Raw genomic sequence first — 144179 nt, forward strand, 5'->3', positions numbered from 1 at the left:
GCAAGAATTCTTTGAAGGTAGGGAAGGTTTGGAATTTAAGGAATCAAAGGGAATTTTACTCTAAAGTTTATTCATCTAGTTTAGTTCAGGTTGCTGCTAGAATCCTACTATTTGGGCCATATTGCCCAAGCTGGTCTTGTTTATTCAAGGAATCCTTCTGCTTCAGCATCCTGAATTCGTGAAACTACAGTTAGTGGAAAATTACATTTTTTTACTGTACCACCTTGCATCCTCTCCAGGGACCACTTGACTGGGGGGAAACCCCAGCAACTTTTCCACACCGAAGAGAGAGGGTGCTGCTCACCCTCACTACCTCTCTTCACCATTTGAGAGGCTCAACAATTTTTAGACAAGATATGGTCACAAATGTCAGATTTGTGAGACATGGGGGATTTTAAATTCAGTTTTTCTAAAAGGTGACTTTTGTCATCCCTTGTATTTCCTTAAAACTTTCTATGATAAAAGTAATCAAACCAGTTTAGCCTGTATTGTCTCTCTGAGAACCATAATCTCAGGACAAGAATTGGGCTTTAGGGCCAGGGATTTAGCTCAGCAGCCTAAAGTGCCTGCTTGGCAAATGCGAGGTCATGAGTTCAATCCCTGGTACCAAAAAAAAAAAAAAAAAAAAAAAAAAAAAATGGGCCTTGGGCCTGGAAATATAGCTCAGTAGTAGAGTACATGCTCAGCAGGCATAAGGCCCTGGATTGGATCTTCAGCACAAAAAGAAAAAAAATCCAGTACAAGGAGTAGGTCTTCTCTGAATCTAGCCTTAGATAATGGAACAACTGCTGTAAACAAGAAAATATGCTCACTGAAGTATCTGAAATATTTGCTATTTTTAAAGAAGGGTATCTATTCAAGCCCAGACTGAGCACTTAGCAAATTAGTGAGACTCTGTCTTAAAATAAAAATTAAACAAAAGGTTGAGGAAATAGTTCTGTGCAAAGGTATTAGGTTCAAACCTCAGTACCAGACATACGATAAAATAACAACAGTACATAATTGCCTCTATGTAAGCAACAACCAAATTAAAAAATAATATAGAGAAAAGATGTAATTTAAAATGTCAATGAAAGTAATAAAGCACCTTGGAAAAACAACCAACAATACAAGACTTTTAAGGAAAAAATGATAAAATAGTATTAAAGGGGTCTGAGGCATAGCTCAGTGGTACAGCACATGCTTAGTACAAACAAGGTACAAAGTTCTTCCCCAGTACTGGAAAACAAAACAAGCAAGCATTACTAAAGGATGTTAAAGTAGACCTAAAGAAATGGATTAATATGTCATGTTTCTGTGTGAAGACCCTCACATAAGATGCTGATTGCATTTATCAGTCCAATGTGATAAGATTTTTTCTATGAATTAGACAAACCAATTATAAAAATAACCTCCAAGGGCCAAAACAATATGGAAAAAGACAGAAGTTACCCTGTCATATATGGAACCTTACTGGAAGGCAAATACTCTGTGATCTAGCAACCCTTTTTGTATGTAGCCTACTACTCACCCTATTGTTTGTAAATTCCTAAGTTTATAGTCAGTATATAAAAGACTCAGTAGGCATGACCACCAAATTGATCATAATGATCTCATCAAAGAGGGGAGTAGAATGGGATTAGGAACAGGGAAATTTCACCTAAAAAAGCATTTTATTTTTGACACGGCATCTTGCTAAGTTGCTAAGTTGCCCAAGCTGGGCTTGAACTTGCCATCCTTCTGCCTCAGCCTTCCAGAGTGTTTAGAATTATAGTAATGCACCACCAAGCCCAGTCTGAATTTTAACTTTTTTGAACTCTTTCATTTAAAAAATATATTTGAAGCAAAAATGATAGGTGAATCCTGGGCAGTGGTTACATTTGAATATTAATTGTTCTGTGGATGTTACATTTTATGCTCATCAACATAAACAAAAAGCTAGTTGGTTTTCAAAATGGAAATAAAAAATCTGTGCCTATAGTCATCATTTGCTGGACTTTTGCTTCTTAATTAACAGTGTTTACTTCTAGATGTTTGGAAAGACATGAAATTTGAACTACTTCTGTAATTTTAGCTAGTTTCAAAAATATTGTGAAACTCTCAGCATTGCAGATAAGCCTTGCTTGTTTATCATCATGATTTAAAGATTAGTCAACTTGTCATTAATAAACACAAATATAAAACCCAGGATAAGTCCATTATGGATATGTTGTTTGTGGAATTCATAACTCAGAGACTATAAGGACACTTGAGGTATCTTTACTTCTTAGGAGGAAGCTGGACATCAACAACAGTGTTACTAGAAGTAACCACAGATATGCCCCCAGAAAAGCACAACAAAGGGAATGTGATGAAGGAGAACCATGGAATATAGGCAAACAATAGTATGTGGTCTCCCTTTTCCCCTCCTCCTCTTCTTTCTCTTCCTCTTCATCTTCTTTGGTGCTGATTGCACTACAGACTGAACCTAGTACCACCACTCTCTTGGACCTGCTCGCTGAACTACATTCTAATACTGTTTATTTATTTATTTATTTATTTTGAGACTCTGTTTCTAAGTCACAAAATTGCCCCAATTGGGCTCACACTTAAGACCTTCCTGACTCAGCCTCCCAGTATGTTCTATGATATCTGGCTTGCAATTGTTTTCTTCATAGTAAAGTTACAAAGTATAGAAATTGCTTTTAGAGGGAAGAGGTCCATTTGTTCCTCATTTTCTTTAACTTCTGCAGTAGTTAGTATCAATACTTGATTCTGTTTTTTTTTTTTTATCTTTTTTTTTAAATTGGTACCGGGGATTGAACTCACAACTGTGTGCTTGCAAGGCAGGCACTTACGCTGCTGAGCTAAATCCCCAGGCCCTTGATTCTGTTTTTTGAGGCACTCCTGTATGACCTGGCTTGGTTGGCTTTCTCGTGCTTCCTCTTATTCCTCTGTTATTTCAAGTTCTGCCTCCAGCCTGAGCTTCAGTTCCACATTTCCTGCCCTTGAACTCTCCACACCCCTTCTCCACTGCGCATAACCTGAAACTCAGTGACAGCCCAACTTTTTTCTCGCAACAGATTTATTTTTGTCTGTATCAACATTCTTTTTACTTAGAAATGGAGTGGCTGTGCTGTTCCATGACAGCAAGTGACCTGAGCCTGTGGTAACGCTTGGTACTGCAGGGCTGTTGAAAGTTCCCCTCTACTCTCTGAAACCAACAGTAGGCAGATGACCGGGAAAAAGGCAGATGCATTTACTATATGCTCAGATATGAAAACCTCACAAAATATAAGACTCCAAGAAGAACTGAAGGATCGAAGCTTGTGTAATATCCTGAGCCGCAGAGAGGAACAGAGGCTTGAGTTTCTGGGAGCAACAAGTCATGGGAGAGTGAGAATGAAAGGTCACCTTTCTACGTAGATAATAACTCTGGTGATCTCAGGCTGCCTTCTGAGGAGGAGGGGACTGTGGCCGCCTCATTCTTGGCAGTGTTTTGGGGCTTCAGTCTTAACTGGAGCTTTCCTGAATCATCTCGGGCTGATGAGGAAGCCAGGTCCTCGAGAATGCCACTGCTGGTGTCTGATGTGTATTTTATTCCTGTAGATAGACATGAATTGTTTTTATAAAGGCATAACTTTGCAGAACTAGTCTTTGTGTGCCCTTTCTCTAAATAACCAACTGGAAATGTGCCCCTGATGTATGTTTGGGTGGCACATTCCGGTTTCCCAGAGAAGACTGTAAATTTTGCGTACCAGATCCTTGAAGACTGAATTCTTGCTTCATCCTTCTCTTTCTAACACCTTAAATCCTGTCCCTTCTTCCTGCACTTCTGCCCCTTTGATGGTTCTATTAGAAAATAATGGATTCTATGTGTTCTGCTGTTTGTTTCTGATCTAATAAATCTGCCAAAAGACAATTTTGAACACAAGGACAATGAGAAGAAGGAAAGTCAGTCTTAGGGGCTGGCCTGGGCCTTTTAAGCATAAACCTCTTACTGACTGTGTTGAAAGAACCTGAAGTAAAGTCTGCATTCGCTTCCTTGGCATTTAAGGAAACACAGTGTTTTCCCACTGTGTAGCTCAAGCCAGCTCAGCTCCTCGAGATCTCCCTACATCAGCTTCCCAGGAGCTGTATTTAAAGGCATATGCTATTTCTCCTAGGCTTTTTTGTTTGTTTGGTTTTGCATTTATTTTTTAAGATGAGGTCTTACTATATCACTCCAGACTAGACTCAACATTATTAAGTATTTTTCTTGATTTTCATGTAAGTGGTGTAAACATCTGCCTGGCAAGTGCAAGGTCATGAGTTTGATTCCCAGTTGTTTCTTTTTCTTTCTTTCTTTTTTTTTTTTTAGTACTGGGATCAAACTCACAACCTCGGGCTTGTGAGGCAGGCGCTTATGCCGCTAAGCTAAATCCCCGACCCTTCTTTTTTTTTTTTTTTTTTTTATCAGTACCAGGGATCCAACTCATGACTGCTTGTTTGCAAGGCAGGTGCTAAATCCCGGACTCCCCCAGTTGTTTCTTAAAGAGTTTTTGGTTTTCTTCTGCATTGGAATATTATCCTCTGCTTTTTAAGAGTCAGTATTGTTCAGGACATAGAATACATGTGGATCCTTTTTAAGGCCTTTGTAAACTGGCTTTGTAGTCACTGGGTAATTCTTTGAACTTATAAGGCCCTTCATATTAGTTTGTTCTCTTGGCATTTAATGCGATCACTTATCTTTTAGAATTCTGTTTTATTTTTTGCAGATTTTAAAAATCTGTTTTATTTTTTGCTGTGGCAAGCACTTTACCACTGAGCCATATACCTTTTTCTGTTTAAATTTTTCTCCACTGCTGGAGGTTTTCTTTCATTTTGTATCAAGCATGGGGTTTCAGAACCAGAAATCTCACTATATTTAATCTGTTTTTTTTTGTACTAGGGATCAAATTCATGACCTTGAATTTGCCAGGCAGGTGCTTAACCACTGAGCTAAATCCCTGGCCCAACAGACATGGTATATTTCAAAGTTCCATTAAATCCCTAAAGTTTTTTTTTTTTTTTCTTTTTGAGACAGGGTCTCGCTATGTAGTTCAGGCTGGCCTTGAGCTCACTTTGTGGCCCAGGCTGGTCTCGAACTCGCAATGATCCTCCTGTCTCAACCTCCCGAGGGGGGATTAACAGGCTGGGATTACAGGCATGAGCCACTGCACCCGGCTAAATCCCTAAAGTTAATAATGTGGGTGATTAAATTAAATCTATTGAGTGTCCATCCGGTTAACAAAGAAAAAGTTTTTGACATGTCTTATGTTTAATTACAAGGAACTGGGATGCAGAAGGGAGAAGAGATGTGGAGGAGATTAATCAGTAACTAATAACAGATCCAAAAGAACAAGACTTTCACTCTTTTTTTGAGACATGATATCAGTATGTTGCCCAGACTTGCCCTAAATTCCACAAGGCTCAAGTGATCGTACTGCTTTTGGATTATCTACTGACTAGAAGCACACACCACTGCACTTAAAGTGTTTTTTGTTGTTTGTTTTTGGTACTGGGGATTCGACCTAGCATCTTCATACTGAAGTGTTTGCCTAGCCTTTTTTTTTACCTCCCAAAGTGCTAGGACTATAACTGTGCTTCACCATATCCACGTAATTTTTTTTAATGCTGAATATTGAACCCAGGATCTCCTAAATGCGAGGCATGTACCTAGCACTGAATTTCAACCTCAGCCCTGTATTCTTTACACTTGGAGCATAACAGAGGCTGCCACATACACATTCTTAATTTTCTACTGTAAATTTTTACTTTAGCATAATAGTACCCAGCTGTGCATCTCAGTACCTTTCCCTGAGAGATTATGGAAGGAATCTTTGTGTTTACTCACTTGGTATGATGAAAGGCAAGTTGTGTGCACATGTGCAAAACTATAAAACCAGAATTTACACCCGTGTTATGCTCTGTGGGACAGTTTTTGTGTATGTTTACCTGAGCATCACACAGGATATAATACACCCACCCCACTGTAGGAGTTTTTTTTTTTTTTTTTTTTTTTAATCGGTACCAGGGATCAAACTCACGACCATGCGCTTGCAAGGCAGGCACTTATGCCGCTGAGCTAAACTCCCAGCCCTAGGATTTTTTTTTTTAAGTTTTCTTTTGAATTTTCTGGTAGAAGTAGCCCAATTCAAGCCAGGAGTAGTGGTGCACACCTATAATCCCAGCACTTGGGAGGCTGGGACTAGAGGAGTTCCAGGCCAGCTTGGGCTACAAAGTGAGTTCAAGGCCAGCCTGAACAGATAGTGAAACCTTGTTTCAAAGTAAATATATTATAAATAAATAAATAAATAAATAAATAAATAAATAAATAAATAGAAAGAAGTAGCCCAATTCAGTATAATGGCACATGAAAAACCAGATTTGTAAGTTTTGGAAATCAAAAGTGGGTGATAAAGATGATATAGTAAAATACATGTTTTTATAATAGAAGAGTGGTGTGGGTACATGATGATGATGATGAAGATGACTTTGATGTTGACTTCTGAGCCAAAGTTTCTGTGACAGTGAAATGGAGCAAGAATCCACTGATACAGACATAGGGAATGCAGGTCTCCTTGATTCAGATAATGAAGAAAACAGCCATGTGAGTACATCTCTGATGAGTTGAAATGTTGCTGAATAGATATGAAATCAAATAGAACCAGGTCCAAAACTACAGTGAGAGGGCTGGGGGTTTAGCTCAGTAGCATAAGTGCCTGCCTATCAAGCGTGAGGTCCTGAGTTCAATCCCTGGTACAAAAAATGAATAAATAAAATGAAAGTAAAACCACCACCACAACAAAAACAGTGAGGGTCTTGGCAGGGATGACACATACTGAACAGAATGCCAGCAATGCCGTCAGTGTTAGAAATTGTAAGACAAAATGCTACAAGATGCTGTGAAATAAACAAGAGCAGAGATACAAGTAAAACATTCTGTATGCACAAATACCCATATTGAAAATGTATTTATTATGATACCTCACTAGCTGAACTGAAAACATTAATAGGTCTATTTTACTTAGCAGGGATTTCTCATGATAATTATAGGAATATAAAAGACTTATGGAAGAGTGATGGGTCAAAATATGGCATAAAAATTTATGGCCTTGTAGATTTAAAGACTTACGCTTTCAGTTTAGAAATTTATCCTGAAGTCAGCTATCAGATTCTTATTCATCTAGTGGTAAACCAAATGATGTTGTAAACAGACTTGCTACTCTCATCTCCTAAACTAATTGGAATATGACATTTGACAATTGGTTTACTGAGTCCCAACTGGTATTACATTTGCTAACACCACAAATTGTGCAGCACTAGAACTGTATGCAGGGACAAAGGAGAAATTCCAAATAAAATATTGCATTTCAAAATCGGGAATTGTATAGCACAATCTCTGGATCTCAGAAAGATTTATGTTGGCCTCACACTTGGCAAAGAAAACAAACTGGTACTGCTGATGTCAACACTGCACCATGTGGGAAACATTGATAGGAAAACCTCAACACAATGGAGGTCTCAGGTGGAAACTTTCTACAACAAAACCAAAGGCAGAGTAGATGTTGAGTTATGTAGCAAGTATGATGTCACACAAAGTATTGACCAGTGGTTGCGTTTTACTTGATCCTAAACATGTGTACCATAAATAGTTTGATAGTTTACAAAGAAAATTATAAGTGAAAAACACCAGGGAGAAATTTTCTTAGAGGATTGAGACTGGAACTCAGAAGGATCATTTATAGCAGAGGAAAAATTATGCAAAACAAATTGTGGATCACACTGGCGACCTGACAGATGAATAGGCAGATGCAGCATCCCAAAGACCTACTCTGACAATAGAAAAACCAAAAAAGATGTTAACTGTGGCCTACAAGAAAGGACAGAAAAACAAAACACACATGCTATCAGTGTGAATGATGTTTGTATATGGAACATACAATTTTTATGTGTGAAGACTGCCTTGGGTGTGACAATTGGATGTGAAGATTATTTTTGTTGTAGATTTCTATTGGGTATTTTCACTGTAGTTCATGTAGGTTTTTATTTCTCATGTTATCTCATAGGTTTTGTAGGCAAATAAACAGCTAATGTGAAAATGTTGATGTCTATTCTAAGCAGTCATTTCACATTTGATATTGTATTTTATTGCTATCTTATTCCCCTGCTAAGTGCATGTTGTACAGCATAGTAGGAAGCTCCTGACAAAACAGGAAGAGGAAAGAAACGACAAGAATGACTTGCCACATAGAAAAGGAAACCTAAGCACATGCACTATGTCAGTGAGATGTGTGCATGGAACATGCAGTTATCATATACGAAGACTTTCTTGGGTGTGACAGTTGAAGCAGAGTCTTCCTGTGGTAACTTTTGTTTGTGTTTACCTCGTAGCTCATACATATTTTTATTTCTGATATCACTTAGGTTTTGTAAGCAAGCACACAGCTGATGTGATGTTGATGACTATTCTAAGCACACATTACATATTTGATATTTTATTTTATTGACATCTTATGTTCCCATTATTTAGGTGTGCTAATTGAAGTAAAGATTTTTTGTAGAGTGCTAGTGGTATTTTCATTGTAGTTCACATAGGAATTGTTTCTGATATTATCTTTTAGGTTTTGTAGGCAAGTTCACAGGTGATGTGAAAATGTTGATGTTAGCCGGGTGTGGTGGCTCCCGCCTGTAATCCCAGCACTTGGGAGGTTGAAGTGGGAGGATCACTGCAAGTTCAAGACCAGCCTGGGCTACAAAGTGAGCCCAAGACCAGCCTGAACTGCACAGGGAGACCCTGTCTCAAAAAAAGACAACAAACAAACAAACAAACAAAGAAGATGTTGATGTTTATTCTAAATGCACAATACATATTAAGAATTTAATACTTTATAAGGCAACCCACTTGGATCCCCTTCTATCTCTTTCAGACAGAAGCATTCTTTCTCTCAATAAATACATTCTACTCTTAAAAAAACAATTTAATACTTTATTGATATTTTATGTTCTTGTTAACTACATGCTGCATAATATACTTAGAACTTCCTGACAAAATAACAGGATAAGCTACATGTCAAGTATCTTTTACAAAAAGGCCAGGAATGCAAAATACAGGCGCAGTCAGTGTTAAGCAATATGTGTGTATGGAATGTGTCACTGTCATGTGTGAAGACTACCTTAGGTACGATAACTGAAGTAAAACTTATTTTTTATTTTTTGTAAAGTGCTGTGGTGAATTAACTAATAGGCAGTTTGTAACACCCAGCTGAATTGAATCAGCATGGTTCTGGTTGTGGAAGGCCCATCTGAAGATTGCTGCCAATGGAATAAGAGGAGAACTAGATGGGAAGATGGTGTGCTGTTAATTCTCCTGGAGATGCTTGTCACACTGACTGCCCTAATATGAACTCAGCTGTTTTCATTATTGGAAGAGCCTGGGCTCTCACTGTTGGTGAGGATGGTTAGGGTTCTCTTTGGGGGAGCTCCGGTCCATCGCTTCCTGGCTCCAGGGCAGCTTCTTCACCCTGCTGATGCAAACTTTCTAGCTTATTCTGCTCACTATTGGGCCTTCCCCGTGCATATCCTTGACAGAGCCTTGCACTAGACATTGTTGTGGGCTCTAGGGATCCAGTTGGACACATGGGCTCTAGGTTTTCGGCTGGACTCACGCAGCACATTGCCATGGGATCTAGGCCCTCAGCTGGATTTTTTGGATTTCTGGTGTGTGACCAGATCTCCCACACTCTTGCATTTCACTCTTTGGGTGAATATTATAAAATAATCCTATAAATTGTGTCCACTATTAGATCTTTTGCCTTGAAAATTCAGACTACAAGTGCTATTGATAGTTCATATAGGAACTTATTTCTGTAGTTCTTAGACTTTTTCATTAAAACAAGTTGTTATTGAAAAATTTGCTGTTTTATAAACAATAAATATCACAAAGGCAATGCCTTACTTTTGTGACTTTTTTGTGGTAAGCATGCACTGTTTAATATAATAAAACTCATAAAATTAAAAATTCATCAAGAGAAACATCCTAACGAATAAACGTGGGTGTAACTCACACATGGTTATACTTCTGAATTACAGTGTGTTAAGCTCCAAATTAAACTATGCTAAAACTTTGACTTGGCCAGTGATGTTGGCCAGTGGCTATAGCCCTAACCACTCAGGATGCCGAGGCAGGAATGCTAGAGTCTAAAAGTTTGTGACCAGCCTGAGCAGCATACAGAGACCCTGTCTGCCAACCCCTAACCCTATCAAGCACTCCCCCATCCTACTGCAACTTTTGCAAACCTCAACAAATAAATCCAAAAACAAGTTGCTTCTCCTAACAGACTGTCCTCCTATCCCTAAGACTTCTTGTGCTTTTTATGTAAGCCCTCCCTTCTTTTTTTTTTTTCCTAAGCCCTCCCTTCTTACCCATAGCCAATGTAGATTCAATATAAGTAACTTATGCCTGCTTTCCTGAGATGGTCATTTATAAAGTGCTTTTTTTTTAAAGATCTGTCAGACATTTTTCTAGCTGCTACCTAGCCTCCTGGAGGCTGAGGGAACTTGCCCTAGGACTTGTCCTTTCTTTCTGGCTAGCATCTATGATGGCTCAGTAATATTCTTCTATTTCAGAGATCTTTTCCATCTCTAGAGTCTGGGTTTAACAGTGTTCAGGAGGATTCTTTTTTAGTACTCTTGGGAGTTATAAAAAAAAGATCTTTGATAAAGATTGCTTTTTGGCTTGAACCAGCTTAATTTCTGAGACTGTATTAGCAACACTTGCCCCACCTACATGGGCAAGCAGATGAATCAGAATTACATGAATAATATACTTCTGTTTGAGTGTGTGGTACTGAGAATTGAGTTACCCCTCCCATTGTTGAGACAGTGTCTTGTCAAGTTCCTAAATTGTCCAGGCTGTGCTTGTTTTGAGCCTTCCAGTGCTGGGATTACAGGCTTGGGCCATTACGTCTTTTGCAACATGCTTTTGCAAAAGAAATTCACATCAATAAAATAAATCCATATAACATATGTGCAAAGTCTGTTACGAGGTGGAGGGTTAATCCGAAATGACGTTTACAGGGCTTCCTAAGAAGTTATCTGCATAAGAAAATTTTCCATCATGAGCTTCCTCTTCTCATTCTCCTTTAACTTGGGTCGCCACTCTGAGAGAAGCCCCAGACCCCCATTTTTTCTGCAGCTCAGGATGCTGCAGTAGTTTACCCCTTCCCCCCAACAGTTGTATACACCGGAATATGCTTTTGTAGTCTTGCGATCTCATTTGTACCCAACTCCAGTGTGGGCTTAAAATATCACACAGCTGTTAATCTTGGTTTCTTCTGGTACAGCGCCACTTGGATACACATTTGCTTACAGTTTCTACCGCGTTAGGGAAACATAAGCACAAAACACAAAAATAACCCCACAGTCGTAGTAGTTTTCCAAGCGTCTCAAACTCAACGAGGGGCGGGGTGATGGCGAGGCCACGCCTACCTGCAGCGCAGCCCCACTCTCCCCCACCCGGAGTGGGCTTCCAATTGGCCGAGGCGTGGGTCGGACGTGCGCGCAAACGCCCGGATGTGCCTCTGCTTCCGGCGCGCTCCCCGAGAACTATAGGGGACGCGTACCGCGGCTCGCGGTAGCTTAAGGGTCGGTATGGCCCTGTGTGACTGGAAAATGGAGCAAGAAGCCTAGTCTATGGGGCTAGCTCTGACCCTTACCCTCTCCCCGGCGGAGGTCCAGCCGCTCCTGCGACCAGGAGCCTCCTCCCTCGCCACCCTGAGTGCGTCCGAGCTCCCGAGTGGCCTGGGCCCGCGAGAATAGTCGCCGAGGCCCAGGGCATCGGGCTTCCGCGCGCTGGGTTACGGGATCTGGGGCGTCCTGTGGGGACCCCTTGGTTTCATTCCAGGCGCGAAAATCTCCGCGCGGTGAGGAGCAGGTATGGCTCTGAAGCGTGGGTCAGATTTGTGTCTGAGCTGGGAACGGGCCCCTTAGGTCGCCATCGTGTCCATCCTCTTCCCGACTCCAGTCTTTGTGTCCTCCGTGGTTAGCGGCGTGTGGCTTTGTGAGGGTTTTGTGGGAAGAGCGCCGCCGTCGCAGCCCAGGAGGGAGGCGGGGCTTGGGGCCCGCGCTTTCCTCGGCGGGGGCGGGGGCGGGGGCGCGGATGGGCGTGGGGACTGGGGTCTTGCCGGGAATCCCGGATTAAGGGCTAGACCCACAGGGGTCGAGATGGTGACAGGTGCCGGTTGGAGCGCGGCGCCAAGCTGGGCTAGACTGGGCTGGTTCCGTGGCGGGTTGAGTCAGCTTTTCCTCTTGGGCTGGTCAAGTTTAGACACGTTCCAAGTCTGCAGTTGGAGGAGCTAAGTCCCGACTTGTCTCCAGCTGAGGCTATTTAAACCATGTCTTTTCCCAGTTGTGTTCACTGGCTATTGGAGGTAGACATCTGGGATCACCGGCATACAGCAAGTTTTCTGTATTGATCAAGGTAAGAATTGATTAGGTAATAGTTTTAGTTTATAAAGGTATTATTTAGAGGCATGATCTTTATATGTAGTTTTGTTTTTTTCTAGTAATGTTTTATTATTTCAAGTTTATTTGTGTTTTCTTCCTACTTGTAGGCCAATGTGCAATACCAACATGTCTGTGTCTACTGATGGTGCTGTAAGCACCTCACAGATTCCTGCTTCGGAACAAGAGACCCTGGTTGGTATTTTTGTCTCAAGTGTAATGTTAGAAAATAATATATGCAGTGATCATTCCATAAACCTGGAATATAGAATAGAAGGCTTTTACGTGAAAGTGTATGTATTTAACTTCAATACTACTTTCTCAGGTTTAATTGCATGAAGTAAAAGTGAACTGTTAAGGATTAGTATTTTCTTAGCCCTTCATCACATGCGCTGTAAAAGTTCCATTACATTGTTAAGCGTTATGATGGTATGTTGATGTTACATTTATCATAATTTTTCTAGTTTAACCTTTCCGTTCTTAACTTTTTAAATGGTTTCTAAAAGTCACAAAAGTAGCTCATGGTGTTTGTAAAGGTTTTAGAAATATGCAAAGTAAAATCTAGGAATTCCTGCCTCTTTTCTTCATGCCTCCTTTTAAGGTGTATGTGTAAATACCTATATAAGCAGTATGTTAACGTGAAAATTTAAATATGGTTTACCAAAACAGGATTAAGTAAGCTAGAAGTGTTCTACAACTTTGCAAATCTACAGAATTCTTTTTAATGACTGCGTAGTATTTTAATAGCACAACTATGCCATTTTTATTTTTTGATGTTTTCATGGATTTTTCCATGAAAATTTTTGATATTTCATGATGTTTCATTTTATGTGTTGTGGATCCAACTCCATGCTAGCAGATGCCTAAAGCCCTGAGTTACTTCCCTACCCTTATTGATAGGCTTTTACAATTGACTTGTTTTTCCTTTTCAAAAAAGATAAATTAGTGGTTAAACCCAGGGCCTTGCACTGATCTACATCCCCAGCCCTTTTCTTGGAATTTTTTGTGGTACTGGAGATTGAACTTATGGGTGCTGTACCAATGAACTATATCCTCATCACTAGCCTTTTTTAAAATTTTGAGATATAATCTAGCTAAGTTGCCCAGGAGTGACTAGGACTTATGATCCTCCTGCCCCAGCCTCCACTGCTAGGATGTAGATGTGCATCACTGCACCTGGCTCTCAGGGTTTTTTTTTTAAAACTTTGAGATAGGGTCTTGCTACATTGTCAAGGCTAGCCTTGAGTTTGTAATTCTCTTGCCACTCACCCAGCTTTTATGTAGAACTTTTGTTGAATTACACGTTTGATTGCTACCACTGCCCATTAAATGTGACAAGTGGGATGTGATGGTAGACACATGTAATTCCAGTAGGAAACTGAAGGGGTAGGTTGCTGTAAGTTTGAGGCCAGTCCGGATTACAGGATGAGACCTTGTCTTAAAAAAAAAAAAGAGTTGTAATGGTTTTCACTTCTGCCAACACCGAATATTGTGTTTTTAAAAATTGACGTGTATATTTAAGGGATACAGTATGATAATTTGACACATGTATACATATAATGATAAAATCAAAGAAATTAGCATTTCCATGTCCTTAAATACTTAAAATTCCTTTGTTGGGAACTTTTGAACTCTTCTGATACCTTATAAAATATATAATAAATTGATAGGAATCAGTCTTTTATTATAATTATTGCCTTTTTGGAGTAGAAAAGTGTATGGTATTTAAATTTGTATGTCCCAGGTCTCTAGTGAGTCTGGCAGGCTTTTCATTTTTGAAATCACTTGTTTATTCTGGGATTTGTCGGGTCTTGTGTGTCTATTCTTTGTATTTTTCTTTGTAACTTGAGTAATTTCCTGCATTTCAGGTTTATTGAACTTTGATTGTTCACAAATACTGCATTTAAATGGTTTTTTCCCATGGTGAACATTTTTATGAAGTCATATTTGTTGACTTTTGAATTTTTTTCTTTATCTTTCCCATCCCAGCATTATGCAGATATAGCATGTATTTTCTTGTATTTTAAACTTTTGTATCTAAATCTTCATCTGGAATTTATCTTTGTCTTCTGAACTATGTACAGTTTTAGGACTGGGGCTGGAGGTATGCCTAGTACTCTACCAAAATCTTGGGTTTATTCCACAGCACTGGAAAGAGAGTATTTTATAGTTTTTTTTTTTTTTTTTTTTTACTCATGCTTTATAAGGCTTGACCAAAAACTGAGTTTCCATTGCAGATTGAATTAATGTAATTTTGTGTGGTGTATGTAAAGATTTGGGGGATGTTGCACATACCCTTAAATTGAAATGATAACAGATTTACATGGCCCTTATATAAGTGATATGCAGATTGATGAAAAATAGGAAAAAAATTAATTTTCAAATTTTTTTCTGACAGTTCATTATTTAATCTGAAAGTAAAGTTAATGTTTAAGTATTTTTCAAAAGAACAAACAGTGAATTCAGTTCCATGTTTACAGTAGATTCTAAGTTCTTCACTAATTAGCTAGAAATAGGCAATTTTCTTAAATCTGGTTATGAACATTAGATCCCAAATGAGGGTGCTGTCAGATTCAAATAGTTGTAGACACAAACTAAAAGAATGAGTTTTGCAGATGTTGAACAGCAGCAGGCAGGGAGAAAGAGCATAAGCACATTACAACCCTTACCTTGCCACTTATATATTTGATAGCACTTGGCAAAACTTGTAGATCAGCATCAAGTACACTAAATGGCATCTGGACCAGACTCCTTAAATACAAGTTTTATGTCTGTTTTTTTCTGGTGCCTATCAGTGGAGTATAGTAGACAATACATATTTGTTAAGTAGCTGTTTGAACTGTAGACCAAATTGGAAAAAAATGCTGATTTGTGGTTGAGGATCATGAGTTGTAGTGGTAGATCTGCTTTTAAATTACCCATGTCAGCTTTGGGTTAAATATTTTAGTAGCCAGGAACTAGTTCCTAGAAGTAACAGGATTTACCTTATTCTTTTTCCTTGTATTCTATAATTTCACTTACAATAAGCTTATTTGAACTGTACTATAGGGTAAGCTTCTTGGATCTCAGCCATTTATAATGGTAAGGCAATAAACAAATGATAGAAATCCTAGAAGAAAAATAATATTAACTGTCTTGGATTGGTACTGTTTTTAAATAATTAGACCTCCAGCATTTTTTCCATATCTGAAGATATCTATGTCATTCAGTTTGCATAATGTGTTCCCTTTAGTAAAACCTTATAATTCATTTTTATAGATCTAACTTGGTGAGATGGCGAAACAGTGTTTGCTACCTTTATTGAACTTCTTTCTCCACGTATTTGTTGCAGGCCTTACAGTTTTAGAATAATTTTGCAAATTCAATAACAGCATTTTTTTCTTTATAGGTTAGACCAAAGCCATTGCTTTTGAAGTTGTTAAAATCTGTTGGTGCACAAAAAGACACTTATACTATGAAAGAGGTAAGGTGAGCTAGAGGTAATCAATGTCTTACTAGTTGCATGTTACTATAATTTTCAAGATTATGGGAGAAATTAGACATAGAGGAATTTTGCAGTAAACAGCAACACTTTTGTGATCATTTGGTCTTTACTTTGTTGCTGAAAATTCTAATTGTGCTTGCATGAGTTTCATTTCTCAACCAGGAATGCAGAGTTAGAAGTAGGTCCAGTAGGGGTTTTTGGTCTTTTTGTGCTATGAACCCATTTGGCAAACTGATAAAAAAAAAATCTTCAGATTGGGAATTTCTCAGAATCATGTTTTTCAATCCACGAAATAAAATAAATATGATTACAAAAAATACAGTTATTAAAATAGTAAACAAATTTGTGATATACTTCTTAAATTAACATTACTGAAATTCAGCAGCAGATATTTCTGTATTGTCAGGCATAGAAATATTTTGATGTGCTTCCACAAAGCATAGTGTAATGTGAAAACTTAAGATTTTTATTGGTGACAAAATCACAGGTACTGCTAATAGTGTTGTAATTTGTTGCCTATATTAATAATTGAAGGAAAAACTAAATTTCAGTTTGAATTGAGTGAAAATAAAGATAGAATTTTTAAAAAATCCATATTATTGGATTCCTGAGTTCTATTCAAGGACTTTTTAGGCATCCCTGAGTCCCAGGTTAAGAACTTTTGCAGTAGAGATACATGAGTAAAGTTTACTGAATTCTGGGATAGAGGTGAGCTGATTCACGAATGTGTTCTATTTAATAGATGGAGCATTTCAGTGTATTGTTCTCTGCTCTGAAATTTGGTCATAAAAGAATGGTTTCCTGTGAGGGATGGGGCTATTGTGGGAAGAGTTTCAGTGTGATCGAGATAGGCCTATTGTCCATCTCTCCTAGTTTATAGGGGCTTAGATTACTTAAATAGTAAACTTCCTTTCTTACAATAGTTTAATGAGGTTGGAAAAGATTGCAGATCCTTTTCAGTTGCATGTTTATAAAATATCTGAAGGGGTGCTTGGTAGAAGGAATGTAGCTTTGTTTCCTGTTTTTCCCACTGCCTGTCAGCCCTCCAATCGATAGTCTTTCAAGATTATTAAGATTTACTCCTGCTTAGCTCGTTAAGTTCCTAGGTAGAATTTGCGGGAAAGTACTAAGATAATTGATGTTTTTAGGGCTGTGAATCTGATACTGACTTCATAACATAATCTGCTAAAGAAACAAAAATGTTCAGATTTAATAGTAGATAGAAATTAAAAAACTGATCAAGAGCAGCAAAGACTTGAATAAGCTATAGAGTAGTAACATATTAATGTGGTCCTCTCCTGCTGTCGGCAGCAGATTGGTTCCAGGACCCCCACCCACAGTGTTCAAGTCCCTCATATAAAATAGACTGGTTTTTGTATACAATTTAGGCACATCCTTTCATATACTTAAGTCATCTCTAGATTATAAAACAAATATAAACATATTGTTTAGGGAATAATGACAAGAAAAAAATTCCTGTATGTTTAGGATAGATACAGTTTTTTTTTTTTTTTTTGGTACCGGGGATTGAACTCACAACCTTGCGCTTGCCAGGCAGGCACTTAGGCCGCTGAGCTAAATCTCCTGCCCTCTAGGGTTTTATCTACAGGTTTTATTTTGAAGTATTTTCAGTCTGCCTCTCATTTGTTTCTTTTTTTGTTTCCCTTTTCCTTTTTCGGTACCAGGGATCGAATGCACAATCTTGTGCTTGCCGGGCAGGTGCTTACACCACTGAGCTAAATCCCTTGTCCTCTCATCCATTTCTAATACATAACAACTGTATGAAATTTTATGAAATATCAGAAGAATGAGACTAGTGATTATGTTGTAAACTAAAATGCTATACATGTTTTGGTGGTTAATAGGTTTGTGTTGGGATAACTTAAAAGTGGATTGTTGGGGATTTCACTCAGCGGCATAAGCACCTGACTTGCAAAGCACGCGGTCGTGAGTTCAATCCCTGGTACCGATAAAAAAAAAAAAAAAAAAAATTATAAAAGTGGATTGTTTACCTCCTCTTTTAGGAGTACATAGTATATATAATTTAAGTGGTTCAGGTCTTTATTTTGATTATTTACTGTAGTATACATTAATTTTTTTTTTTTTTTTTTTTGGTGCTGGGGATTGAAGTCACAACCTAGCACTTGCCTGGCAGGCGCTTATGCCACTGAGCTAAATCCTCAGCTGAATTAATATTTTTAAGGATTTATTTCACTGATTAATTTCTCCTAGAGATGTTATTTTCCTGTCAGTCCTCTCTGATAACCTCAGAGGCTATTGAGGTAGATGGTGTTTGTGACTATTAAATGACTGGGTCACTGCCATATGTTATGAGCTTTTTGTTTTGATTTTGCAACTTTTACATTTTACTTCATTTTTCCTTAGCAAGTACATAGCAGACATTTAGTTTGTAAGGAAAAAAATTTCACATTTAAGCAAATTAGAAAAGCGGTTATTTTGCTTCTATCAAATTAAAAGAAAAAGGTTTAAAAGTAGCTTCTTTTAGAATACAGAAGATGTTTGTCTATCTGCTTGGGGTTCTGATTGTTTAATCCTGTTCAGGTAAATGGGATATTATTGAAAGTAACAGTTTTTTGTTTGTTTGTTTTTGTTTTTTAATGCTCAGAAATCATTTTTATTTCAGGTCATATTTTATCTTGGCCAGTATATTATGACTAAAAGATTATATGATGAAAAACAACAACATATTGTATATTGTTCAAATGATCTTCTAGGAGATTTGTTTGGAGTACCAAGCTTCTCTGTGAAGGAACACAGGTAAAAAGCTAGCTGTGCAAACATTTCAGCTTACTTCACCCACACTCCCCTTTTGTCAGTGATGAATCGATGTATATAAAAGATGCTAATGTTCTTTTTTGGGTCGTATTGGGTTTCAAATAATGGTTTTCATACTGATCAAGTGCTGTATTGCTGAGCTACATACCCAGCCCTGAAGTTTGCTTTCTGGCAACATATGGAGAACCGGAGGTCTAAAATTATATAAACCTGTATTTGAGATCTAGTCCCATCATTTACTATGAGTGTGAATAGGTAAATTGATGTCAATTTTCTAAACCTTAGTTTCTGCATTTATTAAATTGGAATAATGTTAGTACCTCATAAAGGTTATAAATACCTCATAAAAAGCATTTTGTAAGAAGCTAGTGTTTAGTACATGGAAAGCATTTATATATTAGTTATTTTATGTTATAAATTATTCTGTGCATTTCTGAAGTTTATACCACCACCATATAGTAAAGGCTTAAATTTGAAATATAGTTGCTTTGAATATCATTTTTTATTTTTACTTATTTTGTTGCCTTAGATCATTATGGCAATTAGTTGCATTTAACTTAGATAACCTTTCTAGAATGATTCTACTTTGAAACTAAAGATTTTTTTTTTTGTCATTCTTACTTTACATTTGGAATTTGTGCTAGTTTAGCACAGCCAGTCTGTTGATTGTTAATACTAATATCTTAGTAAGTGGGATAGATACTTTGTGCTTGAAACAATCCATTAGATTATTATTTATTATGTTCCCACTAATTTGAACAACCAGTGAGTGGTACATAGATGATTGTTCCATTGAGTGACTTGTACCAGAGCTCGTTATTTTTTTTTCAGAGCTAGTTATTTTTATTGGTCTTTTTGCTAATAATAAAAAGCTGGCGATGGGATAGTCATACTTATATCACCTGTGATTCAGGCTTCCTGGACTTGAGACATATAAATTATGATCCCTTCATGTATGTGTTAGTGGTCAGTAATCATAGGCTGGGAATATAGCTCATTAAAGCATTAGGCTCTTATTCTGTTTCTAATATCACAAAAAGAAAATGTTGGAATGTTAGAGCTAAAAGGAGTATTATTCAGTGTAATATTTCTTTATAAGCATAATATATGTTCATTATTGAATGCCAGGAAAAGCCAAAGTTTAAGAAAAGTAGGACAAAAATTGAAGTTTGTCTTCAAAAAAATCTTAATGTTTGTGCTGCATGCTTAATACACACTATCACTGGGTTATATCCCTAGTCTTCATTTGGTCTTTAACATTATAGAAATATCTTTATTCTGTTTTTTTTTTTTTTTTTTTTTTTTTTTTGGTTAGTATCCAGAATTGAACTCAGGACCCTGCACTTGCCAGGCAGGCATTGTGTCGCTGAGCTATATCTTTGGTCCTACTGTTTTTTTTTTTTTTTTTTTTGTGGTACCGGGGATCAAACTCATAACCTCCCGCTTGCCAGGCAGGCACTTACACCGCTGAGCTGAATCCCCAGCCCTGTTTCTGTATAATATCCATTCATGTTGTTTTATACTTGATCTAGCAATAAAAGATACAGCTATAGGGGCTGGGGGTTTAGCTCAGTGGCATAAGTGCCTGCCTTGCAAGCAGGCAGTCGTGAGTTCGATCCCTGGTACCGATAAAAACGAAAAAGACCAAAAAAAAAAAAAAAAGATACAGCTATAAATTTAAGAAAAAATACTGGCAATTGTTGTATCATTTGAGTATTCAGTCTTCTGATAGTTTTTGGATATAGTTTTGATATTCAAAACAGTGCTAAGATTATCCTTGATTCGAATTCTGATAGGGTGAGAGATTAGAAACTGGGGAAACAACGTGAAAAAAGAGTAGGAAAATTGATTTTTGTGGGTTTAAATTGCTTTAAGGTTGGTAGCTCTTTAATAGAGGATCTACCTACTATGCTGGAAGGCATGAGTTCCATCTCTAGCACTGCAAAAAGTTGTTTTATCAGTTATTCTCAGGAGTGGAAAAAAAGTTGGAATTGGTAATTAATCATGAGAATGAGAAATGCTACCTTTTGACAGGTAAGCATTGGGCATTAGTTTAAAAACAAGGGGAAAGAGAGACCTTAGTAAGCACTAGAATATATTAATTCCTGTTAGGATGTAAGTTCCATGAGAGCAGAGATTTCTCATGTTTCATTTTGCTGAGTGTCTAGAACAGTGACTGGTACATGGTTAAGTTCTCATTCTATATTAATAGATACTGCTTTATCTTTTAATTTATATTCAAGAAAAAATCTGTTAAATTATTGGTCTGAGTTTGATTTGGTTTCTATATAATGGATTTGACATAAGCTATTGTCTCTTTAAGTAGTTTGTTTTTAAGCACAGTGCTAGGAAATTTTTGTTTCAAAAATTTGTAGTCAAATCCAAAAGTCAAGAACATTTTTAGCCAAATAAATATGCTAACCTGCCTTTTGCTTATACATCCCCATTCCTTGAGTTCTTGCTGAAGTCTAAACAGAAAGCATTTGTCAAAAAAATGGAAATGTGACTCTTTGAGATAAGCTGTTAGAATTATTGAAAGTAGCTGCTTTTTATCATTGGGCTGCTAATTATTTTGGTGCTTTTTAGGGATTAGAAGTTTGCCAGGGATGTAATTTGAATGTAATATTTGAAATGTAGTATGTAGTTGAGTATGTGTAGTAGTTTGTGTACTAGATACAGTTAAAAATATGGTTAAATCCAATTTAATGAATTTTTAAAATGCACATCTCTTGATTTTGTTTTTTCTTCCAAAAAGGAAAATATATACAATGATCTACAGAAACTTGATAGTTGTCAATCAGCAGGGTAAGTTAATTTTGAACACTATAAACATACCATGAAAATATTTTAAGGGCTGTGAGTGTATCTCAGTGATAGAATCCTTGTCTAGCATGTATAATGTACATAAGACCCTGATCCCTAGCACCATACCAAAAAAAAAAGTACTTCGAAGATGTTTAAGTGTGTCATGTGTATTTTTACAATTGTGGTTTTCCTTAATCAGTTTTTTATTTTAATTTTTGAATTAGAGGTCTTATTTAACTTCCTCAGGCTAATCTCAGACTCATAATCCTGGTTCAGCCTCTTCAAGTATCTAGGATTCCAGGCATGGCTTGTCTTAATTAATTAATTAATTAATTTTGTAGTGCTGGGGATCAACCCAAGGGCCCTCATAGTTGCTAGGCAAGCACTCTGCCCCTGAGCTATACCCCTATTTCTATGGTTCTCTTTAGAAAAGTTACTTCTAGGGCTGGGGATTTAACTCAGTGGCCTAAGTGTCTGCCTGGCAAGTGCGAGGTTGTGAGTTTGATCCCTGGACCAAAAAAATAGAAAAGTTACTTTTACTGTATGTTAATTATAATAACAGTATGGTAAATTAGTAGAAAGAAATACATGCAAACTAAATATAGTAACAAATTCTAGTATAAGGTTAAAATCCTATATCAATGTAAACCTTGGAATATCAAGGTTAGGATTTATTTTGAAAAGTAGATAATTTTAAAAGCTGCTCAGTAGAGGTCTGATGATACTTTGTAAATCATATTGAAATGCTTTGTGGGAAGTAATGCAGTTACCTGCATAAGACCATTTGAAAGAGTGGATGCCTCTCCCACTGCCACCCCTTTCTCTGCAGTAGATAAAACATTGTTTATCAATTTTTATAGTTAAGTGGCATTTTAGTTCCTACTGGGAGTTCTAGCGGATCATTCTTGGATTGTGTCTCCCTTTGAGAATCTGACGAAGGCACTGAGTTTTCATTTCAGAAGGATGCATGTGTATATATATATATATATATGTATATATATATATATATATATATATATATAAATGTTGTTAGCTTTCCAGGAGAAAAGTCCTCATTTATAGTGGTGGCTGATTTCTCTGGTATAACTACTGTTATTTTCAGGTTACAGATACTGAATTTGGAAGAGTAATATAATGTGATCTGGAGTGCTGATAAGAGCTGGCTGTAGCACATGACACCTCTCCAAAGGCACATCCTTTAAGACCTGCAATTAAGAAACATATTCTTAAAATGAATTGACTACTTTATAATAGCACTATTTCATATTCAGGCTTTATTGTTGTAGTATTGCCTTAGTTACACGGTATTTTTATTTCCTGTGTCCCATTCACATTCAGGTTTGCATTCTGCATCATAATGTACAGAATTTTAATAATGTTGTGTTAAGTGTATGTATGAAATTGAATTAGGGTTTAAAATCCAGAAAAGGTCATCATTTTATCCCTTTTATCCCAGAGTGCAAATAACGTGACATTTTTTTTGTTTTGTTTTGAGACTGTATGAAGTTAATAACACAATTATAGCATCTGTAGTAGTATTTTGAATTTTTTTTTTTACACTTTTTTTTTTGTCTTTTTCATTTTTATCGGTACCAGGGATCGAACTCACGACTGCCTGCTTGCAAGGCAGGTGCTTATGCCGTTGAGCTAAATCTCCAGCCCCAGTATTTTGAATTTTTATAAAGTGTATACCTCTGATGCTTGAATTTCACTCATTAATTTAAACAAATCTTGGCAGATTACTATGCAAATTACATTAATGAAATTGTAACCTATGGATTACTTAGGTTATTTCATCTTGAGTTTGGTTTAAGATTCAGTTCAGTAAAAGTAATTTTGAAACTCCTATATCAGATCAACCTTGTTATACCCGGTACCTTTTTAAAATTACATTCATAACCAGGTGTGGTAGTACATGCCTGTAATCTCAGCATTGGCAAAGCCAGTGCAGGAGGATCATCATGAATTCAAGGCCAGAGAGCTATATAAGAGAGTTTAAGGCCAGCTTGCACTACATAATAAGACCTTGTCCCAAAAAAACCCTGAAAAAATTACATTTGTTTTTGACATTTCCTTTATTGTATGCACTAAAATTTTCTAGGTGATAAAACCTAAGCTTTATGTGCAAGTTAAAAATTATGCTTTATATATAAGAAAGTTAAAATATGTTATCAAAGTATTATTACGTAGGCATGACTCCACTATTGAGGTGAACATATTTTTATGGTGGTAGAAAAGAATATTTGATTATGGTCTTGAGTAATTGTGTACATCTCAAATACAGAATTTGGGTGGTTAAGCCATACATCTATACTATATATCTGAATTTTCCTGTCCAAAGCTGTTCACCTTTCTAAAATTTCTCTCTTGACATATAGAACAACACATATATTACCCCAGGTAGAATCTTTTTAACTCCTTTCTTTCTTGAATTGTGTATCAGAGACCAAGTTTTATTGGTTTTTATCACTATAATTATTCAGTAGTGTTTTTCCATGCTTTAGTTCAGGCTTTAATACTTTTTCCTTCATAGTATTGCGGTTACTGTCAAATCTGGTATCCTTACTTTCGCTCTTTTTCTTTTGTTTTGCCTTCTCATTTATGAGTTTATGATTGTGTGGGTATGCTTAGGAAAAAATAGTTTTGTGAGCTAGAAAATAAGTTTTATTTCTTAGGTTGAAACCTTTTTAGTAATTGGCTGCAACAGTGCTTTAGAGAAAGTTCTGAAATGTCTGTTGGGAAGAATGGGGTAATGCATTTTGACATTTGTGCTATTTGTCTTGACACACAAGACCCTTTGCAATCTACCCTGCTTATATTCCAGTAATAATGAACTACCATTAGATTCTTGCAACAGGAACTGTTGGTTTGCTAGTGAATGCTTTTCACATGGTGTCTGAAATGCATTTCTTAGCTTTATTTCCATGTACTTTCTTAGGACTCTCCTGATTTTTTGCTCTTAACTCCCTTCACCCAATTCCTACCAAATAATTATTATGCTGTCTTCTTTGTTAATGTTATATAATACATTAAACTTCTTTTAATGTATTATATAAACTTTTTTTTCCTTTTTTGAGATAAGGTCTTGGAATGTAGTTCAGACTGGCCTTAAATTTACTATTTAGCCCAGGTTGACTTTGAGCTTGCATTAATCCTCTTGCCTCAGCCTGCCAAGTGTAGGGACTGCACGCATGTGCTACTACACCCAGCTTATATATACTCTTTAGGTATCTTCTGTGCTAAAATTAAATTATTTCTATCTCTAATATTTAGCATGTGAAAGGCACCTAAGAAGTATGTATTTAATGTCTGTCAAAAGGTTATAATGTCTGTGGTGTTTGTGTTGGACTGGTAATTTTTTTGAGTATCCCTTTCCTAGTGCATGACTCTGTTTTATTTTTTTCCAGAACCATTAGACTCTGGCACATCTGTGAGTGAGAACAGGTGTTATCTTGAAGATGGGAGTGAACAAAAGGTGATCTTCAAAAATTTATTTTGGCCTAGTGTTTCTTAAAAGTTGGAAAGGCTACGTATAACAGAATTTTTAGCTCTCTAATGTTTTAAGTTTAATTTGTCATATTTTACTGGTTTCTTGAATGCTTAGGATCCTGGGCAAGAGCTACAAGAAGAGAGCCCTTCATCATCAGATTTGGTTTCTAGGCCATCTACCTCATCTAGAAGGAGAGCAATTAGTGAGACAGGTATATTTATGAGTATTTATTTGTCATAGTAAAAGGCTTCTTTTTCTAATGAAATTACATTTCAGCGTAATGAAATGTGCTTTTTCAGTTTAGTTGAATGAGTTTCTTGTTTTTGTATTATGTTAACTTATACATTGCAGTTTCAGTAGTGTTTTGTTCTGACTATAGGCACAATTTACTCTGCTTCACTGGAGTTTATAGTTACCTAGCTCTCTATTAGTATGATGAGGAGAAGGATATACATTTTAGGCTTTATTCTTAGTTACCATGACACCTGAAATTTTTCAATCATTGTTTTTAATAAGTGAAACATAAGGAGAAGTTTTAAAACAGATATAGCATCTTGGAAATGAAGGGATAAAACAGTTGAGAATGTTTCCCCATAGAACTGACAAGTGGAGGAGAAGGCTGTTGCCTGATCAAAACTCGGAACAGCTAAAACTCTGAATTAGTTGAAAATAGTTCAGATCAGTGAAATACAAGAGTACAATGTTACACATGAGATCAGAGGGACATTAGAAGATGTTAGGTGTGTGAAACTAGACCAGATAAGTAGTTATTGGGGGCAAAAAATCAACTTACGTTTACAACTTTTGGTAGGGTGAATTTTAAAAGAATTTAAAAGGTAAAGTACAATGTGTTTGAAAGACAGGGCACTGCTGGCGGCTCTTTGCATTGGCGGGTGCACGGCCACCCCACAGCCTTTCTCACCAGGCTGTTCAGAGCACTTGGCTGCAGTGCCCCAGGCCCAGGCTGGGGAGGCGTGCCACATTTTCCTACTGGGTACCTTCCCTAGACGGGGTGTGCCACCTGGGGGCAGGAAAAGTAGATCTCCTCACCAGTATGGAGCCTCGGCTATCACATGGACCTGGCGGCTCAGGCGGTTAGAGGTCTCTTCTGCAGTGAACCTTCAACTTGAAATTATTTTCCTGTATGAAATTATTTAGAATGGACACATTCTGTATTCATTCCTGCCTCTCTACATTGCATTTCCTGTGTCCCCAGTGATAAGGATAGATGGATCCACCGCTGAGTCAAGAGCTTAATAACTAAATGGCATGGATTATTACTGTGCTGTAAAAAATAGTCGTTTTCAGTGTTAATACTTTTCATAGTAAATATAAATGACAAAAAGGATTTTTTAAAATACAACTTTATTTTCACGGATTACACAAAGCTACGTGTCTGGGTGTGTCAAGTTACTGTATCACTTGATATAATGGGTTAAATTCATATGGATTATAGACAGACTCTGTTCTTCCTGTTATTCTGGTAACTGTGCTTCTGGGAACCTATCCTAGGACTATGTTAATATAAATCAGAAGTTCCAGGATTTTTATGTAGAAAGAAATTACAATAATTTTTGTAAAGGTATGCCATGCTAGGCATGGTGGCACATGCCTGTAATCCCACCACTTGGGTGGCAGAGAAAGCACAATTGCTTTGAGTTTGAGGCCAATCTGGGCTGCACAGTGGACTCAAGACCAGTTTGCACTACACAGCAAAATCCTGTCTCAAAAAAAAAAAAGACAGGCCATATGTGATGATAAGAGAATATCGCCATCCAAGTCTAGGCCATTGTTTGACCACTTCCCTGGACCCCCTGCTCCCAGCCGCAACTTTCTGATTCTCTTTCTGCATGTACTCTTGTTCTTTCTATTTTTTGGTGGTACTGAAAGAGATCAGAAAGTGTAAATTGAGTTGTCACTTAGCCATTTGACTACTGTATTTTTTGGTGCCACTGGAGATTAAACTTGTTTCCTTGTGCAAGCCGTGCTTGTTCTCTGCTATTGAGCTATATCCCCAGCCTCTATGGTCTAGTTCTGATAGTCTTTCTTGAATATTTTTCAGTGCTATGCCCCACACCCAATATTAAAATAGTATTTTTTTGCTGGACATTATGTTGTGCACATCAGTAGTCCCAGTACTCTGGAGACTAGAGACTTCAGTTCAAGACCAGTCTGGTCTATGTTGCAAGTTCAGAGCCAGCCTGGAACTACTGTGTGTGTGTGTGTGTCTGTCTGTCTGTCTGTCTCTCTCTCTCTCTCTCTGTCTCTCTGTCTCTCTCACACACATGAAGCCCACGAATACAAAGGTTTTTTTTTTTTTCCTTTTTGAGACAAGGTCTCATTGTGCAGTTCAGGCTGTTCTTGAGCTCACTTTGTAGCCCAGGCTGGTCTCAAACTCCCAAAGATCCTCCTGCCTCAGTCTCCCGAGTGCTGGGATTACAGGCATATGCTACCATGCCTAGTTTTTTTTTTTTTTTTTGACAAGATAGAATACTAAATTACAATGAAGGCCCAGGGTTTGGTTCTCAGCACTGCAAATAAAACAACCCAACAACAACAGCAATAGTAGCAAAACCTTTTGCAGATAACTTGAGTGGTTTTGTTCTTTAGGTTTGGCCCTTGGCTCTTTGATCTGTGGTTTTTTTGTTTTTTTGTTTTTTTTTTGGTGATATGTGATTGAACCTAGGAACCTAGGGTCTTCCACATGCTGGCCAAGTGCTGTACCACTGAGTTACATCTCAACTCTTATTTAGAAATTTTTTTTTTGAGGCAAAGTCTTGCTGTGCAGTTCAGACTAGCCTTGAACTCATGGAGATCCTTCCACCTCAGCCTTCCAAGTGTTGAAATTACAGGTATTTGCCACCACACCTGGCTTTAGAATTTATTTTTATGCCCAATATAAGGTACAGTTCTGATTTATACCTGATAGATGTTGACTAACATTCTGACTTCAGTTTTTTTTTGGGGGGGGGAGGGGAAGTATGGAATTTGGAGATTGAACTCAGGTCCTTCATACTGAGTTACATTTCCAGCTCTTTTTAAATTTTTTGTTTTGTCTTTCAAGACGGGATCTCACTGTGTAGTTCAGGCTAATCTTGAACTGATGTGTAGCCCTGGCTGACCTTGAGCTCATGGCAATCCTCCTGCCATGAGGAGGCTGGTATCCTGTATTTTCAAAAGGCAAAACCAGTGAGAACTACCCATTTTAAATGCTGTATTATCTCTGATTTCTCAGCGGCATAAGCACCTGCCTTGCAAGCAGGCGGTCGTGAGTTTGATCCCCGGTACCGATAAAAATGAAAAAGAAAAAAAAAAGTTAGAGATAGCTAGGCATGGCTGCACATATCTGTAATCTCAGAACTTTTCGAGGCAGGGGCAAGAAGATTACAAAATCAAACAAGCTTGGGCAAACTAGATGATCTTGTGAAAACATGTCTCAAAATAAAAAATTTTAGGCTGGTCATGGTGGGACATCTGTCCTCCTGAGCTATATCCTGCTCCCCAAGCCCCCAGCCCTTTCTTTACCTTCTTTTTTAATATGGCGAGGTTGATCTCAAAACATAAATTGTGATTCCTCAGCTTCCTAAATAGCTAGGATTCAAGGTTGTGCTATGATGCTGGAAAGCTTTTTAAAGTAGCGCTCTGCTGTGAATTCTTAATTGGACAGATTTAATAAAATGGTGTTGACTTTTGAAACATTACTAGTTTTTCTGTTTGCATTTATTGAAACTTTTATTACCATTAGTTACTAAAGACAATTTCTAAATCATAGTATAGCACATTAATTGCCCTTTTTTTTCTCTTAATATCTAGAAGAAAATTCAGATGAATTGTCTGGTGAACGACCAAGAAAACGCCACAGATCAGATAGTATTTCTCTGTCTTTTGATGAAAGCCTGGCTCTGTGTGTAATAAGAGAGATACGTTGTGAAAGAAGTAATAGCAGTGAATCGACGGAGACGCCATCAAGTCTGGTAATGTTCTTTTTTTAAATTAAGGCTCTTATTTTTACACTGTAGGCTTGGCGGACCTAGTAAGTGTGTGCAGAAAGAATGTACGTGTATGATAGGAGATTGCTGCTGAACACAGCGGTAGATTTTAGTTGCAGATAGAGCTGTAGATTTGTCTGCCTCTAGTCCCAGGTTTAGGAGAAAAGTAGAAAGTAGTGGCATAGCACTAGATCTGGGGACATAGTACAAATACTCTTTTTTTTTCCAGGCAGTATCTTGCTATATAGCCCAGACTGATCTATATAGCCCAGTCAGAATCTTCCTGCTTCCACCTTCTAAGTGGCTATGATTACAGGCATGCACTGCCATGCTCTAATAAATATTAATATTTATGTAATTTTTTTTTTTTTTGCCTTTTTCTTTTTTATCGGGTCCGGGGATTGAACTCATGACTGCCTGCTTGCAAAGCAGGCACTTATGCCGCTGAGCTAAATCTCCAGCCCCCATACTTATGTAATTTTGAAGTTACACATTTTTTAAAAAAATAAAGGAATAGGCCAGGTATGGTAGTGTACTTGGGAAGCTGAGGCAGAAGAACTGCCATGAGTTCAAGACAGCCTGAACTATATAGTGAAACCTTGTCTCAAAAAGGCCAAAAAGAGAAAACAGAAAGACACTGGAAACTTACTTGGTTTAACTGTGTGTCTTAGGGTTCCAGTGCAAACTTATCTTGAATATTTAGAATAAAAGTATCTTTTAAGAGGTAGTCAGTTTAACTCAGTGGTAGAATACTTGCCTAGCTTGCTCAAGACCATGAGTTCAATACTCAGCACTGCAACAATGACAAAACTTTTATGTAGGTGCCAGCACACAGGTCTGCACAGTCTACCATATGCAGGTGTAGAAATCAGGGAAGGTCTGTTTACTACTGCCCTCCCCTTCCTCTTTCTTTCTTCGCTGCCTCCCTCCCTCCTTCCTCAATCTCTCTCTTTCTCTGTTTCTATCAGTGTCTCTCTCTCTCTCTCTCTCTCTCCCCTCTTTCCCTTTTTTCCTTCCACTAAATATTTTTGTGGTGCAGTAGATAAAATCCAGGGCCTTGCACATGCTGGGCAATCACTGCCACTGAGCTGCATTCCCAGCCCTTATGAGTTATTTTTTCCCCCATACCCTGGATAGCTTAACTGTTGATAAACCTGTATCAGAGCCAGGTATAATCCCAGCTCTTGGGAGGTTGAGGCAGGAGGATCACTTGCAGTTCAAGGCCAGCCTGGGCTAGAGTGAGTTCAAGGGATCACTTGGAGTTCAAGGCCAGCCTGGGCTAGAGTGAGTTCAAGGGATCACTTGGAGTTCAAGGCCAGCCTGGGCTAGAGTGAGTTCAAGGCTAACCTGAACTACATAGTGAGACTGTCTCACTCGCATCCCCCACATAAGAATCAGAATTCTAGCTAAATCATTAATTTAGAATCTCTGTTGTTGCTTTGTACCTGGGACACTGAGTATGTTTCTGTTTCATTTTCATTCACCTCATGTGGGAATGTTAATCTCAATAGTCAGTCACCACCTGCAGGTGGGGAAAGTAAGATTTGGAACTTTTAAATACCTTAAGATTTCTGCAATTAAATAATTATCACAGTTGAAATCGGTCAAAGCAAAGTATTTCTGACTACAAAATCGAAGATCTTTCTATGCCAGGCTTATCTAATCTTTTAAAACTATAGTATTTAAGTTTCTATGTCGTTCTTTTTTAAACATTAGCCAAAACTTTTTTTTTTGTCTTTTTCCTTTTTATCGGTACCGGGGATCTAACTCATGACTGCCTGCTTGCAAGGCAGGCGCTTATGCCGCTGAGCTAAATCCCCAGCCCCAAGCCAAAACTTTTTAGAACAATGTCAATATCACATTCTTCATTGTGTCTTGCAATAGGTGTTGGCAGATTTTCTCTAGAGACCTGATAGTTTATTATGTATTTGAGTTCTGGGCCGTTGGTCTCTGTTGTTGCTTCTTTACTGTGCTGTAACAAAAAAGCAGCCATAGTAAGCAGGTAAAGTCGGCAAGGCTGTGTTCAGTAAAACTTTTGAGTAGACTGCAGATAGATTTGCAGACCTCTGCCTTACGAACATGCTAAGATTTAATTTTTCTTCTGATTTTCCTAATTATTTTAATATCTGTTCACAAAAGAGTAGTTAATTGAAGGCTTTGGTTTGTTGGTTACTTTTATTAAAGATGTTACTAAATTCTGTCCTGATTGTAATAGAGCTCTTGAACTGCATCTTGATGAATGTTGATTTTTACTATTTTCCTAATACTATGCTAAAAGTTTCTGACCTCAGAGGTGATAAAATAATAATGCTTTATTTGCTTTTAGAAATGGTAGAGATTATTTAATCCAAATTCCTTTAATAGAAGAAATAGCTGTGGCCTTTAGAAGTGATGATGTCTGTATCCTGTACATACTTTTCTTTCAGTTGTACCCTTCAACTTGTATTCATCCTGCCCTTAGCTATAGATAGCAAATGTTAGGGGTCTGATGGTCTTATTAGGCTCTATAATTTAGTAAATCCTAAAATGAGAAATAAGATGAGCAGATACAGAATTTTAGAAATAATTAAGTCTAGATATTCTTCAGAAGAAATTCTCAAGCTAAACATGGTGGCATGTGTGCAGTCCCAGCTACTTGCCAGGCCGAGGGACGATGATTGCAGATTTGAGTATGGCCTGGGTAACTTAATGAGACCCCTTGTCTTTAAAAGAAAAATTATTTTCAGAGTTTATTAAAAAAAAAACAATAAATTTGTATATGGGCCTTACTAGCAATCTGAATAAAGTGTAAGAGATTTTTTTCTGTGTGGAGTGTTTTAAATGATTAAAATTAAGACAATTACCATTAGTCTCTCAAAATATTCCCTACTCAGTTTTTGCCACTTTCTAACAGTGAAGGTCCTTATTTGTATCTTTAAGAAGTGTGAGTAATGCGGGTGCTAAGTGCCATTAACAGAAAGGCAGTGTATCCTCATCCACCTTATTTGCCCATCTGTCTTTTGCAATTTCTAGCTTTTCCCCAAAGTCAAAATTACCAAGGGGCTGGGGATTTAGCTCAGCGGCATAAGCGCCTGCCTTTCAAGCAGGCAGCCATGAGTTCAATCCCCGGTACCGATAAAAAGGAAAAAGACAAAAAAAAAAAAAAAAAAAAAAAAAAAAAATTACCACGGAAGGTAAATATTTTGAATTGATTTAGGACTTTGAGTTAGTCACAACAATACAACTAAATACATAAAAGAGAACTGCCAGTCCTGGTTCAGAGAGTGGCAAGAATGATGAGATAAAAGTGTCTGAGGTGACGGGTGTGCATTTTGAAGGAGATTAATACATGTCTTTTACTATATGTGACTCATTTTAAAATTTTTAACATTTTCTGTTTTTTTTTTTTTAATCAAAGCTTGTAAAATGTAGAAATTGTTGGGCTGGGGACTTAGCTCAGTGGCACAAGCACCTGTCATACAGGTTGCAAGGTTATAAGTTTGATCCCTGGTACTCCCCCCCCCAAAAAAAAACCATGTAGAAACTGTAAACTATTTTAGTGAGGGTAAATGTGGAAATTACAGTGTCAAGATTGGTTTAGGAGTCAGGCAGGGTCTAGCTGTACTGTCCGAATTTAGTAAGGTAGGAGAGGCTATCTAGTTGTAGAGAATGAACATGTTAATGTATGTCATTGTGTGTGCATCTCTGTGCCAAGGGGCTTTGTCTTCTTCCTTTATGTAATGAGATTTTTTAGCAGGGAAAATAGTATTAATATAATAACTGTGAACCTTAATGTAGTACCAGTATACACTATGAATCTGGGGAGGAAATAGAGGCACATGGTTATTAGAAATTTGGACAAAGGCCAAGCGGTCATGTATTAAGTTCACTTTTTTTAACCCCTCTAGGATCTGGATGATGGTGTAAGTGAACATTCTGGTGATTGGTTGGATCAGGATTCAGTGTCAGATCAATTCAGTGTAGAATTCGAAGTTGAATCTCTTGATTCAGAAGATTATAGTCTTAGTGAAGAAGGGCAAGAACTCTCAGATGAAGATGATGAGGTAATTTTTAAAATTATATTAGAAAGTTGTTAAATACTTTTTATGTTTATTGATTTTGATGAGATTGAAGATGTATTCAGATTTTTTTGTGAAATCCTAGCCCCTTGATTGTTCAAACTAGAATATTGGTTTGAGGCTTTCATAGTTCCTATTGTCTTGTGTAGTTTTGTACTACTAAGTCAAGGACTTGATAATGAGCCTTATAATCTGGTTTTTAAATTATGTAATTCGGTTCCCCTCTTGCAATTTTAAGTTACATTTTGTAAAAGTAAGCCACACAATTAAAGTCAAGATGTGGAGGTTCTAACTACCACATCTGTTTCCTGAAAGTGACTATTTCAACATTTTTAGCTGTTTCCCTATTATTTACTATCTCTATATTTACAAAATCACTTATCTTGAATATTTTTAGTATCTTATCCATTGACTTTTACCATAATTTGTGAGGATTTCACTGTCCTCCGTTTTTCTTCTTTACAGTCACTCAATTTTACCCTGTCTTATTTGTTTGTTTGTTGTTTTGTGCCCCCCCCCCCCAATCTAACTCAGGACCTTGAGCTAACCAGGTAGGCACTAATGCTGCTGAGCTAAAATCCCTGGTCTTGTTTGTTTATTTTGAAACAATTTTATTATGCAGTTCAGGCTGATTTTGAACTCTATGTAGCCCAGGCTGGCCTCAAACTTGGAGCTATCCTTCTGCCCCAGTGCTGAGACTATAGGCGTGTACCACCACGCCCAGCTTACCTTTGTTTTTGAATTTTTCATAGTAGTGGCACATGTTATCTGTTTGGATTTAGAACTAAGAAACTGTCATGATTGAAGAAAAAAAGGTGGTGAATTGATGTTGATGAATTTGTTTTGGTAGGTATATCGAGTCACTGTGTTTAAGACAGGGGAAAGTGATACCGATTCATTTGAAGAAGATCCTGAAATTTCCCTTGCTGTAAGTGTAAATCTACTTTTTTAAGGAATTAAAGTCAAGACTAGAGAAATATATCTCCTGAAGTGAGTTTTCTTTCCTCTTGTTGCTAGCAATTGAACCCAAGGCCTTCACACTGAGATACATCCCCACCCCTTTGTTTTATTTTGAGGCAATGTTTTGCTAAATTGCCCAGAGTTGCAATTCTCTTGCCTCAGACTCTTAAGACTACTTGTTTTAGAGGCATGTGCTACCTCACCTTTGTGAAATGGTTTTTATAAAGTTAAAACTTATAAAATCTGATTGATTTGAGGTAGTATATTTTATTTGTTGTGGAATCTATTTGTTTTCTATGGGGAATTTGAACTTCATTATATTGTTTCCTTTGAAGTGGACCCACCTCTTGTGTTGCAAGACTGTTGTCTTTGGTTTTAGGAGATAGTGGAAACTATCTCTGACAACTAAGGAGAATCAGTGTGCGGGAATATGTTGCTTGTACGCTTGTTGCTACTGTGTTATGTCAATTGTCAGGCACCCTAAAAACAGTAATATTACTCGTGGCATAATAGGAAGCCCCTCTTCTGCAAGCTTCAAATGTAAAGTCTTAGGTAAGACTTTCAGTGCTTCATTTCAGAAAGAAAATAAGGATGTGTTCAACAAAGAGGTGGGAATTTGAGGGAGTTTGTCATCTCAGTTGCATGGAAGAAAGAGAAACTGGATAAAGAAGAAACCCTGAGCAGTTACAGATGAGAGCATACAGAAATGGATAGGGCATATATTTTGGATTGGGACCAAAGATGGGAGGTTTTTAGGTGGCAATGAGAAGAATTTTGTTTTGCCATTTCCTTTATGAATACAGAGCACTTGGGTTGAATCATGATTTTAAAGTACTAATTTTTAAGGAGTCTTAGTCACTGTTGTGTCAGGAGGCTTTTCAGTAGGAGAAGCAGGTTGTATCTAGCTTGAGGGGGTAGAGTCTAGGCTGCATGTCTAGGATTGAGCTGGACATGGAAGTTGGATGTAGACTTTAGTACAGAGGAAAAGATCTGCTATCACTTGCTTTAAATGAATCAGCTGTGTGTCTGTCCTCAGATAACTTCATAGGTATACCATCACTATGACAACAAATACATTTTTAGTTTTAGGGTTTTTCAGCTTGGTAAAGCTACAAAAGTACTTAGAATCATGTACTTGTTGCATGTTAATTTTTTCTTCCCAATCCAGTGTTGAGTTTAAAAAAAAAAATCTCAAGAATTGTTGTATTTTAGCAGTGTTACAATAAGGTTTTTAAAAATATTTTATTTGAGGCCTGTAGTCAAATAAATGAACATCATTATTTCACAGGTACCTTTTGTATGGGGGAGATAAAAGTACTATTCTTGGTGAACTTACAAAATTCAATATAAAGTGTAGTTTTCCTGTTACACATGTTAACTGTGGGTAAAATGAAATGTTGACAGTTTTGGGTGTGCTACGTTTTACCTCAGCATACTGAAATTGCGCTCACTGTTGGGATTAGTAATTAAAGAGTTATAGAAACTAACTCTCTTACTTCATTGAAGGACTACTGGAAGTGTACTTCATGCAATGAAATGAATCCTCCCCTTCCATCACATTGCAACAGATGTTGGGCCCTCCGTGAGAATTGGCTTCCTGAAGAGAAAGGGAAAGATAAAGGGGAAACCCCTGAAAAAGCAGAGTTAAAAAACTCATCGCAGGCAGATGAGGGCTTGGATGTGCCTGATGGTAAAAAAACTTTGGCAAATGATTCCAAAGAGTCATGTGTTGATGAAAATAATGATGAAGTCATACAAGCCTCCCAGTCACAAGAAAGTGAGGACTATTCTCAGCCATCAACTTCCCGTAGCCTTGTTAGTAGCAGCCAAGAAGATGTTAAAGAATTTGAGAAGGAAGAAACACAAGACAAAGAAGAAAGTGTAGAATTTAGTTTTCCTCTTAATGCTATTGAACCTTGTGTGATTTGCCAAGGTCGACCTAAAAATGGTTGCATTGTTCACGGCAAAACAGGACATCTTATGTCATGTTTCACATGTGCAAAGAAGCTAAAGAAAAGAAATAAGCCCTGCCCAGTATGCAGACAACCCATTCAAATGATCGTGCTAACTTATTTCAACTAGCTGACGTCCATAAAAATTTTAATTTTAACTATATAAGCCTAAAAATTTAGACAACACAGATTTTATAAACATCAAAGCAAGAAATATAAGGACATTTAAATGTAACTTATTTAGAGACTTTTGTGTAAGGAGGAAAAGTATGTGGTAAGATTTAATATTTAAAATGTAGATACTCTGACACACAATCCTTAGTTTCCCTCCACTTTCAGAAGTTGTTATTTATATTTGGTGCTATGTTATGTAGGTAAAAATATACCATTTATAATAATTAAGAATCTTCAGTGAAATAGTGAAAATAACCAGAATTGGTAATAACAATTGAGATTATAAATAATAGCATATATAATAAATGTTACTCAGCATTCAGCTTTGCAAGTTGGGTCTTGTTTTACATGCTTATGGATAACTAATGTCTTGATTGTCTAAATTTTTAGGTTCAGTGTATGTATATTATTGATTTATAAATAAATGATTTATTGAACATTTAAGAATTGTTTCAAAAATGTGATTATTGAATCTTAAAATTTTTTTGTAATCTTTTTGGGTAATCTAAGACATAGCCCTGAATTCTACTTTTGGAGTGACCTGTGCCCCTTTATCTTGGTAATCTTGATAATGCCTGCCTAGTGTGATGCTGTTTGAATTGAATAAAAGCTAGTTGATACTGCAAGGTAACAGGGACAGGAAACAACTTTCCCCTGTAGTGTTCACTTGGCTCTCCAGTTTGTGGACTGGCTTAAGTGGTTTTTCAGTAAGTGACTAGTAAGTGAGTAGTTTAATCCTGCTTTAACCGTTCACTTCTCTGGACAGTGTCAAACAGTCTCACAAAACTAGGAACTCCTTGACTGTGTTGCATAAATGTAGATACTCAGTAAGAATTTATTAAGTGAGTCAAAGCGTTGGGACTCCTAAGAGTCTTGAAGCTGGCTTTAACATGTTCATGATGGGGCCATAAGTCCTGTGTCTTCGTTGCTGGGTGGCTTGAACTACTGATGGTACATGCATGACTGTCCTGTTGGGTGACTTTTTACTTTATTAGTAAAAAGACCAATAAAAATTATTAGATCTGTTTCTACTACCAGTGGTGCAAGCTGTCCATTGGGCAGTCATGTCTGTACCACTCACTGGTGGTTTGAGCCAGGAGAAACATGTTAAAGCAAAAACTTGTAGGTGCCAAAGTCAGAGACTTACCCTTTGGCATTGTTGAGCTTAAATGTTTAAAATTTCTAGTGTTTTAAAGATGTTAGAGTATCACTCTGTGGGCTCATGAGAGTAACTACAAGTAGTTATAGCAACATATTATGGAAAGTTTGTAGTGTACCTTCTTTTGTTATTTTTTATTTTTTTAACTTTTTATTTATTTATTTATTTTTATTGGTACTAGGGATCGAACTCACGACCGCCTGCTTGCAAGGTAGGTGTTTATGCTGCTGAGCTAAATCCCCAGCCCCTGTATGTACCTTCTGACAGAATGCTGAATTGAGTTTGATGTATTTATAAAATTTTTTTGAGCTTGAAAACTAATTGATAAGGGGCTAGGGATTTAGCTCAGTGGCATAAGCGCCTGCCTTGCAAGCAGGCAGTCACAAGTTCGATCCCCGGTACCGATAAAAAAGAAAAAGACAAAAAAACCCCAAAAAACTAATTGATAAGGATAGTGGGTGTAGGTTGGTGGTAAAATGTGTTTAGCGTATATACGTGAAGTTGTGGTCCTAGGTTTGATCCCTAGGAGCATAAAATAGCCCTCCCTACCCAAACCCAAACCTGTTTGTTTTTTTTTGTTTGTACCAGGAATCGAACTCAGGACCTTGTACTTGCCAGGCAGGGGCGATACTGCTGAACTGTATTTCTAGGCCCTTCAAAACCAAATTCTTTTTTTTTTTTTTTTTCCAAAACCAAATTCTTAAAACCTCTTACAAGTTGTTTAAAAGCTTGTGATTATATTTATGATTTGATTAGCTTTCAGTCATACATAATAGCGTTTTGTGTGTGTGTGTGTGTGTGTGTGTGTGTGTTGTTAGGGATTGAACTCGAGGCTTCTGAGCTATAGCACTACCCTTAAAGGATTTTTACTGTTTACAAATAATGCTTTAAAAAAGATACATATCTGCTGAGTGTGATGGCGAATTGTACCCCCAGCACTTGGGAGGCTGAGGTAAGAGGATCTTTGGAAGTTCGAGATCAGCCTGGGCTACAAAGTGAGGCCAAGGTTATTCTGAACCGCATAGTGAGACTTTGTCTCAAAAAGATAAAAACAACCCCCACCCAAAAAACCCAAAACAATAGCTTAAAGCCACATACATGTAGAAGGTGTTCAGAAGTGTTATGTCAACAAATTTTACTGGACTGATAACTGAATTCATGAAAAGCAGCATAAAATAGAGCAAGAGCTGTGACACAAAAAATGGATAAAGGTTACCCATGTGTTTAATGTTTTATCACAGGTAAATATATTTAAATGTTGGAGTAATATTTTGGGTAAAGGATAACCATAATTGATTGTTTTGAGGAAGAATAATACTGAAACATACCTGAGTTTCATGCTTTTTTTTTTTTTTTTTTTAATTGGTACTGGGGATCGAACTCACAACTGTGCGCTTGTAAGGCAGGTGCTTATGCCACTGAGCTAAATCCCCAGCCCCTCATGCATTGTTTTTAAAAATGTTCTTAAAATTTTTTTTAAAAGTTTTCATCTTTGTTTCAGTCCCACATCTTCATTGCCTTCAGAATGTTACTACTAATTAGATGTCTTGCTGGTAGCTTAAAGTCAACTTTTCTTTTTGGGGGGTGTGTATGGGGGTGGGGTTTAGAAAGAGTCTTGCTTTGTACTTCAGGCTGGCTTCACACTCCTGAGAGTGTTCTGCCTCAGCCTTGTAGGTTCTGGGCTTATAGATGTGTGCCATCACATCTGGCCTTAAAGTCAACTTTTCATAGTGTCTTCTACCTTCCTGTTTCCAAAACTTCAACATTAAAATCTTATTTTGTATGAATTTCATTTGTCAGGGTTAAGTTTTAATACTTGTATGGATGTTAATTTGGTTTAGAATTTGCCAGGGCCTTGCTTACTAGGTGTTCCTTCAAGGTTGTAGGCTCCCTAAACATGAAATTATGAATATGTTTTGGTATTGGTCCTGGGGGTTGAACATAGGGCTTCATGCATGCTGCCTCTGAGATATATACCTCCAGCCCTGCTTCAATGCCTTTTATCTCCCCCGGTGTTTTTGGTAAACTATTTATAGATACTGTGGTATTATATTGTTAAGGACTGAGGAAAAAAACTTGTTTGTTGGCTATCATCGAATTTACTGGATCATTTTAGACTTTGAGAGCTCTATAAAGTGAGTGCCTTATTTTCACCATTGTTCCAACTCTTTGCAGCAACAGGTTTATAAAGTTCCTTCAGTGGGAAGGTTAAATTCAAATCAGTCTAGTACTACTAAATTCCTGACCCTAAAACAACTTTCTTTTTTTGACTTTTTTTGAGACGGGGTCTCGCTATGCAGTTCAGGTTGGCCTTGAGCTCACTTTGTGAGCCTGTCTTGAACAGGCCCGTCTTGAACTCCCTACGATCCTCCCACTTCAGCCTCCCCAGTGCTGGGATTATAGGCATGAGCCACCACGTCTGGCTAAACAACAATTCTAAAATCATAAAACCACTGTAATAATTGGCAAAAGGAAACATTTTTAAGAAAACTGATCTTTTTAGTGTTAAGGTATTGGGCTGGAGAATATAGCTCAGTAGCATAAGTACCTGTCTAGCAAGTGCAAAGTCGTGAATTTGATTCTCAGTATTAAAAAAAGCAAAACAAAACCCAACAATAAGTTAAATCTTTCTATGCAAAAAATACTTTCTATAAAAACAAAAAAACCCCACAACTTTCTTTACTATTTTTGACACTTTGAAGCTTTTGCTTAAGCAGATGAGAAGAATGAGTCTCCAGGTATTGTAAGGACTGAATTCAGGCATTCAATGGAGACTTCTAATGGTGATGAGAGAATGGTTAAGAATAATTGCTGGCCTAGAGAGCAAAGAAAACGCAAGAGTTCTGTTCTCAGTTGTTAAAAAAGTACTATGTGTAAAAATACTGTGTAGTTCAATGTTGAATGAAAAATCTTTAACTTGATCAATTAGGATAAGTTTTAAAATTTTGGACTTGTCATTTGTCTTGGCTATTAAAGTCCACTTCTGATGATGTCACCTTTTGGTGAGCATTTACATGGGAAACAAATCTTTTTACATCCTCAGCCTGCATGGAGAGGTCTACCACATACTTTTGCCCCAAATATCTTTATCACCAATTTTACAGTTGCGTTTCCTGGTATAAGCCTTCCCTGCTCTGGAACCAAAACTTCTAAGCCAGCAGAACATAAGGTCATGGGGACAGGAAGCAAACATTTTGTTAGTGCATCAGTAGTGGTAATGGTGAATGGTACATTTGCCACAGGGAGTGGCATACAATATAAGGGAGGGAAAAAGGCTTGCTTTTACATTCCCCCTCACCCCTACCGCCCCTTTTGCTCTGGCTGATGCCTTAAAGTGTTGCCTCAGTGCCATGCTACCCTGCCTTGCAGCCAGCTGCCTATGGACTGAAACTTCCAAAAACTGTAAGCTAAATAAACCTTTCCTTCTTTGAGTGTTGAGTATTTTGTCCCAGCAACGAGCAAAAAGGAATTAAGACAGCATTTTAGGAAATATTCTGGAAATACACGAGGCAGCTTAGCAGTCATAAACTAGTGGTTCTAAAATTGAGATTCTAGTCTATAAATCAGTTGCTTTTTATTATAAAAGGAGCAAAATGTAGGAAACTTTGGGGTTATTTAGCTCGGTAGTAGAGTATATGCCTAACATGCTTGCCTGAAGTCCTAAGTTCAATTCCCAGCACTCCCTCCAAAAAAGGAAACATAAATTCTGTCAAAAATTAGACAAACCCTTTATGCTTTTGTTGCAGCTTATGTCTTTGAAACTCCAAAGTCTCAGGCAGTCATAGGTGGTGGGGCTTTTTTAGAGGTTTTTGGTTGAAGGGTGTGTGAAACTGGGATTGATCCATGGTATGATGCTAGGCCCAAGGGCACTAGGGTTAAGGGTGTGAGTGCTACCCACTTTAAGTAGCCTGGATAATATATAAGAAGTAAAAAGCTGTGGTTGTCCCTTGCTTGTTTGCTACCTTCTGCCCACTATGAACTGTTTCTACTTTCTGCCATACCACCCTGTCTTGGAGCCAGCTGATGATGGACTGAGACCTCTACAAACTGTGAGCTAAACAAACCTTCCTCTTTTACCTTTGGTTGGTGGGTATTTTGTCTTAGCAGTGAGAAAAGTAACTAAGACAGAATTTGGTACCAGGAGTGGTGGTGTTGGCTGTGACTGTATCTGACCATGTGGCTTAAGAGCCTTTGGAACTGGCTTGTGGGAAAGGGAAGACAGGAAAGGAATGGAGCTGCCACCTGGGAAAGAGTTGGAATGCCTTAGACTGTATTTGATGGGAGATTCTGGTCAGAGTTTAAAAGACCAGAATGCTGATAGAAATGTTGCTAGTAAAGACCAGACTCAGAGGGTTTTGCTAAGAAGGACTGTATTGCACAGGTTGCTGGACTTAAGGTGATTTGTGTTATGCCTTGGCAGGAGTTTGCCATTTGCTCATGTCCAGAACTTCTGCCTGAGACTGAGATTAAGGGCAGCGGACTAATTAATTTAGCAAAAGTCATTTTAAGGCAGTCTAATATTGAAGTGGCATGGCTGCTGTTTGTAGGCAGATTTATTTTGAGAGTCAAGAGCAAAGAGCCCAGCAAAATGATTTAAAAAACATTGTGAGTTTGGCCCAGAAAGGAAGCTCTGGTAAAGCTGTGGACTGCAAAGATAGAGCAGAGGAGATCTTGATTGCTGAGAAGGAACAAGAGAGTAGAAAAAAATGGCTTGAGGGCATCAGAAGTAGTAGCAGGAATCCACCTTGTGAAGCCTTAAATTGCAAGTGAAAGACTTTGCTTTGAGAAGAGAGCCCAAAGCACCATGTTCTAGAATGGCAGTAACCTAGGAAAGTTGTCCTTCAGAATTTTGTTCATAAGCATTTGACACAAGAGAGAAGGCAGCTTAGCTTCTGTTCCAGCTCACAGCTGACCTTGGCATCATCAACGTGGTGGATAGAGAATGCAGGAATTGTGAGGTCAGGAAGCCTTCCAGATTTCAGAAGAAGGCCTAAGAGGTTAGGCAATGTGCCCTTGAGAGGGCTGTGTGTGAGGCTGTGACTGTAAAGCAAAGGTGCAGTGGAGAAGCCAGAAGCATAAAGCATCTGAGGAAAACTGCAAGGAGGGAGCAAAGCAGCCCCACAGAGAAGCAGTGGGAGCTGCAACCACCAGAAGTGCCCCATGAATGGGGTGGAACCATTCATGCCTTGCCACAGATTGCTGGGAGTGCTGGAAGGGGAACTGGGGTTTAATGTCTACCCTACTGGATTTGGTCTTGGTTTGTTCCATTCCTTGCTTCCCCTGCTTGTAACTTTTGGAATGGAAATGTACATCTTGAGGCCACCGAACGTTGGAAGTGTTTGACTTTCTTTTCATTTGTATAGGGCCTTGCAGCTAAAAGTTTGCCTTAAATCTCAAGAGACTTTGGACTTGGACATTTCAGCAAGGCCAAAACTGTTAGGACTCTTAGAGATGGACGAAATACCTTTTGTGTAAAGAGATGTGCGCGAGTCTTTGGGGACACAAGGGTAGAATGTTACATCTCGTGTGTAGATGTTCCCCCAAAACCCCATGCAGCCAGAGGTGGTGGGGCTTTTTCAGAGGTGACGATCTAGATTGCGTGATGGTGGGATTGATTCATAATGCAGTGTTAGGCTGAAGAGTACTAGGTGTGAACTCTAACTGCCCTCACTAGCCTGGATAAGATACAAGGATAGAAAGACCTATGGCTGTCCTGTGGCTTGCTTATTTTGCTACCTTCTGCCCACTGTGAACCGTTTCTCCTTTGTGATGCCTTTCTGCCACACCACTCTGCCGTGGAGCCTGCTGATGATGGACTGAAACCTCTGTGAACTGTGAGCTAAATAAACTTTTTCTCATTTAACTTTGGGTGTTGGGTATTTTGTCTTAGCAATGAGAAAATAACTAGGACAGCTTTTACTTTTCCTCTCATGTCTAATGTTTTAAATTTTTAGTTCATTCTAAAATTGTATCTTGCCTTTGGGGAAGGCAGATTTGAAATGGATGTTTTCCATTTCAGCTGCACATTTTTTCCCCCAATAAGTAAGACTTTGTGATTATCAAAATGTGAATTTTATCTGTTTCCAGACAGGGATGCACTGTGTTGCATAGGTTGGCCTCTAACCTGAAGTACCTCTACCTCAGCTCACCCTTAACTGGACTTATAGGCATGTAGATGTTTATCTTTTTAGAAATTCAGTTTAGCCATTTTCTCCTCAGCCATGTCTCAGTAGAAACTACACTGTTGTTCAAGTTTATGTGCACTTGATTTTGACCTCTATCCTATGACTAGAAAGTTTATATTAACATGCTAGATTTGCCTTGATGAGGTAGGTTAATGGTTGTTAAATTTTCCAATTTCTTTTGGAGGCAAATTCTGTTTGCAACCATTCTCAGGCACTTAGAAATTGGTAAAATTTGTTACATTGAACAAAATTTTCCAAAATGTGTTTGGAAAGGTAGGAATATTAATTCAACAGATAATAGTAGGCTAAATTATTTAAGAAAATGGGCCCATAGCTAAGTATCCTTGTGAGAAATATATTTTCTTAGTATGTAATTCTCAGAACGTTTACTTTATTAATATGAATTGTAAATTTTTCTCTTTTGTTCCCTGGTCATGCTGGGAATTGAACCCAGGCCTTGCATATACTAGGCAAGTATTCTACCTCAAACTGTATCATCAGCTTCCATTATTTTTGATCAGAAAGCACACTTCATGCATCACCTTGTCCATGGAATACCCAATCTCATGGTACAGGTTAATTTGGAATATATAATATAAATAACATTTAAAGTGTTCTGAAGTACTGGTTAGACCTTTGATGAGTTTTTGTAATATCCTTGGCTCAAAATATTAAATTTGGTCTTCCCTAGGATTTATTTGGTGGTAGTTTTCTCTATTATATAGACTTCGTTACATTCACACAAAAAATTGTTTTCAAGGTAATGGAAAGAAACAACATTCACTAAATGAATATTTTTTATTGATAATCAACAGTTCTAGATTTACTAAGCTCAGAGGTAGTCATAGCTCCTCCCCAGTAAACTTTAGTCTTAAGGCAGGTCATTTTAGTAAGTTCTTAATTATAATATAAAAGTCGATGAAAAAACTTGTGAAATCAGCTGTGTGACCTCTAAATGGTTGTTAGAATAGTTCAAAACTAAAATGATAAAGTGGTTTATGAATAATACAATATCAGTGATACAAAGTCTGTAATAAACTTCTAGTTTAAATATTAAGAACTCTTTACCCAATCTGGCCATCATTATTTTTCTTTCCTGAAGTCAGGAGGAAGATATAAGTGATCTGCCATAAAATAAACACCAACCATATTATTACTATATAAAATAAGAAACTTCTCAATAAATAACTTAGCCTACAAAATGCCATTCCTATTTTTCTGGATTCCCCAGAATATATTTTGAATCCAGCATCAGATATGTATACTTTCTATACATAAATGTAACTTACATCATTTTTAGAAACATTACAAATGCAAATTTGCTTCTGGAACAAAACACAACATTGATTTCCTAGACTTTCAGAAATATTGAGGAGGCTTTTAAACATTTCTGATAAAACTAGCAGCTTCTCTGAATGTGATAAGCACCAAAATAAACACTGACACTTGTTTGTAGAGACTTAACATTTCTCTAAAATACTTCACATGTTTTAATTCAGGTTAGCATTGCTTGTAATTTGAGTAAGTACGCAGGCAAGTTGGCACTTCATGAAAGCTTCCTTAAGTATTAATATTTGGTCTTGCTAACCAAAATTTGTTTTTAGGTCAATTCTGTTTGTAACTGAAGCAGAATTGGCCTTCAATTAGGTGTACTGTGTCATTTTCAAAATATTAATCTGAATATTAATTATCATTCCTTCACCTGAAAAAGAGCCAAAAAGTGGTCTCTTTTACTGTTTCTGATTGGGGGGGAGGGTGTCCTTCATTTTACAGATTAGGAAACTAAATGTGTAGTGGATTTGAACCCAGATTTCCTGTCATCTAATTATCACTCCTGCTTTCTTTTCTTAATCTTGAAAACCTTTATAATGCTGGTTCCTCTGTAAAAAGGATTACACAGTGGTGCTCGGTTGATTCAGAACAATTTGGTTCACAAACAAAAGTGTTCAGCAAAGTTTTGTTTTTGTTTGCAAACTCTACAGCAGGTGACAAACATGACCACAGCCTCCTTCCCACACACACAAACATGGCCATCTTTTCCCAAATTGTGAAAACTAAGTTTGTGAACTGGGGTGGCATTGTACTTCAATTTAGAGCCTCAGGAGTATAACTGTCAGTCTAAGAGGGTGGAGAAGAGTGGGAAAGATGGTAGGCAGGGAGGTTTGGGACTTACTTTGACCACAGAATTTACATGTTTCGTCTTGTGTGTGTGTGCACTCATGTGTGAATGTGCTGGAGATTACACCTAGGGCTTCACAGATGTTAAGCATATGTTCTGCCTGCCACTAAGCCATACCTCCAGCCTTGTTTACCTTTAAATGATTTTAAATTTTCTTTTGATGTAATTTTCTGATTTTTTAAAACTTTTGTTTTGGTATCGGGGATCAAACTCACCACCTCATGCTTGCCAGACATGCGATTACATCACTGAGCTAAAGCCCCATCCCTAGTTTTTTGATTTTAAAAACATGTTTCAGTAACACATTTACATTAAACTCATGAAACAATTCAAATTTCAGTTCATGTACCTTTAAAAATTGCTGGCTTAGAAAAGTTAGAACCCGAATGCCCAATAGAAAAATTGTTCAGGGCAGTGCTGATGAACCTATAGCGTGTGTTCTGCAGCACGCTGCTGGTTACCACTGAAAGCGCTAAAGGTTGGCCATCACTGGTTTAGGGCTTGGTGGCAAATCAAGGTTAGTCTCACACACTTTCATATTTACTATACCAACATAATTTTCTGCATTATTATATTAACATGTACTTTCAATTCTATAATTACTGCTTATTTAAAATGGTCAAAAGATTCAAGATATTACCATATTTTAAAAGTAAAAACTACAAATACTATTGATAACAACATGTATGATTTGTGCATGTAGAATAAGTTTGGCACAGACATAGTACCTAAAAATCAATATATCTCCTCTGTCGGTTGTGGGTTCTCAAGCTGTCACCATGTGCCAAGAGCAGTGTGGTTTCATTTTCTGAGACAGCTCAAAATAAGAATCAAGCCAACTCACTTTTCATAATGATGTGCAGCACTCAGGGATGTGGCTGCAAGAACGGCCCTTTGGTGCTTCCCCTCTCTTTCATTCTTACACACAGTCTCTTAGGTTGGCCAGCTTTCACAGTAGAGAATGGTTGCTTGCTTCAAATGAGTACTGATGGTAAAATAGTTTTTTCCTGATAAAAAGGCATGTATTTCTGGGTAACACTCCTACAAACCTTACGACAAATGGAAGCAAAAGCGCAGCATTTGGAACTTTCCTTGATATATGGAAACAACTTCTGTCGGTGATATTAGTGAGTAGCAGATCGCCAAAACATAAGACCTACGTCCATAAAAAGACTCCGAGCCCTACAGTTTCTGAAAAGGTCTAGGAGTAGCAGATTGTCCTCTGAACCCCTGCTTTGTGTTAGACTCTGAGGACATAAAAATGAATTTTTCAAACAAGTAGATCCTGGCCTCAAAGAGCTCACACTTCCTGGAGAGGCACACGTGAAGTAGGCAAGTTATTACAGTGTTGTAAATCCACTAAGAGAGAGAACCGGTTTATCCTGAGGAGAAAAGAGAAAGGGCTTCGATGGGGGGAAGTGGAGTGGCGGTAAATGGGATGATGGTTGGTAAAGGCTTCTTGCTAGGGTTGATACTCGGAGTTTTAATGTAAGGGTGGAAAAAAAAATTAGTGAACAAGAATGGCATTCCAGGAACATAAAAAGCAAGTCCTGTGTTTAGGTAACAGAAAATAGAAGCAATTGGTTGTTGCCTTTTAAGTGTCCACCAAGGCTGTGTGGAGGGTGGAGGTGGCTGTGAGCAAGAGAACAGTTAAAGTGTTGTGGTGCAGGTGAAATCAGAGGGCCTAAACTACAGCGCTAATCGTCATGGAGAGGTCAGGGTAGAACTGATGTTTATAACTAATCTTTAGTGGCTGAGCATGTGATCAAGAAGGATGAGGAAGTATGGCGGGTGATTCTGAGATTTCTAGCGTGGTGGTTCCAGTAACTGAGATAGAGAATACAACACTAAAAGCAGCTCTCTTGAGGGAAAATCAAGCTCATTTGCACCGTGATGAGTGTGAAGTACTTATGGGTCACACCCAGCAAGGTATATCTAGGGGGGCAGTGGGACATGAATCTGAGGCTCAGGCAAGAAGCTAGAGTTGCTTCCTAGTAGGCTGTGGGTCCTTATCATACAGGATAGTAGCGTCCAACTGCAGTAAAGCAAGGACTTTGGGGAGAGAGGGAGAGAGAGAAAGAGAGAATGGGAGAGGAGAGGAGAGGGGAGGAGGGGGAGAGAAAGGGGCGGGGAGAGACAGAGACAGACAACTTTCCTAATTAACTGTTGGTGCTGACAAAACTGTTGGTGCTGATGGGACAAAACCTTACTGTCCCATCAGGGCCATGTTTTCTTGGACAACTGAGACCTGTTTGCCTGTTTTCTCTCATATTTTCTTATAACATTAATAAAACTGTTCTTAAGTCCTATGATCATTTGTTTCTTTCTGGAAAACTAATTATATACAGCACTATTTCTTTGCAGACAGCAGTCATGGCAAGATTTTGTACATAGTAGGTGATCAATAAATTTTCATCTTTGTTACTTATACTGATTTGGATCCTTGTACACAAAATTAGCTTTTTTGAGGGAGTACTGGGGATTGGACCCCAGAAGCTAGAGTCTCACAATTCTTTTTTTTTTTAATTTTGAGACAGGGTCTTGCTAAGTTGCCCAGGTTGGACTTGAACTTGTGATCCTCCTGCTTTGGTCTCCCAAGCAGCTGGCATGATAGGCAAACATCACCAGGGCTGATTTAACTCCTTATTTTCTTTTTTTCTTGCAGGAACTTCTGTTTTGCTTTTCAGGTTTAACTTCTTACAAATTTCTAGGACTACTTTAGGGTTACTTTCCATGTAAATAGGCAGTGCTTGATAGGTATATTCCATTCATCATCAAGACAATCAGTTCCTTCCATTATCAGCACATATTGCTTCTTGCAGGATTTAGAAACATCCACTCTTCTAATCCAATCAAGGTCCCACAAGGCTGCTAGAGTTGCAGTAACCTGGAGTGAGTATTCCCTGATGCCAAGTGGTGATGAGAGTTGAGTTTCATAATTTATTTGAAAAATATGTGCAAAAGAGTCAGTAAAAATAAGAACAAACTAGGCTTTGTTGCAGCTGAGTGGCTTGGTAACATTTTGTATAGAGGAATGGTCGGGCATGATGAATCTGATACTAAAAGAGAATCCAACTGTCCTTGAAATGGAAGTACAAAGTTCTTTTTAAGAGCACTGAAGTGTTGGGATTTCTCTGGAATAACCACCTTCGTGAGGTACGGCTCATGTCCAGGGACTGTAACCTGAGAAGAAACAAGAAACAATTGTGTGAGTGATCTCAGACGTTTGCTGGTGCCAACACCGAAAACACTGGCACCCGCCACTAAAATGCAGCCTTTGTGCAGTGCGTGTAACAGTCTGCCAGGCCTCTGCGGCATGTCATCTAGTGCCTGTTGACAGCTGCTAATGCTATTACCAAGAATTGCAAAGTGAAATAAAGACAGAAACAGGCACCTGATCTGCTGATGTAAGTCAGGAGCAAGAAGAAAGTACTAGACTGATTCTGCCACCATCATTTTCTTTTTCCTCCCCACCCCCTTTTTTGTGTTTGGTTTGTTTGTTTGTTTGTTTTTGGTACCAGAAACTGAAATCACAACCTTGTGCTTACCAAGTAGGCACTTATGCCACTGAGCTCTATACCTAGCCCCCACCTTTTTTTTGAGACAGGGTCTTGCTATGTAGTTCAGGCCAGCCTTGAACTCACTATGTAGCCCAGGCTGGCCTTGAACTCACAGTAGTCCTCCTGCTTCAGCCTCATGAAGGGGGTTATAGGTGTACGTACGTCACTACACCTGGCTGCCACTATCATTTTCATGGATCACAAAAGTAAAGAGTTGTTTTTCTTTTCTTTTTTATTGGTACCAGGAATTGAACTCAGGATCTTGCACTTTCCAGACAGGTGCTACTGAGCTATCTCCCTGGCCCCAAGAATTATTTTTCTTTATTACAAGTTTGTAGTTAATGTCTTTACTGGATATCAATTTTTTTTATTTTTCTTTTTGAGCCAGGGTCTTGCTATGCAATTCAGGCTTCCTTGAGCTCACTTTGTAGCCCAGGCTGGTCTCAAACTCACAAACAATCCTCCTGCCTCAGCCTCCAAGTGCTGGGATTACAGGTGTGAGCCACCACACCCGGCAATATCAAGTATTTTTAAAGTAGATTTCTTTTCCAAATTTATTGTCATTTTCCTTGCAGCTGACCTGAAGGTACAAATCGATTGCTTTAAAAAGATTTGATTTTACCTGATTCAGTTCATATGAATACGAATCTTTGCCCAGGTTTGCTTTTTTGGTGGAAGAAATGACCAGGAAAAATAAGATGAGTGCTAACTAATTTAGAAGTGACCTCCATTATAGATGGTGGAGAGCGAAAGGAGTGGGGAGTAATATTTACATAATTACTAATTAGTATTAGCCATTTGTTTCAGCTTCAGAATTTACTCCAGTCTTGTCTTAGAGCAATACCTGTAGGAGAGATGACAGCCTTCCCCCAGAAGCAGGTCTGTAAACAATGACTCCATACCAAAACAAACACAAAAACCCAAAAAATGAAGACACAAACCTGAAGAATCCTGCATTTCTTAAAGAATGTTACGTCAAAGAAGAAGAACAAGGTGGCCAGCCACATGAGGTGCTTACTTCATTCACATAAACCTACTCAGGCTGATGCCTCTTTTCCTAGGAAGAAATGACTCAGAAACGTGCTCTTCATAGAATGAAAAACTGAAATTTTGCTTACATAAATTGGTAATAGGATTGCAAATATGTGTACCATTTGTTCTTGGTAAAATATACAGATCATATGTCATTTGTCATGAATTCTAAGGAATTTGTCTCAAAGCTTCCCTCCTACCCTGTGAGTACTGGGGACTGAACGGAAAGTTCTGTGCATACTAGGCAAGAACGCCATTACTGACCAACACCGCCAGCTCCCGATCTTTTTTTAATGGCAGAAATTTGATACAATGGGTGCTAAAGGGTAGTCTGTGAAGCTTGGAATTACTCCTGTTATACTGGTTATTTTTTTTAACTAAAACATATTTGTACATATTTATGGGACATGTTATTGTAGTACAGTACATGTATGCAGTGTATACTAAGCAGATCAGGGTAATGAACATTTTTTTTCTCTTCAAATTAATTTTCATATGCTAAGGATTTTGCACTCTCCTTCTCTAGTCATTTGAAATAAACTGCAGATTGTTCTAATCTATAGATACCCTATTGTCCTAATGAAAAACTAGAAATTATTTTGCTGCTCTATTTTGGTACCCCTTATTGAATTTTTTTTCTAGTCACCAGCCTCCTGCCCTTCCTGGTTTCTAGTGACCACTATTCCATTACATTTTTCTACAAGATGTGAGAACCTGTGGTTTTGTCTTTCTGTCTGACTTAATTCAACTAACATAATGACCTCTGGTTCCACTGTTACTTCAAATGACAGGATTTTATTTTTCATGAGCAAATAATATTCCATTATAACACACACACACACACACACACACACACACACACACACACTCCCATATCCCACATATATATATACCATAATATTTGCCACATTTTTTATCAGTCATTTACTGAAGTGTAACTGAATTGATTCTATATTTCAGCTATTGTGAATAGTGCAACAATAAATAGAGGGATACAAACATCTTTTTTGTATGACAGCTTCTTTGGGTATATGTACAGTAGTGGAATTGCTAGATTTCATCTAGTAGTTTTATTTTTAGTGTTTTAAGGACTCTCCATACTGTCTTCCATAATGGCTGTGCTATTACATTCCCACTGAGAGTGTATAAGAGTTTCCTTTTCTCTGCATCCTTACCAGCATTTGTAATGCTTAGTCTTTTTAATAATGGCCCTTCTGCCTGGGGTGAGATGATATCACATTGTGGTCTTGATTTGCATTTCTCTGGTGATTAGAGAGCACTGTTTTTCAGGTACTTGTTTGCCCCAACCCGTGCACCCCTTGAGGTTCCTTGGGTTAAGGACTGCAAGGAGGATGAGAAAACAAAAACGGGACAAAGCTGGGGTCAGGAGGTGGCCTTACTCTCCACGTGGAGGAAAGGAACTGCCCCCTCACTGCAGGGGCGTTTATTTATACCTTTTAGCAGCTTAATGCCACATCAGCCCTGTTGTCCTAGCAACCCACTGTTTGGATTGTCTGGGGCTAGGTGTTTTTTGGGCTGAAGCAGTTTTTTAATGTGGCTTGCCTCGGAGCTCTTTTTTGGGGGGGATGACCATGCCCAGCTTCGCACATGTGGTCAGTGTCCAGCTTCAGCAGCTCCCAACACTTGTTGGCTGTTTGTATGTTGTCTTCTGAGAAATGGTTGTTTGGTTCTTTAGCATATTTTAATTGTTTTAGAGACAGGGCCTTGCTGTATAGTTCAGGCTGGCCTTTAGCTCATTGTGACCTCATTGTGTCTCAGCTTCTAAGTGCTGGAATTAGGGATGTGCTAACATGCCCGCTTTAGCACATTTTTATACTGGCTGTGTGTGTTTGTGTTCAGCGTTTTTAGTTCCATACATATTCTGGATGTCCATCCCTTTCAGATGAATAGTTTGCATATATTTTCTTCCATTCTGTACATTGACTTTGATGAATTCCTTTGTGGTACAAAAGCTTCTTAATTTGATATAATCCTATATCTCTAAATTTAACTTTTGTTGCCTTGCTTTTAAAGTTCCATCTACAAATTCATTATCACATCACTGTCTTGAAGTGTTTCTTCTGTGATTTCTTGTACTAATTTCATAATTTCAGGCTTAACATTTAGATCTTTGACCCATTATGAGTTAATGTTTGGGTACAATGAGAGGAGAGGATCCAGTTTCATTTTTCTGTATATGAGTACCCATTTATTGAAGAGACTGTTTTTTTCTCCACTGTATGTTCTTGTGCTTCTGTCAAAAATCAGTTGGCTATATGAACATGGATTAATTTCTGACTTCACTGTTCTGTTCCATTGGTCTATGTGTTTTTAGTGCCAGTATCATGCTGTTTTAATTACTATAGCTTTGTAGTATGTTTCAAAATTAGGTTTCAAATCTAGGCCTTGTTTTTTCTAGGCAACATTCCTAGCCATAGATTTCATTTATTTATGCTCTGATCTTGATTTCTTCCTTCTACTAATTTTGAGATTTAGTTTGTTCTGCCTGTCTTTGAGGTATATTTTTGAGATCCATTTCATTTTAAATGTGTGCCTTTATTGCCATAAACTTCCCTCTCCATACTGCTTTTGCTGTATCCCACAGGTTTTAGTATCTTGCTATCATTTTCAGTTTATCAATTATCAATTTTTTTATTTTCCTTTTTAACTTTTCAGTTACTCATTGGTTATTTAGGAGCATGTTATCAAATTTCTGTATGCTTGTATACTTTGCATTTTCTTGTTGATTTGAAGTTTTAAACTGTTATGATCTTACAAGATCCATGGTATGATTTCACTTTTTAAAAAATTTACTGGGACCTAAAAAAAATTACTGTGACTTTGATTTGTGGCCTGACATGATGTATCATATAGAAATGGTCCACATCCTGATGAAAAGAATGGGCATTTTGCTGCTGTTGAATAAAATGTTAGGTCTGTTTGCTATAAATTATGATATAACACAATTTCTTTATTGATTTTATGTCTGATCTGGGTAAAGTAGGATATTGAAGCCTTTCACTGTTACTTTATCAAGAGTCAATTTCTCCCTTCAGACCTAGTGTTTTCGTTATATGTTTGGGTGGTCCCACCATGGTGGGTGCATATATATCTAGAACTATTGTATCTTCTTCTTGAATTCATCCTAATATCAATGTATAATGATATTGTCTCTTTTTACAATTCTTAATTTAAAATTTGCTTTACCTGAGTATAGTTATTTCTTCTTGCTTTTGGTTTCCATTTATGTGATGTATCTTTTCCAAACCCCTCACAGTCTCTGTGTTCCTTTATCAGTGAAGTGAGTTTCTTGTAGACAGAATATAGTGAATCTTGCTTTTTAAAAAAAATCAAATCTCTCTTTTGATTGATGAATTTCATCCATTTATATATATAAACTTGCTCCTATCATTTTGTTAACTGTATTCTGCTTGTTTTGTGTATTTTTTTCTTTCAATCTCTATTTTTGTGATTTATAGTTTTCTGTTATGTTAAAATTTGACCTTTTCTCATTTCAATATCTGTTTTTCCAGGAATTTGGTATATTAAAGTGTTTTCATTATGGTAGTTGTCATCCTTTTTAGGGTAGGATTAAGTATTTCTTGTTAGGCTGGTCTGGTGGTAATAATGTATTCTCTCAATTTTTAATTATCTGGAAAAGATTTTATTTTTCTTTCATATTTCAAGGATAATTTTTCTGGATAGAGTATTCATAGTTAGCAAGGTTTTTCTTTCTTTTTTCTTCAATATTTTAAATATATTCTACTATTTGTTTCTGGCTTGTAAGGATTCTGGTCAGAAATTGGCTGCAGGTCTACTGAATATTCCTTTTAATGTGATTCGATGCTTTTCTTTTGCTGTTCACAATTCTTTCTTTGTGTTATATATTTGTCATTTTGACTGTGTCTTGGCAAAAGGTTTGGTTTTGTTGCATCTAGTTGAGTTGCTTTGATCTTCTAATATTTACATGTCCATATGTCTTTCAGGATTTGGGAATTTTTCAACTATTATTTTGTGTAGTATGTTTTCAGTGCCTTTCCCTTTTTCGTCACCTTTTGGAATTCCTCAATTGCAAATATTTGTTTTCTTAACGGTGGCCCATATGTTTCATAGGTTTTCTCCCTGTTCTGGAGATTGAGGGGACTCACCAAAATTTAGGATTTTGTAAAAAAAGGTTCCCTCTTGTCCTGGGTCTTTATTGGCCAATGAGGGCTACAGTCAAAATACAGCCCCCTGAGTTCAGTTACCTTTTGAACTTTGGCCTCCAAACCTCAGTTGTTGAATTCCCAGGAGATCAGTTATCTGGATACCAAGTACTTTGAAATATATGAGTGTAGAATTGTTATTTTCTTAGAAATTGAATCCCTGCAGAGAATTTCTCATTGATAATGTGAATTGTTGTTCTCATTTTTTTGGTATGATCTGTACTGTCTTGTATCTCACTGAATTTTATTAGGATCACTATTTCAATTCTTTTTCATGCATCTTGCAGACTTTCTTCAAATTATGACCTTTCTGGAGAACAGTTGTATTTCCTTTTGTATTTCTTGTGTTCTTATGTTGATGGGAGCTTGTGGTGCTGTTAAATGTTTCTGTGGAGCTCTGGGACCTGGAGCATACCTTTCCCTGGTTCCAAGGGACAATTTGAAGTGGACTAGGGTTTTTGGCACCAGTTCTGTGGATTGTAGAGAAGGTGTTCCTTAGGAACGTCTGGAGAGTGTGCAGGTAATACGTGGCCTTTTGGTGCCATATGAATGTTCTAGGAGGTATAGGCTGTGGGAGAGATCTATGTAGGTTTCTTAGGTTGAGCATACATAGTCCAGTGGCTTTGGTACCTGTGGTCTTGGAGCTGTGGGGCATGGGTGGGGATGTCACTAGATCATGCAGCTGTGGTAGGGACAAGATTATGGCACTAGTAGTTACAGTTCTGGAGCTGAAGAACATAAATGGCCATTTCCTCTGAATCCCAGGAACAAGCTTATATGAAGCCGAGGCTTTTTGCACCTATAGTAGTCCCAAGGAATGGGCTAGGTAGGAGACTTTGCCTAGAGCCTACTTCGTGATCACTGCTGTCATCAGGGGTTGGGGCCTTGCATTCCTGGAGTTTTTTATTTGTCTGGGAGCTTTCCCAGCCTCAGATGGACAGGTGTGACTGAAGTAGGACTTAGCAACTGTGGCCACAGTTCCAAGGTTGTGGGCTTGGGAGACCTACCATAGATCTCATGGGACAAAAGTGGGTGGAACGAAGGTAGATAGGACTCAGTCTGGTGGCTATGGCAGGGCAGCAATTGATCCTGAAGCTGCAGGACTCCTGCCCAGTGAAGTGTGCACCAGCAGCACAAGGCTTCTGACATTGTCAGGAGTTTAGCCACTGGCCCCTAAACCAAGAAGGCGTGTAGGAGTGGCTGTGGTGGTAGCTGGAGTTTTAGAGTTTGTGAAAGGTCCAAAGTCTATCTTCTTTGGACAGAGGAGTCCCTTTTACACCACCAAGTTCCCCAAACTGGATCTTGTAAAGACTGGAATTTTCCAACAGTTAGGACTGCTAGTCTGTTGCTGGCACTTTCCTGATTAGCTCATGTTGGTCCCGTTACCTCCCTTCCTTGACTGGGAACCAGGGCTGAAGTTGAAGACTGCTTTGTTGTTTTCAACTTTCCATGCTATTTTGGGTTCCCATCACCTCTTTACTGATTTTCAGCGTCTCCCACCCCTTTCCTTAAAACACAGGCTTTCCTTGGCTGCCTCGACCCTTCTCGGTGACAGTCATCTTAGCACACTCTATTCTTAGTAAATTTGGATTTCCACTATGAAAGCTATCACAAAAATAAGATTTAGTTTATATTAAAAATTGATTTCCAGTGAGGAAAAAATGCATCTTTTTGTTTAGTGTTTTTCTTTTTCTGTTTTGCTGCTGTCATAGTCCTATTCATTTTACTCTGCTACCAGTTGCAACTCTGACATTCTTTTCTTTTGCCCCAGTATATCTCCTTTTGGGTATTTTTCACTTTAGGTTCTCTTGGGTGAGTATAGTGAGTACAGTAATATTTTAAACAACAATTTGTAGTTCATACTTACATTTATTTCATAGGTTCCAGGCAGGAGAAGTAGGTAGTATTCTCCATGTTTGTTGGTTCTAAATGGGCAGATATGTTTTCTGTCTTGGACTTCCACAATTACATTGGGTAATGGATTTTTATTCTGATCAAAAACTTGACCCTTTATACCTGTGACACAGAAAGAAAACTGAGTATAAAAAGTACATTTAGTGGGGCCGGGGATATATTTCAGCAGCAAGGCGCCTGCCTGACAAGCAGGTCATGAGTTTGATTCCTGGTACAAAAAACAAAAAAACCAAAGACCCCCCCCCCCCCAAAGAAAACCAACTCCACAATTTGTGGCACGTGAAAATTTCCTGTCATTGTTTTAGAAAAGCATGCCCCCTCCCCAGACAAGATCTCATTGTGTAGTCCAGGCTGACCTCAAACTCACAGTGATCTTGCCTCCGCCTCCTGAAGGCTGGGGTTCTAGGCATGTACCACCATGCCCAACAGTATGGCCCATTGTTATTAGCTATTTTAAGTTAGAAAGTCTTAGAGAAAAAGAGTATTTTTGTTGACTGTAAATTAGTTAAGCTACTAATTTGATGGCTCATATTTGCTGGTTTTTGAATATTGCATTTATAACATATCAAAATAAGAGAACGGAGATCACAACCTAAGATCCATTTCTATAATTTCCAAATTGTTTATTCAGTCACCAAAGGGTACTGCAACATACTATTAGTGGATTCTGTAATCCTAAACAAAAACAATGTCAATGGGCTGACTGTCATAGGACTCTCCCACAGGTAACCAGGATGGGTGTGGAGAAGAAGCCATCGGTAATCTCCCTTGGGGAAGCAGCGTGGACCTGGAGAAGCAGCAGCCAGCCACACCACTACAAGCCTGCTGGCTGCCATTGTCTTCAGGGACCTGTGGCCAGTGTGGGCCAGAAGAGCCAGCCAGCCATGCCTTGGAGAAGCCATGTGGGCCTGGAGAAGCCTGCCCTGCACTCTACCACCTCCCCAGGAACCTGGGCCAGGAGAAAGCCAGGTGCCTGACCCATCTCCCTGCCCTGTAAATGGGTAGCCAACAGGGGAAGTGCCTGGGACCCCAGAAACTGCTCATCTGAAAGAAACCAAGGAAAACATCAAGATGAAGGAGCAAAAGGCAATCTCTGGCCTCCAGCCTAAATAGAACAAGTCCAGGAGACATGGACGTGGAAGAGAGTGGAAGTTGCACACCTGAAATTTCTGGGATGATGGCAGCTGAAATAAAGAAACTACTTCATAAGGCTGTGAAAGAAATCAGCCCAGAAATAATATCTCAGGTAAAAGAAATAACATATTTTCTTAGTGTATCTAAAAAAAGACACAGTTAAAGAAAAGAGGAATGAGAATGAGGGAAACCTTGAATGAACAATATAGAGAAGAATTGGAAGGCATGAAACAGACTCAAAGAGATATCTAGGAAATTAAAAACTCTACAGAAAGCTGGCAAAACAGCTTGAAACTGAAGATAGACTTTCAGACCTTAAAGACAGGATGGCAGCTAGCGATTGTGAAAGGAAAGATCTCTTAAACATAACAAGGAACCAGGAAATAGCAATTCAATGACTGCAAGATGACACAAAAATTATTTAAGAGTGATAGGTGTCAGCAAAAAAGCAGAAGTCAACACAAATAACGTAAAGAGACTGTTTACAGAAGTAATAGCAGAGAACTTCCCAAGCCTGGGAAAAGGACCTGACATACAGAGAAGTGAGACGTACAGAGCTCCAACTAGCCATAACCCAAATAAATTTACACTCAGACAATGGTAATCAAGATCCCTGAAATTCAGCATAAGAACAGAATGCTAAAGGCTGATAGAGAAGAGAAACAGATCACCTATAAAGGAAAATCTATCAGAATTACAGACATCTCAACACAAATTGTCTGTTCAAGAGCCTGGAGTGGAGTATTTCAAGTCCTGAAAGAAAACAACTTCCAACCTAGATTGATGTACCCTTAAAAAACTATCTTTCAAAATTAATGGAGAAATAGGATTCTTCCATGACAAAAACAATGGAAGGAATTCATGACTACCAAACCAACCCTACACAGAGTAATGAAGTATATTCTAGAGAGAGATACAAATGACCACAGTTCCAGGAATAGCAGCAGAGAGAGATCACCGAGTGGGGCAGACAGTTGAATGGAGGGGAAAAGTAGGAAGCCGATGGCAGGAGAAAAGCATGGAAGAGATTAACCAGGGCGTGTTGGCCATAACCATCAATGCAGATGGCCTCAGTTCACCAGTAAAAGAGACACAAGCACACTGGATCAAGAAACAAGATCCATGAATATGCCGTATACAAGAAACACATTAACTCAGAGGGAAATTCATAGACTGAAAGTCAAAGGAGAAAAAACAATGCTCCATACAATAGGGAACCAGAAATAAGCAGGGGTAGCTTGCCCATCAACCACAGAATGGATAAGTAAGATACAGCATTTTTATATGACGGAAAGCTACCCAGCTATAAAGAAGGATAATTACAAGGCTCTTGTAGGTAAATGGACACACTTATGATCATGCTCTTGGTGAAATGGTTTGGACTCACATGGATGAACATCATGTTGTCTCCCTAGTGTAAAAACTGGAGGAGTTAGTGGGATCCAAAATGTACAACAGATACTGTGAAAGTAAAGGGGGAGGAAACATCTAAAAAGGGGAGGTGGTAGCCATTGGTAGTTCTTTATTATCTTGTTTTAAAGTCCTGTATCATTTTCATTACTTTGTTTTGATTGGTTTTATTCTATTTGGTTTGATTTTATTGAATCTGATGGCATGGGCAGGTATTTTGAAGATAACTAGATATATTATGGTAGCCATTACTGATTTCCTATTATCTTGTTTTGAAGTCCTGTATTACGTTCACTGTTTTGTTTTGATTGGCTTTATTGTTTTATTCTCTTAAAAATAAAAATAATGTTAATATTTATAAGATATTTAAGTACATAAGGGAGTCAAAAACTTTGTTTTATGATCAAGCAAATTCTGAGAAGAAAACTTACAAACACAAGGTTGTCTGAAACATGCAATTCCTTGACGGGGGTCACATTATTACTAACAACAGCAACTAACACTTATTGAGCATTAATTAGACTCGTTGCTAAGTGTTTGATGTGCATTTTATCACTGAATCCTCACATTAACTATAAGGTAGACAATGTTGTTATCACAATTTGACAGGACCGAAGTTGCACCTCAGTGGTAGAGTGCTTGCCCAGAATGCATTAGCTCTTGGATTTGGTCTCTAACACCCCCCCCCCATATTGCAACAACAAAACATTTTGTAGTTAAGAAGAGTAAGCCCACAATAACAGCCCACACTGAATTGATCACCTCTCTCCCTTTCAGGGTTTCATGAGTAGACATGTTTTTGTGGTACTGGAGACCAAATCCAGACCTTACACATTCTAGGCAACTGCTCTACCAGTGAGCTACACCCTACCATGCTTCTCATTTTAATTCCTAAATTTCTCAGCCCAGTTTGTTCACTCCAATAACTAATCAGGGTAACTGAAGGGGAAGCTGTCTAAGCTTTGTGACGTAAGTGACAAGCCATAGAAGCCACAATAAGATACCCTTGAACTATCCCTACATAGTTACACATAACCAATACTTATTAGGCAGAAAAATGAGGCACATTTAGTTTTCTGCAGAAAAAATTCAAATGAAAAAAAAATGAAGGTTTTGATATTTACCAACAAAATCTTTGGCTTAATCATTAAGCAAACTTCTAACCAAAGTTACTTTTTACTTTTCTTCCTGTTCAGTTGTTTAATCTTCACTCTTCTCCCCAATTACAAATTACTAAATGCTGTATTTCCTTCTTACTTTCTCAATACAGGTCAACTATGTAAACCTCCATTTTCCCATAACCGGTCCTTCTTTTGCCGTTTTTTCTCCCCAGTGTTCCACTTATATTTACTCTTACTACTTGGCATGCTGAAAAGATCAATAGCTCTGAAAAAGCTGTTACTAGGGGAACAAAAATATTTTGAAAAAGTTCAGATAGTAAAGGAACAGACATATAACCTTACAGTCTGGCCATGTCTGGAGATGTGCAGAGGAAGGGTCAGCTCTTAGGAGCTTTGGGAATGAGGAGTCCCTGCTGGTAAGAAATCTTGGCTGCAAGTTAGCAATGAGACAGTACTTGGGAGACTGCTGCTCATGTCCAGGCCTCCATTTGACCCCTGGCACCATAGTTCCCCTTATTTTGGATCTGGTACGAGATCCACATCCTGTTCACAGGCCTCTGGAACCCAGCCTGTACCGTTTCCTTGGGCCAGGTTGCTTCAGTATGTGGGAAGTGTGAGCCGTTCACCAGACCACTGGATCTGCCTTGAAGAGTCCAGGGGAGACAGGACAGAAGCAGATAACACTATCTTGTTTCCCTTTTTGTCTGCAGAGGGTGACCCACAGGGCATTCTAGGCTAGAACTCTAATGTCCACAGACACCCTTATTCTGTCACATGCTTAGTAAATCCTGTACGCATGACACAGTACCACAGAGCCTGAGTTTGGATAGATATGCAGTGATTTCTAATTGAAAGCATAACCCCCGGGGCCTCAGAAAAGACTGCGGTGAAGTAGGACTGATACCATTTAACTGATACTATTCATCCCACTTCGTTGACCAAGCTGAGGTCCAGACCAGTGCCTGTTCAATGTTGCAAACAGGCCAGATGACAAAATAGCCTGAGACCTACCCAGGCTCCTGTCTTCATGGCCGGACTTCTTGTATACAAGAAGACCCTTACATGTTCAAGGCCTTGGTCTGATTCCCCACAGAGGGGAAAAAAAAGCAGAAGGCTTTCCCAGACAAAATAGTTCAGCGACCTAGAGACATTAGGAGCATCCTAGCTAGTAAAATATAGATTGACAAATATCAGTAATTTCCTTAAACCAGAGCAATAGAAAAGAAGGGATCATCTGTTGCCATAATCTACAACATTTTGGCTCCTTATTTGGCACCAGGAGGAGAGTTTTTTTTTTTTAAATTAAGTGATGATAACCATATTTCATCAGTATTTAGAAATACGGTTTCTTTACACTAGAAACAATGCCTTCCTTAGACCACCAGGGGGCAGGATTGGTATATACTAGCTGAGAATCGTCTTCATATAATGCAGAGTAAACGGACTTGTAAACCCTTTGAGTTAATAACAAAAATCGTTGCTGCAGTGAGTATATTATTTACCAGTGTAATATTTCACTGATAATATTTTAGCAACATGACTCTTCACAGCCCACTTTCATTCAGTTCGGCAAATAATGTTTACAACTAGATTGAAATTCTGAAAATAGGAGTGTAGTTACACAGAGTATATTTTGTGTTCAGCTGCCTTCTCATGTTGATACTGATGAAGGATGAATTTCAGGAAAGCATAAGCAGAGTAATGCATTAAAGGATCAATGTGGATAGAAATATTAGAGAACAGTTAATACGTGCTTCGTGAGGAAAAGCATGAGGAAAATGGAATGCCAGACGCTAGAGGGGACCCAAAACAAAGTCTGATGACAAAGCAAGGATGGGGAAATATCCAATACTGTGTTTAAAGCTCTTAGTAAGATCCTCCCATAGGAAATCAACCTATCCATGAAAATCCCAGTCAGTGGATACAAACCTATGCTCACTAATAATCTCTGTATTTCTGGTTAGGGGTGGGGATGGAGGTTGGGGACATGGGTAAGACAAAGGGCAGGGAATCTCTAGGGGGGATCCGCGGCCAAGGGAGGGTCCTAATTATCCTTGTTCTTCGCTCTCTGTCCCATACTCCTCCCCTCCCTTTTCCTTTCCCATCTACTGGTAACAGATGAAAAGTGTTGGTGTGAAGTGTGCAAGAAATTTGAGTAGGTTCATGTACCAAAAGTCTGCACACCCTCCACTGGGATCAGGGTAGTAGATAACTACTATGGCAATTCCCAGTGTGGAGAAAGACAGCCAACTTTGGCATACAGGAGAGCCTTCAATGTTGCGCCCAAAGAGACTCTACCTGCCCAAGAAACTTGAACTGTTCAGGATTCCAGCATCATAAGGAGAATGTTTCTCTAGTGCCCTGGTTTTCTAAGTGCAGACCCTGGGCCAGCAGCAGCACTACCCAGGCAGACATTAATTCAGCTCCTACTAAATGAAGTGCTCTGGGTTGGGGCCTGGCATCTGTCTCAACAAATGCTCTAGGTGAGCCCAAGCATGTGTCTGAGAACTACCACTTTTTGCCACATTGAGTTTGTGCCTCTGTGATACAGGCTGAGCAGCCTTCAGAAGACAGGCTGGGAAGGCTCAAGCCAGAGGGGAGGGCTGAGTGGGGTGCAAGCTAGTGGTGCTAGGTCACTGCCTCTAGCCTGTAAAAGCTGTGAAACAGTATTTCCAGTGTTCTTGGGGGTCTGCGATACTGAATGCCAAGTGACAAGCAAATTTGGCTTTTTTCTAGTTGGAAAATGATATAAAGAAAGTAATACCCAATTTTCCTGATCTTCTGCCAGATCACTGAACATGTAAAATTAAGGCTACTCCAGATTTTTATACCCCTAATTCAGTTAACATGCATCATGTTTGTTTATGTATCAACTTGGCACTATATTTCTCATACACAGAAGATCAGATTTTTTTTTGTTTGAGATAGGGGCTCATGTATCCAGGTTGGCCTTGAACTCTGAGGTGATACTCCTGCCTCAGCCTCTTGAGTACTGGGATTATAGGTATATGCTACCACATCCAGCTTCAGATAGAATTTTTAAATGTTCTGGTTATTCAGATGTAGAGGTTGTATCTGGAACACATTAATAAAGGCTTGTGTGTATGCACAAACCAAAGATCCTATGAAATGTTATATATTAAAGATTTAATAAGAAAAGTTTTACAAACCTAGGTGCACCTGTTTTATATATTCAATTAACGAGGCTTTGTTGTCATTCCAAAAATATGGAAGCTTCTCCTCACGAGGATATTTACAGCATGACAGTTCCAGTGTAATTTCAAAACACTGAGCCCAGATGTAGTTGTAATCTTGCATTCCACCTAAAAAGAAGCATATTTAATTTTTGTTAAGGACTACAACTGGAGTGGAGCCAAGTATCACATGCACTGGGGACGAGGGAATGACACAGTTGCAAGAGGTGCATACCCAGACCTGGAAAGGATGAATGTGACACATTGGCATGTAAAGGCAGGGACTGACATTTTATTACCTGGCATGGGCAGGCAATGCTAAGTATTCCCACATGGGTACCTGGATCAGAGTGGATTAAAGTCCACTTGTACATCAAAATTAAGTGTGGGGGGGGATCCTTTTTTATTTTTTTGAAATCCTGCACTATAAAGTATATTTATTCCTTAAATTACATTTTATTGTATTTTAAATTTTTTTCTGGTACTGGGAATCAAACTTGGGACTTGCCAGGCAAGCGCTTATGCCACTGCATATATCCCTAGCCCTTACATTTTTGTCTCAAAATGGATTTAAAAAACTTTAAATTAGCCTATACTAGTTATAGACTAATAGCTTTGATTTTGGCATATTCATGCACGCATATAACATACTTTGATCATAACTCACCCTTTTCCTTCCCTTTTTCCTCTCCCTCCCCTCCCCTTCTCTAGTAGTCTCCTTTCTCCTTTCAAGTCCTTTCTGTCTCTCTCTCGTAGATCCTTTACATGAGAGAAAACATGTGGTATTTGGCTTGGAGTCTGGCTTATTTCAGTTAACATGATAGTCTCCAGTTCCATCCATTTTCCTGAAAATGACACGATTAAATTACATTTTAAATGCATATAAGCTAGAATAAGATTTCATTTAAAATATTGCCATAAAACATTTATAAAAAATGGGCTGGGGATATACTTCAGTGACACAATGTCTGCCTGGCAAGCATGGGGTCACGAGTTTGATTCCTAGTACTAAAAATAAAAAAAAGTTATACAAAGCAAAATATACCAGTTATTAAGAGAATGATAATGTCCAACATTTACTTAGTGTTCACTGTTGCTATTACTATTAAAAGTGCTGTGTATTATCTCATTTAATTCATACAATTTTTACCCTGTTACAGAGGAAGAAAGGTGACGCTGACGTTCAGGCACATGTCCAGGGATTCCCACCCACTGGTGGCAGACACTCGGGTCTGGTCCACCTTTCCTGAGCCTCTGTGCTCCTACCCATTATGCCAGGGTGCTTCTGGGGGTCCCAGAAAGGACACCACAAGCCCCTAGGAAGAAAAAGACCCCTGTGGCTTCTGAGGTTGCCCATGCTTATGCTCCCTTACCTCTGGAGACCCTGTTTGCAGAGGGTTGTAATCATTTCATAAAATATACAAAAAAATTTTAGAATATATTTTTGTGGTACTAAGGATCAAACCCAGGAGCATTCTACCACTGTGCTACATCCCTGGCCCTTTCTTAAATCAAAATTTCATAACAAAGTAATTAAAGAATAACAATAATTAATACACTATGTATCATAATCTTAAATGCCCAGAATGTTAGTCAGAGTAAAAATCACAGACAAAAAAAGGACTCTTATAAAGAAGAAACAAAATGACAAAACTTTCAGTTTATTCATTTTTTTTCTTTTTTTTTTTGAGAAAGATCTCATTAAGTTGTCCAGGCTGGCCTTAACTTGCAGTTGCCCTGCTTTGGCCTCCCAAGCAGCAGGAATGCAGCATCACACCCAGACTGACAGTTTGATGTTTCTGAATTGGTGTGTATCCTAAATTTTATTCCTGAAAAAGATCCATGTCTTTAACTAAAACATTTTTTTTTCTTTCCTGGTGATACCTTGTTTTGCAATCAGTAACATCTTGGATTTAATGGAGCATAAGAACTTTGAAGAAAGTAAATTTTATTATACTTGATATCTGCCCAAGAAAATATTCAAGTCCATCAGAATATCTGGGAAGTGGATAAAATAGAAAAAGTTTAACTTCAATAAAATAGTCAAAATGTTATGTCCAGAGATATTAAATATGAAGAGTATCTATGCAGGCCCAGCTTCTAGCCAGGAAGAATTTCTCTGTCTTTACTATTTCCTTTACTTACCTTGTAGGTTTTATATTTCTCTCTGAACTTGTGTTCACCAAAAGACAAAGGAAGGAAAAGGGACAGAGAAGAAAACAACAGTGCTCTCAGTGCTGGCTGTCGAGGAGGTACAAAGAGTTTAAACAGCAAAACAGGTGTGAATTAAGGGTCCCTAGCAAAGTACATGGGGCTGTAAATGCCAAGTGTGAAGTGTGTCCCCAGTTCTGGACAGGGCCAGTCAGGCCAGGCGGTCAGGTGGTCAGGACGCTTGGCTCTGAACTGCTCGAGGCAGCTGGCTTTGCCTGCGTTTTTTCTGACGATACACAGCTTGCACATACACACTTGGGAACGATTTCCAACAGCAACTGCGTTCCCACACATCTGGATTTGTCTTGGAAGTTACAGAGGGAACCTGAAGGGGAGCCCTGCCGCTGGGCAGGAGGGCCCTTCTAACTCTCAAGACGGAGCTGGGGTCCTCAGGAGTGCTGGGCTTACTGGGTGGCAGAGAGGCCCGGAGGTCGGGGTGTTCAGTGGGACCTGCTGTCTGCATACCATTGGTCGCGCTCTGTGCTTGTTTACATTGTCTGGAGCACTGGCAGCGAGCCGCCGGACACAAAAGTACCAGCTTGGGTAAGATACTTGACAGTCTGTGTGTCCCAAATGCCAATCCGGGAAGGCGCCCGTGGAAGTGACCTCTGTGGAGACGTGCAGACTGCAGCTTGCTGTTTGCGGGGCCGAGGAGGGAATGCTTTTCGTTTCCAGCCCACCGGTCCCTGTGCAGCTCTCTCACCTGGAGTCCTTCGAACAGTTTTCAGTCCCTAGACCATGAGTTTTCAGACACCCATAGGCTCCTGTTTATATTTTTCCTTCTATCCTTTCACATTCTCTATGGGATGATGTCCCCTTTCCCCTTTCCTGGCCATCCTTCTCCAAGGATGGAAAGCTGTGTCCTGCCTGGACACAGTTAGCTTGGAAAGCAGCTTGACACGCAGCTTCCTCTGTGAGCTGCAAGGTCTGCCAGTGTGAACTCCGCTACGGCGTGGGAGAGCCGGCTGGACCTTAGGGGCCGCTGTCCCTGTAGCTGGGACTTAAGCAGTGCTTTTCTCCAAGGTCTTCGCTCCTCTCTACTACATTTTGGCCTTACATTCGTAGGTGAACACTGTGCCTTTTCTAAATTCCATTTTTATTCTAATTATGTCATGATTTAAAGTTTTTGTGTCTGAGACAAGATCTTGCTCTGTAGTCTAGGCTGGCCATGGACTTGCAATCTTCCTGCCTTGGACCCCCACGTGCTGGGATTACAGGTGTGTACCACCATGCCCAGCTTCACAATTGTTTATTTGCATAAGTCTGAGGGTGAGATCTGTGTCCTGTTCATCTTTCTTGGCACGGTTTCTGGCCCTCGGCAGGCAAATACTGTAATATCTGACTGAATGGAAGAGCTGTGGTCAGGGAGGACGGCGTCTGAGTACTCGCCAACCTGCTGGCCCCTCCACTGCGTGCTGATGTCCGCTGATGAAGCTGTGGCTGAGGGCTGGGTTGTACCTAGAGACCTTTTTTCCCCCACAACTTTTGGGTCAATATATCCTAGCTGGCCCCTTGGGGTGAAGGCGGGGGGAAGATAAAAGCAATGAGAAGGCACCCACCTTGGAGTGGATACCAAGAGTATCCGTTTGTGACTCCATCGGGGAAGTTCATTTTATTTTTACACTGATCTGGTTTCGTCATGTTGGGATTTCTCGAAGCATAGGTATGTGCAAGATGTTGGAAAACATCGTCATCGGGAGTTAAGCTTCGTGAGTGTAATGTTCCAGTTGCTGTATTTGAAAGATAAACCAAGACCACTTGATTGACTTTACAAGAGGAAACACACAATACTACGTTAATAAAAATTCAATCACATCTCTTAGAAATGCTCTTTTTTCCTGAAAGGGGAATAGTTATGGTTTAGATCTGAAATGTTCCCCCCAAATTCTATATGTGGAAGGTGATTGGATCACGGGGTGCTACACGGGTGAATCTGTAGCTGAATGTGGGGTTAGTAGGTGGTCCTGGCCGGAAGAGGCGGGGACACCGGGAGAGTGATCAGCCGGGAGGTGTGGCTCCCTCCCTAGCGCCTCTCCTCACACTCTGCTTCCCGGGCACCATGGCATGAGCCACTTTCCTTACCCAGGGCCTTCTGTTGTATTGATTCTCTATCTGAGTTTGCCAAAAACGAACTAAAACTTCTGCAGTGTGAGCAAAATAAACCTCTCCTCCTCCAACTGACCAAGATAGAAATCTACCCATTTCCATGAACATATCTTCTACTCTTTTCCACTTTTTAATGAACATATATGAGGTGAAAGTTCACAAAACAAGGTAGATACCTATTCAAACTCCTAAGTCAGCTTAAGAATTAAATATTCACTTAGTCACTCTTGCTAATTTCTGGAGGTCAGTAAACTTTCCTTAGGTGCTGTAGAGATTAGAAGAAGTTACTGTAATATTTTATGTCCTATATATTCCTCATCCCACAGTCTTAAAAGGGGTCAGTAATTATTGTTCATATGATCAATAAAGCTAAATTGTGCTAGATTTATTTTCTTTTAGCTCTGTGACCTCTTGTGAAATCATCTAAGTCCGATTTCACTATTTCACTGAAGGAGAGCAAGTTGTTGGCTGTCAGTTCAGCCACACTGCCCATCTAATATTTAAGAAAGGGCCAGGATGGCCAGGATTAGGAGAACGAGGCTCCTAGCCCAGCCAGAGACATGAAGTGAGAAACAAAGAGTTCACCCTCATCTGGAGGCCGAGCTTTGGCAGCTCTGATCTGTGCTAGAAAGCCAGAGAGGGGCCACGGTTGCTTACCTGGATCACCGTTATCAAACGGGTAACTGGCCACGAGGGCACCACCATGCAGGTTTGCAGAGAGGACAAATGTCTCTGATTTCAGCCACTTCATGACTGCCAGAGTCTCAGGCTGTCTTGATACATTATTATATTCAAAAGCATCAGGAAAATTTCTATTCAGGTCATACTGGTTGTAATTTTCCCTTTAAAAGAAAGAATCTATTAGGGTTTATTGATGGCCTGTGTGGGAGGACACTCTTGCTGTGCACTGACATTTGGCTCAGGCTCCAGGTGCTTCCCCTGTGTGGGTACCAGCATGGCCTTGCTGGCCTCCTATGAAACACACCTGGCACTCCCACTCTGCGTGGTCTCCTCCCATGTAACCTGCTCTCTCTCACCAATGGGACATTAGCTATTGTGAGGCAAACAGAGGCTTGAAAAGTGTTTGCATTTTGGGACTTGTGTTCTTAGAACACACCCTTTTAGAGCGCTGATGCTCCAATGGTAGCCACACGAAGAGCCTTCATGGGGGAATGAAGAATCCAGGTGACAGCCAGAATGAGTCTCAGGCCACGTGGCCTCAGGCTAAGGCCAGAGAGATCCAGGCTGAGGCCCTCATAATGGTATGGAGATTTCTCTGCCCTGCCTGGACTCCTGACTCACACAACTGAGAGTAAATAAAAAGGCTGTTGTTTTATATCATCAAATTTTGGGGTGGTTCCATATATAGCAATTGATAACAAACAGTAGTGGCAGCAGAGGGTGGGCGGTACTGGGAGCCTTGAGTGCCAGTCCCCTCCTCCAGCAGCAGGCAGGCCTCACGGTTGTACACTGATGACAGGCTCATAGGCTCGGAGGCGCCTCTTCTTCCCAGGGTCCAAGGTGCCCATAACGTTAGGGCAGCCCATCTTTACCGTCCGTTACTGTAGTAACAGTCAGGCTTTCGGACAGCTTCAAATCCATCTGGGTTCATTGAAGGCATAATGTGTATCCGGGTACTGTTGATTAGGTTTGTGATTTCAAGGTCTTTCCCATGCCTGGTTACCAGATAGTGAATTAGATGGAGTAGCAGTTCCCGCCCGACGGTCTGGGTGTGAAAGAGAAGAGGGGTGTTACTCAGTCTGAGGCAACAAGGGAAACAGTCCCCAGATAAGGACTCTCTCAGGGGACTTTGCACATAGGTTAGACCAAGCTTAGCTTGTGAAGCCACGTTATGCAAGCACTCTGACAGTCTGGCCCCGCAATGGATCACAGGACGTGCTGCGAAGTACTTGCCAGATAAAGTTAAAATGCTCCTTTGTAAGTAACTTATTATTTTTCCTTATTTTCTTGGCGCTGAGGACAATAGTTCACTCTTTCAAAAATGAATTAGAGCAAGCGTCCTTCTTATGACAACGTTTTCCATTTGCTTGCCTTCCAAGAAAGTTTGTAGAGGAAAGGAGTTACGGAGAAGGCACGGAATTGTATAGCTCGGCAAGGACGTGAGGCGTATGTGCAAACCACCGCCACATGAAAATTGTGGATTTAATACGCATACTCTAAATAGGTTTCTGATTTCCATATTGTCCTATTTGCAAGTTCTCCTCTTGTGCATTTGGGCAATGTTTGTCCTATCTACGTACTTCTGACTTCTGCGTTCTCATGTTTCGGAAACGTGAGGAATATGGACATCATCTTCACAATTTTTGCCATAGGTACTTATCATCTGTATACTATTATTTAATTTATATTTTCTTTAGATGTGTTCACTTTTTGCTTACATTAAAAATAAAAGTTTATATCATTACCACTTTGCTGGAGACAGATATTTCTAACATATATTAGGTAAAAGCCTGATTAATAAAGCTTAAATCTTTGTTTGTTTTCTTTCCTTCTTTCATCTTTTTTTTTTTTTTTTTTGGAGACAGGATCTTACTCTGTAGCGAGGCTGATCTTGAGCTCATTATGTAATCCAGTCTGGCCTGGAATTTATGGCAGTCCTCTTGCTTCAGTCTCCAGAGTATTGGGATTACAGGCATGTGCCACCATGCTAGGCATTAAAATATAAAGTGTTATCTTCACTTAAAATTGTCTTCAATACCACCGAGGACTTGAAAATGAACTGTGAGAGATTTTCCTTAATAATACAAGAAATGTATCCTCTCCCTCCCTTTTCTTCCCTCTCTCCCTTCCCCTCCTTCCTTCCTTCCTTTGTTGCCTGTCCTCCTCACCTCCTCTCCTCTCATCTCTTCCCTTCCCTTTCCCTCTCCTACCTTTCATCGTGTGGTACTAGGGACTGAGCAGGGGCCTCCTAGCCGAGCTGCACCTGGCCTCCCACCTTTTTAGTTACAGTGAGGGCCTTGCTAAGTCTCTAACTTGCCCAGGCTGGGCTCAAACTTGCAATTCTCCCACCCCTGCCTCCTGGGGAGCTGAGATTTGAGGCCTGTGGCACCATGCCCACCTTAGTTTTCTTCCTGAAGTTATTTAGATTTCAGCCTTATAACTGGAAAAGTTGATTAGATTACAGCAGCTTCTTCCAAGAATACTAGACTCAAGGAATGTGCTTCTGAAGGCCAGATGTTTTTGAAATGCTAATAAATGGGAAATCAGGGGCAGTGGATGGTTAAATAAAGACATTGCTGCCGAGAAATTAAAGTTGACACCTCACAGGAAAAGATTTAATAGAGCCTCAAAAGAGTTTTCAGTTGCTATTTACCAAAGAAGTAGCACCACACAACAAAAGACAGAGTAATCCTTGAATGGTTACTCCTCCGTGTCCCCTTCTCACTGGCATGCAGCAAAGAGACCATATTTTATACATTTGTCACACTAATGAACATACAGTAATTGACATTGGGACTAAGAAAATTTGGGGCTAAACAAATTATATACTTATGGGCAGTCATAAAATTAGCAGCAGAAATCAATCAATCCTGACTTCCTACTCATTTTTATCTCTTTCCTCCACTATTGTGACTTGTTTTCACAATCCAAATCTTCACTGGAAAAAGCTCTTACAAGCTAACAAACAAAAATAGTCATGGATGGCCCACATGAGCTAAGGCAGAACATGATTGGGAGCCCAAGCCATCCCTGGCTTTCCAAAATGCAGTGTGGAAGGCTTGGATTTCAAATATGAAAGGGCAGTTGGCATAAGGAGCTTTCTTAGAAAGGAGCAGGAGTGAAAAACAGGTAAAGAAAAAGGGGAAAGACGTGATCAGGAAGTCTGTTGTAGTTTCTAAAATCTCTAACTGGTATTAGAGACCACAGGCCATGTTAGTCAAGAAGTCCAAGACTGCTCTGAATCCCAGGTCAGGAGGACGTCAGAATTCCTATGCTGTGAATATCTGGTTTGGACACTTGAAAACATTCTCAGGCAGCAAGTACTCAAATCAGGAGCTGACAATAAAATTTACCCAACCAAAAGCTGATGAATAAAGATGAGTAAAGAGTCTGGCTTGAATCAAAACCAAACTGAGGTAAAGAACTAGATTAAACAACTGTGGAACGGGTGTAGATCAGAATGTAAAAGTGAAGTTTATAATTAGCCTCAGAGGGGCCGGGGCTGAAGAAGAGGGAAAGAGGAGAGAGCAGGATTTGCAAAGTGCCGCTTTCTTTACTTTTCTTTGCAAAGGTTCATAAGATATCAGACTTTAAATATGTATATATTTATTGACTATGGTTTCAAAGTTTTTCCATAATTTTTTCTAACTTTAGAAAGAACTTTTGGCAATTTGTTTTGAGAAAATATTTATCAAGTTCACCAGCTATTTTAGTTTCCTTTCAGTTTTATTCTTCTGTTAATAAATTTAAATATGATTAAATTTCATACATCTTATTTAGAGATACCATACATAACGTGACAATATCCTATTTTGTATTTATTTAATTTCTGTTATTACCGAAATATGCCTGTAAGTGTCTATAATGATGTTTGATAAATATTAATAGCTATTCTGGAAAACAATATTCTGTTTTATTTCCTTTTATTTTTGTAATATCATTTTTTTAATTAAAGAAAACCTTTGGCATTTTTACAAAACCAATGAAATCATGATTCTTTTAGGGAAGTGAGTAAACAAAGTATTTTCTGTCTGTCTCAGTATTCTACAGCAAATCAGAGGGTAAATAAAAACCTTGGAAAGATGAAAAAGAGTCAACTAACAGATAATTTAAAAAATGCTGCAGTAAACAGATAAAATTTCAGAGGGAGTTAAAACTTCTCATTTTTCTGTTGGGCCATATTTGCTGTCTCTGTAATAGTAGATTCATGCCAAATATTCAGATTAATTCTTCCCAACCTTAATATAAATGTCCCAAACACTCATTCATGTTTTATGTATAGACTTCCCTCCCTCGCTAATTTTAAGACTTTAGAATTAAGTCTTTGAATATGAAACCTTGGAGAGTTCAAATTTGAAGAAAGAATGTGGTCAAAACAGTTTCCACCAGCCTCACCAGCCTGGTATTCAGCCTGCTCACTTCCTTTGTGTGTAGTGCAGACTTCATGAAAGGGTCTCTAACAACAAGCAACTGGAAAGCTTGATGTGCACACAGCAGCTTCTGGAGCCTTTCACGGGGGAATCAAGCAGCGTTAACATGGCAATAACCCAGGAAGCAGAAAATACGTTCTCTATCAGGTTTACTTCCATTCAGCCAACTTGGAATTTGCCAGATACATAAAAATGAGTCTAGCTCTTCAAAGATCTTTTATAAACAGTGGGAAATTTTTGAAGAACAATCCACAACGCATGTAGTGGGGAGAGAAGGATGGAGCCCAAAACTTCAGCTACCCTAATGATAGAATCTATTTCAAAATGCCATGCTGTAATGCAACTTCTGGGGGAAAATAAGCTCGTCAGGTCTGGGGCAAAAATGTTGTGTTACAGATTTGATTCAGCTAATCCTGTTCAAATGTCAGCCCTTAGGGGATGTGGCTCACGGGTAGAGCACTTGCCTGGTACAAGTGAGGCCCTGGATTTGGTTCTCAGCATTGTAAAAAGAGGGAGGAAGAAGCCCGAAGACGACACCGTCTGGCATATATCTTCTGTTCTTCCATGCCTGGGATCAAAGCCCTTGTCACACTACACACCTGCATATCTAATTCATGCCACCTAATGCTACGCACATCCAGGATGATTACGTCACTGACCATCCCCTCCCCGCCAAGCCTTGATGGCAGAGATCCTAACCATTTTCCTCTGGATCCTTGCGCAAGATATAAAGAACTTGTGGAGTAACATTTGGAAGGACAGGCTTTATTTATTTATTTATTTTTTGCTTTAACAAATTTGGAACCTCTATCACACGTTGAATACATATCCTAGATTATCCAGGACAAGCACAATTTCAAATATGATGTGCTATTGATTGATAAGCCTTTAAAATACCCTCTAAACACAAAAATTTAAACATATAAATTGCATCTCATAAACTTTTATACCTAAAAGATGTGTAAAAAATCATTTGTCCTTTATCTTTTATTTTTAGTTGAAAAATATGCTTGCAATGATCCAGAGAATGTTTTTTTTCCAGCCTATCTGGAATACAATAAGCTGTAAACAAATGTCACCAGATGGAGAATTCTAAATGTGATATGGATTTTTCAAAAGTCTATACCCAAATAAACACTCATGGTGAAAATAATTCATTTGTTCATTTGGTAATTAAGAAACAGAAGCTTATTTGCTTAAGAAATCTGTAGGCAAAACTAAATAAATATCATAATTGCAATTCAGGTAAACTTAACAAACACATATGAATACCTGCATCCACAGTTAAGGGGACCCACGCTCTGAGTTGGGGGAAGCTGAGCTGGAGCCCAGACTCTGACCTGAGTGTTGCTTGTTAGCTTAACACTCTGGGAACCTGATTCTTAAAGCACATAGACATACCTCTCTTCAGATTTCTACTGGAGAGGAATTACACAGCTCTTACCCAACTAGGGATTGCCCAAGTGAGATACTTCTCCATGTGTGCAAAATTTGAAACTCATGGGGTAGGAGACAGGACAGGGAGAACTTGAGGAAGGAATAAAAGTGGAGATTGTCCAGGCCACTATATTTAGAAAGCTCGATTTTAAATACTGGCTATGGCAGAATGAGGTTGTGGGGAAGAGAAGGGGGACAAACATCTTACCCCTAAACAATCTGAATTAAGAGAAAAGCAGAGTCCTATTCTATGTGTATTGTCACCAACCCTTCCTAAAGTGACTAGATTTTAGGTGTGTCAGGTAGGAACTTGCATAAATTAAACCCAGAATTGGGGTTTCTACAGTTCATTATTTTAATATGTGCAAACCAGGGCCTGGATGAACTAGGAAAACATCTGCTCATCCTATTAAAATGGAAAGGTGGAACACAGGCATCCAAAGCTCCTCATGGCTACCTTGTCTGGGAGCTCTGCAAGGTGATTCTAGAGCCCTGTGATAGAATTGGATCCCCTGGATCCTGCTGCTGCTCACTGTCATGGAGCCATGGTCTCAAGAGCAAAAACCACACACACACACACACACACACACACACACACACACACACACACACACTCTCACACACACAATATGGGATGAGGGCCAGGGTAGAGGAAATGTTTTAAAATAGTGTGGTCAATTATGTCCACCATACTACTCAGTGTGTATGTACCTCCTGTTGGGATTCTTCATGTTAAATTTATGAACTCCAAAAAAATCCAGGGACTTTGAAGTCAGAGGTGAAGTCTATAGCAAGAATCTGTTCTAAAAAGGTTAAGAACCACTGTCCTAAAAGATTAGCTCTGTTGCTTTTTAGTAGGATTGAAAGCATTGAAAAGTTTTGGAAAACATTAAAAGATGCTTTCAATTCCAAAAGATCTAAAGGGAACAAGATATACTCAGAGTGATTCCTCTGTTCTAGTTTAGGGCATCCTTTTCTCCAGCTCCGAATGGCAGGAGATACACAGACCTCAAATTCAGAATAATAAATTTCTTTTCTTTTTTTTGGTACCAGGGATCAAACTCATGACCTTGCACTTGCCAGGCAGGTGCTTACACCACTGAGCTAAATCCCCAACCCCCAGAAGAATAAATTTCTTAACAGCTTCATAGAGACCCAGACACTGCCATCAATGGGAATACAAAAGGGCACCTGTGCTTCAGATCCCGATCCCAGTGCACACTGAGACCTTTCTCTCCATCTAATTTCAGTCCTCAGAATCACAGTGTTCCAGAGAGTCCTTACTTGACAGGGAACATGATCTACCCAGAGAGAAAGATTCCAGAAATCTGGGAAAGTGTGTGGAAAAAATAAGCAAATTTGGGGGTAAGTGAGAGCAAAGTCCCTTGCTTATATTTAGTAGTTTCACTTCTGAGTAGCAGACTATAACCACTGATAAGTCATGAATTAAATAAACTATTGAAGGCAGGAAGTGCCATGTGTCTCTCATTAAAAGTAGAATTCAAGGAACCTTGGTCTGATAGAACAGATAGCAAAAAGTAAAGGAAGTCCTTGCTGCTGTGTATAGTAGTTGTTTTTACTAAAGGAACTCTGGTCAGACTCCCAGCAACACAACCTTTTAAAGAAAGAGTCCATTGCACTCAAAAAGTTCCAGATGGGTCTTCGCCTACCCCAAATCAGGCACAAGGACTTACTCCTGTCTTGGATCAGGTGTGTGCCTCTGAGCTCTTAGGACCAGTAGGGCAGCATGCCTGGCCAGGGCAGGCTGTGCGGGTCAGGAAGGGTGGAGCTGTTCCTGTAGAGCTTGAGTTTGGGGAGGGTTAAGCCAGGTCAGGAAACTCAGCATCCATTAGAGCACATTGCCTACATGAGGGCAAATTGGAGTGTTTTAACAAGTCAGCAGGCTGTCGGATTGGGATATGATTTACTCTGAAAGTCTTTGAAGTTAAGTGTGTTTTATAGAGGCTATTCCACATATTCCCATGTAAATTTCCTTTATTATAATGATGGGGAACCTTCTTTCATTCTCCTTGGTTGTCCATTGTACGGAATCCAGTAAACACAAGTACTGCAATTGTCATGTTCTTAAAATATTTTAAGGAACGAAGGCAAGAAAGAACAGTGGACATCTCCCACTGTGTGGGCAGATTGGCTGGGCATCTCAGATAAGTTAAAGGATACTTTGCAAAACAAACTAAAAATTGAGTTGACTTCTTCTAACTGGGAAAAGTAGGGAGACACTGTTAAGGAATTTAAGAGTGTTTTTTGAATGGTAGGTGTCAGAGAACCCTAAACATGAACATCAAAAATACTGAATTTTAGATGAAAGGACTGACAAAAGAATTTTAAAAATCAGAGGTGAGGAGTCTGGATAGGTGTCTGGGACTTTCTGATTGTTTTGAGTTCAAACACAATGGAGCTCCTGGGTTGGATCTCCTTAACATGGAGGAGGAGTAGGAGAATCAGCCCAGGGAGGCTGGGAGGGCGGGGCTGGCAGGAGTTCAGCGCAGGCTTCTCTCCCAGGCACAACCAAATGTCTTCCGACTCTGGCTCCTAAACTCTCCCAGAGGGTCCCAATGGGAATCCTTTCAGCGTCCTTTGCTACAGTGCACGCGGCTTCCTGCTTTCAGAGCCCGAGAGATCTGAGGGAAGGTTCTCTGTGACGACTCAGACGTTCACCCTGTGTACCTACCTCATCTCCATGCATATTTGCCACGTATTTGAACTCTGGAATCCCAATTCTGTGCTCCTTGGGAAACTGACCCACAACGAGGACCCACAGGTTTCTACCTTTACAGGGAAGAAAAAGAGAAAAATAAGTTGTCTCGTAAAATGACAGATGAACTCTGCAGGAGTGAGAGCAGGAGACCAATGATGTTGCTGCTCCCACCTGATTGCTTTAACATTTCATGGTGACTAACATTTCCGTGCTTACAGTGGTCTTTGTTTACTGCCAGAATTTAAGGAAACCCTTTCTATTTAACACAAATGCTACACTAGAATGTGATTTTTTAAAACTTGAGCACTTACTAGGTTACATAGATCTTATTTTTCCAAAATACTTATATATTTTGTTATGAGATCCTAGACCTTCATAGAAATAATCTTGCTGGGTACACAATTACACAAAGTTATAGCTGATGGCTGACTGGAAGTGAGCCATAGCTTACACTGCAAAGACAGTTTAAAAAAAAAAGCAACAGCAATAAAACATTTATTGAAGAAGGAGATTGTTTTTAAGTAAGAAATCCTGAAACTTGAACTCAAATGCAGATGTGACATGGCCTTTTCAACTAACACTGGCCACCTGTGGCCTAGACCAGAGTAAATGCACAAAAGACAAAGCTTTTGTTGTTGTTGTTCTTTTTGAGACCATGTTTCTCTATGCAGTTCAGGCTGGCCTTGAACTCACAGCCTCAGCCTCCCAAGTGCTGGAATTACAAGCATGTGTCACCATGCCCTGTAAGCATTTACTTTTAACAACCTGATCCTTTATCTACTAAAATAAGTGTGTCTTTAATGTGTATGAATTCTGTCAACTAGAAACTATAGCCTGTCCTGACAATGCTAAGGAAAACACTAACTCCCAGCTCTGCCTCAGACTGTGATTTGGGTAAGGAAGGATCGAAACAAGATGATTTGGTCTGTGTAAACATTACAGGTACTCTGGTCCACCTAATTCCACGTAATCCCTTGTTGTGACCCACTGAGATGGGTTACTAATCAGATTTATAAATGAGAAAGTGGATCTTCAAACATATTAAGTGCTGACAGTCACACAGCCAATTTGAGGCTATGATTTGAGCCTCAAAGTCAAAAATTGAACCCTAGTCTACATGATAGTAGTATAATTATCTTAGCTATCTTGTGTATATTTTTTTTCTTCTTTTTTCCTTTCTCCCATCCCAATTGTTATTTCCTTTTGAGCAGTTTCTTCCCCTTTCACTATATGTATTGTACATTTTGGATCTTATTTACTTTCAGTTTCTTACACTAGGGAGACAATTTGATGTCTATGCATGGGAGTCTGGTTTTATTTCACTTCTGAATATGGTCTCTAGTTGTATCCCTTTACCTATAAAAGCTTCAAGTTTATCCTTCTTTATGGCTAAGTGGTACTCCATTATATAATAACACCACATCTTTTTATCCTTTCTTAAGTTAAGGGTATTTGGGTTGTTTCCAAGATTTAGCTATTATAAATTGTGCTGCTATAACCATGGGTGCACATATATTGCTGTGATATGATGTTTTTAATTCTTCTGGGAAAATACCAGGAAGGGGAATAGCTGGGTCCATTGGGGTCTCTAGTCCTAGTTTTTTGAGGAATCTCCACACTGATCTCCACAGTGGTTGCACCTGTCTACACTCCCACCAACAGTGGAGAAGTGTTCCTTTCCCTGAAAAGCCCCTTTAGCGTTTGCAATTGGTTGATTCCTTGATGATAGCCATTCTTTCTGGGGTGAGAAAGAATCTCAGTGTTGTTTTAATTTTGGGGGTTGTTGCTAAGCCCTTGCTGTAGCAGTGAGATATCCGTAGCCCCTGACTTTCTGACCTCGTAGAGTGGTAACATGCACACATAATTGACTTCAGTGTGACATGCCTAATCATAAGCTCTGGTTTTAGAGAAACTTGGTTAATTTTTTCCAAGAAGGGATTATTAAATGCTTTACAGATGTGTGATTTTATAGATGATGCTTCTGAACAGGGTTCTAATGAATGATTTTGGGTTTGCCATGTGCACATGTAACAATCTATTTGGTCATTCCCTACCAGAAGCATTTGACCACCAGGACCCTCGTTCCCCTCATAGTATCGATTCTCTGTTCATCTTGAACTTCAGTCAGACAAAGTTAACGTCTTCATGTGAAACAAGGCAGCAGTTTTGAGTGAGCTGTTAAACTTGGTTCTTTTAGTTTACTTCTTAGGAATTCTTTTCTATAACCATTAATTTTTTGAAGTAAGAATAATGACAGATTTATATGGAGTATAGTCTTCCCTCATAAGCAAGAGAAAAACCAAATATTATCTCAACACAATATTTTTCAATTGTTATTTATAACTGTTTAGTCTGCAATAGCTGGCTCATTGCATAAAGCATGGCAGATGACAACACAAATTTTACTTGACATGGGTATACTATATTATTTAGTTTAGGGAAGGAACTCAAACCAATCAAACCTCAGTGCAGAAGTATTTGGGGGTAACACACTCTCAATTCAGCACAAAGGAACTCTAAGTGAACTGCAAGACACGCAACTCACCCTGAACAACTTCAGTGGTACCAAGTCTGAGAATGGAAACCAATCACTAGCCTGTGAAATCTTTGGGGATGACCAGCCTCTTCAACTCACTCTGGCTGTCTCTGGCCTAGGCCAGAGTAGGTGCACAAAAGATAAAGCATTTACTTTTAACAGCCTGATTGCCCAAGTAAGGATGATTTAAGCACGATTTTTCTTTTATTACCAAGACTGTAAAGGTCAATTCTCTTTCCCAGAATTTGAGTTAATGACAAGTATGCTAAAGAGTTCTGTCTCTTTTCACCACATAGTAAACCAAATTTGCATTCCAGATACTTTAGTATCTATAGTCAGTAACTCAGGATTTGACACAAATCTCAGGACTATGACATGTGTGTCCAACTGAATTTGTCTGGAGGATCAAAAAAACTTTCACAGTTTAGGAGGATTCACTACAATGTACAAGACAAGAAAGTAGACAATAAGGCGTCCAGGGGCAATGGAGAAGCTTGGAAAGGCAGGAAAGCTTCGACAGGCAGAAATGGGAGGTGTACCATTCTTGCATCAGAATCACCTGGAATCCTTGTGCGAGGAGTCTTTATCTACTAAATCAATTCCATGGATGAAGCCTGAAATATTTAATAAGGCCCCTTTGGTACCCCTGAGGTTCCTCAAATTAGAAAGCCACTGAGACTGAGTCAGTGAATGGTAAGAGATGTGGGAGGCAAAACCTTCTCATTTTACATATAATCACGAACACATTTCTGTTTTAAGAGATATACCCTCCCAATATCTTTTCAAATGGTGCTGTTTTATTATATTAGTGCACTCCCATTACTCAACCAGTTTTCTCCTGTTGGGTGTTCAGCAATGAGAATTTTATGCAAATTATGGCATGATCCCTAAAATTATATACAGAATTTAGGTTAAAATAGTTTATAATGTTAAAAAAAATCAGAATGCAAGTTGTATAACATTACACTGTATAAAACAGATTGTTCATTAAAATAAATAGCATCATAGCACATAAAGCCTTAAATAATGGAAGAGTCCCTGTAAGAGCAGAAAACAGCACATCGCCCTGCGAAGGCACAGGTAATAGGTTGATAAAGGTGAGTATGCAGTATTGCAAATATGGAGGTTTCCTTCTGTTTTGTCTTTCAAATCCGATATTGTTCTCACTATTTTGCTGTGTTCTGATTAATTGCTTTGCTTTGTTCAATGTTGTTTTGATTGGTTTTGTTCTGTTTGATTTTGCTGTATCTGATGGAATGGACAACTCCTGAGAAGACAAGAAGATATACTATGGGAGCTGTTGTTTTCCTAGTATCCTGCTTTGAAGTTCTGTACCAGTTTTGCTGCTTTGTTTTGATTGGCTTTGTCCTGGGTTTTTTTTGGATTTTATTATTATTATTTTTTTTTTGTCTTTTTCCTTTTTATCGGTACCAGGGATCGAACTCACGACTGCCTGCTTGCAAGGCAGGCGCTTATGCCGCTGAGCTAAATCCCCAGCCCCTGGATTTTATTATCTTTAAAATAAATTTAAAAATTAAAAACAAATCTTGAACCAAATCAGCCAAGATAGTGCAACAAAAGACACTCATGAAAGAGGACTTCCAGAGCTGCTTCAGAAAGTGGCAAGAATAATGGGATTAAATGCATTTGAAGTGTGTGAAGGGGTATTTTGAAGAGATTAATGACAATATGTTTTTCAATCTAATGAATTAAGAAAAGTAAATGTTCCCTGTATCTTTCCATCCCAGCTTGTGCCTTCCTTCAAAATGATCCATAGATCTGACTAGCACAAACCTTCAATTTCATTACCACATGCAGAAAATAACTTATCTCACGCAGGGTCAAATAATGGATGAGTCGACTAGAAATCATACATTGTTTGGTTAATTTAATCACTCAGTCTCCAAAGTTCACATACCTTCTTGATGTGAAGTATAGGAAAAGAAGTCCCTGCTAAGCAAGCCATTAGAAAAACAAAACCAACACAAGAAAACAAATGGGTAATAACAGAATGGGCCAAAGGCACAAAGTTAATTGATTTGCTATGCTTGCATAGTATCATTTAATTGAAAGCATTTTGCATATAATGATTCATTTAACAGCTATAGGTGGCAGGTACAGAACTCTCCTTTTACACAGGAGAAAATAGTTGTCATTTACCTCATAAGAAAGTGTTTCTTAAAGTGTGGCTTTGGAATCAAGAGAATAAAAATTACCTAGACGCTGGAAATGTGTATCTCAGGTCTCACCCGGATGTGCTGACCAGAAGCTCTGGGCATGGGACCAGCAGTCTGTGTTTAAAATAAACTCTCCAGGTGCTTCTCATGCTCAAGAAAGTTTAAGAGCCACTGTCACAAGAACTGGGTAGTTTACCTCTGCTCTGTTCTTAACTATGTTACATTGATAATCACCTAAGAGATGGAAAATACAAAACAAAAAACAATGAAGAAAAAAGTCAAGCAAATGTGAACTCATGAATCAAGATCGCTGGATATCTAACTTCTATCGTGGAGATTTTTGGTTATTTTTCCCTACTAAGGAGAATGGGAAATGGAAGGAGGCAGCGGAGGGGGACAACGAGGACAGTTTGGGAAGTTACAGACATTGGTGGCTCTTCTAGTTCTGTCTGATTAGCTGTTAGGTCCCTCCATTTAAGGACCCCAGGGCAGCCTCCCTGGCTTTGTGTGCCCCAAAGCTGTGAAATCTGTGGCGGCTGTCAGATCTGGCTGTTCCATCTTTGTGTGGTTCTTATCCCAAGAAGGCTTCGCTGGAATCTAAGAATTCTCCCAAAACTAAGAAATTTTTACAGATTTCTCTGACTCTCCTAGATCTCTCACTTTAGAATACATCTATAAAAAACAATATTTTGATAAAATGACATTATAGGAATTGTCACTGCAAAATATTTGGCCTCTTGATTGGTGTTAGGGTTTCATATGGGTGAGAGTTTCTTAATGATGTCAGCGTTGCCTAAACTATCTACTATCGTATTTTTCTGCTGCCCTGTGGTACCTCCTGTGGTGGGTCAGAGCCACCCATCAGGGCTAAGGTCACCTTCTTAGTAAAGAGCTCCACTGTAGACTTATTACTACTGCAGTCTTGAATTCATACACGTTACATAACTTGCTCTGGACAATGAAATGATGTGTCACTTCTGGGCAGAAGGAATGGTTGCCATTTCCCCCCTTCTATCATAAGCCAGCAATGTTTGCCAGTTTGCATCCTTGGGAAAATGACAACCAACAGATTTACAACCAATGATGGACATGTCAAGTGGGATTTAAACATTTATTATGCAATTATATACAATTGGCATGGTGGGGTCTTTTATTTATGTATTACAGTTTAGTCTATGCCATCTGGTTTCTGTAACCAACCCAACTTTATTATACTTTCTCCCTTAACCGTGTCTTTTCAGACAGGGGTAATCAGAACCAGAGGATTTTTTAGAAGTGATCTGAAATTCAGAAACTTTATTTTAAAACTATGCAACCCAAATTATCAACTTCTAAACATGTTATGTAGTTTTGCTTTTGTACCACAGAGCACAGAGGTTCACAATCCCTTGCTTATAGGAATTATGCAGTTTATATCTAAACATCGGTGGATAACAGTAAAAAAGTAAGTATTATATGAATACACTACAATATTATTCTAAAAGATAACACCATATTAAGGTATTTCTGACAAAGCCCATCTCTTAGAATTATTTCCTGTGTAATCTTACTATATCTGCCTATACCATCAAATAGTACTTGTATGTAGACAAATATTCCAGAACTGAAATAATGCTCTGAATTCTAGTAGTGCAAAGTTGGGCATGAATTGAGACAAAAAGACAACAAAAGGATCTAAATAACTGCCTGGTTGTAGGCAAAACAGGCCCATCCTAAGCATAGTGAGCAGAGGAGGTCATACAAGGATGCACTAAAACAGACCTACAAAATGGTAATTGGTAACTTGCTGGAACACAAGCCTGCCCAATGATAGAAATCAGCAACAGGATAGCAAAGACTTTGGCTAAGTCACAGATATGGAGACCAAGCTGAAAGCAGCAGTTGGGACCATGGCCCGTGACTGCAGCCTTGCTGGGTTAAATGTCAGAGTTGACCAGACCCCTTTGTAAATCCTGTTATGAATTTTAAAAAAATCACATACATGTGCACTGTATAAACTCATTTTGTACAAGGCTTAGTAGTTCATCTTTGCATTTATTCCTTCAACAAATATTTATAGATGCCTATCTTGAGTCTGGTGTTTGATCAGCTGAAAAAAATGCAAGTCTGTAACTGATTCTACCATCTTGAAAAGCACTAACTTTCTATTTTGGGCATCACTTTCATCACTAAAAAATGAAGTACAAATGAAGCATAACATTTGGTGGACTTTCCGTTATTTGGGGGATTACTCGGCTGTGAGTTGGATCACACGCTCCATTGCTCTTCCTGCAGCAGCTTCTATGGTGTTGAGAGGACCCATACCTTCAGCAGTGTATCAGGCCTCTCTTGATCTGCCTATTCTGTTTGGAGGTCTAGCACGGACCTACACACCAAGCTCAGCACTCTTTATTACGTGCAGTTTGCAAAGGAGCCAAACACCTGCCTGACCCTCTTCGTGCATGCTCTTTCTTCTGCATGGATAGTGCACCTGGCCAAAGTGGCTGACTTACCCTTGCCTTTTCAAGACTCAAGTCATATCCTTCTCCTGTCTAACACCTTTTGACCCATCTGCTCAGTTCTACCCTCTTCTAGCCTGAGTTAAACACTTCCCTTTGGATTCTTATAGTATCTCTGCAACTCCTTTCTTAACACTTACTGCATAGATCCTGTCAGCAAGGGATTGTGTATTTCTGTGCTCGAAGAATTCAGAGTAGTCCTGGCTTTATATAACTGATGATCTGTAAATGTTGAATTGACAAATGAGCGGCTAAATTAACAAACAAATCAGAAGTACAGTTGGAGCCGGGGCCACCCCTGGCTTGTGTATTAGATGGAAGGGTTTTCTAGTACTGACGGAAAAGATTGTGTCTATTTCACCAAGGTTCCATCTTGGATGAGCTCTGGAAAAGACTCAGTTTTCTGGATCAGTTCCAGAGCAGATGGATCTTCTTGAAGTATTTACACATAAGAGAGTACTGAGCTCTAAACCAAGTATCTGTCTTTAAGTTAGAATCTTCCAACATTTTGGGGAGACAAGATTTGTTTGCTTACATATTCATATCCAATAGCATCAATGTTTCAATATCATAGCCAAGCACGTAGATGTTGGGTTCCATTTCCTGATGTTTTCTGATAAGGTACAGGGGGACATTTGGGAATTTCCATTTTTAATTGAGAGACATTTCCATTTTTAATTGAGAAAAGGAGGACTCCCCACCAAGATGCAAATCAGGTTGGAGTGAATTTTCCTTTTCTTTTTTTTGATTTAAAACAGTTAAGACTCCCAGAGAAAGAGGCAGCCTGTCTCATTAAACAGCAATGGACAAAACAGGAAGATTGTGGGCAACCTCCCCTGTCTTCCTCTTGCAAACCCACCTTCTCTGTGCCTCCCACTCTATTCCCAGGTCAGACCAATGCAACCGTCCCCCCCCCCTTCCTGTAAGCAATTTAAACTGTAAATTATAAAAGTTTGAGAAGTATTTTTAAAATGGAGTTTTAAAAACTAGGTGTAATTCTTATGTCCCAACCACCATAATTTCTCTGTTCCCTTCTAGTCTTTCTTTTTCTTTTTTTTTTGTTTTTCAAATAGAGACAGGAAAGTTGTTTTGAAGTCCCCAAGTGAAAGCCTCTAGGGGCATCATACTATAAAAAGCTAAGGACTGTCCTTTTTGCCCCCTGGGAGAGAGGTCAATATAATCAGATGAGCTTTTAGAAGGACAGCACAACAATAATAAAGTAAAACTGTATATTATCTTAAAGTACAAGCAAGTATTTTAAGACATTTCCTAAATATTACTTAAAACTTTTTTTTGTATGTGCTTAGAGATCAAACCCAGGGACTTTCATACATGCAAAATACGCCCTCTATCACTGAGCTACACCCCCAACCCCTAAGTGTTATTTTAAAAATACAGCTATTACAGCTAGTACTGAACATTTATTGTCCTCTTGGAATTTCTCTTTTATAGTCTGTCGGGGTGTTTGGGTTTAGTGTTGGGGTTGTGATTCTTCCCATCACACTGGTGTTCTCATTTCCAGCAGTACCTATGCGGGTCACTCAGTTGTAATTTATGATGAGGTGAATTCTGAACCATCTGACCCCCAAGGAGACACTGTTGGATAATTGCTTATCCTTAATTTGTTGCAGCCATAAAGAACTTACCTTTTAGTGGCAAGGAACAAGGAGAACTTATCTACCAGTTTCCCCATAAGCTATTTTGGAGAAAACTGACATTACTCTGAGGCAGTCTGCTAAAAGGCTTCTGTGTGCTGCGACACAAGCTGGAGGCCAGAAGGAAGGCTGCTGAGCAGAGGGCCTGACGTTGCCAAAATGAGGTTCCTTCAAGGACTAAGTCTGACTCAAACCCTAGACATCGCAAATATGGATTTCTCACTAGTACTGTCGCCCTAACATTTAAATCACACAATAGTTTAGTGAGGACCAGTATTTCAAGGCACACTATCTGTCTCCCCATAGCATTTGAGATTTCTTAGGTGATATTCAGCTCCTTTAGTGGCACCTTAAAGATTGATAAAGTACGCAAGTTCTACAATCAACTTGCTAGGGTTAAAACCAGTGCTGTTACTTGTTAGCCATGAGGTATCAGGCAAGTTGCATAATTGGACTGAATCAGTGCTCAACACCTCACAAGGTTATGTTACCTCATTTACTCCTCACAGTGGGCTGGGGACTAGCTCAGTGGGACAGCCTTTGCTCAGTGTGTGTGAGGCTCTGGCTTCAATACCACAGAAACAAAAACAATGAGCAAAAACAAAGAAAGAAAGAAAAATAAAAAGACAAAACCAATAAACAGTGCTGGAAGTAGAGCAAGCACATGTTTGTTGGAGAGCCTGATGTGCGCAAGTTGGCTGATGACAAACCATTTGCCCTAGCAGATAATGTAGCATCAGAGCAATTACAGAAAAGCTTCCAATATAAACCGTGACTATACTATATGACTAGAGACCTCATGCCAAGAGTCAACAGAAATGTATGTTCCACAAGAGCTGCAGGCCACTCTGGGTAGATTAACAGTCACTAAAGTTAAAAAAAAAAAGAGTGGCACAGCACACATGTCTATAGTTCCAGCCACTTGGGAGGCGGAGACAGGAAGATCACAAGTTTGAACTCAGCCTGGGTGGCTTCATGAGGCCCTGCCTCAAAACCAAACAAATAAAATAAAAAAATAAAAAAGGCCTGAGAATGTAGCTTTGTAGCAAAGCATTTGCCTACTGTGTGTGAGGCCTTTAGTTCAATCTGTGGCACCAAGAAAAAAAAAATAAAGGAAAAAGGAAAACAAAAGAAGTGGGGACTCAAAAAGTAGGGGTTATTTAGAGAAAACATATCCTTTAAAATGTCTTAGCACAACACTGTCACAAAAATTGATACTACCCAACAGAGGGTGAATTGATGGCTTTGTTGTCTGAGGACTGAGTCTCATTCAGAATCCCGAGGGCATAATGCCAGAGACAGTGCCCAACCTGAAAGCAGCATGCCCTTGTTGTTAGGAGGGCAGGACACAGAGCCAAGTCACCTCTGCGACAATGTTGGATCATTAACCACAAACACATTTTTCACATTTTCTTACATGGCCAGTTTCAAAGTGATTGAGGCCATCACATGATTTTTAGCTATCTCAATGCTAATGAAGTTGGAAACCATGTCAGGAATTTCCAGTCTGGCTGTCGTGGGGAGACTCCAACACATCCTTGTAAGAGGGCAACCCAAACACTTGTACACAAGGAACTGGTTCATTAGGAATCAATTAGTGACACAAAATTGGTTCAATATGAATCGGACAATGTCAGCAGGAGGCAAGGGGAGTGTCCTAGATCACCAGGCTGGAGACAAACACTGCATGCTGCAGATGAGCACTGACTTGATTCTGCAAGCCTCCTGGCTCAGCCTCCCCCAAAGCTGGAATTATAGGCTTGGGCCCCTGTGCCTGGCTCCTGTGAAGCTTTTAAGGTCAGAGACTCTCTCCCACCCACCTCTTCAGCTTCTACTAACATTGACTACATAATTAGTTTACCTCTCAGATCAGCTGCTTCCTTAAAATGGGAGTTGAGAAATGCCATTTCAGAATGAGGAAGTGCCGCTGTTAATAAGTCACCTGAGTTTACTGCCCATTAAAGCATATCTTATCTTCACTTTAGTTGTATTCATTTAATTAACAGTGCACGCCCTGCCAGTTTCACCAAGGACAGGCAGCAGGTTGGTCACATAGTACCCTGCTTACTGGCAAACTATTCTCAGGAAAAGTGGGCCACATCTCCTGTCCAAAGCCTTAGTTTTGATTTCATACCTATAGGTACAGATACAAATCTGGTTTCATGAAAGGCCACTCTTTCTCCATAGGCCACAATGCAGAAATTCTAGTGGAAAGTCTAAATAATTTTAAGACACTACCCCAGAGATACTTTTTGACTATCTTAAATACCTTTTCATAACAGGTCTATGGAGCAATGGTTTATCTCTAATCCACTGGGACCATTAAAACTTTGTACCCATTATTTGCAGGACATGGTGGCTACCCTTTATTGTGACTGACAGTGTGACTCTATTTACCTCACGTAAGACTTTACGAAATGTGCAGACAGGGACTTTATTTTATTTGTCATCTATTTCACTTCCCCACGCTCAACCAAATGCTTGGGCTGAAACAATGTGACACGTTCTTGGGGGAGAAGGAGCATCAAGATTTGCAAGGCTGTTCTCATTGCTCAACAAGTCAGCAATAGACTTACAAGCAGGGCGATATCTCCGGACCTGCCTAACCATCCCGCAGAAGTAGGTGAGCTCGTTAAGACTGCAGTAAGGTATTATTCAAGCCACCTTTCAACCACCACACTTGTGTGTAGGCATGAAATGACATGATGGAGGCCCCGAAAGGGGCTGGGGAGCAGTTTTAACCACAGCTTCTGCATTCGGGTGGGACAGGAGTAAGAACCAGCAGAGGGTGAACCAGCTTGATAGTCCTACCTGGAGACTTCTAATAGACTTAAACTTTGATAGAATGGAATGTGATGTGGCATTGGTCCTCCTTTGGTTTTAAAACCTCTCTCGACCTGAGAGGGATTTGGAGAAATCTAAAGTTGTAAGCATTGAGATTTCTGAATTTTTGCATGCTTTTCTTTTAATCATAGATGATACCTATAGGATATATTCTATAATGCAAGTTTAGTCATGCTCAAATAATTCTGAGCTGCTTTATAGTCTTATTGATGGCCAGAGTTCAGCAGGTCAATTGCAGACTAGGTCAACAGCATCTCTGTGCTTCTACAAGTATATCTGTGCAGCACATACAGTGCCGCGAAATTTCCGAGGCATTTGTTAAAATGGCAAACACGTGGCCTCCACCTAGAACAGGAATTTCCAGGCTTGTTTAAGAGTCTGCACAGTTCCCAAATACAGCACTGACTCTAATCCATACCATTAAAAAAATTAAGACTCTTTCCACAGGGAGTGGTGGTGCATGTCTATAATCTCATTACCTTGGGAGGCCAGAGCAGAAAGATTGCAAGTTCAAACCCAGCCTGAGAAGCTTAGCAACTTAGCAGGACCTTGTCTCAAAATAAAAAATAAAAAAGGGCCGAGGAGGGCTGGATTTGATCCCCAGTAGCACACACATGAACAAAGAAAAAGAAATAAAATTCATGTGCAGTCCTTAGTTTACTCCACTCGGTGCCAGAAAAACAAAAACAACCCCCCCATGTCCTTCAGTGACATAAAATGTACATAGCATGCAGTACAGTACACTGAATCCAATACAACGAATACACAGACTACAAAGTACATAGTGAACTACACACCGCAAAACTCGCTGTGGACGCTATACCCTGAACACACTGTGCAGCCACCACTCCAGAAGGCCCTGTCCAACTTGTAGGTGCAGCAGGTGCAGTCCCTACTGTGAAGCCACTATCTCCTCTGTGTATCAGTACATCCTTTTATGTTTGTGTGGCACTCTGTCCTGGGATGCAGACTACACTGAAACCGCAGGCAGCATAAACCCAGGACATCCCTGCACAGGTGCGCAGCTTGTCTTAGCTGCAGCGACTCTTTTTCAATTGTTTGTCCCGAGGCTGACCTTGAGGGAGCTGCTCCGCTCACTGCAGCTGCAGACTCGGCTGGAAGAGAATGCAGCCCTGCCTTTCCGCTTTCAAGAGGTTCCTTCCAGGGTGGTCTGATTAACCATGGCGGCATTATAAATATCATTTGCTGTCACAGGTTTTTCTGTTTTGTCTCATGAAGGTTCAGCAGAGTGCAATTCTTTCCCAACTACTGTTTGCTGAAGTAGCCACTTGGCAGGTCCTCTTAGCACAGAGTTTATGCTGTGCTGGAGCCAGAAAACTTGGGTTGCAACCTAAATTCTGCTAATTCTAGTTTGACCCTGGGCTCCTTATTGAACTCTTTGGAGCTTCAGTTTTCTCATGTGTAAAATGAGGCTTGTCACACTACCTCCTCCCCACGTGACGCTAGACAGAGTGAAGGAGCTCATGATGGAAAAGCACCCGGCGCAGCGCCTGACACATACACGGTCAGACAAGAGAACTGGTGTTTCTGAGCTCATCAGCGTCGCACAGACACTAAGAGATCATTCTGGGTCCAGTGCCAGGGCAAGAAGACACTGTGGTGACTTGAGTGGGTTAGCCCGGAGCTGTTCCCTCACCTCATTTAAAGAATTTTTTAGCCCGATGTGGTAGCCCACGCCTGTAATCCCAGCACTTGGAGTCTGAGGCGGGAGGACTGCTTTGCATTTGAGGCTGAACTGCATAGTGAAACCTTGTCTCAGAACAAAACAAAACAAAAACAAAACCAAAAGCTCTATTAAGAATTCTCCATAGAGGCCTCACTCATGTGTTACCCATACTTCTGCTACACAGCATTATCTATTTTCATCTACAAGATGTAAATTCTGTACACTTCAGTAGTGCATTGCACCTGCCAAGGAGAGTGAATTAAACAAAAATTAATGATCAATGCAGTGCTGGGTTATTTTTTTAATAGCATATTTTCTCAAGTAGAAGTTCTATAGCAAATAGAAATACCAAAGAATTGACTCTCTGATTAATTCCCTGGTTCTTGTGAAGCTGTTATTTGGTGCATTTCACATATTTCCTAAGGTGCCTTAGCTGCCCGGGCACAAAGCCAGCCAGGGCCACTTCTTCCTGCTGCTGTCCCTGCCCAGACTCTCCGCTACTGGTGGGTACTCCCGAAGCCACGGTTCCTCCTTCCCCAGCACATCCTTTGTTCTCTCCTCAGCCATCTCCAAGCATCTCTGCAAGTTCTCCACAGCTCTTTCTGCTTATAAAAATCAGACACACCGAAGCATCTGAGCTTTCAAAATGTATACTGTAGGATGTGATATCTACTTATACACCACTGTGCTCCCCTAAATAGATTCCAGATGAACTTGGGTGCTAAAAACTGAAACTATAAAAATAATGAAAAAAGGGAGAACATATTTATGACCTTGGGGGGGTCACAGTGGTCTTTTTAAAATGAGACATAAAACATAAAGCTTGAAGAAAAAGATGGATGAATATGACCTCATCTAAATTAAAAACTTCTGGAAGGGAAAAGATACTGAAAACAAAGACTGGGCAGATAAGTCACAAAATAGATGGAAATGTTTACCAAAATATAACAGAATAGCTAAGAAAGTCAGGGAATAAGTAGAAAAATGGGCAAAAGGCATGAGGAAATAAAAATGCCCAATAAACTATGAAAGCAAGGTCCCTGGAGGCGGGAAGCTTTTTGCTTGCAACTGCCTCCAGCATCTGGAGCAGCCACTCTATGGCTATTTAATATTGAATAAACGTGAAAACATGTGCATGCTCACGCTCCTTCTCAATCATGAAAATGCAATTTAAAATTGAGATTTTTTTTTAACACCTTGGGGAATTTAAAAATTTAGTGTTTAGGATTCGGGGAATTGTACAATGCATGTTGTGTTGGAAGTTAAGTAATACTCTCGGTAATTGTTAAATAATACATTGGGTAATTTGTCAGTATTGACCAGGCACAAAAATGCTGTATGTTATCATTTAGCAATGCCTACCTTGGGAAATTATTGAGCTAACATATGTGTTTCAAGGATCAAAAGGCTGGTTCAAACAGCAGTATTTGAAACAGCTAATAAAAATTACAAATGACCTAAATATTTGCAATGCAGAAATGACTGAATAAACTATGACAAAAAGTCATATCACAGAATAGTATTAAAAAGTATATAACAATGAGGTTTCTTTACATATATTGAACTGCAACATATATAAGAAAATAGTCACAAGATGATACCCACAAAACAAAACTCAGCCACACATATATATACAAATGGACAGAAAGATGTTTGGAATAAATTTTCTTGCCTCACAATATATTCTGGATATCTCATGTCAAAATATGCAGCTCTAAAAAGACAAAAAAAAAAAAAAAAAAAAAAGCCAGGTGTGGTGGGTCATCTGAAATCCCAGCACTTGGGAGGCTGAGGTGGGAGGATCCTTGTGTTCGAGACCAGCCTGGGCTACAGAGTGAACACAAGTCCAGCCTGAACTGCATAGTGAGACCCTGCCTCAAAAAAGACAAAAAAAAAAAAAAAATGCAGCTCTACCTCGTTTCCTACTAAAGGTTGCAACATACTACGCTGACTGGGTTGGGCATACTCTAATGATGCATGTATGGTTTTTAAAAAATATCTTTCTTAAGATATAATTCATATACCATATAATTCACACAACTCAAAGTACCAACCCAATGGCCTTTGGTATATCACATTTTTATTTTCTAAAAATTGTGCCATTCCACATAACAAAATTTGTCACCTTAGCTATTTTCAATATACAAGTCAATGGAATTAGATAGCTGGATCATTTTTATCTTTATTATTTTCAATTGTTACAACTATAAATAATGCTTTGTGCAAGTGTTTTCATAGGATAGAAATCTTATCAGTGAGCAACAGTAATAAAGGCTGATAAGAAATAATAGATTGATCTAAGATTGACTAAGAGAATAATGGATTGGACTCACATGCAAGAGAAGAAGGAAAAACCCAAAACATTCACATTGCTGAGTATGTACCTATAAGCTAATTAAAGCAAAGGACTTGCTAGATGCCAATGGAATATGTCACTTGGCACCTGACAACTTCTAAGCCTTTTTTGCCAAACATTCCACAAGCAGCTGGGCACTACATAAGAGCAGCTTTTGTGTTAGACCTGCTTTTCTAACCCAGACTTCACAGCATCATCAGAGTGACCTCTGGCAATCCAGTTAATCCCAGGCCCTCAGGTTCCTCTTCTGTACAACACAGGATCTGGCCTGACTCCTCTAGCTGCTGTGGCCCAGGCCTCAAAGCATGCTGACACTTGAGGGTAGGAACAAGGTCAGCGTCCCCTACGGCTGTGATCTTGGCGATCCATGCTGTGGATTCAGAGGTCCAGCCCTGGTCTGCTGATGTCTTGCTTTGTGGCCCAGGGAAGTCGCCTACCCACTGGCAAGACAGAGTCTAAAGCTATCCATTGGTATTTACAGGAGTGCTGCCTGGCCCTGAGCCTGACAACCACAAAGCTCTCAGTACACCGTGATGGGGTTACACACCCAGGCTTCTGTCAGTGCCACGCTTCAAAGCTGCCAAACACAATTTGTGTGACAGCAGTAAAAGTCACTTATGTTTATAGAGCGTGTGTTTTGTGCCACTCCGAGCATTGTATGTTTATTAACATCCCTCTCAACGACATATAAGGTAGATACCACTATTTTAATTTTATAAAAGAGGTAACTGGTACCCAGAGAGACACTGGCTCAAGGTCAGATACTGAACCTCAGGACCAGAACGTGAACCCATGCAGTTTGTGCTCTTCAAGATCTGTACAATTAACCACTGTTAAATGCCCTTGTTATGTTACAAATTATCTGTGTATTTATGGGTAAGGCTATAAATATGCTGTATTTCCCTAATCTGACAGTTCCTTAATTTGAATACCTGATATTAAGGTTTTATTCTTAAGTTGCAAAACATCAGAATCTTTGCCAAACACTTTATTTTCACCTTACTACTTAATTTAGCAGCATCTTGCTAAGTTGCACAGACTGGTCATGAATAAATGAGTCTCCTGTCTAAGCCTCCCAAGTGGCTAGAATTATAGGCATAGGCCACCATGCCTGGCTCCTAGAAGCCCATTTTATTTTATTTTTTAATTTAATTTTTTTTTTTTTTGGTGGTACCAGGGATCAAACTCACGACCTTGCACTTGCCAAGCAGGTGCTTAGGCCGCTGAGCTAAACTCCCAGCCCTAGAAGCCTATTTTAAAAACAACTTCAATTGATAACTTGCTATAAAGGCTGTATAAAGTCAGGGATCTTAAGAATGGGTATCACTGGATTTCTCATTAGTCACTTTTAACCTCTAGGGTCACTCAGTGACTTATAAGCTGAATGTGTTAGAACCCAAATACTTGGAGAGGGGTCATCTTACCCTGGGTGACACTCTTCTCCACTAGCTTACTCTGTTTCCCTAGTTTCCACCTAACAATTATTTCCTACTGTGCCGCATGAGCCTTTACATTAGTTCAAAATATTCCCTTAGAGGAAGGAGTCTGGATTACTGAGCAAGCCTCCATGTTTTTTGGCATCTGGAGTTCTATAAATCTACCTAATGCAAAAAGTTATTTTGCTTTCCCACTTAATTCATTCCTGTCCCCAACTCCAGCACACAGAGAAAAAGCCTTTCCCCTTGAGCAGATGGGAAGCCAGAGCTGACCTTCTCTGTCCTGGGAGGCTGGGATGGGAGGCTGGGCTGCCGGGCAGGCCTGAGCTCCACTGCACGGCATTGGCATTGGCGACTTCTTCCAGTGAGGAAGGACAGAGCAGACTCCACTTGCCCTTTGGACTTCTTGTTGCCTTATGCAGTCTTCCCTCAGGGGTGCTTAGCACCTAAGCTCTCTCAGTCTGTGCTCACTGGAAAATTCAGTAAGCGTCTGCCTAAGTCAGAATCTCCACTGTGGGAAGGGAGGCGCCAAGCCCAGACAAATTCATAGTGGTGGCTAAGTGTTTCTGAGCATGACAAGTTAGTCAGAGAGATGGTCTACGCAGGCTATAGTAAGGATGTGACCACCGTGACCAGCGGAAGGCTAAATGTGGGACCTGCCGCTTAGCCAACAACCAGTCAAGACGTACTATTATTTTTATTTTTTACTCTCACATGATACTTAAGATTTTATCACTCTCATATTATCCCCAACAGAATGTTCATATTTTAATTATGCATTTATTTTATTGTACATGAAAACCTAATTATTTTGACTTTAAGCAATTTCTTTGAAATCAAGATAATTTTGCTATTTGAAAACTTATTTTATAAAAGCAATCGGGACTCATGTTTTCAAAATGCTTAAAGCAGAGCCAGGCATGGTGGCTCACTGCTGTAATCCCAGCATGGGAAAGCTGAGGCAGGAGTACCGCTGTGAGTTCGAGACCAGCTTAGGCTACAAAGTGAGCTCAAAGAGAGCCTGAATTACACAGCAAGTCTCTGTCTCAAAATGCCACACACACACAAATGATGCTTAAGGATCATGCTTGTTGCTTTGCCTGGGCTTCTGCTTCTTTTGAACCAGGTGGAGCCTTCAGCCTGAAAAGGCATACATATGTTGCATTATTTGTCAGATTTCAAAAAAAGCATCATAGTCACCAAGTTACTGGCTTTCGTTGAAAATCTGGGGTGGTACAGGATAATCTGTTGCTGGTCAACTGTTGTCAGGTACATTTTCTCTCATCCACTTCCGATTCTCTTCATTGGTTGCAATATCTTTTTCTTCAAATTCTATTTTGTTGGTTTCTAAGAAACCAATCACATCCTGCTGTCTTTTCTTAGTCAACGTAGTGCCAGAAGAAATTGCAATATACGCACGGATCACCATCTTGGGAACAGTGGCTTGCAAATGTTTGGATGCTGAAAATGGCTGCAGAGCAGCTGTAGCAAGGCCAGAAAGGAGCAAGGGGCCAACCAATTTTTTTTTTTTGAGCCAGGTTCACTATGCAGTTCAGGTTGGCCTTGAGTTCACTGTAGCCCAGGCTGGTCTCGAACTTGCAGTGATGTTCTTGCCTCAACCTTCCAAGTGCTGGTATTATAGGTGTGGATGTATTATTTACATAAACTTGGCTTTACATGTAGAATATATTACTATTTTATAATAACCTTATCCTGCTCAGTTCTAGAGGGCTCTGAACTGTCATGTAAGGTGTCATGTGTGCATATCTCAACTAGATGTTACATCTCAAAAAACAAAGATTAGTGCCCTTTGGCACCTCCCAGAGAGTCTGCTTTATCAACTTGCTACAGCACACCCTTAGTTCACGCTTACAAATGTACCAGTGTCGCTGAGGCAGTGTTCACATTCCTTACCCTGGTAATGGAACCATTATTCTAATAAGTTTGTTTGTATGTATTTGATTGTTATTTTGAGACAGGGTCTTGCTATGGAGTTCAGGCTGGCCGTGAACTTGTGATCCTCTTGCCTTAACCTCTTGAGTGCTGGAATTACAGGTATGCACCACCACACCAAGGTTCTAATTTAAAAGTTGACCCAATTTAAAATTTAAAGTTAAGCTGCTCTAGCCTAAGAAAGAGGGCTCCAAAGTTGTTCCCTCACCTAGGAAGGAGTTCAGGTTATGTCTACAGAAGCCTGTAAGTGCTAGAGGCCTTTGTGAAAACCAGAACTGGGCTTCTAAATTTTGACAGCTTTGGGGTTGAATTTTCAGCTCTATTCTTTACTAGATAAATTGTCTCAGGCAAGTTGCTTTTTCCTGTGAGACTGTTTCCCAACTTTGTAATGGGCACAACACCACTAATTTACTAGGCCAGTGTCGGGCTACAAAATAATACAGAAAAGGAGCTAGAACATAGTAAACATTCAATAAAGTATACAACTGTGTGACTAATCTTCAAATACCCTTTTTTCTTTCTTTTTCAAGACAGAGTTTTCCAAGGACAGAGAACAGAATGTCCTAAGGAAACATATTTCCCCTGGGGCTACGAATATTGCCAATTTTAGTGAAAAGTTATGTGAGTCAAAATTCTTTTCCCTACTTACCACCATTTTTTGAAAATCTGTCTTTGAAAACAAAACCCAAAATGCCAACAGGGTTTTAAAATTTTGGTTATTCCAGTGAACATGCACTTAGATACTTTGAATGCTAAGATACACTAGGATAAATCACACCAAACTCTCATCCTGTCCCTTGTGCTGAGCAGAGAAGGTCTCAGCTGCCTCTTGGAGCACAATCCCAGCGTGCCACACCCTGCAGGGGTGCTCCCCACCACTTTGTCTCAGTTCCCTTCCCCTCACCCGTCTGCCTGGTAGCATCTGAATCTGATCGAGCATCCACTTGTGATGAGTCTTTGCCAATTTTACCCAGTGTTGCGGAGGCCACACCTTGGAACACAGCCCTGTCTTTTGCTTTTCCCTGATGAGCAGTCACCCTAGTTTCTACTGGGTAAGGCCCAGATCTTGTTCTCAGCTTTCCTCCACAGAGGTTCTAGTAGACAGTAGTTTCTCAATAAGCAAACATTTATTAAATGTACATTTAAATGAACTACTGTAGGTGTTGGGTTAATGAACCAAATCTATCAGTTACCAAGGTGAAACTCTGGGTCATCAGTTTTATCATATATAAAATCTACTTGCTTTCACTTATAAAATGGGAATGTATAGATAACACAGTTTTTGTATAGTTCAGTGAGGGAAATATGTAAAAGATACAGCACAACGCTGGACACATAATAAATGTCCAATAATCAGCTTTTCATTTTTTCCATCCTCTCTGCTCACCCTGAATAGCTTATCTAGAAAAGAATTTTCTTGTCACTGCTACTACCTACTATCTCAAAATATATAAATATAAATAATTTAAATCCATATCAATAACATTACAATATTATTTTTAAGTCCAACGCTCTGTTCCTCACTGCTCTGGTATTTCTTCTGTTTGCTGGGCTGAGCTTGAACTCACTATATAACTCATGCTGGCCTTGAATTCAGATTCATTCTCCTGCCTCGGCCTCCTTTGTGCTGGGATTACAGGCATGTGCATCTCACTGGCACTAGTAAATCATTTCTAATAAATTGCACATGTAATAATAAATTAGTTTTAAAGTTTAACTAAACAATTTGGTCCAATTGTGGCACTTAACCCTTCTGCGGTCACATCTGATCTGAGAGATATAAGCTCATTTTTCTTAGATTTAAGGGATAATACCTGACCCATGATCTTTCCATAGGATTAAATAATTATTGTTCACTCTGAGTATTGTTAGGAGCTGTTATTATTTTTATACACTTAACATTATATGTATGTTTTACTGCTGTTGTGGTCTACCTAACAAAATAAGAAAATACAGACATGCCATGGTATTATAATTATTGTTGCTGAAATAGCTGTCCTATTGTACTTCTCAAAAAGAATCTGTTACAATATAAAGCTAGCTGTAAAATTACTAGACATTTTCCAACTAAGAAAGAAAATCTGTCATTTCCTCTTAGGCATAGATCCGGGGGATGATTATGTCTTCCCTTACATAAAGAAAACGCCTTTCACGTGGTGTACCTAGTCTTCCTGTCAACTTCCTTCTTTGCTCCAGCCACACTGGGCTCCTTTCATTCCTTAAGGTCAAAGTCCTCTTGCCTCAGGCCTCTGAAGATACTGCTTATTGTCTGGTCTTTCCCTTTTCACCTGGCTGACTTTTCTTTACCCTTCAGGTCTCAGCTACAGCCCCGTCTCTTGGCCATTCATTCCTACAGAGCTAGTGATGCATGTATTCATTTACCGCACGTGTCTTGCCTCCTGTTCACCCCAGTGTCACTGGGGTTAGGGCCCTGCCTAACTCATTTACCTCCAGATTCTTATGCCATCACGTGCCATGAACTATGTTAGACATTTGATGAATGTTTACTGACTAAATCGAACAAATGTGTCTGGAGAGGAGAATTTTATTAATTACGCTTTGGGCCATATCATTTAGCCTTATAACGCTGTTTTGACTTCCAGGAGCATTCACCATTAACCATGACCTAGACAGGAAAGAGTTAGTGCAGTCCAGACTGCTTTACTCAGTACTTGATTATCTCTTGGAAAACCTCAGCCACAGCAATGACAGCCCAACTCTGAGTACTAAATTCCTGAAATGTTTGCTAATTATTTTTGCTACCCACCAAGCAGTGGGTCAGGATGTACTAAGCTAAAAGCACTTTAAAAGTAAACATGAAGAGTCTTGTGTGTTATGTACTGGGTGCTTGGTTAAGGGTCTGCACTCTGTCTGGTCACAGTCTATCTGGTCATCTATATGGCCGGCTCTCATGGAAAAGTTTTTGCTTCCAAAACTTTGGGTGAGTTTCTCTGAGAAGAGGCATTTTGTACAAGTTCACAGCTGGAGAGAAACAGGTATCCCCATTGACATGTACCCCGAAAAACATGTGGGATTCCTTCAGCGAGAGGATAAAAAAAGCCAACACTGATCTCTCTGGCTTTGGCCATGGTGTATCTTTATCTGTATCTTTTGCCAAATCTCCACTTTGCGCATGACTTTATGCAGATGAAGTGGTTATAGCAAACCTTCAGTGGGTGATTCTGGGACCTTCTGAAACACCTTCCTTCTCCAACATTTCCCTCCCTGATGGCTGCCACACTGTAGAGAGTTTTCCTCAAACCTCACTATGATTTTATTTCCATGTCCTTCATTTGCTTCTGTTCTCTACCAAATTCTAAATGTTTAAGGACCCTACAGCTCTCTTTAGGCCTTATTTCCTTCATCTTCACTCCTTTGTTTAATTACTTTGTTTTTATGTACACATTTGTAGCACACAATGGTTACAGAGTTAGATTATTTTATTAGTCCTGTGGGTGTCAAATCATTTATATGTTGATGGCTCCCGAGTCTATTTCTACAGCCAGACTTTTCCCCAGAGCCCCACTTACATACTTATCTGCCTCTTAGGTATCCTGACTGGATGTCTTCTAAAGATTTCAAAAGTGTAAGAAAACTCTGAATCAGAGCTCTTGATTTCACCCCAAACCTGTCCTCTGTCAATACTCCTCCTCTCAGTAAACAATGCTTCACGCACATAGCTGCCTTTACGGTTCAGATGTGGACTGTCCCCCAAAGCTCCTGTGTTGAATGCTTGATGCCCAATGCAGCAACATTCAGAGGGAGAGTTTTGGGAAAATGGGAGGATTTTGAGCGCTCTGATGTCATCGATGGGTTAACCCACTAATGAGTTCACAACTTAATAGAAGGCAGGAACTTTAGGAGGCGGGGCCTGGTCAGAAGAAGGCCACCAGGGGGTTGTCCTTGGAGGGCACACCATGTCCGGACCCCTTCCTTGCTCCATCTCTACTCCTTATAGTAGCAGCTTTGCTCCACAAACTGCTCACTACCTTGCTGTTCTGCCTACCACAGACTCAGAAGCAGCAGAACCACGTGACCATGGATAAGACCTTGATGGTGAGCATAGTCATCTTTTCCACTTTTTTCTCAAGTATTTTGTTATAGCAATCAAAAGCTGACTAACTCAGCTGCCAAAGCACAACATATTTCTTCTTTTCCTCTGTTCTCCCATTAGCAAATATTGCCGGTTCTAATTCCAAAGCAAATATTTAATCTTTTTATTCCTCCTTTTAACACCACTTCTCAATCCAAATCACTATAACTGACATTTGTCTAGATCACCATAATTGGATACTTCTTGTTTTGTCCTTTTCTAATGAATTCTCTGTTCAGCAGCCAAATTATCTGTCTAAAACCTCATCAGATTACATCACTCTCTGCTTAAAACTCTTTGATGGTCTTCCATTATTCTCAGAACAGAATGCAAACTCTGCACAGTACAGTTGACTTATAAGGCATTCTGTGATCTGTTCCCTGCACCCCTCTTCAACTTCCTCAGATGCTGTTCTCCCCTGTTCACTGCGTTCTGCTTTGTGAGTTTCATTTCTATTCTTAAAATAGAGCAAACCCATTCCACCTGAGGCCTTTGCACTGGCACTCTGTGCAATGTGAATTAGACTATAAAGGTGAGCTCACTCTCACCTTTCAGATCTCAGCTCAGATCTGTTCTCTTTGCAGCAGCCCATACTTCCCATGCACCATTTTCAAACAACTGCTACGGTCTAGGCAGTGTGACTACAGTGGTCTTCCCTTATCCACAGGGAATGTATTCTAAGACTCTCATGCCCTAGAGGATAGTACCAACTCATTCATATATATTCTGTATATACACACCTATGATAAAGTTTAATTAGGCATAGAGAAAGATTAACAATAATAAATAAAATAGAACATTTACAATAATATATTGAAATCAAATTGCTCGTATCACTACCCTGGTGCTTGGGCTACTAAGTAAAGACTACTTAAAGACAAGCATGCAATGCTGTGTTAGTTGACATAACAGAGACAACAGAGATGGCTGCTAAGTGACTAAGGGCAGGTGGCTTTGATAGTGTAGATGCAGTGGACCAGATTCCACGCTGGGCAAAGTGAGACGGCCTGAGATCCCATCATGCTGTGAGAATAGCATATAGTTTAAAACTTATGAATTGTTTACTTCTGAAATTTTTCATGAAATAATTTTGGACCACAATCGACCGTGAATAACTGAGATCACAGAAAGTGAAACCACCGATAAAGGAGGACTATTGTACAATGATAAGTTCCTGCCTTTTAGTTCTAGGGTAATTGTTTCTATGAAACTCTTCATTGGTTTACAAAAATTACCAAAATCTGCACTTGTTTTAGTTGTTGTTTGCCTTCACCATTAGCATGTGTAAGAAATATCAGGACAAAGATGCTGTTTGCGGGCTTCTATATCCCTCGCCTAAAAGTGCCTGGTACAGAGAAATTTGTATTCATTTCCAAGCAAGAATCATTTGACTAGAAATCTCTAGTCTAAAAAGTTTGGAAGTCTACAATTGACTGACATGATACTCGTTTGGAACTGTACTCTACAAACATGCAACACAGCTCATACCTGTAAAAGTACCTGTTCTCAAAATTAGAAGATGACCAGATTCAACTAAAATGTTTATTCAGGCTAGACTGTGAGGTTTCCCAATTTATATTTGTGGTTTTTCATGAATAAAAACGAGCCCACCAGCAACAAAGGACAAAGCAACTAAGCCTGTCTCTAAATTACTTCTGTTATAGTAGTATTATTCATTTGACCCTGAAGAGCAATAGAAAACATAAAAGGTCTTTCCAGTTGAGCACCTTGTATCTGAAATTTAACTCCACTTTTAGGTATAAGACTAATAGAGTATTTGGTACTGTTGGTAAGGTATAAATAAATCTTTCTGATTAAAAACAGTAAGAGAACTCCTGTGGAACTGTCACATGTTAAAATGGTCCCATGCTGCTCACCTGTCCCTGCGTGCCTACTCTTTTCAGAGTGAAAAGGGCCCATTAAAGAGTTTCAATGAGTGGGTTCCACTGAGTCACCAACAAGCTACACAACAAGGACCAAATATTTAACAAGTAATAAAAGTTAAAGGTCGAAAATTAAGCATGTCAAGTGAACCCATCTTCAATCCACACATTTCTGAGTATGGAGAAGGAAAATGACACCTAAAATTGAAGGGCTTCATATCTTTGCTTAACTCTTGAGGGGAAAAAGATTTTTTCATTTGATGTTTTTTTTTTCCTTTCTTATTCCTTACCCTACTTTGTACTTTCACTTTTGTATATAGTCACTTGAACTGGTGTTGCATGGTTCGCTGTTCAGATAAAACCAAGAATATTTATTTATATTCTTCAATGTGGGCAGGAGTGGTGGTGGTAAATCTGCTATATTTTATTTTCTCTCTCCACCCCCTCTTTCTTTCCCTCCCTTCTTCCCTTCTTCCCTCTGTCTTTTTTGCAGTGCCAGGACCTATAATCTCATGTGTGCTAGGTAAGCGCTCTACCACTGAGCTACATCACCAGCCCTACTTTCCCTGCCCTTTACACATATCTGGTAGGAATTGGGGTGGGAGACCTAAGGAAAAGGTAGGGGGAAGAACCATGTTAGGTTTGTCAGTGAGTATTCAATTATGTTTTTTACTGCTTGGAAGACACTAAATTCTCTGAGGTCTCCAGCTGTATTTCAGTGACTTATCTTGCTTGAGCTGTGACAAACACTGTGGCAGCCCAATTCTTCCTAAATCATCTACTAACTACTTTAAAATGAGATTTAGCAAAAAAGAGAGATCATTTTCTTGAGTTACTAACATTCTTCCAACCATACAATATATGTAACTAACGATGTATATTATAAAGTTACATGCCACATCATCTATAATGCCATAAAATTATATAAAATATATCATATATACTTGCATATTTTATAATAATATATAACAGTATCTTTAAACGCCTATGTTTCTTTTTTGTCTTTTTCATTTTTATTGGTACTGGGGATCGAACTCATGACCGCCTGCTTGCAAGGCAGGTACTTACGCTGCTGAGCTAAATCCCAAGCCCCTAAATGCCTATGTTTCATCAAATAAGTACGGAAAAATTCTTTAGAGTTGTGCCTCACATTATCTGTTACATATGATAAGCACATACTAAGTAAGGTCCAGGGTACAAAGCAGAGCAAAACCTGGTTGCTGGCCTTTAGGTATAAGACAAATAGAGCATTGGGAGAAGCTAACGAAGAGCGTAAGAGCTTGGAAGCCTTTTTCTGTATTGCATTAAACTAAGATTCAATTAACTGAATAAATAATCAAATGCTCTTTAATATCCATTCCTGCTCTAAAAATGTGATGTTATCTTCACTTTTACCTGACTGTATCACTTAAGTTAGGGCCTTTACTCATGGTTCTAGTTTACCCGGAGACATTCTTATCAGATGAATTTATAAACCGAATAAGCAACTACTTGAAAGCTCTTTATTTAAACAAACAGAACAGTGACCTAACTGGCTTCTTCTGCCAGATGCTGGGGTAGGGTAAAAGCATCATGTAGGTAGCTCTATCAGCAGTGCCATGGTGGCCCCACGTGGAGGCTGCTATTTTACTCTGGGTTGCTTGTGACAACTTTGGGAAATCAGTGATGAGTGAATATTTCTGAAGCTGGCAATGTTTTTTTCCTTCTTTTGGTGCAGTAGAGACTAAGCCATCCAGTTGAGCTAGACAAAGGTATAGTGGAAAGGGTCATGGATCAGTGCGTTTGTACAGTTTAGACTCTGGCACCAAGAAGTTCTCAGAAAACAGAGACAAGAAAATACTTTGATGTATAACTTGTGTCTTTTATTCTAGTGGAGTCAAATTAGGCTGGTAATTGCTACGGAGCTAGGATGATTGTCAATTCCTTTACACTGGTAGATAAGAAGATTTGGATAAATTTAATGTCTTTTCCTTTCTCCAAATGCATGCTGCTGTTTGATATAATCTTTTAAAAATGATTTCACTTCAAAGTCCTTTTAATCTTTTTTGTACTTTTTTTTTTGTCTTTTTTTGTTTTTATTGGTACCAGGGATCGAACTCATGACTGCCTGCTTGCAAGGCAAGCTTTTTTGTATTCTTAAAGGAAGGCACATTATAGATAAGTGAACTAAAAAGAGGAAACAGGGCAAATGGCAGCTAGCATATCTCAAGTCTAGATACTGCAGTCACCAGTTTTCCCTACAGTAGATGCACACTGTTCATGAATTACAAACAGGAACAAAGAACATTTTGGATGTGTGTAACTCCAAGTGGGTCCTTATCAGCTCTCCATAAACTCCAAGTGGGTCCTTATCAGCTCTCTATGTCCATGATCTTATTCATTTATTTAATTATTTATCTTTGTTTTTTTGAGATGGGTCTCAGTATACAGTTCAGGTTGGTTTTGCACTCAGTATGTAGGGCAGGCTGGCCTCAAACTTGTAGCTATCCTGCCTCAGTCTCCCCAGGACTGGAATTATAGGCAAGCACCACCATGCCCTGCTTGTCCATGTTTTAGACCAATAGGTCATGCCTCTTTTTTCATGTCCAGTATTTTTCAACTCCTACTTTACTGTGCTGGCATATAATTAACACAAAACACATTTGCATACAAAATTTCAAGAAAATCGATACAATGTTCAAAGTCTATATAAAAGAGAGAGAAAAAGAAAGCAATTTATACAATGTACAGTATCAGAACCCTGTAAAATGCAAAACCCTGGAGATGACTCCACCAGAGACAAAATGAGAGACTCACAAGCTTATATATCTGTACTGCAGAGTTGCACAGAATCCCGATTACACATGCAGGTTAAGTCAGCTCTGTGGGCACTGGTTATCAGGATTTTCTACATGTGAAGTACTTCAAATTAAGAGCAAAACAAAATATAATTTTCCTTCAGTTTGCATATAGTTGCATTCTTGCAAAGCTCAGAATATATTAAAACTGTGGGTAACAGTATCTCATGTGTGCACATACACAGTTTGGTTTTAGGCTTAGGTATGTGAACTGGTCTTTCACCTATGGAGAATATTAGAAAATTGTTGGTGGGAGGTAATCGTTCACTATGCATGACTAACCTCCACTGCTGACAGGTAGCATCAAAGGGACACATCAGGAGGAAATTCTTACCCACAAAGACGAAATTCTCCCCTTCATGTTTCCAAAACTCCCTCTAGGGGGCAGTACTGTCCTTAACGAGAAGTTGTATGCTTAACAGCTCAAACTAAAGATGGCAGTGTGGTGGATGGACGTGCCATAAGTGTGCAAATCAATAAGCCTTCTTCTTGTTTTAGAGTCGAAGAATTTTGGCAGATAGGAAAAAAGTCCTAATTCTACATCCAAAGATGGAATTCAAACTGCTTTGGGTGAAATTGTGAACATCAAAAAGGTACCAGGAAATTTCAATGGAGATCACTCAGCACGGGAAGACAGAGAATGCTTGTCAACTCTGAGCCCTAAAGGCCCAAGATGTGGAGAGGGTGACAGGTGGAGAAGGACGGTAGGGACAAGAACAGAGAAAAAGGTATCGGAAGAAACTTCACAGCACAAGGCCTAAGGACTCACTTGGGGGTACAAGATAAACTTTGGTTCCAGCCAAGCCTCTGTCATGTATGAAAAACAGCCAACCCACACTGCAGAGTGAGACCCTCTCTCAAACAACAACGCGAAAAACAAACCTGTTGACACGTGCAAGTGAAGAGAACACATGAGCAATAAATTCTCCCTTCTAAACACGAGAGATACTATGAGCATCTTTTAAGTCACTGATAATAGTGTTCATTTATAACTAGTAAAAGTTGTATTGAGTTTTATCTTCATATATATTTATTATAAACCAGTACAATCTTTTAGAAGTCAATTTGCTTATATGAATTAAATTCTTAATTTGTTTTAGATATAGTAACTTCTTTCTTAGAGCTGTGTCAGTAATAATGGTAATCATAATAATGATAGCAGCAGCAGATATTAGATCTCAGCCACCAGTAGGTGCCAGACATTTTTCTAAAGGCCCAGGGTCACATACCTACAAAATTGAGGATCTAGAATTTGGCCTTGGGAAGAGGGCTGCAGAGCCTGTGCTCAGACCTTTCTGTCTTAGCTGTGATAGTGCTCACTATTGCATAGGGAAACTTGAAAGACAAACAAAGTATGTGACCACATCCATTTGTGGGAAACTGTTTTTTTTTTTCTTCGTCTTTTTCATTTTTATCAGTACCGGGCATTGAACTCATGACCGCCTGCTTGTAAGGCAGGTGCTTATGCCGCTGAGCTAAACCCCCAGCCCCATACTGTTTCTTTAAAGAGGAAGGGGATAGGATTGCAAACTGATGGACCTGAGTTTGAATTTTCCTTTTAATACTTACTAGCTGTGTGATCTTCTACAAGTTAGCTAACGTCTCTTTGCCTTATTTAAGTAGGATCATGCCTACTTACAGCTGATGCAATCGAAGCAATGCACTGAAACACCTGCGACATGAAAAGCACTTGATAACAGAGACTGTTATTTTCTACCCCTTTCCCTTATAACCTTCCTTCTTCAGATAAAATAAAGATTAAACTTAGTAGGAGGTTAAGACAAGATTCTTAAAACAGGTGTTGGGAGATCTTGTTGGAACAGTCCTTGGGGTTTTGAACCCCTCTGGTATGTTCAAGGAAAAGAGGAAAGTGACTGTGGAGGCCGTGAGAGCCGGGCCTGAGAAGTCCATAGGTACATTTATATTTGAAAGAGATGTTTGATGGTAGAGAATGAATGGCACACGTCTTTATTTGTTCCCATGGCTGAATCTATTAGGAAACTGTCATTCTGCTTCCTAGAGAAAAGAACAGCAAGAAGGGGCGTTTCTACTCCCTTAACTGAGTGGGGAATTAATGAATGAGGGAACTGACGAACACTGTAAATTTTTGATCTTTCTTTCTTCCTTTTCTTTTCTTTTTTTTTTTTTTTTTGAGTTGGCTCTCTTGTTTCACCTAAGATGTTTTTCTTTAAACTATGTCACTAGTTAGTGAAATTTCCTCTGAAAGGTTCAATTGAAATATAGTCAATTCTATTATGGCTAAATCTGGGTAAAAAGTATATGTGTGTTCCACTTTCATGTGGATTTCAAAAACTTTTCAAATAAAAAGTTGAGAAAGCCCCCACAAATTATGATAGGGAGTAATTTTTATGACGTGTATCAACAGTTTCATATCATCACTATTTACAATAATCAGAAATTATACCAATGCCCTAAAGATGTGAATGACTAACAAAATTCATATAATCAAGAGTATAAAATGTCAATTCATGGAAATATGTGAAGAAGTCATATGAAATGGAAAAATGTATAATTAAAGACTACAATGCATAATTACAGCAATGAAAAAAAGATGCGATATGTATTTACAAAAACAAGTGCATCCTACCCAATTAGGGTAGGAGTATTGCTTTCATTTCTGGGTAAGGTTACCCAAGTTAAGAAAACTAAATAACTAAGTCATGTGTATAATATAACAAATTCCCTTTGCTAACTTGATCTACACCAGAGGACAGAATGGTGAGGGAAAATTCTCTAGTGAAAAAAAGCACCAATTATCATGCTGATATGCATGATCCTTTTGTATGAGTTAATTTGAGATAGATCAGAATACCCAGCACACATCTGGGAAGACAGTTGCTAACCATCTTCACAAATACTTTGTGTTTGGAAATATAAAAACTCACCAAATCACTCAGCATTTAAAATTAATAACATCCTCATCATCTTGTGGTTTAAATGATGACTGAATAATAACTCAAGCTAGTTATGCCCTATATTTCCTTTATTAATATAATTAGTATTCTTAGATCTGTTTAAATTGCTGTATCTAGCTGTGGGGGGAAAAGATTTCAAAAGATTGACTACATATGCTGATTCAAGATATGATTTCTCATACATCCAACCTCTGTAATTTTTGGATTATAGAGTAATAATATAGGGTAATTTTGGCATCAGTTCTTTGGCAATATTGTTTAAAAATAAAGGTACTCTGAGGCACAGCCCAGATTTTTAAATTTGCATTGCACACTAATACTTTTATTTAATATAGGCATCATCCTCTTACTTTAGAAAGGAAAGATCACTTAAGAATATGGCAGTTAAGACACGCAGCTCATTCAATAACGCACAGCCAAGTAGAGTTTGAACAAACCTCACAATGTTAAAATCCAAACTGTATAAACTTCATGAAACTTTTAACCCAAACATTAAGTTTTCTGGCATTGCATTTGGGGGTCTCAATGTAATAAAGGAGAATTAAGAAATAATATTTGATAAAATGTTTTGCCGTGTCTAAAATGATCTGAGTGGTAAACCTGAGTATAAAATTCATGGGGTGAGTTTGAACAAAATATATAGTTTTCCTATGATTCAAATTTGCTGTACCCCAAAATGAGAAAAAAATGATTTCTAAATTTAAAAAAATGACAAACAAGAAAATACTAGGCAGAGTATCAATTACTGCACACACATCTATCATCTAGAAATTGTTTTCTTCAAATAGATGCATTTTAAAAGCAACCTTTAGTCATACAGTCACTTTTGTCCAGTTTAAGCTCAAGCCTTAGGGCTAATTATATATGACAGAAATTTCGCTAACAAAACTGAGGTATTTTAGTTTAAAAGCTACTCAAAACAATTATACTAACAGTGAAAATCATATTTACAGAAGCCAATAAAAAACCCCACACACTTCCAAGGGAAACTTTCATCTTGAAAAGGCACTAAAATACACATCCTGGATAAACAGTGTTTGTAAGATTAAAGAAAAAGCCCAGAACTCCAGTAATGTAAAGGACTCAGTTACCCTGAATTAGAATGAAAAATAAAATTCAGTTCCTCCTCCTCTTCCCCTGATAAAACAAAACAAAACAGTAAACCACACAAAACCAGGAAACAACCAGCTCAGAAGGCACTGGTTTACCTGTTCGGTGCCCGTCAGAGTAGCTTGGTAGGTGTGGGGTATGCAGCTGAGGCAGGTTTATGAATGAGAGGACTGGGGGCTTGGGAAATTGTGCACGAGACAGACCCTACCTTGTACAGACTTCCCAATACTGTGTAAGTAAGTGATAGAACTGTAGTTTTGGGCAACACTCTTCAAAAACGCTTCCATCCCTTCCTGGTGGTGGTATTTGAAATCCAGCGCCGCTACCAAAGGCAGCAGAAGCGCTAGCCACAGGCACGCGAAGTCCATGTTCTGGAGGGGAATGGAAACGAGAATAAAGCTGAGAACAGACTAAGGAAGGTGGGGGCATTCGCAGGTCGCTCAGCACTTGGATCGCACAGTTTAGACACCCACTCTGCCTGCTTCCCAAGGAGGTCAGCGTTGGAAGTCAGTGCAGTGGGCGATCCAAGGACCAGCAGCTGTCAGTGCTTCCACCCGGCCGCCGGCCTCTCCCGCTCCGCTCCTTCTCCCTCCTCCCAGCAATTCTGCCGCCCGCCGCCCCCAGCGCCACATCTCACCGGGCTCAGGCGCGCTTCTCCGCGAGCCCGCGGCCGCCGGCCCGGGCCGCAGTTATAGCTCGGTCAGGGGGCTGGCGCTCCCGGGCCCCGCCCAGCAGCCGGCGGACCAATCGGATGCCAGTAAATCCTGGGCGGGGCCTCGCCACCTTCGCACCTGGGAGGGCCGCGGGGGTCCAGGGTGCAGCTGCCTGCGCAGGTGGGCGGCTGGGCTGGGCATGGCCGGACCCTGAGCGGCCTCTCGCGGACTCTGCCTCTGCTGGCGTCCCAGGTGGGACTTGTGTCTTGGTATCGGCCATGGCTGCGCCAGAGAGGAGGCTCCACGGCTAGGATCCGCAGGGATGCTCGCGGACAGACTCCCGAGCCTGCAATTAATTGCAAGTGTGTGTGTGTGTGTGTGTGTGTGTGTGTGTGTGTGTGTGTGTGCGCGCGCGTGTGTTTTAAATGCTATGAAATGTCAAATGTCAGAAAATTTCCGACAAATTTTCTTCTTACCTGCGACCTGACCAAATCAAAGTTGAATTGGAGGCGTGTTCACAGGGAAAAGAAAGCAGAGGCACGGTTGCAAATCCGATCCAGCCATTCCTAGGTCGGTTTCAGTTCTCTCCCCTCAAAATGCTGTTTGTGGAAGCACGGGGTGGTCTGTGTTTGCACCAGGGAGAATACAAACCGCGGAAATCCGGGAGGTGGGTTGTGGCGTGGGCCACCCTGCACTGAAAGACACCACACACATACACACGGTGGATTGCAGGAGTACTGTCGGGTAATAAGGACCATGCAGGGGTAAAGTGATACAGAAAGTTTGAAACCGCTGGCTTGAAGCAACATGCTTCTTTATCAGTCTGTGAACAAATGTTAAAATTTAAATGTATTATTCCTTGCTAAGAATTTATGTCACAGAAGTGATTTGAAGATGTACTAAATGTATATTATGTGTGTTAGAAGCTTCAAAAGCACTACTGTTTTAAATTGTGACAAAACAGAAAACCGAAAAGTCAAACAATGGCAAGTTTGTTAGATCAGCGGTTCTCAACTAGGGGAAGTATTGTCCACAGGAGACAATTGGAAATATCTGGAGACATTGTTTGTCATCACAATTTGGGGAAAGATGCTACTGTATCGCGTACTGATACGGTGATAAAACCCATACAATGAACATTGCTACCTCCCACAACAAAGAATTTCCTAGCCTTAAATGTCAATAGTATTGAGGTTGAGACATTCTGGTTTAGATACAGAATATTATAGTCATACAATAAATTATTTTCCAGCAATAATAATGATGATACAGGACAGTATCTGTTGATAGATACATCATTCAGTGAAAAAAAAAGATAATAAACGTAAAAGTAGATTTCCTCATACTTTGTAAAAGTAGCAGATTCCCTCATACTTAAATTATTCTTAGTACAATGTTTCAAAGGTTATAGACATGATGAATGGTAATCCTTGGGGTACATTTCTTTAATTTTTAATCTTTGTATATTTTCTGAGCAAAAGTTCCACTAAATGTGTTACACTTAATAAACAGGAATTTTTATCTAAAAGAGCAGAACAAAAAGCATAGATCTACTAGATACAAACAGTTCTAAATGAAGACACGATCTAAAATATCTTTATAGTGAACTACAGAACTGAAGAGGATGTAAAGGTCACTGCAAAATGAGATATTAAGGAACTAAAAAGCTAAAGTATTGTGCCATTTGTTCCTACTTAAGGACTTGGAAATTTCTTGAGATAGTAGCAAGAATTGGAATAAAGGGCAAAAATTACAGCGAGGGACCAAATACCTTAACAGATGTTAACAAGCATGGAAAGAACAATATAACTAGCCTTTGCAACTTTTAAACTTTCCCTTTTTGTGGGAAGTTTCAAAGAAAAATATGAATAAGTAGGAGGAAAATTTAAAAGTAAAATTTTTCTGAGTTGGAAATAATCATTCTTAGAACAAATTTAGGTTAACCAGAGTCTAATATTATATATCTTTTTGTGCTACTTAACAAACACATATAGCATATCTATCCAAATCTTTGAGCATATCCTTAACTCCTTGCAATCAGTTCTTAGATATGAAATTGCTATGTAAAAGAACATATACAATTTTGAGACTTAAAATATTTTGCCAAACTATGCTCTTACACAGGAGCATAAATTTTCAACCTGCTAAAAATAGTTCTCATATATACAAGGGAAGCACAGGACATGTTTTTATTTTCATTTATTTTTTTCTCCCTTCCTTTTTTATTAGTTTATGATATCTAATAAATGTATCCATTGCCAACAAGTTAAGAAGATTGGTTCAAAGACAGATGCAGGTGTAAGAAAAAAGAGAATACTAAAATTATTCTAAAATATGCTAAACAAGATGAACTTGATTAACGTCTTATAGGGCAATAAACCATGGCCTTCGGTACTATCTCTTTATAAGAAATCACTTTCGGGGCTGGGGATTTAGCTCAGCGGCATAAGCGCCTGCCTTACAAGCAGGCAGTCGTGAGTTCGATCCCTGGTACCGAAAAAGACAAAAAAAAAAAAAAAAAAATTAAAGAAATCACTTTCATATATGCAGGACAAAAATTACTTCTGTATCTATTAAGCAAAAATATGAGCATCTTACCCATTTTTTACAGGTTAACAATTATACCTGCAAAACATGCAAATCAACAATAACAATTTGAAGTTCAGTTTACCTCGCAACAATTGACCCTTAGGTGAATTTTTTTTTTTTTCTTTCTCATATTTAGAGTTACCAGGGATCGAACTATGACAGCCTGTTTGCAAGGCAGGCACTTATGCCACTGAGCTAAATCCACAGCCCACCTTAGGTGAATTTTTAAAGGAAGTATCCTAGCATGAAAGCAAAAGCTGAGTAATCATATTTTGGCCTCTAAGTTTTGGATATTTTTTTCCTGTCAAAGGTCACCTCAATTTATAGTGCTTGCTACTATATATGGAAGAGTCTTCATAACCCCTCACATCTCACCATCCTTAATTGATACATTAAAATCTTTTCAATTATTTGCCAATTTCATAGATGAAAAAGTGGAATCTCACAATTTTTTTGTTTTTGAGGCAGGTTCTCACTATGTAGCCTCAGCTGGCCTTGAGTTCATGGTGATCCTCCAGTCTTAGCCTTCCGAATGCTGGGATGCACTAGTCACGTCAGGTGGAATCTCACAATTGTAAACTGTATGTGCTTTATTAGTAATGTGACTGAACACTCTTCTTTTATGTGTATTGACCATTTGTTATTCCTCTTTTAAAACATAGTCTATTCCTATCTTTTGCTCATTTTCTGGCAGTATATTAATCTTTTCCTTTTTAATCATAGATTTTGATCTATTTTTATAAAGAATTATTCTTAAATTATGCATTTTATTAATTTGATTTTCTTCTATTTCTTTGATATTTTTTATATTTGATTTTCCCCCTTTTTCCTGGTCTTACTTAAAAAATTAGCTAATTTTTTATGAGCACTTTTAGGTTTGCCAAAAATGTGAGTGAAATGTATGGAGAATTCTCATTTACTTACTGTCTTAGTTTATTTCCCTGAGATTTTTTTTTAAATTTTTTTTTGTCTTTTTCCTTTTTATCGGTACCAGAGATTGAACTCACGACTACCTGCTTGCTGAGCTAAACCCCCAGCCCCTATTTCCCTGAGATTTAATACCTGACACATAAACTTAGAGGAAAGGTTTATTTCAGCTCACAGTGTGTGGATGTCTCAGTCGATAACTGGCTGGCTCCAAAGCAAGGTGGCCTGGCAGAGGGGCATCACAGAGTAGAAACAGTTCATAGCATGAAAGGCAGAAGGCAGCAAAGCGGCAGCAGCAAGTGATGCCAGTAACTCTCTTTCTGTGCCTTAGATTCCATTTAGCACCCTTAATCTCAGCCTCTCACCATTAATTCCAGCATCATGTACCCCAGATCCAGCCAGATCCAAAAAGCCCCACCTATGACCACATGAGGCTTTGGGGGGACACCCAGGTACAAGCCATAACACATACTCTTTATGACTCCCATCCTGTACACAGCTTTTCCTGTTATTATCATCTGCACTAGTGTGGTATATTTGTTATATTTCTAAACCAGTGTTAATACATTGTGATTTACAAATTCATATTTTACATAGGCTTTACTTTTTGTGTTATACAAACCATGAATTTTGGCTATTGTCTGTTGATTATATCCACCCTTACAGTATTATTCAGCATAATGTCACTGCTCTAAAAGTCCTCTACTTATTCCTCTCATTTTTCCCACATTTATTATCTACTTATTTGTCTATTTTTGAGATCAGGTCTTACTATGTTGCCCAAGCTGGCTACGAACTCTTAGGCTCAACCTCCTGAGTCACTGGGATTGTAAGTGCCTGCAACTATGCACAGCCTCACTTTTTAAATGAGATATTCTACAAAAGTGTCTGCAAAGCAATAGGTAAAAGATGATCTTTTAACAAATAATACTGTGATAATTGGAATTCCATGTGGGAAAAAATGTAGCTTGACTTCAGTTGACCCCATAGATACAATCGATCCCATAGACAAATCTGGGTTGATTGTAGATCTAAATGTGAAGGGCAACAGCATAAAAAAAACCCATAAAAGCATCTTGATGATCTTAGGACAGGCATGGATTTCATAAATGAGACTGAGTGAAAAGGTGTTAATAATTGAGAAAAACGCCTGGTAATTTTTGCTATGCTAACTTACAGAGCATTGTTAGCCAAAAGACAGTTTTCTGAAAGTAAAAAATGTAAGCTCTTGAGTACAAAAATGCACCACATACAACAGTCCTAGAGCTTGCATCTTGAACACATAAAAACTTTTTGTCAAATCAACAAGAAAACTACAGATAATCCAACAAGAAAGTGGAAAACACCCTTTAAAAGACATTTTACAGTGTTTAAATAACATGAAAAGATGCTTGACATTATTAAAAGCTACAAGACATTAATTAATACTCCAAAGTACATGTACCATAACCACAAAAATATCTAAGCTTCCATATTACATACTCCAAACTCACAAAAATAGCTAAACTTATGGCAAAAATACTAAAAAAATACTGACAGTAGTATCAGTGTCTGTGTGGAGTGATGGGCATGCTCATCATTTGCTATTGGAGGGTAAACTACTCTAAATGCACTGGATAACCTTTTTGAATTGCTTTCTAAAATAATATAACAGTTCCATTCCTAAGTATAAAAATGAGGATACACTTGCACTAAGAAAAGATGTCCATCAACATTCATGGCAACCTCATGTATCATACCTAAGAGTTGGAAATATACCAAAAGTCCATCAGTAATAGACTAAATATTACTCCATTGCATATATATGTGTGTGTGGATATATATATATAATTCTTTCTTTATCCACACATCTATCAGTGGACATTTAGGTTGCTTTTCTCTCTTGGCTGTTGTGAATAATGTCATAATGAACACTGGTATGCAAATATCTATTCAAGATCTTGTTTTCAAGTTTGAGTTACATACCCAGAAGTAGGATTGTCAGATCATATGATAATTCTATTTTTAATTTTTAAAAGACACTCTATACTTTTTTCCATAGAAGCTTCATCATTTTACATTTCCATTTACAGTGCGTGAGAATTCCAAATTGTTCACATCCTCACCAACATATGACATCAACATATTTTCTGTTTTTGTTTTTATAACGTGACTATCATAATGGCTTTGAAGTAATACTGCATTATGATTTTGATTTGCATTTTACCAATGGCTAATGATGTTGAACATTTTTTTCCACAGGTTTGTTGGTCATTTGTAGAATTTTTTAGAGACATGTTTATTCAAGTTCTCTGCCCATATTTTAATCAGGTTATTTGTTTTTTGACTGTTACTGATTTTGAGTGGTAGGAGCTGTGTATATATTCTGGATATTAACTCCTTATCTTATGTGTACTTTGCAGATGTTTTCTCTGGTATCATAGGTTGCCTTTTCACTCTGATTATTATTTCTTTTGCCTCGCAGAGGTTTTTAAGTTTAGTGCAACCCATTTACCTATTTTTGCTTTTTTTTTGGCCTGTGCTTTTTTTTTTTTTTTTTTTTTTTTTTGGTACCGGGGATTGAACTCACGAATTTGCATTTGCCAAGCAGGCGCTTATGCCACTGAGCTAAATTCCCGGCCCCATTGCCTGTGCTTTTGATCCCCTGTCCAAGAAATCCTTGGAAAATTTAATGTCATAATGATTTTGCCCAGTGTTTTCTTACAGTTTTCCAGTTTTGTTTCTGATGTTTAGATATTCAATATATTTTGCGTAAGTTTTTATATATGGTGTAGGTCAGGGTCTGATTTCATTCTTTTGAATGTGGATATCCAGTTTTGCTAACACTGGGAGAGATGTTCTCTTTCCCTTGTGTAGCTGTGGCACCCTTCTCCCAGGTTTTTTTACTGTATATTCAGGGTTTCTTTCTGTGTTACCTTTCCTGTTTATTGGCCTGTATGCCTATGTTTCTTGCAGTGTCATGCTGTTATGATTCTTGTAGATTTATAATATGTTTTGAAGTCAGGAGGCCTCTAGCTTTGTTTGCTTTCTTGAGATTGTTTTGGCTATTTTGATTGCAGAACTTTTGTTTTGTTTTGTTTGCAAAAAATATCACTGAGATTTTGACAGGAGTTACTTTGAATATGTGGGTGGATTTGGTTAGTGTAGTAAGAGAGATTTTTAAAAATTTTTAAGTAGCAGTTGGTAGTTATCTTTTGTAAGACTTATGTTTAATAAAGTGGTAGCAAACACTATGTTTCTCATTTAGGGACTAAGTGTGTGAGGTAGAAATTTTATTTGCTCATTACATTTCAATGTCAGGGACATATTGTTTACTTTATAAATAAAGTTTTAAATTTTTTAATTTATATTTTTCTTGGTAGATGTTTGCAGTTCCCAATGATTATATTCATTGTGGGGAAATGGTGCGTATATATAACACACCTTCATTCTTTCTGTATCCCTTTTCCTTACCCCCACTACCTGATCCTCTATCTGTTGGTCTCTATCCCATTTGCAAAAGATCTGTCTCCATTTCCTATTAGGAAGAAAAGAGACAGTTAAAATAAGTACTTCACTTTTGTGAAAGAAGAAAATAATATATGTTTCCATTTTGTGCATGGGACTTTACAAAGATTCTTTCCTTGACCAAACTCTAGTCAGATTCTTCTGAGAAAAATCTTGTCCTATAGAAACCACAGAGGCTTAGCACAAATGATTTGTTTTTGTTTCTCCATCAAAAGACTCAAACATTGACATAGTTTACAACAGCTTGAGATTGTATCTCTAATATGAACGTAGTCTCAACCCCTTAAGTGCCTTCTGAAAATGTTCAAGGTACCCCAAAGTTTTATTCTTTGCTTTAACTTACATCTGACTTTAGCACCATGATTACCCATTGTTAAATGATTTGCAAAAAACAGTTTACAGCTGTGAATTCTTCCTGTGTGCCTCCTAGATGTACTTGTCTCTTCCACAACTCAGGAGTGTCCTTCTCAAGGACCTTGTGTGCAGGGCAAATAAGGAGATAAAGTATGAGTTCACAAATCACATAGTTTCTTATCCTCCTTGTTCACTGTAGGACTCTAAAAGCAAGAGCCAAATTCAATGTGAAGCTCATGCAGCTTACCATACAATGAGTAAGCAAGTCCTCTGTCTTTGACTCAAGAATCTCATGTTTTTTTCCAGGGTCTGTGACGCAATAACCCGCTAACCTGCTTGTTACTGTGCAAGACAGTGAGAAAGGGATCTGTTTATTTGCAGTGTTCCTGTAAAAGTTCAAGGCTTGCCAGATAAAGAACTTAGTTGCCTCTGCTCATCTGCGTTGAGACTAAAATGTCTGATGTACAGCAGGCACTTATTCTTGTTGAATATTTCAGTGGATGGATTGAATAATTTACATATGTAAACATCCTCAGAAGGGGAAAATATTATTTATTTGAAAATGCAGAATGAATAAAAAGATACAGAGTCTCAAAACAAAATAATAGGAGATTAACAGGGCTAATATGTTGTGTATTGTGATCTTCAAATTATTTGCTCAGATTACAAGATATAAGCATGAAAAAATGATCAAACAATGAAAGCACAAACCATACTTTTTCATGAACTAATAGAGATAAGTAGTATAATTATTTATTTATTATTAATTATTTATTATTTATTTCCTGAATATATATATATTCAGGAAAGATTATTTTATTCCTTTTTACAGAGGAGAAGGATAAAGCTCAGCTCAGGAAGCTTAAACAACTTGCCCATAGTCACTCAGCTAGAAAATGGTGCAGTCAGGATTAAAACTCAGTCTTGTCAAACTTTAGAGCATATATATGCATATGCACTAAGACAAGTCTTCTTGAAGTTTCACATGTAGAATAAAATAGTTTGGACTAATGTTGCTCAGTATTCTATTCCCTGTGATTTCTCACATCTCTGACGGGGTCTTAGTAGTTATTTTAAGCCTGTTTTCTCCCATGACTGTACCTACATCCTTCAAACTAGTTCCCAAAATTAGTTCTACACCTCCATCAAGACTGGATCTGTTATTTCTTGATGAAAATGAAGGAAAAGACTTCTGGGAAGATGGTAGAATGGTAAACAGCAGAGAAACAGCCTCTCTGATATTTGGAAACCGGACACTGGGATATAACAATGTGAAGAACAGAATGAAGAGGGAAGTGGGTCCCCGGGACCCAGCAAGGATCTGAAGCATGAATTAGAGCTCATGGGGAAACAGAGAGGGAACACAACACAGAAGATAGGAGGGACAAGCGGTGTTTTCTTCCTGAACCCTGGATCTTGGCATAGGCGTGTCTGATCAAACCTTAAGACAATATAGTGACCACTAGTTATCCCAAAGGCCTCCACAGAGGAATGTACCAGTGAAACGGAGCAGTGCATGCAGCAGACTGCAGAGGCTGGCGAGTTATTTGGGTTCAGATGCTCCCCATGAAAGGAAGATTGGCTGGTAGTCATTTTGAAAGGGGCAATGAAAGTCAGAACTCAGGGAAACTGGATTGGCTTCATTTATGAGTTCCCAGAGTCAAGGTGAGCCAGCTGAATTCAAGCTAGCAGGAGGCCTCTGGGGGGGTTGTGGACTGAAAAACTCAGGTCCCAACCTCCCAGCCAGAAACTGGAAGGACTTCAGGGAACTTCAGTGGAACGAAAAGGCCAGGCTTGCTGGAATTATCTCCCAGCACCACACTTCTATTCCTCTACCCCTGGGGTCAGTCAGCATGGATCTGGGCTCTGGCTGCCACTGATAACCACTGGCAACAGGTACAAGCTCTGTCTGCCTCTGTCAAACACTGAGAGGGACCTGCCATGGAGTGTACATTTTTCCCGTTTTTCTTCTTTTCTTTTTCTTTTCAAAATTTTTTTCTATTTTTTCTCTTTTTCTGGATTGTTCTTGTTTTTATATGAGTGAGAACATTATTCCTGGTTGTTTTTTATGTTTCTTTCTTTCTTTCTTTCTTTCTTTCTTTCTTTCTTTCTTTCTTTCTTTCTCTCTTTCTTTTTCTCCTGTCTTCTTCATTAGTTTCCAAAGTTACCTTTGTTTCCTCATCCTTGCTTCCAATCTCTTTCTCATTTATCTATATTTTTTCACCCAGTCCCTTTTTTCATCCCTGGGTAAAATTTCCACATTGAGGATATATTTACAGTACATAATTTTCTGGTTTGTTTCAGATTTGGTTCTATGACTACAACCCATGTTCTTATGGTTGAAGGTGGCAAATTAATAGTTACCACAGTTTGTCATTTTCTGGGCTGTGTTTTAAACTGTTGTTATTACTGATTGTACTGCTTTAGCTGAGGTGACATACTTGTTCTAATCAGTTGCTTTTCCTTGTATTTCCAGACTGAGATGGCCTGAGGGTCAGCCAGTGTAAAAGAACTAGGCGCTAGCTCAAATAGAAGCAACTTATCATGCCCAATAAATTAAAGGATCTTGCAACAGATTCAAAATCTAAAAGTCAGCTACACATAGAAGATATCTCTGAGTCATTTTCTAAGGGTTCTTGATACCAGCAGTAAAGTATCTGCCATAAAGTATTTATAAGTATCAGTGCAAGAATTAAACTAAAAAAGAATTAGAAAATAAAAAGACACAGAATCAAGATGTGATCCCAGATTTCTGACTCACCAAGGGCAAACCCATCTGGCAATGAGGTGGAACAATTTGAAAGCTACCCACCTAGACTCTCTGAAGTGGTAACAGCAGCAGTAACAAAGCCAATGAATTAGGTTCAAGAAAAAATCAAATCAGAAATAATTTCTCAGATAACCTCACAGATAATGACCATAATAAAGGACCTGATTAGTAAATCTAGAGAAGATGAAGATTAAAAAAGATAGAGGATCTTAGGAAAATGATGGAAACCATGAATGCCAATAGATTGAACCAATGTGAAGACAGAATATCAGATCTAGAAGACAAGATTGCAATTAGTGATTACACAAATAAAGATTTTTTAAAAGTAGCAAGGGACCATGAAAAAGCAATCCAACAGCTGCTAGATAATGCAGAGAAGAATAATTATAGGATTGATCAGAATCAATGAAAAGGCAGGAACTAGCACAAATGACACACAAAAAAAATCTCTTTACAAAAATAATGGCAGATTACTTTCCAAATGTGGAAAAAAGTATTTGACATACAGATAAGTGAGGCATATAGAAATCCAATTAGCCATAAAAAACTACACTGAGGCATATAATAGTCAAGACTCCAGAAATTCAACACAAGAGTAGGATATTAAAAGCTGTTAGTCACTTATGTAGGGAAGCTCATCAGAATTATATCAGACTTCTCAGAACACACCCTCAAGTCAAGGACAGTTTGGAGTGAAGTATTTCAAGTCCTAAGAGAAAATAACATCTAATCTAGATTGATGTACCCCCACAAAACTATCTTTCAAAATTGTTGGAGAAATAAGATATTTTCATGATGAAGTGCACCAGAAGAAATAAATGAGCACCAAATCAGTACTCCAAAATATTCTGAAGGATATTCTAGAAAGAGATAATAAAGACTATAGCTTCATGAACTCCAACAAAATGAATCTACCAGCCAAAAAAGAGAGCTATGGGGCAATCTCTCTAACAAACATAGATGCTAAAATCCTCAGTATAACTTTGGCAAATAGCATGCAGCAAATCATCCAGATTATACCCCATGACCAAGTAGAATTCATCCCAGGGATCCAGGGATGGTTCACCATAGGCAAATTAATAAATGTAACATACCATATTAACAAAGCCAAGGACAAAAAGCACATAAATGAAGAAAAAGAGTTTGGCAAAGTCCAACACCCAGTTATGATAAAACTCACACAGAAAATTGGAATAGATGGTCTTTATCTTAATCTGATAAAAGCCATCGATGGCAAACCACATCATACTAAATGGACAAAAACTGGAAGCTTTCACTATAGAACCAGGAAAAATACAAAGATGTTTACTATCTCAACTCTTATTCAGTATAGTTTTGAAAACATTAGTAAGAGCAATTAGATAAGAGAAAAAAATAAAATTATCATTATTTTCAGGTGCCATGATACTATACATAGAAGACCCCAAAAACTCCATCAAGAGACTTTTAGATTTAATAATCAAATTCAGTTGTATAGTCGGATACAAAGTCAGCAGTTAAAAATCAATAGCAGGTGGGAGTTGTGGCAAACACCCATAATCTCAGCACTTGGGAGGATTGTGGTGAGTTTGAGGCCTCTGTGGGCTACAAAGGGAGCTCAAGGACAGCTTGAACTATATAGTGAGACAGAAAAACAAAACAAAGAAAACAACAGCATTACTGCACACAAATAATAAACTCACTGAGAGAGAAATTAACCACACTCTTAAGTGCAATAAACCAGACACACACATTCAGTTTCTCTGGTGTGAGAAACTGCAAGTATAGATAAGGATCAACATGGATAATAGATATTGTGAAATAGGAAGAAAATGCTCAAATGAGAAGGGGAATTAGGGAGGAGGAAGGGGGAAAGAAAGGAAGGGTAAAGGAAACAATAGAAGAAAAAAGCTTTTGTAAATAAGGAGGGGAAGAGAGGCTAAAGGGAGGGGAGGGAAAGGGGAAAAAAGAAGAATCGAGATACATCATGTACAGGTAAAGATTCCATATAATGAATGCTGTCATTATGTATATCTAAAATGTAGAATTAAAATAATTAAAGAAAGAAACAAAAAATGAAGAAAATCGTTTTATAATGCTGTAGAATAACAGTATTGCTATTTTGGGGAAGGAGTATGTAAGTTATTAGTGAAACTCTAGATAGTGTTCATTAATGCTCAGGATTTTATCCTGTCTCTAGGCTGCCACAGAGTGATATCTAAACAGTGAGACACAGAGATGAAAAGAACACAGTTCAACGCTGTGTTTAAAACAAGATTTCTTTCTATACAACTTATTAAAAATAGCCCCTTATGCAGCTTGAGACCATACTCATAAGTGAAATAAATCAAATTCACATGTATGAATACCGAATAGTTTCCCTATTGTAAGAAATGATTCAAATATATAAAAGTATGTGGTAATCATGATTCCCCATTATGTGGCTTTGAAGCCTTATAAAGGTTTCACTCATTAATTGGAATGGCTTTATTCTGGGCTGTTTGATATTATTGCCTGTGATGAAATGAATAGGTATTTTGAAGAAAACAAGACATCATAATAGCTAGTGCTGATTTAATATCATCTTGTTTTGAAGTCTCACCAAACTACTGCTCTTCTGCCTCCATTCATTTTATCATGTTGTATCTTACTGGATTTTATTATATGTGATAGTATAAACAAAGATTTTTATAGGCAAAGAGATTATATAGAAACCATTGTTCGTTTTCTGTTAGCTGGTTCTAAATACCCTGCAATACTTTCATCCTCTTGAATGGTTTCACACTGTCTTGATATGTTTGATGCTATAGTATTTGAGGTTATATTCAAATATTTCAAGGAAAGAGACACTATGGTAACTACTACTAAGTCGGGTTATCTTGTGGTGAAGCACTAGGTCGCTGAAATTGTCATGCTTTGGCCTGTATTGTTATGTTGTTATGTCTTCTTTTATCTTAATCTCTCCCTTTTTCATAAAAAAATTTATTTATTTATTTTATTACTATTATTTTTTTAATTAAGGGAAAAATAAAAAAAATTAGCAGGATATATTATAGTAACTTTTTTGATTTCCTGTTAACTTGATTTAAAGCCCTGTATTACTCCCACTATCTTGTTTTGACTGATTAGGCTCTGTTCCGCTCTGTTTGATAGTATTAAGTTTGAGGGTATAGGCAACTACTTTGAAGGCAGTAAGATTCATTATGATGCCCATTCTGGTTTGACTATTATCTTCTTTTGAAGTCCTGTAATGTTTCCAATGTTTAGGTTTTATTGGTCTTGTTCTGTACTGTTTTGTTCAATTTTATTATACCTAATGAGATAGACAATTCTTTTTAAGGAAGCAAGAAGCATTATGGTAATCATTGCCGATAACCTTGTACTCTGTTTTTACATCATGTGCTATGTCTATCCTTTATTTTGACTGATTGCTTTGTTTTGTCATATTTGGTTTTATTCTCTTCCAAAAAAAGGTAATAAGAACTATGGGAGTAATAAAACCCAAAATGTGTTAATTTTGTTGTAAAAAAGAGGAAAAAGTTGCTCTAAAGGATACAACTGCAAGTGTGTTTAGGTGTGTTAGGATAGATAACCATATTACTGAGTTTTTGTTGGATCATTGAACACAACTGTTTGCAGTCTCACTGTTTGAATGTCCACTTTGTATGCTTTAATCCTGTAACCTGAACAACTATTTCTAAGATGACAATATGTAATCTATTATTCATTTCTTACCATTTTTTGTAATTCTGTATTACTTGTACCCTTATACTGTTTTTTTCCTTTAAATAAAAAAAATAGCCCCTTTAATTAAAAGAGCACTGAGATTCCTCCCTTACCTTGGAAAGAACAGTTACTACCAAGAAATCAACCAATAATGAATGCTAGAGGGCTGTGGTGAAAAAGAAATCCTTCTCCACTCTTGGTGGGAGTGTAGACCTGGCAAACATTGTGGAGATCAGTGTGGAGATTCCTCAAAAAACTAAAATTAGAGGTCCCGTTTTGACTCAGATATTCCCCTTCTGAGTATCTTCCTAGAATTAAAAACATTGTACCACAGCAATCTGTGTGCATCCATGTTTATAGCAGCATATTTTGAAATAGCTAGATCTTGGAAACAACTTAAATGCTCATCACCTGAAGAATGGGTAAAAAAGCTGATATTTTTTACAGTGGAGTATTACTCAGCGATAAAGAGGGATAAACTTGAGACTTGTAGATAAATGGATACAACTAGAGACCATACTCATAAGTGAAAGAAATCAGACTCACATGTGTAAACATCATATTGCCTCCCTTGTGTGATGATATATCTATATCTATATCTATATCTATATCTATATCTATATCTATACCTATACACACTCTAAGATAGTTATACTACTAATTTCTTTGAGTTCATTGAAAAGAAAGGTTTGTGCTAATATTGTTTGCAACATCAACTTATTGCTTTTTTTTTTGTATCAGGGATCAAACTCATGACCTCATGCTTGCCAGGCAGGCATTTATGTCACTGAGCTAAATCCCCAGCCCTATTTGTAAAATTTAATGTAGACATCTTATACTCTGGGTAACTAATTTAAATATAATAGGCAATGTATTGTTACTCTTTAACTATCATGTTTGAAATTTTGCTTTTTTTCCACCTTTAAATTAAAAGGTTCCTTTATATTTGTTAATAGTCTTTGTTTCTTAGAACTATGTATCTTTTGTGTGCATGTGTTTCTTTTTAGAACCAGAGATAGAACTCATGAGTTCACATTTGCCATGCAGGCACTTATGCCACTGAGCTAAATCCCTGGCCCCAGAACTGTATGTCTTTGTAGTAACTATTTCTATAGAGATTTGGACTGTCTTCTGTTTTGTTAGACTATTTGTCTAAAAATCCAAACAGTATAATTCTTTTATTTTGGATGAATAGCTATCAACATATTAGTCCTTTGGGGAAATATATGAAAGATTTGTATACATATTTTATTCATGATGAACTTCTGAATCCTAGAATTTCTGATTGCACATAGGAGAAAAATGAAAGGACTATAAAGTATTATCTAAACCATCAAAAGACCAATATAGTTCTAGTCTGCCTTGGAGGGTTCTGGCTTGTCCCAGTGGGTTCCAGTCTGTCTTTGCTCTCTGCTTCACATTCATCTCTTCTTGTCTCATCCACAGCTGAGGTGTGCCGGGACAATCAAGTAAGTTGTTAAGAGACCAAAGAAATACTACCATGTATGGTTTGTGAGAAATAAGGTACTAATGGGGAAGGATTCTTGGGAAGGATCCCCAAGTGCTCTTACTTGGAATAGCACTATTAGGAAAGTATAAAAGGGGCATACAGTCAACAGTGCCACTTGGCAAACACCCCAGAGGGGTGCATACTCAACAATAGCACCACTTGGCAAACTTTCATGATGGGTACGTGCTCAGCAAGAGCACCTCTTAGAAGGTCCAGGAGTGAGGGTGTGGGCAAGTGCTTACTAGAAAATACTCGAGTGTCCAGTGGCAGCTGGCTGGACTACAGCATTCCACAGTGCTCTGTTCCACAGTCATTTATTGCAGGAAGGGAGTTTTATAGCATAAAATTTTAGAATTAGCTTGCTTTGTTCCATTATATGACCAACATTCCAAGGGAGAGGTGACTTAGCATACAGGAAGGAAGTGAAAAGTAATGCAAATTTTCTCAGTTCCCACTGTCCTTCAGATAATTCTTATCTGGACAGCCTGGTTTGGGCTTGCTTAATATATCTCCTTGACTTGGTAAGAATCTTGGGAACACAAAAGGTGAATTTCAGGGATTTCAGGGATACTGCACTAAATATTTTAATTTAATTGCAGACAACACACTCCACTTCCCGTGAGTCTTTTTTTTTTTTTTTTAAGGAGAAAAAAGAAAAAAAAAAAAAGGGTACAAGTTATACAGAATTTCAGAAAAAATAAACAGTAGGAAATCACTAGTTAATTACATATTGTCATCTTAGAAATAGTTGTTGAAGTTACAAAATCAAAGCATATAGAGGGGACTTTCAAACAGTGAGACTACAAACAGTTTTGTTCAATGATCCAACAAAACTCAGTAATATGGTTATCTATTTTATACACTTAAATATATATGCAGTTATATCTTTTAGAAAACTTTCTTTTCCTTTCTTTTGTACAATGACAATTACACATTTTGACTTCCTGTGTGTCTTAGTGCCCTTATAATCTTATCACACCAATCTTCCATGATGTCTCTCAGATGCCACACCAGGTGTACATCAGAATCAAGTATAATAGAAATAGCAGTAGATTATATCAAGACATACCAAAAAACAAACACACTGAATAAAGCATTTCTTCAGGTAGTACAAAGGAATTGCAACCAACTATAAATGGGACTCTTGTAATCCACAAACGAGCCCCCAAACTCGAGTTCAAAAAATGAGGCAAAAACATATTTTAAAAAGCAGCACTGATTTATTTTATCCTGGGCCTAGAGACACAGTGCAGTTGGAGATTGCAAAAGTTGTGTGTGTTGCTCTTTTATACTTGCCACCTTTAAGTACATATTACAATTTATAAAGTAAAGGGGTCCAGGGTGTGGATCAGGAAATCTGCTAATGAGGAAGACCTTTGTTTTCCTTAGCAGAGGACAGAGTAGTCTAGCAGTAATTAACAACCTTTGTTAGCTTTTTTAGCACCACATCTGTTATTTGTAGAGGGCAACAATGGTTAACATACCAATTAGGTTAGGTTTAACAATTCTTTATAGAGGAGAGCATTGATTAATGTATCAGTTAGGTCACCCTGAGGAAAAGAAACATGCATATAGAACAGTAGGCCACATTACAGGTAATTTGGTATAATACAAATATAACGAAGCTCTTTTTGCTAGTGTACAACAGGAACAACTCTAAGTTTATAGGAGTAACATAGTTTTGTAATTTATGAGAAGCTAAAGACATACCCTCTTGGCTTTATTTTTTGGTCAGGCTGACGCTAGAGATTCCATCTTGATTTTGACAAATCTCATGCTTTCTTTATATTGCCCTCTTGTCCTTGTGAGAGTCTCACCAAAGGCATCACAGATCAACTATCTAGCAGTTAATTTTTAATTATCCTTCATTGTTGGAATACTGTCCCAGTTGTTTGTCTTATCTGTCCTATATTGGAAGGGAAATAGTTGACAATCACGAGTTAATGTCATAACTCTTTCAGCCACATTTGAAAAACAAAGAGGTTTAGATTGAATATTTCTCAGGCTAAGCTTAGTTGGAGTCCATTGTTACATTTAATCTTATCTGTTCTTATAGGTGATGGCTGCATTTCAAGACATTAGATCAGACCTTTTTATTAGGAGATATATATCTGTAGAATTCCAAGAAACAAGAGCTACAAAGGTTTGCAAGAAGAATACAAGATAAAGCCAACAATAGTTAAACAAATTTAGTTGGTTTAACCAAAAATCCTAATACCAATTCATGCCAAATTTTTTTACTAAAAAAATCAAAGAAAAAGCAATTTGCTTATAGAACTTGTTAGGGTCTTTCCATGAAACCAATTATTAATACTTTAAAGAAGAATCAAAACTATGCATGCCAAAAGAATTAAAACAGTCATGATTAGAATTCTGAGTGTTTTGACAATTCGTTTTAAGGTAATAATCATGACTGTCATATTTATATCAGAACAAATGTGTTCTTCTTTGTTCACAAATGCATTCCTTAGGTGATTAATATCCAAATCTTTTAGTTATCACAGTAGGGCTGATAACACTGAAAAATCAAAAAATTGCTTTGGACCTTTTATATTAAAAGAACCACAGTAATGATCACAAATAGACTTGATATCTGATGCACGAGTGAATGTATATTCTGTCAAAGCAAACAAATGTCCACTGGGTTTTAGATAATAGGATTATCTAAATGGGGAGGAGTTTCTCCAGGTAATTGAAAACTAATTGATATAAGGGAATGAAATGCCTAACCTACTACAAACAATGGAGGTGAAGAGTAGAATATATTTATTGAGAGAAAGCTTCCATGTGAAGAGAAACAGAAGGGGTCCCAAGCGGCTTGCCCAGGATTCTGTCTTTTTCAGGGACTTTCAGAGTAAAACCTTGGGTTCAAGGCAGGGGAAGACTAGGAACTCACAAGGCAGATGGGCGTAAGGTGGGACATAACTATAGTTAGTCAATAAGATCGATAGTTCAGGTAAAATTGATTACATTAGGGACAAATAGGAAAGCAAGTCATGTAGGAAGTGGGCATTCTTAGAGCTGTGACTTTTCCCCCAGAGGGATGGGATTGTGACTCCAGGGTGATAGGGAACTAATTAGAATATCAGTCTTTAGGATGTAGATGCATTTGTTTGCTCCTTTGTCTTGAAGCCTGGCCCACAGCAGGAGGTGTCTGTCTTCCCCAAAGTTGCAAACTATGCGGGCTTCTGTACTGGCTCCTTTGAGGACCTAGCCCTGTCTCACTGCTTATAATATTTCTGACTAACTCAGCTGCAACATAATGAGGATAGTAGAAAACACAAAAAATCACCTTGACAAAATCCTTTGTTTCTTGGGCCAATCCTTGTAAATTACTAAGTGCAGATCAATGTCTTTAGGAAACTTTATTGCTTTAAACATATAGATTAGAAAACTCTTTAAACAGTGTTTTAAGTATAACCAACTTAATCACATGATTTTTCCTTTTATAAGCTCTAACCTCTATAACCCCTTAACTAAACATAACCTTCCTATTTTGCCCTTATATTTTTTTCCTTTTTGTAACAAGTCTATCTTTTTCTTTATCATGAAATTTTGTCTTACCATTCTTTCTCATAAAAATATACCGTTAAACTCAAAACTTTCTATGTATTTTTTCCTCTCTCTAACTTACTGTTTCTTTCTTTCTGCTGTACGCTTGTGAGAGCTTGAATTTTTAAATGGTCTTTGTCATATTTTTTCCCCTGTGGTATAGATGTTACATTTCACCTAGGCCTGACAAACCTTTAAACTCTTAAATGACAAAATTACTTTAGTACAAGCAAAATAGCATATGTGTAAGATAAACCTATAACTACAATTTAAGAATTATTCCAAAGTTGTTTATAAAAAATATTTTAAGTTGTGCAATCAGACAAAACTATCAACATAGAGCACAGAGTCCAAGATCCACCCAAATTGGCTCTTGGTTATCACCTCGTAGGCAGCCAGAAAGGCTTGTTCCCTCTCTCTTGGTATCCCGAGATAGGCGTCTCCGCTGCTCATTTCCTGAGCCTCATTCCTTTCATCTGATTTCAGTCTGTGTGGCTTGACCTGATTCTTTTTTTTTTTTTTTTTTTAGTCTTTTTCGTTTTTATCGGTACCAGGGATTGAACTCATGACTGCCTGCTTGCAAGGCAGGCACTTATGCCGCTGAGCTAAATCCCCAGCCCTTGACCTGATTCTTACTCCAGCTTGTCTGGGCTCCAGCTTGAGCTCAGTCTGGGATCTTGTTATCTCTACCATTCTAGTCATATCCATCCATAGCACTGGCATTTAATAGGTTTTCCCAATTCTCTTCATCTTGCAATTGCTTTGCATGTGCTTGAACTTGGACCTCAAGGTATATGGTGGCTTCCATGAGAAGTTAACATACAGACATTGTGATCTTACGTTTGTCTGCTTTTAAGCCATCTTTCCCTTTAACAAATGACCCTACGTCTCTTAATCTATGGGTGCATTTTCAGTGTACTCATACTATGGTTTTCAAACATCCAAAATAGTCAGTAGCCTCCTCCTCACATGGGGTAACAACCATCCCAGTATTTCCTCACTTACCAAATCTCCACGATCTAAACACTCAGCTTATCTGGCCTGCTGGCTGGCTCACTAATTGTCTCATCTACAGCCCAGGTATGCCAGGGCAATGCAGTAGGTTGCTGAGAAACTAGAAACATACCCATTGATGGATTGTGAAAGAGAAGAATTATTAAGATTTATTAACCAGTACTAACAGGGAGGACAGGGTTAATTGATACTTATGCATAGGGAAGGCCAACAGCACTTCTCAGAAAGTCCACTAGGAGCATGTATTTAGCAACAGCACTGCTTGGCAAAATCCTATAAGGAATACAAACTCAGCAAAATTACCTCTCAGAAGGTCCAGTGGTGATAGGATGTACAAATATTTGCCAGATAGTACTTGGAGGCCCAATGGCAATACACCAGTCCACAGTGCTCTGTTTCACACTAAGCTACTGCAGGCAGGGGTTTTATAGGAGTAAACAGCTTGGCAGTGACAGCATTAGCATGCTTTGGCTGCCGTATGACCAGCGTTCCAAGGTACAACTGACTTGACATGTGGTAGCAAAGCAGTTTCTACAGATAGTACAAGTTTTCCTGGTTCCCAGTGTCCCTCAGATAATACCTATCTGGGAGCCTGGTCTGGGCATGCTTCCAATGTACCTTGAACTTTTAGTAGGAGTCTTGGGAACACAAAAGGTACACTTCAGGGTCATGATGCTGAATATCCTGGTTTTTCTCAGGGATGATACACTTGCCAACGACCTGTCTTGGACTGAAGGCCCTAGCACCAGATGAAGAATCAATAGCCTTACATAGACCATTTAATGAGCTTTTAGAATTATAGATGTTCAAGTCTTTCTTAGAAGTTAGTGTATGTTTATAGTATAATGATTGGATTCCTCATGGAGCATTGGTACCTGTATACCACACATCGTAATTCTTTCTTTCATCCTCTTCCCCCATCTCTCCCTCTATTTCTTGGACCCCTTCTCTTTTGCAAAAGACTTATTTCTGGAATTCCTTTTGTCTTTTATTTTGCTTTTTATTTACATTGTGGGTTTCTCCTATAAGAGAAACCATGCACTATTTAAACTCGTGTGTCTGATTTGTGTTACTTAATAATATGGTCTCAAGGTACATTCATTTTCCTACAAATGACTTGAGTTCATCCTTCCTTATTGTAGTAGTACTGCACTGTGTACAATGCCATTTTTTTTTCTTTTTCTTTTTCTATCGGTACCAGGGATTACTTGCAAGGCAGGTGTTTATGCCACACACCACACACACTTGCAAGGCAGGTGCTTATGCTGCTGAGCTAAACCCCCAGCCCCACACTTAAGAGAAACAAAGACACTGAAAAGAAAAGTAAAAAGCGAGACAAACAACAATAATAACAAACCCAAAATAATAACAGTATAGGCTTACAAAACAAGATGATAGGAATTTAACAATGATTATAATATTGCATATTATTACCTTCAAAAGAATTGCTTAGATTACCAGATATAGACATGCAATCATATGAGTATTAATTGTGCTATTCCAAGAACTAATACAATCAGTAGTATAGTCATTTTAACTATCTCATGTCTATCATCTGTCTATCTATCTTTCTAAATTTATGTCTTTTTCTTTTTCTCTTCCTTCTGTCTCCTTTCTCTTATCCCAGTTACTTTTCCTCTCTGAGCAGTTTCTTACCCTTCACAATATTTATTGTAGAGTTTGGATCACACATACTCTTTCAGTTTTCTACACTAGGGAGACAATACAGTGTTTATACATGTGAGTTTGATTTATTTCACTTATGAGTATGGTCTCGAGTTGCATCCATTTACTTATAAAGGCCTCTGTGTAACGTTTCCTTGTAGTATTCCATTGAGTAGTACTCCACTGTATAAAAATACCACATTTAAAAAATCTATTTCTTGATTGGTGGGCAATTGGGTTGTTTACAAGTTTTGGCTATTACAAACTGTGCTGTTATAAATATTGGTGCACATATATCACTGTGGTATGATGTTGACAGCTCTTCTGGGAAAATACCCAGAAGCATGATAGATGAGTCAAATGGAATCTCTAATCCTAGGTTTTTGAGACAACTCCATGCTGATTTCCACAGTGGTTGCACCAGCGTACATTCCCACTAACAGTGCAGAAATGTTCCTTGTTCTCTACAGCCCCTGAAGCATTTATTACTTGTTGATTTCTTGATCTTAGCCATTTTTTCTGGAGTGAGATGGACTCAGTGTTTTTCTCTAATGATCATTGATGTTGAAGATTTTTCATGAATTTATTTGCCATTTATATTTCTTAATCTGAGAAGTGTGTATTCATCTCAGATGCTCATTTTTGAATGGGTCCTTGAATTTTGGGAGCCTGATTTTAAAAAATTCTTTATATATTCTAGATAGAAGTCCTTTTAGATATTGGCCAAGCTGTTTTCTGAATTTGTTGGTTTTCTTTTCACTCTTTTTGGAGATTTCTTTTGATATGCAAAAACTTGTTAATAAGACAAGATTCCAGTTGTTGATTCTGGGAAGAATTTCCCAAGCAGTTTGAGTTTTGTTCATGAACTCTCCCTATCCTTATGTTGTCAAGATTTCTACCTATTTTGTCTTCTAGCAGATTTAGTGTTTCTATTTTAATATTTAGATCTTTGACCCATTTTGACTTTAGTTTACTGCATGGTGATAGACACGGTTCTAATTTTAGGTTTCAGTATAGGGAAAGCCGGTTTTTCCAGCACCATTGATCAAAGAGGCTATCTTTCTTCCAGTGAACACGATTGGTGCTTTTGTCAGCAATAAGGTGGCTGAATGTGTTTGTAGTTGTGGTCATATCTTCTAATCTATTCCATTGATCTTTAGGTCTGTTTTTATCCCAGTACGATACTGATTTTATCACAATAGTTTTCTAGTATAATTTCAAGTCAGGAATTGTGATGCCTCCTGCCTTGCCTTTGTTGCCCAGAATTGCCTTTTCTATTCTAGGTCTTTTCTGGATCCAGATGAATTTTAGGAATGATTTCTCTAGAACTGTGAGGTATGCTAATGGTATTTTGATTGGAATTACATTAAATCTGTATACAATTTTGGGGAATGGCCATTTTCACAATGTTTGTTCTTCCTTTCCATGAACAAGGAATGTCTTTCCATTTTTTGAGATCCTCTTCAATTTCTTTTTTCAGGGTATTATAATTTTTGCTGAATAGATGTTTTACTTCTTTTGTTAGATTGATTCCTAAGTATTTCATGTTTTTGGATTCTATTGTGAAGGGTGTGGCTTCTCGTATTTCTCTCTCAGTGAGTTTGTTGTTTGTGTATAGGAATGCTATTGATTTTTGAGAGTTGACCTTGTATCCAGCTACCTTACTGAATTTAATTATTATACCTAGAAATCTTTCAATGGAGTTTTAGGGATCTTCTATGTAGAGTATCATGCCATCTGCAAATAATGATAATTTAACTTCTTGTTTTCCTATCCTTACTCCTTTTATTTCTCTCTCTTGTCAAATTGCTCTGCTAGTAATTCCAGCACTATACTGAATAAGAGTGGTGATAATAGACATCCTTGTTTTGTTCCTGATTTTAGAGTAAAAGCTTTCAGTTTTTGACCATTTAATATGATGCTGATTGTTGGTTTGACATAGATGGCTTTTGTCAGACTGAGGTAAAGACTATCTATTCCAATTTCCCATAGGTTTCTTATCATGAATGAGTGTTGGATTTTATCAAACGCTTTTTCTGCATCTATCAAAAACACCATGTGATTCTTATTTTTGGCTCTATTGATTTGGTGGATTACATTTATTGATTTGCATATGTTGAGGCATCCCTGCATTTCTGGGATGAATGCCACTTACTCATGGTGTATAATCTTCTTGATGATTTGATACATTCTGTTCGTCAGTATTTTACTGAGAATTTTTGCATCTATGTTCATTAGGGAGATTGGTCTTTTCTGGTTGGGTCTTTCTCTGGTTTTGGTATTAGGGAAATTTTTGCTTCCAGGAATGAGTTAGGAGAATTGCTTCCCTTTCAATTTCATTGAAGAGCTTGAGAAGTGTTATAATTAAGCCTTTTTTGAGTTTCTTGTACAATTCTGCAGTGAATCCAGCAAGACCTGGGCTTTTCTTTAATATCGGTACCAGGAATCGAACTCACAATCACGCACTTGCAAGGCAGGCGCTTATGCCGCTGAGCTAAATCCCCAGCCCCAAGACTTGGGCTTTTCTTTGCTGGTAAAGGTTTAATTACAGCTTCAGTTTCATTAATTGAAATTGGGTTATTCTTTTTTGGCTGAGTCTTTCTCTGATTTTAGGGTAATCTTTGCTTCCAGGAATGAGTTAGGGAGACTTGCCTCCCTTTCAATTTCCTTGAAGAGTATGAGGTGTGTTGCCACTAATTCTTTCCTAAATTTCTTATAGAATTCAGCAGTGAATTCATCAGGACATGAGCTTTTCTTTGTTGGTAAGGTTCTATTACATTTTCAATGTCATTAATTGAAGTTGGGCTATTCAGCAGCTTTACATCTTCTTGATTCAGCTTTAGTAATTCATGTTTCTAGGAATCTGTCCATTTCTTCTGTTATCAAACCTATGAGAATCAATGTTTTTGAAGGAGGTATTTATGATCTGTATTTCCACAAGATCTGTAGTGATTTTACTCTTCATTTCTTATTGCATGGATTTGAGTTTTTTCTTTCCTCTTTTTGATAAGATTGTCTAGGGGTTTATTAATTTTATTTATTCTTTCAAAGAACCAACTATTTGATTCATTAATTCTTTGGATTGTTTTCTTAGGTTCAACTGCATTAATTTCTGTTGTGATTGTTGTAATTTCCTCTCTTCTCTGGGCTTCGGGCTTGACTTGCTATACTTTTTCTAGAGGTTTGAGGTGCAGTATTAGGTTGTTCATTTGTTTTCATTTCATTTTCCTTTCATTCCATCCCACAGGTTCCAGTAAGTTGTATTTGTATTTTCATTCAATTGTAGATATTAAATTCTTATTTAATTTCTTCTGAGACCCAGTGGTTCTTTAGGAAGTATTATTTAATTTCCATGTGTTTAGGGGCTTCTTGTTGTCATTAGTGGTGTACAGGAATGCCACTGAGTTTTGTGTCTTTTGTATGTTGCTATGCTACTGAAATTAATTCTTGATTCTAGCAGTCCTTTGGTAGAGATCTTCTTGGAAAAGATCACAACATCTGAGAATATTGATAATGTGATGTCTCTCTTTTTTATACATACCTCTTTTATTTCTCTCTTGACTTATTGTTTTGGCTAGTATTTCAAGAACTATATTGAACAGGAATGGTGATAGTGGGTATTCTTGTCTTTTTTTCTGTTTTTTTTTTTTTTTTTTTGGTACGGGGATCGAACTCATGACCGCCTGCTTGCAAGGCAGGTGCTTATGCCACTGAGCTAAATCCCCAGCCCCTTTTTTTCTGGTTTTAGAAGCAAACTTTAAGCTTTTCTCTATTTACTATGATGCTGATCTTAGGTTTGTTCCAAATGGCTTTTATCAGTTTGAAATAAAGTCCTTCTATATTTTCTTTTTCTTTTTTGAGACAGGTTTTCACTAGCAGTCAGGTCGACCTTTAACCCACTAGGGAGCCTAGGCTGACCTTGAACACACATTGATCTTCCTGCCTTAGACTCCTGACTGCTGGAATTTACAGGCATATACTATCACACCTAGCAATATGTGTTTTCTTCAGAGTTTTAATATGAATGGGTGTTGGATCTTGTCAAAACCTTTTTTTACATTCATTGAGATTATCATATGATTTTTTTCTTGCTTCTAGTTATGTAATGTATTACTTTTATTGATTTGTGTTTGTTGAACCATCCTTGAATCCCTGAGATGAAGTCTGTTTGGTCATGATGTATGCTTTTTGATGATTTATTGTATTCTGTTTGTGAGTATTTTGTTGGGGATTTTAATGCCTCTGTTCACTAAAGAGATTGGGTTAAAGTTCTCTTTTTTTGTTGAGTCCTTGCTTGGTTTTGGAATTAGGCTAACAGTAGCTTCTAGGAATGATGCTAGGAGTATTCCTTCCTTCTTAATTTCATTAAAGAGTTTGGGGTGTACTGATGTTATGCATTCCCTAAAGTTCTTATAGGATTCATCAAATAGTGAATTCATCAAGATTTGGACTTTTCTTACTTTTAAGTTGCAGCTTCTATTTGGTTGCCTATTATAGCATTTTCAGGGTTTTTATATCTTTTGTATTCTATTTTGGCAATTCATGTGTATCTAGGAATGTATTCATTTCTTCTGAGTTCTCCAATTTATTGCAGTATAGGTTCTCAAAGTAATAACTAACATTGTTTTTTGAATTTTGGTAGCATGTCTTGTGATTTCTCATTTTTACATTTAATTACATTGATTTGGATCTTTCCTTTTTTTGGTAAGATTGGCCAAGTGTTTGTTTACTTTGTTTATTCTTTCAAAGAACCAGCTCTTAATGGATTCTTTGTATTTTTTCTTTATTCTAAATTTCATTAGTTTTTCCTCTGATCTTTATTTTATTTTTTCCTTGTTCTAGTTTTGGATGTACTTTTTTTTTTTTTTTAGGAAATTGAAGTGTGTCCATAGGTTATTTATTTGAGTTCATTCTGATTTTCTGATATGGGCATTCATAGCTATAAATTTCCCTCCTAGGACTGCTTTCATTATGTACTGTAAGTTCTGTTATATGGTACTGACATTATCATTTGACGTTAGAGACTAATTTCTTCCTTAAATTCTTCTGTGATTCATTGATTATTCAAGAGATATAGTTTAATTTCATATATTTGCATAATTTCTGTGTGTTTGCCATTGATTTCTAGATTCATTTGCACTATAATCTAGTACCATATGTGGCATAATTTTGATAATTTTGCATTTATTTAAGCATCGTTTATGGGCTAATGTGTTGTCTATTTAGAGAAAGTCCCATGAGTTACTGCAAAGAATGTATATTCTGTTGTTGTTGGGTGGAATACTCTGTAGACATTTATTAAGTCTATTCATTCAAAGGTTTAGTTTGACTCTGATATTTATTTGTTGATTTTTGGTCTAGAAGTTCTGTCTATTTGTAACAGTGGGGTACTAAGACCCTCCACTGTAATTATGTTGGTATTTATACGATCCTTTATGTCAGGTAGTTTTGTGAAGTTGGGTTTATTTGCATTTGTTGCATATATGTTTACAACTGTTTTTTAATTTTTATTTTAAAAAGAATAAAGCCAAATGAGAAAAGAAAAAAAATGGGAACATTCAAAACAAAAGGATGGACATAGTACATAATTTAAAACCACAAAGTGATCTACAATGATTACCATGATGTCTCTTGTTACCTTCATTGGAATTGCCCATATAGCAGTGTGGAATAAAATCAATAAAAACAAAACATTGGAGACATTATAGGACTTCAAAAGAGGGTAATAATCAAACCAGAATAGGTATCCTTAGTGAATCTTATCGTCTTCAGAGTAGTTACCTATACTTTCAGACTTGATACTATCAAACATAACAAATTCGAATAAAGTCAGTTAAGACAAGACAGTGATCTAATAAGACAGATTTAACTAACATCGGTCAAAACAAGGCAGTGAAAGCAATACAGGATTTCAGATTAAGTTAATAGGAGATTAAAAATGTTTGCTGTAGTATATCCTGCTATCTTTGGAATAGTTGTCTGTGCTCTCAAATCTAGTACAAGTAGACAAACTGGAACAGAATATAACCAAACTAAACAAAGCAATGAAAACAATATGGGTTTCAAATCACGATACAAGATTACCAATGTCCTCTGCCTTCCCTATTTAGACAATTCCTCCCCTTTCACTTTTCCAGGATGTGTTGTAAATTTGTATCCCAGTAACTCCTTTAGATTTTAGATTAGAGAGGCAACCTGCTATATACCTAAGTGGTTCTGAACCTTTTTACCCCTGAGCTTGGTCTCAAGTTGGATCCATTTACTTACAAGAGCCTCAAGGTTTTCCTTCCTTATAGCTGAGTAGTTCTCCGTTGTATAAAAGTGTTACGTCTTTCCAACAAATCTGCAGCTGATGGATAAGCTACCCCCACTTTTTTCTGGTTCCCTGTCATATAGAGCACTGTTTTTTCATCTGTGACTTTCAGTCCTATGTTTATAATTGTCATCCATTCTTGTTGAATTGTTCCCTTATCCAACATATAGTTACCTTCTTTACTGCTTCTGATCAGTTTTGGTTTGAAGTCTACTTTGTCTGAAAGTAGGATAGTAATTAATGCTTGTTTTCATGCTCCTGTGGTGGAATATTATTTTCTGTCCTTTGATTTTTAAACTGTGAATTTCTTTTTGGATTAAATGTTTTTCTTGTATACAACATATTGTCAGGTTTGTTTTGATGGGGAGAATTGAGACCATAAACATTGAGAGTTATTATTGAAGGTTATTGACTTATTCTTGTTATTGTATTACTTTCTTTTTGCTAATTTCCTTTCTTTTTCCCTTCTGTTTAAGTGCTCACACTATCTGGTATATTCATTTTGTCTTAGTTACTTTTTACTCCTTGTTGAGACAAAATATCTAATGCCCAAAGTTAGGGAAGGAAAGGTTTATTTTTTACAGTTTTTGGTGATTTTAGTCCGTACTCAGTTGGCTCCAAGGCAGTGTGGCATGGTGGGGCAGCCATTCATGGCTACTGCAAACAGCAAAAGAGTGAGACACATGTTTTTCCCACTGTTACATCTTATCCTGGATCTACCCCGGGTAGGTGAGACATTCACACCATCAATCTGCGCATTAGACAATGAACCAATCACAAATGCTAGATTTGGGCATGGCTATGATTATTATATGAGGCTTGTAGTGGGGCCACAGGAATGCAGACCACAAAATTCTATTAGAATTTTTGGCATTGTTGGTTTCATTGTCTCTTTCTAGAATATCGCTGAGAATTTTTGTAGTGGTAGTTTGGTGGTCACAGTTTTTTAAAGGACCTCTTTGTTATAGAGATATCTTATGTCTTCATCAATTTTGAAATATAGTTTTGTAGGATATACAAATCTGGGTTGGGTGTTGCTTTTTAGGGTTGAAACACTTCACTTCAATCTCTACTGGCCTTTAAGGTTTATTTTGAGAAATCTGTTGTATTTCTAATGGGTTAACCTTTCTAAGTGATTTGTTGGTTTTCTCTGACAGCTTTTAAGATTCTGTCCTTGTCTTGGACTTCTGAGACTATGATATGTTGTGGAGAGGCTCTTTTTCATCATGCATGCTTGGAGTTTTATATGCCTAACTTATTTTTATGTTTAATTCTTTCCCTGTTTTTGGAAAGTTTTCTGCTATTATTTCTGTAGACAGGATTTTTGGTGCCATTTGCACAGTCTTATGAATTTTCATTAATTCTAATTAATCCTAGGTTAGTTTTCTTTATATCATCTAGTAGCTATTTGGTCCATTTTTCCTGTTCTCTTGTTGTTTTTAAGGTATTTTTGAACAAATTATCTCTGACAGCAGCCCTGTTCATCCACTGGCTGATTTTGCTGCCCACACTCTCAGTATGATTCCTAGGTATCTACTTCTTTTTTTCTCTTTGCCAAGTTGTTATTTTCTAGGTGTCTAGATTCTGGGTCTTGGAGAGACTATTGTGCTGCTGTTTGATACTCTGCCATTTTGGTTTTGTCAAGGTCCAATGTTGAAAATAAATCCCTTACTTTCTATCATTCTGCTCAAACTCTGGTACAGGGAATTAAACATACAGAACTTTAAGTCTGGTAACCTGGTTGCAGCACCTTCATTTGGGTTTTTTTTTTTTTTTTGTGGTACTGGGGATTGAACACACGACCTCATGCTTGCCGGGCAGGCATTTACACCACTGAGCTAAATACCCAGCCTTTGCTGTACCCCCAATAATGTGACCGTGGCTAATTTATTCAACCTTTTTAAACTTTAGTTTCCTCATTTGTTAAATGAAAACACAAATCCTTTTTTTTAAGGACTGTGCTAAAACAAATAGAAATAATTCAACAACATCCAACTTTCAACACCATTCAACAGATTTTTCTTTTTTGGTTGGCAGGTTTTTGAGAATTTAATGGAGAAGAAGGCAAGCAAATTCTTGTTCTGAGTATGATTAGGTTTGGGGGGGGGTACAAGTAAGTTTAAGAAGAAGGTACTAAGTACCATCAAGGAAATATCCCTATAACAAAAGGGAAGGGTAGGGTGGAAGGGTTGGCTTGGTGGTGAGTGGGGCAGAGGAATGTGCCAAGGAGGGAGACCCAGAGGAAATGGCATCCATAGTGATATCTGAGGATAGGTGGGAGTCTTATGAAGAAGCATGTGGCTGTGGTGTGTGCAAACTTGACAGGTAAGAGAGAGCTTAGTGGTTCTCATTGTAGTTAGAATTAGGACAACGTATGTCAAATGCTGTAACTCCCCACTACTAAAGGATCTGTGTCACGAGATCAAGGGAGCTAGGTGCTGTGAGTTACAAAATGTGTCAGTGAAGGCCACGAGGGGAGGCATGTGAAGGGAGGGAGTTGGAAAGCTGTGAGTATGGGTGTTTGTTGATTGGAGCTTCCTTTTCTCTCTCTGAGACGTGTAGTATCTCTGTCTGCCACCCTGCCCCAGATTGCTCGCTCAGTTGAGGTTATGAGGGAGTGCAGAGGGCTTCATATCCAAGAGATAACAAGAGTGTATTGTCTTGAGCCATTAAGACCTTCCTAAGAAAAATGTCTAGTTATTTTGAAAATGTAGCCAACAGATATGTAACAGAATGTAAATACTCATGGTTATTTCTTTCAAAAGTTTTAAAATATGGGCCTCCAGAGGACTGTTTCTATTGGTGAGAGCTGTTTCCTGCTCCCCTTTATACACAGGTAACTCCCCTTTGTTCTGCATTGGGCCTGCCTGGGAGGAGAAGGTCCAGAAACACCGGTTTCAGGCCCTGGTAAGAATCAGGCCTGAGCTTGCTCTTCCCTGACGGCCAGTTCTCCACCTCCAGGAATGGCTTTATAATTTTCAGATCCCAGAGGACAATGAATTTCAAGGTGGTGATGACGGATCACTGAACCAAGCATGAGGCCTTTCTGAGCACAGGGCTCTGAGTGACAGTGCTTGTCTCAAACTGATGAAACTGGCTCTCTCTCTTTTCTCCCCTTCTTCCTAACACACATCTGGAACATTTTTGAGGCAGAGCATCCAGCCAAAGGGAGGAGAGATGGACATTTTCCTCTAGTTTATCCTGTTTATAATCTTTTCATGTTTGCCCCAGAGTATCTGTTGTTGGGGAGAGGATGCCCACTGCAAGAGTTCACAAAACTGTCATCTTGGTTACCTCTGCAGGTGTCATTGATGGTATCTTTAGTGTCACCATGCAAGAGGAAGAGAGGGAAGCCATTTGTGGCTGACCCTGGATACACCTATCTATGTTATACCCTGGTCTACTGCAAGGCTCTTGGCGAGGCAGGATGACACACTATCCTCATTTAAAATTTCCCGGTGACCTAACCAAACCTGCTATTTCCAAAGAAAGTACTATCAGGTGAGGAAGGTTGGCACTAGCTCATGGCCAATAGCTTTCTGTGTGAGTTATCACTGTGGGCCCAGCCAGGACAGTCATATACTTTGCCTCTATAGAATGTTGACTCAGTATTATAAAATGACCCCAAGGCAGCACAGCTGAATACCTGAGTATAAAGAGTCTCTTTCTCCATGTGAGTCTTTTCTTTTAAGCAGGAATCGAAACTTGAGGATCTCCTTTTGTGGTAAAAAATCTTAACAGAAGCAGCTTTTTCCCTCCATGCCTAGGATATTTTTCCTTCTGTCTCTACCTGTTAGCATTGTATCTAGCTTCAAGACCTATTTCAGAAGCTACAAATGGTAATTTTTTTCTCTTTTTAAAATAAAAATGTTTTATAATCTTTTTTTCAACAATAGGGATGGAACCCAGAGCTTTTACACTGAACTATATTCCCAGCCCATTTTCTATTTTTAAATTTGCGACAAGTCCACTCTGACTTGCTAGGTTGTCCATGCTGGGCTCAAACTTTGAAAATTCCTGCCTCTGCCTCCCAGAGTCCAGAGTTTACAGGCTCAGCTTTTTCAATAACTTTTTCTGATAATCCTGTTCTATACCCTTATGCTTATGTTTCTCCCACTTATTTTGTAACCCTGTCAGATGCCCTTTCAACGATTCATTGTATACCTACTACCTACTGGATATATTTATCTTTCCATGAAATACATTCATTTATTGACTACCACTGAGTACCTTCTGTGTCCACGCATTGGGTTACAGTGCTGATGCAGACAATTGAGTCTGAACTCTTACTCAGCCAAGGGTAGACAGACTTCTTGTTAGTTATTTGAAGACAGGGTCCACTTGTGATTCATCTTTCTGTCTCCTTCATCTACAAGTTCAGCCTCTTCCCTGTCTATCTGCTTGATAAAATATTTGTTGAATGAAATGGAATATGATAGAATTTCAGTAGTACTTTGTGGACAAGTGATATAAAAGTTTGTCATGATCCTAGACAAATATTTTGCTAGCTTGGGATTTGTTATAATATAAATGCCTTAACCACAGAAGTCATTGGCCTGTGTTTATGGTAGCTTTGTTAGCATTACAACATAGAAATTCATCAGGCATGAGTTATTCCCAGTCAGTTTTTCTATTTTTATTCAGCTTTTTACAATTGCTTTTATTAGTTATTTCTTCATGATGTCTTGGAGAGCTACCCCTATAAAATTATTAATGCTGGTTATTTAGGAGCTCTGTCATGGCATTTCAAGATTTATAAGCTATGTGGGTGGCAGTGAAAAATTTACAGCATTTTTTTATTGTGTACTTTCATTTTCAAATCAAAAGCTTTTAAGAACATTGAAGGTGCCCAGTCCAGCCTAGCTCTGGAAGTTCTGTTCATGTGGGCAGAGGATGGCATCTGTTCCTTCAACCTCACACTTCATGCCATCACTCTGGCACTGCCCCATCAAGGTGGCCAAAGACCTGTAGTGCCATTCTTAAGGTGTGATAGAAAAATTTGGTGAATAGATAAAGCAGAGAAAAAAAATCACAGTAAAAGACATATGGTCGTTAATATCTTCAAATATTTCCCTTCATTTTGAACATATTTATCCCATCATTCTTTGTAGGGAGCAGTTTTAAATAGCTGCTGCTGCCCTGCCCCTCCTGCCTGAGGGCATTTTGTGTGTCAGCCTACATTTCCCATGATCCTCCCCTTGCCTGCAATGCACATGACAAGCAAACTTCCTGTTTCAGCCTGCCTACATTACCCATAATCCTCTCCTGCTTACATCATATATCCGGATATGATGATGACCTATCAGATTAAGCCTTCTTCCTGCCTATGGCCCGCCCCCACCCTATATAAGTTGTAACCATTTTAAAAATAAACGAGACTCGATTGGAATCTCATCCTGTCTCCATCTCTCTTTTCTCTTGTCCTGCCCCCATCCCCGATCCCCTCTCCAGGTTGAGACCCATAGATTGGTCCGCAGGCCGGATCAATTCTTTCCACTTTTTTTCCTTTTGAAACAGGTTCTCACTATGTAGTTCAGCTGGCCTTGAACTTGAGTATGTTGCCTAGGCTGGCCTTGCACTTAAGGTAATCTTCCTGCCTCAGCCTCTTGAGTGCTGGAATTAAAGGTGTATGCAACCATGCTTGGCTTCTTGTCACTTTCTGAAGTAAGGTGGGTTTGTAATCAATATAGGTCTAAGCAGCTGAATTGACAAATTTTGGGATTTTATTAGCTGAGGTAGTGACCACCCACGTAGACACCTGTTCCACAGTCAGACCAAGTGGCCTTAAACTGGAGGGTTACAGAGTTTTTAAAACAAAAAACTGCAAAGCAAGACATCCTGTTGGGAACAATTCAGCTAGAATTTTACATTAGCTTTGGTTGACACCTGCATCCTGCTTCTTCGTTGAGCTGGCTAATTTCCTTCTTGTGAGAGCAGCTTGTTCTGCTTTCTGCGTTCCTCATGGAACTGGTACCCTGAGTAATTTTTCACTCTTGTAGGTCAAATACAGGGCACAACATGGCATCAGTTATGTCAAGCTACAACAGAAGCAGTTCTTAAAGTCCTCATTGTGAAGACTTTACATTTTTGTGGCTGCCTTAATGTCCTGAACTGATTAAAAAGATTTATGTTTTATGGCCATTTTCATTTTGCCGGAGAGCCAGAAGTCATACGATGCAAGATCTGGTGAATAAGGTGGGTGAAGACACACGATAATGTTTTTAAGAGCCTGCATTTCCAATGGGTCACATTCAGAAGTAGTAGACACCAAATTTTTGATCACACCATGTAAAGACATGAAGAAAATTCTAGAACGGCTTTAAAAAGTGATAGGAATATGGAATAAACATGTTTTAAGTGAAAGGGAGTATTTTGAGGGATATTAATGGCAATATGCCTTTTACTATAGTAACATTTTAAATTATTTATTTATTTATTATTTACTTATTTGGTACCAGGGATTGAACTCATGACTGTGCATTTGCAAGGCAGGTACTTATGCCACTGAGCTAAATCCCTGGCCCTGTAATAATATTTTTTAAAGCTAAGCATTCACCTTATATTTTGATAATGCATATCTGTCTGCCACTTACATGGCCTCTCATCAGTACGGAGCACACTTTCATACCCTGTCCTTGAGGCACTTTTCTCTTCTGGCTTTTAAGACACACACATCTGGATTTTAATCTTTCTCATTGTCCTACCTTCTGAGGTGCCTTGCTAATTTCTCTGCTAAGTGATGGTGTTACTG

General features: G+C 38.5%; 2 protein-coding genes and 1 pseudogene across 5 annotated transcripts; 1 reads left to right on the forward strand and 2 right to left on the reverse strand.

Moving 5' to 3' along the window:
- Positions 1–11544: 11544 nt before the first annotated feature.
- Mdm2 (MDM2 proto-oncogene) lies at positions 11545–59334 on the forward strand. 3 transcript variants are annotated; one of them, XM_023567664.2, is made up of 12 exons: positions 11545–11914; positions 12389–12460; positions 12594–12678; positions 15872–15946; positions 18612–18745; positions 21519–21568; positions 24976–25043; positions 25173–25269; positions 28872–29032; positions 32935–33090; positions 33956–34033; positions 57151–59334. In XM_023567664.2, exons 3-12 carry the CDS (start codon positions 12598–12600, stop codon positions 57400–57402), a joined length of 1152 nt encoding a protein of 383 aa, XP_023423432.1. In that variant the 5' UTR covers positions 11545–11914; positions 12389–12460; positions 12594–12597; the 3' UTR covers positions 57403–59334. The 3 variants fall into 3 exon arrangements, with proteins under 3 accessions (XP_023423432.1, XP_003475979.1, XP_063111180.1); XM_003475931.5 differs by lacking the exon at positions 57151–59334 and adding an exon at positions 35572–36638 and having other exon boundaries at positions 11548–11914; XM_063255110.1 differs by lacking the exons at positions 12389–12460; positions 57151–59334 and adding an exon at positions 35572–36638 and having other exon boundaries at positions 11548–11914.
- Cpm (carboxypeptidase M) lies at positions 44315–109557 on the reverse strand. Of its 2 annotated transcripts, XM_003476098.5 has the most exons (9): positions 109507–109557; positions 109078–109240; positions 76842–76939; positions 69155–69327; positions 68259–68443; positions 67055–67225; positions 63261–63413; positions 56379–56527; positions 44315–48897 (listed from the first exon to the last, which is right to left on the reverse strand). In XM_003476098.5, exons 2-9 carry the CDS (start codon positions 109235–109237, stop codon positions 48655–48657), a joined length of 1332 nt encoding a protein of 443 aa, XP_003476146.1. In that variant the 5' UTR covers positions 109238–109240; positions 109507–109557; the 3' UTR covers positions 44315–48654. The 2 variants fall into 2 exon arrangements, with proteins under 2 accessions (XP_003476146.1, XP_063111182.1); XM_063255112.1 differs by lacking the exons at positions 69155–69327; positions 109507–109557 and having other exon boundaries at positions 109078–109123.
- LOC134477357 (adapter SH3BGRL-like) lies at positions 83723–109071 on the reverse strand (annotated as a pseudogene).
- Positions 109558–144179: the final 34622 nt, after the last annotated feature.

The sequence above is a fragment of the Cavia porcellus genome, unplaced genomic scaffold (genome assembly GCF_034190915.1).
Source record: "Cavia porcellus strain 051 isolate PalLab524CR breed Dunkin Hartley unplaced genomic scaffold, mCavPor4.1 scaffold_8, whole genome shotgun sequence".
NCBI lineage: Eukaryota > Metazoa > Chordata > Mammalia > Rodentia > Caviidae > Cavia > Cavia porcellus.

Excerpts from the sequence above, each read along its gene's own strand:
- Mdm2 (XM_003475931.5), top strand. The coding sequence starts at position 12,598 with ATGTGCAATACCAACATGTCTGTGTCTACTGATGGTGCTGTAAGCACC. Across the intron at positions 29,033-32,934 it reads CGGAGACGCCATCAAGTCTG|GATCTGGATGATGGTGTAAG; the intron begins GTAATGTTCTTT and ends TAACCCCTCTAG. Across the intron at positions 34,034-35,571 it reads ATCCTGAAATTTCCCTTGCT|GACTACTGGAAGTGTACTTC; the intron begins GTAAGTGTAAAT and ends ACTTCATTGAAG.
- Cpm (XM_003476098.5), bottom strand. The coding sequence starts at position 109,237 with ATGGACTTCGCGTGCCTGTGGCTAGCGCTTCTGCTGCCTTTGGTAGCG. Across the intron at positions 76,940-109,077 it reads TATTGGGAAGTCTGTACAAG|GTAGAAACCTGTGGGTCCTC; the intron begins GTAGGGTCTGTC and ends TTCCCTGTAAAG. Across the intron at positions 68,444-69,154 it reads TGTTACTACAGTAACGGACG|GGAAAATTACAACCAGTATG; the intron begins GTAAAGATGGGC and ends TTTCTTTTAAAG.